This window comes from Hoplias malabaricus, chromosome 2 (assembly GCF_029633855.1).
Source record: "Hoplias malabaricus isolate fHopMal1 chromosome 2, fHopMal1.hap1, whole genome shotgun sequence".
Taxonomy (NCBI): domain Eukaryota; kingdom Metazoa; phylum Chordata; class Actinopteri; order Characiformes; family Erythrinidae; genus Hoplias; species Hoplias malabaricus.
Window position 1 is genome coordinate 43,054,792 of NC_089801.1, and position 144,179 is coordinate 43,198,970.

The 144,179-nt window shown below is 41.1% G+C and overlaps 4 protein-coding genes across 9 annotated transcripts; 2 read left to right on the forward strand and 2 right to left on the reverse strand.

The window, feature by feature from the left end:
- The first annotated feature begins 1,283 nt into the window (after positions 1–1,283).
- mtus1b (microtubule associated tumor suppressor 1b) lies at positions 1,284–37,326 on the forward strand. The gene is made up of 15 exons (XM_066662040.1): positions 1,284–1,430; positions 11,265–13,388; positions 14,394–14,448; positions 15,850–15,990; positions 16,472–16,600; positions 18,264–18,344; positions 24,982–25,244; positions 31,841–31,907; positions 32,423–32,637; positions 32,778–32,883; positions 34,013–34,086; positions 34,241–34,336; positions 35,667–35,783; positions 36,676–36,773; positions 36,982–37,326. The coding sequence occupies exons 2-15, from the start codon at positions 11,454–11,456 to the stop codon at positions 37,187–37,189; spliced, it is 3,585 nt and encodes a 1,194-aa protein (XP_066518137.1). The 5' UTR covers positions 1,284–1,430; positions 11,265–11,453; the 3' UTR covers positions 37,190–37,326.
- Positions 37,327–41,287: 3,961 nt separating this feature from the next.
- On the forward strand, positions 41,288–81,664 carry pcm1 (pericentriolar material 1). 6 transcript variants are annotated; one of them, XM_066659764.1, is made up of 40 exons: positions 41,288–41,427; positions 44,313–44,433; positions 44,769–45,014; positions 45,229–45,540; positions 46,225–46,395; positions 48,014–48,148; positions 49,332–49,512; positions 50,370–50,479; positions 50,617–50,842; positions 51,982–52,123; positions 53,867–54,064; positions 54,572–54,735; positions 55,717–55,958; positions 56,728–56,846; positions 56,938–57,067; positions 57,280–57,444; positions 57,751–57,914; positions 58,118–58,318; positions 58,441–58,729; positions 58,866–59,011; positions 59,425–59,630; positions 59,852–60,023; positions 61,068–61,348; positions 61,744–61,911; positions 62,244–62,300; positions 62,829–63,001; positions 63,198–63,329; positions 63,735–63,855; positions 64,413–64,550; positions 66,561–66,658; positions 66,938–67,072; positions 67,351–67,551; positions 70,128–70,187; positions 70,608–70,755; positions 72,355–72,500; positions 78,798–78,870; positions 79,053–79,246; positions 79,700–79,792; positions 79,897–80,020; positions 80,826–81,664. In XM_066659764.1, the coding sequence occupies exons 2-40, from the start codon at positions 44,332–44,334 to the stop codon at positions 80,849–80,851; spliced, it is 6,189 nt and encodes a 2,062-aa protein (XP_066515861.1). In that variant the 5' UTR covers positions 41,288–41,427; positions 44,313–44,331; the 3' UTR covers positions 80,852–81,664. The 6 variants fall into 6 exon arrangements, with proteins under 6 accessions (XP_066515861.1, XP_066515860.1, XP_066515864.1 ...); XM_066659763.1 differs by having other exon boundaries at positions 44,316–44,433; XM_066659767.1 differs by having other exon boundaries at positions 44,316–44,433; positions 59,879–60,023.
- A 9,956-nt stretch (positions 81,665–91,620) lies between these two features.
- On the reverse strand, positions 91,621–95,232 carry LOC136676711 (scavenger receptor cysteine-rich type 1 protein M130-like). The gene is made up of 6 exons (XM_066653900.1): positions 95,136–95,232; positions 94,077–94,391; positions 93,306–93,611; positions 92,686–92,982; positions 91,865–92,022; positions 91,621–91,635 (listed from the first exon to the last, which is right to left on the reverse strand). Exons 1-6 carry the CDS (start codon positions 95,230–95,232, stop codon positions 91,621–91,623), a joined length of 1,188 nt encoding a protein of 395 aa, XP_066509997.1.
- A 4,396-nt stretch (positions 95,233–99,628) lies between these two features.
- On the reverse strand, positions 99,629–107,191 carry LOC136676721 (scavenger receptor cysteine-rich type 1 protein M130-like). The gene is made up of 8 exons (XM_066653912.1): positions 106,616–107,191; positions 104,099–104,404; positions 103,428–103,724; positions 102,454–102,753; positions 102,079–102,366; positions 101,553–101,936; positions 100,778–100,900; positions 99,629–100,268 (listed from the first exon to the last, which is right to left on the reverse strand). Exons 1-8 carry the CDS (start codon positions 107,010–107,012, stop codon positions 100,222–100,224), a joined length of 2,142 nt encoding a protein of 713 aa, XP_066510009.1. The 5' UTR covers positions 107,013–107,191; the 3' UTR covers positions 99,629–100,221.
- Positions 107,192–144,179: the final 36,988 nt, after the last annotated feature.

Consider the following 144,179-nt stretch of genomic DNA (forward strand, 5'->3'; position numbering starts at 1 on the left):
CTGTGAAGTAACACTTGGTAAGATATTTTTTATTTGCTCCTGGGCTCCCAATTATACAAAACTGTCTTAAAAAGATGGAGAGGGATAGTTCATGTCTTACCCTCCCCCAGGAGTTACATAGTGAGGTTTCTACAGTGCTGAGCCCAAAGTAGCCACTACAGAGTATCTGTTCTCCCTTTTACAACTCAGTGGAGCATCACAATGATTTTGAAGCTGTAATTTCACAGTAAACATTTTACCTAGGTAAGTCCTAACTTGTCAGAATTTATACTCAGAGTTTCCAGATTCTATTGTGAATTATCAAGCTACACACATTTTAGTATAAAATGACTTGCCACAAATACAGTTTTCTTAAGAGATGTTTAAAAGTGGTGCTTCAACTACTTAGCAATGGAAATGAACAGGCCCCACACTGCTGGCCCAGGGGACCTAACCTAAACACACACACACACACACACACACACACGTGCTTGTTTTTATACCTTCTGAGGACATGGGCTTACACATGGCTTATTTATTTATATATTTTTTTCTGAAACACATGCAACCGACCACTACATATAACCGAACACTGCTGGACTCCCCCAAAACAAATCTGACAAGAATACACATTTGCTCTCTTTGACTCCTGGTTACGGTTGGCTTCAGCATGGATCAAACTTTCAACTTTTCTCTGGTTGATGCCTAGAGGGTTGTCTTTGTTTTCTAATGCATAGTTTTATCTAGTCTCTCTCTCTCTCTCTCTCTCTCTCTCTCTCTCTCTCTCTCTCTCTCTCTCTCTCTCTCTCTCTCTCTCTCTTCCATTTTCTTCATATTGGCCACATTTTAAAGAAACCAAATTAAATGGTAGGTATTTAATTCCACAGCGATACACTGATAACCTTTTACAGTTATGTAAAATAGGAGCAGTGGCATGAGGAACTTTAGTGCAGTCAGGTTTGGACTTTAATTTTTTAGTTACGCAAACTTCTGTAAAACATGGGTAAATCACTGGGTAAATGTGTGTGTGTGTGTGTGTGTGTGTGTGTGTGTGTGTGTGTGTGCTGGCATGAAGTGTTCTTGGTAAGGGAGGAAAAACACATTCCAGGGCTGCCTTCGAAAAGTCACTCAGACTTACACGCACACACATACACCGTTCTGTCAGTGTTACTGCGGCATGATTTGGCTGCAGCTAAAGTCCAAAGGGGGAGGGCGCTCTTTCTCTCTCTCTCTCTCTCTCTCTCTCTCTCTCTCTCTCTCTCTCTCTCTCTCTTCGTTAGCTATCAGAAAGCTGACAGGATCGCATGAGGCAGGCTCGTTCACTGCTGTCCTCAATGTATGTGTGTGTATCAGTGTGTAAGTGTGTGTGGGTGCATGTGACGTACCTCCTCTTGCCTCCTTGCCAACTGCGGACTGTTCACTTTTCCATTTCCCAGCATTTGGCCACTGAGGTGAGTAGCTGTTGCTGACTTGTGTGGGTCTTTATGCCTAGCAAACTTTTCCTTATGTAGTATATATGCAAATGAGCATTACAATATTTATTAAATATTCTAATACTTATTTGCATCTTGGGTGCAAGTATAAGTATATTCACTTACACTGTGTGATATGTCCTTGAGGCTTAAGGGAAATATATAATTGCTGCAATGTCTTTATTTCCTACTAAAATTTGGGTCTTAATATGGAGGTGGTTCACCCTCTGCTGCAGTAACAGGTTCTGTTCTTCTGGAAAGGTTTTTCTTGGGACATGGGACATGGCTGTAAAATCTGATGGCTAACATGAGAACATTAAGTCCTAACTGATGGATGACTAGTTAATGTACAAGACAGAGCTCCCTCACTGTTGGGGGCTTTACACATCTCTAGCCTACACTTGGCACAGGGCATGGTAACCTCACTCTCATGTGTAGTTTCTCCAGTCTGTCATATAGCTACTGGGTCCTGTTAAACAAGTAGAAACCTGCTGGTGTGTAGATAGGTTTTCAGTCTCTTCGAGTTCAACATTATGCTCTTTGGTCACCATTTGGCCACCAGTAAGTTACATAACAAGCAGGGATCCATATATTCACTGGACACAGCATTTCCAGAGTTTGGCCAGGCTCCAGGTCCTCAAATGGAGATATCTATTGACCATTCTGAGTATGTTTACACACACTCGCATGTCACCAGTGAGAGATACCATGTGTGTGTATGTTGTTTTCCACACACACACACACACCCAAAACAAGCTGATGTGTCTTTTCACAAGGACGTAAAGAACTGCTGGCTCATGTTTTGGCACATTGCTCGCACAGAATTGGATGTGATATATAACACTAGTCTGGGCCTCTGTATTCTACACATATAGAGAGATCAGTGACCAAGGATGTAGACAAAGACATGTTAAGACATTAAAAAATTAAAACACAAAGGGAAGTGTGCCATAGCATTTGTGCAGGCCACGTTTTGATGTAATGTAGTGGTGGAGAGTTGGACTGTGCCAGTGTAACAGCAACTAGCTTCTCTTATTGTCTATCAAAGCAAGTTTTTTGGATGTTCACCAGGGTGTATCCAGCTCTTCAGACTCTGAGGAATTCCTGAAACTTGAAATTTCAAGAGCTGGGATCTTGTAGCAAAAGGAAACTCCAACCTGTAAAAAAAAGGAAGGCCTTGCCCTTAAGCAAGGGAATGCCTCACATCCTGCAGAACCCAAATGTGCCATCCCAAAAAACAACAATCGCCTCTGCATGGGTAGGATACAAAAATATTTTTCTCAAAATTTGGAAGCAGTGCTTCACCAACTGAGCAAGCTCAGTAGTTTTATACTGCCTCTAAATATTTATATATTTAATGAATTATTTGTTTATTTAATAACATATTTACATAACATATTTATAACTTAACGCAGCAGGTAGTGTTGTAGTCACACAGCTCCAGGATCCTGGGGTTGTGGGTTCCAATCTGACTCCGGGTGACTGTCTGTTAGAAGTTTCTCCCTGTGTCTACGTGAGTTTCCTCCGGGTGCTCAGGTTTCCTCCCATGGTCCAAAAACATACATTGGTAGGTGGATTGGTGACTCAAAAATTGTCCATAGATGTGAGCGTGTGAGTGAATATGTGAGTGTGTGTCACACTGTGAAGGACTGTTGCCCACTCCAGGGTGTGTTCCCACTTTGCGCCCAGTGATCCACTGCAACCCTGAACTGGATAGGCAGATGCAGAGAATAAAGGAATGAATGAGAAGTGTCCTTATTATTTTTGGTGTGTAGGCTTGTCTGTTACACAGTTACCTGTTAGCATTCTCCTACATGTGTGTAGTAAATGGCGCCAGTGATGTTGCTTTAGTTGCATGGTGCTTTGTCATAGCTTGGCATCTCAGGATTTTGTGATTAATGTACAGACTTGCAGGTTGTGTGCATATCACATCAGCATGGTATATATACTTTTATGTAGACCACATGCACCAGCTAAGTGTCATTATTTTCTTTTCTAATCAGAGCTAATGGAAAAATAGTTCCTGCTTCTTGGTAACGTGGCCTTTCAAAAGGCTCGAAGTCTATTCTAACAAATCTATGAAATCAGATTTGAGAGTTACTTCCTCCTCTGCCTTTAAGAGCAATGGCAGAGGTTTAGACAGTGGTGCCAATGATGTGGCAGACTATTAGTGGCGGGATTAGGATGATTTGGCTGAGAAATGTATTTCCAGGATTTTATTCCTGAGGCCTGTCTTACCAAGCCATGGCATCAGCCAGGCACAAAATGACTAAGCAGACCATCCATCTCTATGGCAACCGCTCAGAGCTGGGAGAAAAAATAGCAGGAGAGGTGTGTATTCTCTGTGAAACAATGTCCTAAACAGACAAAACCATCAATAAGGTTTTAATCCTAGTTTAGCCTATCCTCTTTCAGTGGAAAATCAAAATACAAAATGCTGTGTAGTCCAGCACTAGGCTTAATCCCCGTCTGGGACCCCCACAAGATGTCTAGAACCCAGGTTCTGTAACTTTCTGAGCAGAGGATCCACCCAAATAATTTATATCAAACATTGTGATAATCAACATACTGATAATGTACATGGTCATATTTATATTCACTATAAATTCACACTATTTTAATTTACCCAATTACAGACATCTGCATTGAGTTGCATGTTTTGATTGAAGGAAAGTGAAATGTTTGAAACATTTAATCTATTTATATTTTTCTACTGTAAGTACAAACCCACAAAATCCACCCACAAAATCTCATAAACTGCTAGTTCTCTTCTTTGTCCACTTAAGGTTTTGAAAGATTCATAATGATCCTCTATAACCTGCAGTACCCAGGGGGCACTACAAAATTATAATTCTGTTTAGCTTGACCTGTACATGTACAGGTCAGTGAATTCAAAAATGCTAGCCAAGGGAATTAAGTTACTGTTAGTCAAATAATATTAATGTTAGTCCAGTAAATTAACCTTAACACTAGTAAATACAATTCATTTTAAAGCTAGTTAAGTCAATTGACCTTAATGCTAGACAGTTCTAGTTAATACTAGTAATGTAAAGTTACTTCTAATTAAGTGAATGTAAGTCAAGTAATGCTAGTTATGTAATATTAATGCTGGTGTATCTAAGTAATACTAGTTAAGTACCACTAAAGCAAATGTATTCAAGTAATGCTAGTCAAGTAAAAAAAACAAAACAAAGTAATTTAAAAGTAATATTAATGCTAGATACATAATATAAACGCTAGTCACAAATGTTAATCTTAGTCAACTCAGTTAAGTTAATCACAGTCCAATAAAGTAACATTTATGCTGTTCAAGTAATACTCAGCTTTGTCCAGTTAATTAGGTTAATACTAGTAAGATCAAGGAATGTTAAAGCTAGTGAAGTGAAGTTAAATAATGCTAGTTAAGTAATTTTAATGTAAGTCTAGCTCAATAATTATTTAATATGAATGCTGTGCTAATAAAGTTACAAAAAATGCAAGTCACAAATGTGACTTTGTTAGTGAAATTAAGTAGTGGTAACATAGCATAAATGCTAGTGAAGAAATGTTAATGCTAGTTAATACTTGCTAACTCAAGTAAAGTTAATGATAATCCAGTTAGGTAACATTAATGCTGTTCAAGTAATTCTACTGCTAGTCAAGTCAATGAGTAAATTTAATATTAGTCTTGTCAAGTAACAATAATTCTAGTCAAGTAACATTAATTATAGTCAATGCTAGTCCATTCAATATCTGTGGATTAATGTGGTAAATATACCGTATAATGAGCTAACATGGGAAGTAAGGTGTGTGACTGACGCTGTAGAGCTGATGAACTTTGTCCCATAAAAATCACAGCTATTAACTTTGGGACTGGAATGTGGTGCTTTGCCTTTACAGCAATGCTAAGCCTAGGTTGTATAATTCAGTTTTTATTAACAGTGCTGTAAAATTCAACATACAGATTGCCTCAGCAGGAGTTGGACAGACATGTGGTAGTATGTGCTGGGGAGTGAGTCTTAAATGGGTTCTTTTCTTTTTGTTACAAGAAATGTCCAAATATTTTTGAAAAACAATTTTAATGAGCACATTCAGCCTATTAAAAGTTGAATCCATGGTGGATACAGCTTTTATAAGATATAGAATACCTCTCAAAGCCAAATGTAAGCCTCAGGGATATACTGGCCACTAGCACTGAACTGTGGAACAGAACTGCTCTTTCTGGATTGATGAACCTCTATCCATTTGCTAATCATTCAACATCAGTGCTAATCAGTACCTAGCTAATGGATACAGTCTGGATAAGCAGGTGTCCAGAAACTTTGGGTGGTGCCATGTAGGAGAGGCAATGGAACATGGGTGGTGTGCTTAGGTTCATAGATCATTTCTTCAGGGCATACATTACTGAGCCTGCGTTAGACTCCTAGCCAAGTTTACAAGCGAAGAAGGTGGGGCTAACTGGTGCTCTCACTTTGAGCTCTGGATCTTGTGCGATTAAGATAATGATTTAAAGACTGCTATTGTTGAATTTGATGGAATTACTGAGCTTTGCACTTGACTTTTAACTAAGAATAAGTGGGATTTCTACATTCCTTCACACACCACCATGCTAGCAAGGGTTTTTGATGGAGAAAATGTTGATACAACATTAACCTCTATAGAGAAACATGACATAAATGAAACCATATTCTTGGGCCTAAGCATATAAAGGGTATAAAGCCCCCTAGCATTAAGCATTGGAACTACATTCTCTGTACATAAAATGTATGCTTCTTGTCTGCAGTAATTCTGTCAAATCCTAACAGCAATATTCAGCATCAAAAAGCAGATAACCCCAGAAAACACACATCAACTGCTCTACAGCCCAATCCTGGATGTTTTTTACCCCTCTAGCCTATTAGGCACAATGTAAAATGGTACCACATTCTACTGGGCAATGCCATGGTCAGTGTTTTCAAAGCAGATTACACAAGTAGTGGAAACTACCACACTTGCGGAACCATAATGTAATGAAAATCCCAAATCAGAGAGGGGTCCACATATTTAATGGGATCTAGTGTGTATCCATGTGTTTCCATGTGTTTACAAACTAGATTCCAAGACTGGACACAAAGTGAACTTCTGTCCTTAAGGGAGGTCTGTTTTGTTTTTTTGTTTTGAGTGTGGGAAAGAAAGTGCAGGTGTGAAAAGCTTTTTGAGATCTGGAGCATGTAAGGAGGTAAGGGTGGGGTTGCCTTTAATTTATTAAATTCCCTCAAACCTGCACTGCTTTGTGGGTTTGTGAAAGGATGTTCACAGTGACAATGTATTATGCAATATGTGCTGTCTCTAAGGGGATTGGTAGGTGGGAGGGATGGAGAGAGAGAGAGAGAGAGAATGAATGACTGTTCTTGTAGTAATGTTGTAAAATATGTCAAAGCAGTTTTGACTTTTTTTGTCCATGTTACTTCTCTTGAGACCCGTCTTGTTGAAGGTGTAATAAGTCATAGTCTAACTTTACTCCAGCACGGTGGAAGTACAGTAGTGGGAACCTCTGAGATAATATGGCTTGCTTTCGATAAGATGTGGCCACAAAATATATATATTGTAATACTATTTTGAGGACATAATATGTTGAGGCCACGAAAAATACACAAGGTGCCACAAGATAATGAAGACACAAATTAATATATAGAGGCCACAAAACAATATATTTATAATATATATCAAATATATTGAGAACAAAATATAATGTTTTCAGGCTATGAATTAATATATTGAGGCCACCAAATAATGCAAAATATTTTGGGGCCACATTTTATTAATAAGAACCACCATGTCACATTAGGGGCCCCTTTGTCATAGTGGCCAGTTTTTGTGTTTGTCTGACCTTGACTGACCTCTTCACTATTTTTTAAGCTTATTGCTCACTATTGGATTTCAGCAGCAGTGCACACTACCTTTAATTCATGAACATTCTCTCTCTGTCTCTCTCTCTCTCTCTGTATCTTTCTCTGTCTTTAAGACAGCTATGGTGCTCTGCAAGCATCAACATGAAAGAGTTGCTTAATTTGTATACATTAAATGTGTTGTAGCTCTTACAGAACATGGAGGACAGCCATATAAACAGGTCAGAAACTGGTGGTGGATGGTCCAGCTCACTCAAAATGTATAGGATGTAGCTCCAGGGCTTTATGATCCTTAGAGGGCTTTACAACAGGCTCATGTCCAGCTGCTTCAGAGCATTCCATTTTATTTCATGTTTTTCTATAGAAACATCCACAGTTGGTGAATACAAATGTAGCTGAGCTCACCATTGTAAGCAGTGTCCTCCGGTGTGTTAGTAAATCCCTGATAGTCCTGATAAAATACACTCCAGGCTGGAGCTGGGTCCAGTGACCAGAGATGATCTGGGGTGACATGTGTCCAGTGGAGCGTGTCCCTCCACACCCTGCTCTCAGTGGAACTATTTCTCTTCATCTCTGAAGTTCTCATTCTATAGGTTTCCACTACTGAGTAGGAGATAATCTGAAGATGTCGTTAAATATAGTCATCAGATGAACTTCCACAGATGAACTTTTGACCTCTGAGCAGAGTAGGTGTGACTTTGTTTGTCACATGCTGTTTGGGTTTCTGCAAGTGATTACATTCCCCATTTTAGCCAGGACATCCCGTTACACACAGTGTGAACCCACTACCTTGGCAGGGTGTAAAGGCAATTACTGCTTCTTTTCCAACTGCTGCTAACACAAAGGCAAAGGAGCTCAACACGTTTTGAGGAGAATACTAACTGGCCAAATTTGCTATGTAAGTTAAATGACTCTCTCTAGCATTGTTCTTGTGTTGAGAGGACAGGGAGGGTCACCCTAGACACCCAGATAGATAATGAGGTCAGTTGTGCACTCTTGAACATTTAGTCATGGATGGCTAGGGCATCACCAGGGACTGAAACAGCAAACTATGGCATTTTCTTTTTACTGTATGGTACCTGGCCAGTCAGTGTTCTGCAAAGTTTACACGTCACTGTTTAGTTCCTGCTCAGATCGCATGGAACCACAAAAGATCAGGGACTAAATAATTACACCAAACCACTCGGGAGGAATGTCATCTAATATTTCAAAGCATTAACGTGGTTTTCTGCTTGATAAAACTGAAAGTAGCAGCATTCACAAATTTGTAGCTGTGTTTACAAACCTTTGAACACATGGTGTAAGCAAAACAAAAAAAATACATATCACGGGTGATTAAATACATGCTGAGAAGGAAAAACCAGGTTAGCTAGGGTTTTCTTTACTAAACAATTGTTTTCTCCTCAGAATCTGAAAGCTACAATGCTAACTTCTGTTCGGTATTTGCTCCTGTGATTAGTTAGTGACATTAGCCTCACAGCTCCAAAGAAAAACCTCATTAACAAACTGCAGACACCAGATATAACTTTGCTGATCGACTGCATTTTGGGGCAAAAAGCAGACTTGTGTAACTGACCTTTATCACACAATGACCAGCTGTTTTGCTCTGGACTTTGTGCTGTAAACGGTAGCTCTTTTGTTTGAAGGCATTTGGTAGAAGCTGTCATTTTTCATGTGAAGACACAGGACTCCGTTGTCTTCATTGTCAGAGGAGTGCTGTCCTGATTATGAAAATAAAATCCTTGCTCCTTTTAATAGTTTCTGACCCACATTAGCGACAGTGTGTTGATGAACAGCTACTATATGGATATAAGATGTGTGTGTGTGTCCATTTGGTTTATAATATTAATTTCTGCATTAATCATGCAGTCTTCAAGTGCAACTCCGTGACAAACAGAAAGTATACTTAAACTGTGCTGATGTACTTTATTTTATTTTGAAACCTCTAACCTTGAAACCTTCTATTGAGTCTGCTCTGGATCTTGTGGGATTATGATAATGACTTAAAGACTGCTATTGTTAAAATTGATGGAATTACTGAGCTTTGCACTTGACTTTTACCTTAGAACAAGTAGGATTTCTACATTCCTTCACACTCCACTGTGCTAGCAAGGGTTTTGATGGAGAAAATGTTGATACAACATGGGTCGACATTGCTTTAACCTCTATAGGGAAGCATGACATAAATGAAAACCTATTTTCGGGCCTAAGGGTATAAAGGGTATAAAGCCCTCCAGCATTAAGCATTGGAACTACATTCTCTGGAGTGATGAGGCACCATATTCCAACAGCTGTACATAAAATGGGACCTGGAGGTTGTGGGTTCCAGTCCTGCTCTAAGTGACTGTCTGTCAGGAGTTTGGTGTGTTCTCCCTATATCTGCATGGGTTTCTTTTGGGTGCTTCAGTTTCCTCCCACATTCCAAAAACAGAAGGTGGATTGGTGACTCAGAAATGTCCTTGGGTGTGAATGTGTGTGTGAGTGTGTGTGTCGCCCTGTGAAGGACTGGCGCCCCCTCCAGGGTGTGTTCCTGCCTTGCAACCAATGATTCCGGGTAGGCTCCAGAACCACCATGACCCTGAATGGGATAAGCGCTTACAGACAATGAATGAATTCATGATTAATTTCTACTGAATTACTACTAATATATAATGTCAATTATATAAGTTTACAAATAATATACTCAGTTACAAATTATGTTATTTTTGCCACTATAAGTGATATAAGTAATATATTTCTAATTTACAAGTATTGTAAATTGTAATACTGTGTTTCATGGTATTATATGTTACTGCTACTTTTATACTTTTTACTTTTATAAGTGAGTTTTTTGAACAGTCCTGTTTGTTTGTACTAATGATATTGTGATATATATTTAATATTTTATTAATAATTAAAACACTTTTTATTTGTTTTTAGACTTCAGTCTGCCAGTTGAGAGAATTCTACTCATATCAGAAGATTGGGAACTTGTATATTCAGTATACATCAAGTGTAACTTCATATCATTTAAATGACATATTTTTAGTGATTTTAGTACAAAATATTGTTTCCAAATAACATATAAAGTACTTAAATATTTCAGCAAAACCTTTTATTTATTTTATTTCTTGAAGGTAGTTTGAGCTAAACATGCTCAGTTCTTAGAGGAAGTAATAGACAGAATTGTTCAAAGTGGTTGTGAAAGGACATATTTACAGAAAGTTGTTGCATTAAACAGTTATGAAAATTGATATGATGCCGAAGATATTGTTTTATGATTGGTTTAAGATACATTTTGAAACACAGTGTATTTTTAAAAGACTGGAGAAGTACTAACGTCATGTAGAAGATAAAGACTAGAAGCTAACATGGGAACATTAGGGAGAATGGATTTTCTAGGATTGTTCCAACAAACCAAAGTGAAGTACTAGTAATAGATGTACATGGCATTGTAAGGCAACGTAGCCCAAATTATTTCACCAATGTCACCATTTCTTATAAACCACTGCTGTTTGTAGAGAGTAAATAATAATAATGTGTTGTAGACATGTAGATGTCTTGTTACATTCAGCACCACTAGAAATAAGACTGAAAACCCCTCACCAGACCACTCTGAATGAATTTGTTTACATCTCAGCTCTGAAATTTCCAAACATAGGCTTTCCAAATTTCCAAACACAGGCTCATATTAAACATAGTCTGAGGAGAACTGCGGTGAGAGTTAATACATCTGACTAAGGATTAAGTCATTTGGGGTTTTTCAGTTTGGATGTAGGAATATTTTGTTCCTGTCAGTGGTACAGTGTTTTCGGTTTGACCACCAGATGGCAGAAATGCTCTCTCTCTCTCTCTCTCTCTCTCTCTCTCTCTCTCTCTCTCTTTTCAACTCAAACTTGGATGACCTGTGTTTTATGTATATCAGTACTGTTTAATATGAGTTGTCTAATGTTTTTCCCCTCTGTAGGTGCATATGATTTAACAAGAGTGACATCATGGACTCCCTTAGGTGCTTGGATACTACAGCCTGAAAGAGCTGGTTGACAGTATAGGCAACTCTCAGCTTCCAGTGGCCAAGGGTAGATATGGGACATGTGGCAGTGTTAGCAGGCTAATTACTAACTGGATTACCTGTGGTTAGTGTATTAGTGGAGATATGAGTGAGCTTCAGCCATCATCACGGACCATGAAACCTCCAAATGAGGTCCAACACAGCTTGAAGTTACCATTACAAACTGGTTCTGTAGATGCCACCACTTTTACTGAGTGTTCCATATTGTCATCAGCATCGTCATCATCCTCAGCCTCTCCAGACTCGATGCGTAGTCTTAGCAGTCTTAGCAATGGACGAACTGACAGCCCACTGGACGTGGACATGGCAGAGGGGATAATTATGGTTAGGAAAGTGACCACAGGTGAGGATGACTCTGGGATTCAGAGTCCTGATTGTAGACTTGAAAATGACAATGAGAACTCAGTGTCTGTCTACTTAGACGCCAAAGAAGAAAGCTGGTCAAAGATCTATGATGATCAAGATAATGTTACTTTGATACTGACTCATAAACAAGACCCCAACAATGACCGTAGTGATGCGCAGAGCAATGGTGATCATGGCAGGAGGAGTTCAGAAGACTCTTCAGCAACAGAAGCAGCACTATGCTGTTCTGGGTATGAGGAGGTGGACAATGATGAAGAGGAAGACTCGTTTCTGTCTCTGAGTTCAGCTGATTTGGGGATGAAGTGTCATGATGAGTCTGAGGAGGCCCAGATGCAGAGCTCTTCCAGGTGCACAATGGTGGAGCATCTGAGTGTGATCCATCAGGAGAATCCTGGGTTACCGGAGCCTCACTCAGATGCCCAGGGGAAAAACACAGCTATAATTCTTGATTTGGTCCTTGTGAGTGAGCTTCATCAGGAAAGAATGGACCATCACACTGAGGAAAACCAGATGCAGAGTTCAACCAAGGCCCTTGATATGAGCCTTGTGGGTGAGCTCCTTCAGGAAGCTCTTGTGGAGTCAGTGGAGCTCCACACTGAAAAAGATCCTGGGAATACATTCCAACATCAGGTTCCTGAGGAACCAATGGAGCTTCTAACTGAGGAAGACCAGGTTCAAAACTCAGCCAGGATCCTTGAAGTGGGACCTGTGCGTGAGCGCCATCAGGGGGCCCTTCATGAATCAATGGAACTTCATGCTGAGGAAGAGCAGATGCAGAGCTCCATGAATGAGCTCTATCAAGAAGAACTTCAAAAAGCAGCACAGCTTCACATTGAAGAGGGCCAGTCACAGAGGTCTTCCAGGAGGCCCTCTGTCGACCCAGGGTATGAAGATCAAGAAGCAATGGAATTTTACACTGAAGAAGGCCAGATGCAGAGCTACGTGGAGAGGCTGGATGTCAGCCCTTTGAGTTTGCTCCATCAAGATTCTGTGCCAGAACCAGCTGAGCCTCTTGTTGAGATAAGCCCCTCTCCAGCACCATGTCTATCTCTGTTACATCTTTCACAACCAAAACAGGACCTCGAAAACATGACTATCTCATCCACACCTACAGTCACAGACTCTCCTAGCAAAGCAAAACCCACTTCTCAAAGCCAAAAATATAGTCCAGGTCAGGTCCAAACCAGACCTTCCGCAAGGACTTCTTTGACCAAAGCCACCAGAGCCGAAATCAAAAGGTTTCCTAGACCTGATTTAAAGAATGTCAAACCAAAGGTCATCTCAAGGTCTAGTTCTGCACCAAGACCTGTTACTGCCAGTCAATCAGGGGCAGGAACTGAGAGGAAGCTTCCACCCACTAGGGGGCGACCAGCCAATAGGAAAGAGCAAGATGCTGATGGCATTGTCAAGAAGACAAAAAGATCGTCATCAAATCAGGCAAGAACAACTGTCCCAGATATCAAATCTAGAGCCATAATATTCCAAGTAGAGAGAAATGATGCCAGACAGAGCTCAGAGATGGTCATCAATGACAACCAGGGGCAAAACGAAAGAACCATGGTCATGGAAGTAGTAAAAGAAGAACATGAATGTTGCAATGAGGAGGTCAATCTAGAGGACCTTCCAGAAGAGATTCCGAAGGACATAGACCCAGTAAGTGACTCTTGCTTTTCTTACCTGTCCTCTCAAGAATTCCTTAAACATCAGACATCTGGTACAATTCTAGCATCAAACATTACACATTACAAAGGTCCTAGAGGCAGATTGTCATCAGAAAATTAGAAGCTGTTACTGCAAGAATGAGGGATGCATCCCCATTACCTCACACTGTACTTTTAGAATTAAGGTTAGGCAACTGAGGCAATTCTGGAGCACTACACTTCTCACAGAAAATATACTCCCCCCATTTCCAGAGCAAACAAAGCAGATAGCAGCAACTTTTGAGGAAATATTTTCTGAATTTTATTAATTTAAAATATGTATTTGATTAACATTGTGAACATCACCTTTAATGTCTGGGCTTAGAATTGCAGCTAGTGTTAATTTTAGGTTTGAAGTTTAGGATGATTTGGGGTTTAGGGTTAGGATAGGCTGATGCCTAATGCTGAGGTCAGTAATTGGGGTTTGGCCTAGGGTTAAGATTTGGTCTAGTGCTAAGGTCAAATTTAAGTACAGAGTTAGGGTTAGGTTTAAGGGTTATGGGTTAAGTACAGAGTTAGGTTTAGGGGTTCAGTGTTAAGTACAGGGTTAGGTTTAGGGCCTTCCATACACTCATGATTCCAACATTTAAAGCTGCACATGATGGTAAATTCTCTTTTACCACCCCTTTACCATCTCTCTCTCTCTCTCTCTCTCTCTCTCTCTCTCTCTCTCTTTCTCTCTCTCTCTCTCTCTCTCTCTTTCTCTCTCTCTCTCTTTCTCTCTCTCTCTCTCTCTCTCTCTCTCTCTTGTCTGTTTCCAACTTTTTTCTCTCTCTGTCTTCCCTCCTTCTTATGTTTTCTGTTTCCCTTTTCCTTTTCCCCTCCTTCTTTTCTGCTCCTCCTCTTCCTTCTCTCACTCTCTCTATTTCTCGCTCCCTCTCTCATGTCTAACAGCATGTTGTCTGTGTATGGGACTCTGTCGTGGAGTTCTCTCTCTAATCCCTCTGATTTTCTGCAGACAAATTCTAGGGGCTCTGGAGTGAAGACCCCCAGAGTTGTGGGTGGGAGAACTGGTGAGTGTCTTTCGCACACACACACACACACACACACGCACAAAATGCTGTGTTCCACATGTACGCACTCAAAGTTTTTAAAAGTTGTTGAGAACTGTGTGTGTGTGTGTGCGTGTGTGTGTGTGCGTGTGCGTGTGTGTGTGTGTGTGTATGTGTGTGTGTCTGCGTGTGTGAGAGCACATGTTGGAATGTCAAACGTATTTTAAAACCACACTCTGCAATTCCACACAAAGACTGATTCTGTATGCAAGTACCTATAATGTAAGTACTGTTATAAAATACAACACTGTGCACAAGTCAGAGACCACAACTCAGCTGAACACTGTGGTTCTGAAAGGACATGGAGTTGTTGACACACTCTTATTGAGAAAAGGAAATAGTCACAAATGTAAAACATGTACACTAGATTCTGACAAATACACACACACACACACACACACACACTGAATGGGCAGCTGGTGTAAACACACACACACAGGTTTGTGTTACGTAATACTCTTCCTTTCTCCTCCTCTCTTTCTTTCTTCCCTGATAATGGAGAATGTTTTGTTCTCTCTGGTTATCTGCCCTCAGAGACAAGTGTACTTCGGGAAGTGTGTGTGTGTGTGTGTGTGTGTGTGAGAGAGAGAGAGAGAGAGAGAGAGAGAGAAAGAGAGAGAGTGAAATGTATCCCTGGACTTATTTGTTGGTTTCTTTCTGACATATACTTTACGTCTCTCTCTCTCTCTCTCTCACTCTCTCTCTCTCTCTCTCTCTCTCTCTCTCTCTCTTTTTTTTTTTTTTTTTTTCTTTGTTTTGTGGAAAGGTTAGATTCCTCCTGGACAATCCCTGGCTTGTTTCATGTGTCCAGAGCTTGGAGTCTCCACTCTGACCCCAGTCAGGACTACAGCCAGGCTTTTGTCTGTCTGTGTGTGTGTGTGTGTGTGTGTGTGTGTGTGTGTGTGTGTGTGTGTGTGTGTGTGTGTGAGTGTGTGAGTGTATGTGTGTGTAATTCCTGATTCATTTCCTAAACATCTCTGGTCTCTTTCTCTCTCTCTCTCTCTCTCTCTCTCTCTCTCTCTCTCTCAAAAAAAAAAAAAATCAGATGTGCATTATTTGGCATGACAAATATTGACACTTGTTTTACCAAAGCTATGTTCAATGTCAGTGGAACACAAAAGAACATTTAAAGTAAAGAAACTGTAAATGTAACTCCCTCTCTCTCTCTTTGTCTCTCTCTCTCTCTCTCTCTCTCTCTCTTTCTCTCTCTCCCTCTCTATGAGGATATGAAACAGAGAGAGTCCTTAACTGCACTTTCACCACGAATCCAGTGGTGTGTGAAGATGATGATTATTATGATGAAGGTGATGACAATGATGATGATATGATGATGATGATGATGGTGTATTTTTTATGATGCAGGCATTTCCAAAATGTGTGGCCCTGCTTCTTCCTGTAAACCTCTTCAAAAAGCTGCCATCTCCAAACTGCCAATCAAAAGTGGCAGCCTACCCACAAGCCTCAGCTCCTCGTCCCTTGGGAGTGCAGCCAGCGACAACAGAGGTGTGTGTGTTTTCAAATGTGTCAGATGTGTCAAAACAGGCTTGAACTGCCACTTAAGGTGGAATGGATAATTCAGTGTTAATAAGCAGTTCTCTGAGTCGTCATGGCAACAGAGATGCAGTTTCTATGGAAATGCACTGCCGTAATATTTACTTTAGGACTAATCATCATTTCCATAAAAACCAGGATAACATCACAGCTTCATCATATGAGCCCTTGATTAAGGTGTGTAGTTATGGTGTGTGTGTGTGTGTGTGTGTGTGTGTGTGTGTGTGCACTAATCAGCTGTGCCAAACTTTAATATCTCACAAATGTATTTCCTTAATTATATAAAAAGTTTGAACTGATTGAAACTAAGTCCCTTCTCACACACTGGGCACTGACCGTAGGCTCACATGCAGCCGCTTCATGCTTATCTATGCCCTAAAGCAGTTGACCTTGCTCTTGTCCTCTCTGTCCTCCCTGTCCTCTCCATCCTCAGGAGTGGTCCAGGTGATGAAGGGTGAAGAGAAGACTGTTAGACCCTCCTGTTCCTCACTCTCAAAACCTGCTAATAACAAAACAGCAGACCTACGCAACAGGGCGAACGCTACACCTGCTAAACACACGGGTGAGGATACACACACACACAGAAACAGGACTCGTTAGCTCTTACTATGTCTCTGACTGCCTGAATGATATAAATTCTTAGCATGTTTACTATGTCCTTAATACTAAAAATGTATTTTTTTATTCATATAATTTTTAATATAATTATTATATAACTTCTGCATATCAGACTATGAAAGAACATTAATACATTATTAATACTATTTTTAAAATATAATACGAGTCATAAATATAATACAGTTCATTTTTCCAAAAGCCTCCCATACCTACCTTTCAAAATAAAAGTCCATCCTGACCAAACATCTGTTCCTCATTATGTGTAACCCTGGGTTCAAACAAGTTAATCGACACGTTGCAGGTCGTTAATCAGTTTAATTGTGCTTGTCACCTCCTTGATTGATCAAAGTAATGAGGCGCTAAACAGCGGCTCTTGATGTTTGTTTTGTTTTCAGTCTGTGGACCAAACCAGACCACAACCTGCTTATTAATGAACTGATTTGAGTTTCACGGCACTGTTCTGCATTTGCCATTTAGAATATGCCTCTATTTACATATAAATGGCAAATGCCTCTTAATATGCCTCTTATCAAAACATGATCTTTGATATATAAACAAGTTGAAATGACTGTGTCAGAAATGATTAATATATTTAAGCATAATGTTTAGGACTATATAAATGTCATTTTCAGTAAAATAAAAAAATGCACTTGTTTGTTTAAGTTCATTTAATTATACTTATTTATTTTATGAAATATATTAGATTTATTTTTGTTACCGGGTTCTTGATATTAGTTTGTTTTAAAATATCATTCTAGCTCCTATAATTTAGCTTTATTTACTTCAGCTAACATAATTTCTTTTACATCAATAAAGTTAATCAAGTTAAATAAAATTATTTATTATTACATTTTAATACAAATTTATATCAAGAATTGATTAAAAATAACTACATAATGTACATTATGTCAGTAATCATTTTGAGATATATTAAATTATTTTATTACTTCATTTTTATACAAGATTTTTATAATAATAATATATAATAATAATAATAATAATAATAATATAATCTTATTATTTAAATTTGTCAGCATTTTTAGATACAGGTTTTTTAGAAATATATTTTTCTCCTTTGAATATGGATTAGTATTTATTTGTTATTGAATTAATCTGCAACAAATTAGATTGAAAAAATTTACTTATTTTCTTATCAGCAGTTTTAGGATTAGTACCAGGATTAGGATTAGGATTCTGGTTAAAGCTTAAGATCAGGATTAGAGGGAGTATCAGACCTAGGTTTAGTAAAGACAGGTAGAGTCTGAGAATAGAGTAAGTTTAAGGTAAGTTAAAACTCATCTCTGATGGAACAAAAACACTGAATGGACAGTTTGACAAAAGAAATGATTGACAGTTCAGTTGAATGGCCTTAGTGTGGATCAAAGACTTAACACCCAACCCACCAATTTACTGACCAATCAACAAGCAGGAGCCCTGCCCAGTGACATATATATTGATCAAGGTATTTACCTGTTCTACCATTAAAGCCCTTGGAGCCAGAAGTGTTAGCACTCCTTTTTATTTATTTACTTTTTGCTCCTTGTCTTTTTTTTTTTTCTGGAGCTGAACTGAAATGAAGTTTGATTTTTTCTGCACCGTGTTTTTAGGCCAAAAGCCTATTCGCTCTCCAGTCAAAACTACCCAGAATGCCCGCAGTGGATCAGCAAAAACCAACCCACCCCCTGCAGGTATGGTGTGTGTGTGTGTGTGTGTGTGTGTATTTGTGTGTTTGTGTGTGTGTGTGTGTGTATTGTTTTTCTGTGTTCTCATTGGCCTGTGTAGCAGTGTGTGGGTTGTGTTACATTGTATTTTTTTTGAGAGTTGTATTGTTACACACTGTTTTTCAAAGGGAACAAGTAACCAGAACATAGCACAGCAAATTCTCCAGTGTTAAATCAACACTATTAGTGTTAACCTAACACAAAGAGTGTTAAATTATTACACTAACATTGTTAATTTAACACTAAAAGTGTTGATTTAACACTGGATAATTTGCTGTGTGTGTGTGTGTGTGTGTGTGTGTGTGTGTGTGTGTGTAAGAAAGATGAAGAAAGATCTATTTGTCTTTTAGGCCAGTTCCCAAACACACACACACACACCAATCTATAACACACAGCACACAGTGCCTTACATTAAAAACTAGTGTGTGCCTCTGGAATTGTAAACAGCTGTGGGCCTTGTGTGTGTGTGTGTGTGTGTGTGTGTGTGTGTGTGTGTGTGTGTGTGTGTGTGTGTGTGTGTGTGTGTGTTTTCTGACATTTAAGTATAATATTTTAATTGAGGCCACCCACCACTGCTTCTCACACACAGAGACACATACACACTGGTGTTACTGACTCAACCTGAAGGCATTTGAGGCAAAGCCCTCAAATATTTCAGATCTATGTCAAAGACTGAGAGAGAGAGAGAGAGAGAGAGAGAGAGAGAAAGATAGGAGAGAAAAGATAGATAGTAAAAAAGAAGAGAAGGAAAAAGGGAGAAAGAGAGAAAAAGGAAGTGAGAAAAAGAAAAGGTATAGAGAGAAAGATAGGAGAAAAAAGTTATAGATAATAACAAAGAAGAGAGAGATAAACTGTGTGTGTGTGGGTTTGTGTGTGTGTGTGTGTGTGTGTGTGAGTGATGCTGTCACCATGGCAACGTTTTCATGGCTGCATGCCACTGGCAGTCACAGTCTGCTGTGAGACACAAAATTATGTTTTGTTGTATGATGTGGAGGGAATGGGCAGTATGTGTGTGTGTGTGTGTGTGTCTGTGTGTCTGTGTGTTTGTGTGTGTATCTGTGTGAGAGGGCTAATTAGCATGCAGCTGCCCATTCCATCTGTCTGTCTGTATTTCTGTAAAGCACAATAGAATAAAAGCACAGCCATTCACACGCACCCCCCCCCCCACACACACACACACCGCTCAAAGCATTTCTTCACAAAAGACATTCATCAGTATTCATCTCTCTCTTTCTCTCTCTCTCTCTCTCTCTCTCTCTCTCTCTCTCTCTCTCCCTCTCCCTCTCCCTCTCTCTCTCTCTCTCTCTCTCTCTCACTCTCTCTCTCCCTCTCTCTCTCTCTCTCTCTCTCTCTCTCTAACCTCTCTCTTTGATTCTTAGCATTGGGAATTGGGAATTGTGACCTCAGGCTCTGCGTCCCAGATCATGTCATCTTCCCTGTAGATACACACTGTATCCACAGTCAGCTGCAATCCTCCAGCAGCCGTACCCCCTGATTAAAGCAGGGGGTCTACACACTTACATCCATGCTCCTCTGTAGCTTTGATTTGTGTGCCTCACTTTCTGTATCCAGCTGAGAGAGAGAGAGAGAGAGAGAGAGAGAGAGAGAGGAAGAGAATATTGAACTGAAATTGAAAGAAGGGAGAGAGAAAAGGAGAGAGAGAAAGAGAAAGAAAGAGAGAGAGAGGTGGGAGGGTTTATAATTATTCACAGCCTCACCCTTTCCTACACACTCTTCCCCTCCCCCTCTGTGTTTATGTGTGAGTGTGTGTGTTTGTGTGTGCGTCTAGGTTGTTAGTATTTACTGCCTCTGTATTGGTGTAGTATTTACACTGTGGCGTATCCATTCAGCACCTTTGCTCCCTGGACAGCTCCTCTCTCATCATCCTGGTTGCCGTGGCGATGCGGTCTCCATCCACCTGATATCTGAAGCGAGGGGGAGGGGCTTCTCCGGCATTTTCCCTTTCTCCTCCCTCTCTTTTTCCCTCTCTTTTAACCCGATGGCCACATTGCTCTTGTCTGTCGTGGAGCGCTGAGAGTGATGGAGCTCTGATCTTTACCTCATAGACGTTTCTAACTGGGCAGTGTTCTGGTCAACAGCTTGGAGAGACAGAGAAAGAGAGAGTGTGTGTGGGTGTGTGTATGTGTGTGTGTATGTGTGTTTCTGGACCATGCTGTGGTCACCCCGTCTCCCGCTGTCTAACTTCCACGTGAAACTCACGGCTAAGGGGCTTTTCCGCAACCTCCAGCTGCCGGCAGCCTGCAAGAAGACCACCGTGGTCTTTCACTCAGGTTTGAGACACTCTCTTTCTCTCTCTGTCTGTTTCTCTGTCTCTCTCTATTTCTTTCTGTGTCTCTCTCACATTGATTCTTCTGATTCATTATGCATGTTACATATTTTACTGTAAATAATCCATTTTATATAATTATACTAATAATTAATGCAGTTGGCACTCATTTTTGCAAATTGCAGATTTTGTTGTGACAGCTAAGGAAAAAACATAATAAAAAATAAATAAAAAAAGAAAGAATATTAAAAATTGATTCTGAATCATTCCAAAAGAATCAAATCAAAATGAACTGTGTCAAATGAATCAGATAGAATTGAATCCTTCCAATGGAGTCAAATTTGAACTGTACCCAAAAAATTAGGCTTGCAATGATCTAAGAACACAGGAAAGAATCTCTCTCTCTCTCTCTCTCTCTCTCTCTCTCTCTCTCTCTCTCTCTCTCTCTCTCTCTCTCTCTCTCTCTTTCTCTCCCCTCCGGCTCCCTCTCCACTCCGCTGTTTTCCCTCCTCTTTTCTTCCTTCTTGTTTACTCCACATTCAGTGCGTGTTAAAAGAGGAGTGTAGCAGTATTCACTACTGTATTATCACAATAACAGCAGTCGTTTGTGTGTGTGTGTGTGTGTGTGTGTGGGGGGGGGGGGGTGTATATGTGCATATGTGGTTACATTGCCGGGGGGCACCATGTGCAATGCTTGCTTCTTTTTTCCTCATTAGTACTGAAGCTGTGTGTGTTTGTGTGTCACGTGTTTGCTGTTCTGTATCTTCTTTAAAGCCTTAAACTCTTGGAATGATGTCAGATTAAAATGTAGGTTAGAGCTTTTCTCCACAGAGGTCAGTTTAGGATGTACTCCCTATCTCTCTCTCTCTCTCTCTCTCTCTCTCTCTCTCTCTTTCTCTCTCTCTCTCTCTCTCTCTCTCTCTCTCTCTCTCTCTATATATATATATATATATATATATATATATATATATTTCTCTATCTCTCTATCTCTCTCTCTATCTATCTCTCACCTTCTCTCTCAAGCTCACTCTTTCTCTTGCTGTTCCACTGAGGATATTCCAAGACACACTGAAATCTTCCAAACACACACACACAAATTCATGCGCAAGCTGTCAGATCAGGAGAACAGGAGATTCACATGTCTGTTTCCATGGAAACAGGTATGATGGAGCATGGATGTCTTTTTTTAGAATGCACAACACACACACACACACACACACACAGAATGTATATATATACCTAGTACCAATTTACTAGTTGTCTTCAATAGCTGTGGTATTACACCTTAATAACATATATACATATCCACCCTAACATCACTATACCCAGGGCCAAACATCAGCAAGAGTGCTGTAAAGCCCCACTGCAATGTTCCAGCATCTAGAGTAAAGATTGGAGACTCTTTTTGTAGCAAAGAGGAACACACACTAGATTAATACCATTCAACAGTCCTCACAAGTGCAGGAGAGTTCCACACAGTCAGTGTGTAAACATGTTTGTTGTCCCCACAATGAGATAAATACCTGATGCACAAACTCACTTGGATCTACGTGTGTAAGCTGGAGACCCACTTTCGCATGAGCATGTGATTTTGAGCTTTAAACATGGCGCACACACTCCGGCCAAATTGGGACAAACCAGAGCCTACCTCTTTTCCTCATCCCTCTGCTCGCTCTGTCTATCCCTCTTTCCATCCCTCTGTACATCCCGCTGTCCACTGACCTTTACTCTGTCCGTCAGTTTATCAGCATGTGATTTGTGATAATCTGAAAACAGCCGCTGGCCTCGTTCTCATAATCCTGGATTATTCCCCTTTTCGACCACCTTCTCTCTCTCTCTCTCTCTCTCTCTCTCTCTCTCTCTCTGTGTGTGTGTGTGTGTGTGTTGGGTGGGGGACTTCACAGGCTGCTTTGCAAAGTAGTAATTAAATCACTGATAAAAGATGAAGACATGAGTTAGGGATAGGGATAGGTTACAGGTTATGATTAGGTTTTAGGATTTGGGGATAGGAGTTAAGGGTTTGGAGGTTAGGGTTAGGTTAAAGGTTTAGGGGTTATGGTTTACAGTTAGGTTAATTAGCTACAGTAATCATCATTTCAATAGCAGGCACTTACAAGTGTCACAAAACCAATGGAATATATATTACGTATATACATATAATGTACATATAATGTATGTATATACATAAAAGACACTTGTTGGTTTTGATAGAATTTTGAGGGCCAGCATTGAAATTATGATTATGGAAACTGAATATCATGTGTGTGTGTGTGTGTGAGTGTGTGTGAGTGTATATAGACCCTTGCGGTGGTCTCTTCACTCCTTCTTCCCCATTATTCTGACACTGATCGTCAGAAGGACGTTACTCTGGTTGTTTTTTCTGCACTACAGGCACCAGGGGGCGCTCCCTGTCTCAGTCTGAATGGCCTCTAAGTATGTGCCTCCAGACCCAGGCTCCAATAGGTAAACACTCTTCTCTCCATCACTCCGTTTCTGCACAAACCCTTGTTCTCTCAACTCTCCAGACGATTTCCTTCAGCATTGTCCTGACTGTCCTGGGATGTTCTAGTCACTGTCCTGACTATGCTGATGGCTTGGTGTTTACAGCAGTCTCTGTAGCACAGCAACTCTCCAGGAAAATGGCCTGTGGTTTTTAGTTTTGGGTTTAATTAGCAATTAGCATGGATTGGTCAGTATTTAGTGGTCATTTCCCACAATAGATTAAGACAAAACTGGGGTTTGCATTGTTTTTGATTTGTTGTGATTGGACGAGACTAGCCCTAATGTAATTGGACAGTGATTTTTGTTTTGTTTCGGGATAGTTTTTTTTTTGCGTCTTTTATGCTGACACACTAGTGGCAGAGAACAGTAACTGTGCCCCTCAGATAAGGATCTGTGTGTGTGTGTGTGTGTGTGTGTGTGTGTGTGTGTGTGTGAAATTTTGTGGTGGCGTTAAACACTAGCTGATATTTAGATGGAGATTAGCATCAAAGTTTGTGTAAGTAGTGTGTGTGTGTGTGTGGTTGGCTCTGTGTGTGGTAGGTTGTATGTTTGTATGTGTGTGTGTGTGTGTGTGTGTGTGTGTTTGAGAGATGACAGCCTGTCTCCTGTAGGGTTTGGGCAAACATCCATTATGAGAAGCAGCCAGCACATTAATTACATGCCTATTACAGGACATTAACACACACACTTGTTTTAGTGTTGTGTATTAGCATTAGTTTTATGTGTTTGTACTGTTGTGTGTTATACTGTTGTAAACATGAGTGTTTTATATTGCAGTGTTTACCTGCATTGTGTTTTAAAATATTGTGTTGGATGGTGTTGCAGTGTTGTGCGTTTTAATGTTGTGTTGGAGTGTTGTGTACTGTAATGTGTGTTGCAGTGCTGTGTTGTAGTTAGTGCTGTATTGTTGTGTGTTGTAGTGTTGTGTGTTGTATTGTTGCATGTTGAAGTGTTGTGCACTGTAAAGTATGTTGTGTGTTGCAGTGTTGTATATTGACATGTTGTGTTTTTCCGTTGTATGTTGCAGTGTCAAGCTCTGATATGATTGGACGGTATTTATCCTCCAGCTCTGTCTTTCTGGTTCTGTCCTCTATGTGACATCATCCTCAGGCTATGTTCTGATTGGCCACAGCAGAATGTGTGTCCTCAGTGAGGTTTACTGGGTGATTTAGGGCCGTTGGGAAACACAGTATTCTGATAGTATGAGTGTGTGTGTGTGTGTGTGTTATTTGGCTCTATATATGTACTTATTGTTCCCAGTCAGTGATATAGACATACAAAAATGTAAATAGTACACTTTTATTAATACTAATAATAATCCCTCCCACCTCTCTCTCTCCCTCTCTCTCTCTCTCTTACTCTCTCTCTCTCACTCTCTCTCTCTCTCTCTCTCTCTCTCTCTCTCTCTCACACACACACACACACACACAGACACACATTCCTAATGGGCCTAATGTCCAGCTCTAATGGACTCTGTGGACCTCTGTGCATCATCATTATGGAGGTTTCCCAACATGCACTGGGGCAAATGTTGTTTTGGCAGAGGTGGATAAGGGCGTGTGTGTGTTTGTGTGTATATGTGTGTGTGTGTGTGTGTGTGTGTGTGTGTGTGTGTGTGTGTGCAGACTCCGATCCCTCTATTTATTTCTGTGGTTGTTTTATGTAAATGTGACATATGTAAATTTGTTTATGTTATATTTATTGTTTGTTTTCAACCCACAGTGTGTTGGGATTCTGTGTGTGTTTGTTTGTATGTGTGTGTGTGTGAAGTTGTTGCCATAGAGATGCTCAATGTGTTAGCATCGTCTCTTTCAGTGGAGAAGAGTTCCAAGGGGGTCCGCAGTGTTAATGGGAGACCCTATGTAGGAGGAGGAGGAAGAGGAGGAGGAAGAGGAGGAGGTGAAGGAGGTGTACAAGGGGTCTTGGGGGTCCCACATGGCGAGGAAGAGGAGGAGAAACACCTTCGTCTCCAGAATGAGAAGAAAAACCAATGCATCCTTCAGCTGCGCCAGATGGTCGCCCACGGCAATCGGAGGCTGGAGGCTCTGGCCCTGGTAGTCCAGCACATTTTCACTGAGGTAATCACTCCACCATTCTCAACCTCCTTTTTTATGTCTGTTTTTCCCTTTCTTTCCCCCTGCATTTCTTTTTGTTTGTCGCTCCCGTTCTTCTCTTCTTTCACTCTCTCTCCGATCTTTCTCTTTCCTTCTCTCTCTCTCTCTCTCTCTCTCTCTCTCTTTTGTTGTTGTTTCCCTTTCTTTCTGTATTTTCCTTTCTTTTATTTGCCTTTCTTCCCTCTTTCTTTCTTTTATTTTTTTATCTTCTGTTTTTTTCTTGCTGTTTTTTTCCATTTCTCTTTTTCTCTCTCTCTCTCTCTCTCTGCTTCTTACCATCCTCACTCTTTATCTCATTTTCACTATATCTATTTTTGCTTTTGCTCTTCTTTTCCTACCTTCTGTATGCCTATTTCTTCTTTTGTCCTTTTTTCTTTATCTTTCTATTTTTCTCTGTCTATATTGCTCCCTCTCTTACTTTTATTCTCTCTCTCTCTCTCTTTCGCTGTCTAGAATAAAGGAGTGATGGATTTAGATCCTCATGGAGACTCCTGCGTTTGTGGGAGGTAGAGTGTAGAGTTGTAATATGAGGCTGCGCTGTAAGGTTTGGCCACAGGGTGGCACTGCAGAGTCGCTGTGGAGCTGCTGCATCGGCCACGTTTATATTATATGCTCTCTTCCCCGCCCCACAACACAAAGCATCCTCTGATTGGCTGATGGAGCTTGTGGGCGTGGCCTGTGCTGTTTGCTGTCCGGGGGGATTGACTGTGTCCCGGATGTGGACCTGTCCCTCGGGAAATCTCCGTCCTCTTTGTGTGCAGGGTGTAAATATTTGGACACTACAGCAGCTGTGACACAGCACTTTGGATTTAGTGATCACCAGCAGCTCATCAGCACTGTCAGGACCACCCAGACATATCTGGACACTGAGAGCACTATGGTCAGAAACTGACCTGAGAACAGGCCACCGTCATAGTTAGGGGTTTCCAATAAAGTGGCCAGTGAGTGTCAGTAGAGGGGGGGTGTTTCAGATAAAGTGGCCAGTAAGTGTCAGTAGAAGGGCTGTTTGTGTGTGTATGTGGGGGGAGGGTGTTGATAAAGTTGTTAGTGAGTAGTAGTAGAATGGGTAAGGGGGTGTCTCTGATAAGTTTGTCATTGAGTGTTAGTAGAGTGGAGGGGTGTTTCTGATTAAGTGGTCAGTGAGTGTAGTGGTTTTTTATTGTTACAGTAATGAGTTTTTGAAGATGTTTGTGTGTGTGTGTTTGTGTGCTGATCTTGCTGAGCTGGACAAATGGAATGTGTGTGTGAAGTGTGTGTTTGGGCGGAGGGTGGATGTTTGGGATTGCATTCTGGTTGTTGAGCCCTGGAGCGACAGGATACTGCCCGCAGTTGGCATTTAGCCTCCGAGGCGTTAAAGGGCCTGTGTGGACTGATCAGATTGACTTCATTCAGAACGCTTCAGGTCAAATTCCTTCTGATGACGGGTCAGAAGTTCTGGAATTCCCAGAAGTCTCTCCTGGAAATCAAGTGAAATGTTTTCTGAGATTCTGAGCTTAAAATGTACATTTCCTACAGTAACTGAACAGTTTTCTTTAGTTGTTTCAAATAAAGTGGGCAATGAAGGAATGTATGAGGTGGCGTGAATTTATGAAGATCCAATAAAGTGGCCAGTATGTGAATGGATGATGTGGGCGTTTCCAGTATAGTGGCCAGTGTGGCCAATGACTATTTGAGGTGGGCATTTCTAGTAAAGTGGCCAGTCTGTGAATAAATAAAGTGGGCGTTTCCAATGAAGCAGCCAGTGGGCGATTCCTGAATGAGGCTTATTGCAAGGCAGCCAATCAGAACAGAGTTCATTTTAAAAGGTGCAGTAATACACCGTTTAATTACCATAATTAATTTTTTAAACTACCATGATGCACTACCGTAATAACTGCAGTGGTGCACCACTATAATAATTGCACTGCCATAATAATTGCAGTGGTGGGGTTAAGGAATGGGATGGTAACCGACCATGTGTTTGTACAGACTCCAGAAATATTAGGACAGTTCACAATAATGATTGTGCAGTTACTGCAAGTTTTAGCCTGTTTTGTTATGTGTACCCTCTAGCACTGTGTGTGTGTGTGTTTGTGTGTTTGTGGAGGGGGAGTCAGAGTGGTTTAAGGTAATTTTGGGCTTGATTGTGGTCCAGCCCTTAAATGCCCCCAGGACAGAACAGTTTAAAGTTATTTACATTTTCCACCACGTCACAACAACCAACAATGTGACTCAATGTCTGTTAACAACATCATCTTTTAATAACCATGTCTCTTTACCCATTTCTTTTTACACAGCTCTTAAGTAGATTTTCTTTATTAAGTCACTTTTAAAAGCAGGATGTTTCATTCCTACTTTAACAGAGCAACGTTCATCACTGGTCTCTGTAATAAGGAGCATATGACCATTATAACCGTACATACAGAGAAACTGTGCTTCTTTGTTTCTCTCTCTCTCTCTTTCTCTCTGTCATCCTATTAGGTATTTTCAGGGTATTTCTTTATTCTTTTCTACTCCATCTTTAGCCTCAGCTCTAAAATTGAGGGCACAATGAATTTGTGTTTGTTTGTTTCTTTCTTTCTTTCTTTCTTTCTTTCTTTCTTTCTTTCTTTCTTCATTTGCTTCAGCTCTGAAATCAGTAGCTTATCAGTGCAGTCAGTGCATACCCATAAACTGATGATGAAAAGATTAACAGATAAACCAATGAGTAAATAAACACTTAGTGTAAACAGTGAAGCTTCTCTCTCTCTCTCTCTCTCTCTCTCTCTCTCTCTCTCTCTCTCTCTCTTTTTCTCTCTCTCTCTCACACACACACACTTATTTATCAGTACAGAAGAAAACATTTATGATACATTGATAATAATATAATAATAAATAATAAACTAATTTTTTCTGTAGAACATTTAAGTAAATATTGAGCCTCTATTCTAGGGAAATCGAACATTGATGTGTGTGTGTGTGTGTGTGTGAGTGAGAGAGACAGAGAGAGAGAGAGAGTTGGACAGGTGAGTGTTTACAGAGTAATTGCTGGTTGTCACGGTGATGGGCGGAGTTTATGATGAAGGAATGCACCGGCTCCTGTCAGAGCAGTAGGGGGTTGTGGGTGGGGCTAAGGTAGAAGGGGGCATGCAATGTCTGTTCAGGCAACCTCCCACTTTATCGTATTTCTCAGAGTAGAGGAACTGAAATACACTATGATATTCTTGCATTTATTTTTCATTTCTTTCTTTCTTTCTTTCTTTCTTTCTTTCTTTCTTTCTTTCTTTCTTTCGTTTTTCATGACATTATTTCCATTCTGTCCTCCTTTCCTGCTTTTTCTTCTTCCTTGAGTTTTATTTTTTTATTCCTTCCTTCATTCCCTTCTTCGTCCCTCCCTTGTTGCTTGTAACCCCCTCCTTTCTTTCTGTCTTTCTTTCCTTCTGTCTTTCTTTTGGTGTGTTGTTTTCCTGAATGGGATGAGGTCAGATTTCTGGTCAGAGAGCTATTTGTTATGTAACGTTCAAACATCCAGCTCAGCAGAACTGACCTCAGATCACATCTTCCTCTCATATGCTTCTCTTCTCTCTCTCTCTCTCTCTCTCTCTCTCTCTCTCTCTCTCTCTCTCTCTCTCTCTCTCTCTCTATCTCAGTCTCTTGCTCTGTGTCTCACACACACACACACACACACACACACACACTATTGGTATCTTCCTTTAGGAGTAGGACGGTAAATTTTTCTGTGAAGGAGGGGAGGGGCGTGTACATTTTGTCTCTCTCTGTTTCTCTGTCTCACCCATACACACACACACACACACACACAAACTTACTCACACATACAGTTTTTACAAACGTGAAAGATATTAAGACGAAAAAAGAGAAAAAGAGAGAATATGAATTGAGAGAGAGAGAGAGAGAGAGAGAGAGAGAGAGGGGGGGAGAGAGAGAAGATGGGCTCCTCCAGGAGCAAACTGAAGACTCCTCCATGCTCCAAGAAAAAACAAAAGGTGCTGTTTTTCTTTTCTTTTTACTTTCTTATTGTCATTTGTCATCCTGTTTTCCTGTTTTTCACTCAGATTAACACAATCTCTCCTTGCTTCTTTCATTCTCCGCACATGCTGTGAGCTGCCATGTGTTTTTACCTTTCTCCTTTCTCTCTCGCTCTCTTGCTCTCTCTCTCACACACACACACACACACACACACACACACACACACACACACACACACACACACACAAACTCTCTCACACAACACACTCGTTCTCGTACTGTGCTCCTGTGTTTGCTCTCTTTCTGTTTTTCTGGTTGTTCCTCATTGACTCTCTCTCTCTCTCTCTCTGTGTCTCTTTCTCTCTCTCTCTCTCCCTCTCTCTCTCTCTCTCTATCGCTCTCTCACACTCTCTCTATCTCTCTCGCCGTTCTTTTCTATGTCCCTCTCTTTTTTATTTCTTATTTTCTATCTTTCTCTCTCACACTTTTATTATTATTCATCTTAGGTCTCATTCTATGTTTCTCTCCCTACTTCTCTCTCTGTCTTAAAACACATGAATAACTCAGCCAGTCTGTTGTTTTCTCTGTATTTACTGTGTAATAAGCCTTGGGTGGGACTAAGTAAAGGGTGCTCATTGTTTTGTTGCTGAGATCATTCACTTGGTCACATAGAGCACCCTCCGACTCTGGCCTGTGAAGCAGCAGAACTGAGTTTTTGGACTGATGGAGCTCCATCCACATAAGTGATGTGTTGGGGTAGGGTCTGTGATCCAGAATCCATCTTCCAACATCAATGCCTGACCACAGTAATGTTTATGTGGCTGAATGCCACCAAACACTCACAGCTATGTTCTTGTATCAAGTGAAAATCCTTCAAGGACATCAGAAGCTGATACTGCAGAGACAGAGAGAGAAATCCCCCCCCACACATACACGTATATTACCAGTGTGTGTGTGTGTGTGTGTGTGTGTATCTGTGTGCCATCTGTCTTTTATTAGTTCAGGGGCGTTAACTCCACCACTGCAATCTAGGGTCATGACCCCCACACTTTCATGACTGTGCATAAGAACGACCAACACAGGCCTCCGTGTGTGTTTGTGTCTTGGTGGGGGTGGGTGTGTGAGACTGTGAGATTAGAAATGCATATGACTTATAATATGACTGTGCCTGAAGTGTTCAAGGTGGAGGTGAATGGAACCAGATGTCTGCCTCTGAAAACACCATCATTATAGTTATTATATGAAATTTCATGAATTTGCTGTAGTTACACTGTAATAACGTTTTGAGTGGCCTTCTTAACACCTCAAACCATGGAAAACAGGACATTTGAAAATAGGTGGACCCTTTAACAGTGTGTTACACTTTATCTAGAGGAGTGCATTGCTATTGCATTTCACTGTGGTTGCTAGGTTGTTGCTTCATTGTTACTAGGTTTAAAATGTTTTTTCTAACTCTTTGTTATGGTATTCATTGTGGTTGGCATGGTTTTGGTAGGGTATTTATTTATCTGGGTTTGCAAGGGTTTCCAGTTGGTTGCTAAGTTCAGGGTCATAACTAGAATCTAATGATTAAGTAGGCTAAGCTTTAACCAGGGGTGTCTGGGAGTAATTGCCTCATAGCAGCAAATTTATTTTCAGGTGGTTCCTATAGTGGTTGCTATGAAATTTGTGTGCCAGGTGGTTGCTAGGGAGTTGTTATGGTATTTCAGGTGGCTGCTTATGTGTTCTAGGTGGTTAGTTGGGTATTACTAGTTGGTTGCTAGGGCATGGCTAGGTGGTTGCTGTGGCGCCCCCTATGGTCAGTTATGTGTTGCTGTTGTATTTGTATGCTAACTTTTGCACAGTAATATTTTGTTGAGAAAAACAAACACAGTCAGATGTTATGCAGAAACTGTACAACCAATCAGAAAGCTGATTACAAGATATTGACATAAACACCTCAATTCTGAGACACACAATCTCAGTCCATATTTCGAACATCTGGTTCCATTCACCACCACTGGAAACCCTTTGACACTTTACGTGCTGGAGTTAAATCAGGCCAGAAGATTAACACACAATTGTTTTATGCTATCAAATAGGTGTGAAATGGGGTCTCTTGGTAAATGCAAGTGAGTCACATTGTGTCCACATACTCGCGTGAAAACAGCAGGGGATTACACTCCTCATGATCTTCCTGGAGCATTCAAATCAGGCAGCGCTGATGCATGCATCTGATATGGAGGTTGATTTATGTGTTAACCATTTTACCTGACTTCCTGAAGCTCAACATCACCAGATTGTGGTGTCTGTAAAATAGAAAGAGATAACTAAAAGCTTATCAGTGTCACAAGGTGGTGGGTGGTTGGGGGATTTTGGATGGGGACCACATGTCTGGGTACACTTATCCAGCCCCAGCCCCAAGACTGTCCATTTGGTCATTTCCAATGGTGGTCAGTGGGGCTGAGGCCAGGAGAGTTCTATGCAGGACCCTGGATTTTGTAGGACTTATCTAACCACATCTGTAGGGTTTAATTTGCTTTGTGCTCAGGGGCACAGCCCTGTGGGGAGAGGACCTTAAAAACACACATACACACACTCCTCACATCTCACAGAGTGTTATTCTTTTCTTGCAGAAAGAAGAAGCTCTGAAACAAAAGAATGAAGTGTCCCTTCAGCTTAAGAACTTACGGGAGGAACTTGGTAAGAAAACACACACGCACACACACACACACACACACACACACCCACACACACACACACACACACACACACAAAGAGACAGAGAGAGAGAGAGAGAGAGAGAGAGAGAGAGAGAGAGAGAGATGGAAGAACTACAGGAGTTCAGTATTTTTTATTGTCATGATGAAATGTGAACTGGAATTCTCACACGTAGAAATTCTAACACACACATACACACACACACAGATGTAGAAGGAGGCTGTCAAATATCCGGCGGGCAGATGAGTACAGGTGAAAATAAACCCACCATGGCCTACGTGTATGTGCATGTCAGTGTGTGTGTGTGTGAGTTGGTGAAAACAAAATATCACAGACTCTGTACATAACACACACACACACACACACACACACACACACTGGACTTTTGCTGAACATGCTGTGCTCACATTCTCTTCTCTTTTCTCTCTCTTTCTCTTTCTATCTCTCTCCCTCTCTCTTACTCTCTCTCTCTCTATCTCTATCTCCCCTTTTCATAGCCTCCTCAGTGTCATGTTGTGAGCGAGAGAGGAAGGAGAAAGAGGAGGTGTGTGTTGCACTGGAGGCAGCAGTATGCAAGCTGCAGCAGCAGCACCAGGCTGAACTTGCTCAGCTGGAGGACACTCTCCGAGACTTTTACTCTGCAGAATGGGACAAGACCCACCAGGCGTATCAGGATGAGGCTGACAAGTACAGAGCACTCATGCAGCAGCAGGTGGGACATGTCCCAGTCCAACACACACACACACATACACACACACACACACACACACACACACACACACAATCACAAATACACGCAAACACTAACCCATCTCTCTATTTACTTTGGTTTCACGTTATTCCCTCTGGCAGGTTGAGGAAGTGAGGATGAAACAGGAGGCTCTGAGGAAAGAACAGAAAGCAGCCCACACTCAGGAGATGGAGGTGCTGAAGCAGGAGTATGAGACAGCACTAGAAGGTTCCATTTTGTTCTATTATCCCTTAGTAGTGTCTGTAAACTCTGTCACTTTGCTAATGGAATAGGAAAACTAATTGCAAGTGATGCAAGCAAGATGACAGTGTGGCACATAACAATACATAACAATCTGCATCACCACCATCAAGTCTGCGCATTGAGTCAGAATGTATATACACTACTGACCAATAACAAAACAGACTTCACCTTAAATGTATGATCCTAGATACTGTCATGTGTTGGTGGTAGGTTTAGGAATGGCATTGGGGTTAGGGCTGGGATTAACACGCAGTCTTGAGGTACAGTCATCGACAAGCCAGAGATGGGATATGAACCAAGTTTGCTCAGTCGGTGGGGTGCCAGTCCATGGTCTGAACAAAACCAGCACACATCCCACCTCTTGCAAGTTGACAGTTGTCTCTCAGGATTACACAGCTGGGTTCTGCAAGACACAAAATGTCCTCTCCCTTAAAATCAAGACTGCCCTGTTCATCTAGGTTCGGGTTCTGCAGGGTATGAGACACTTCCTCGTTTAAGGGAGAGGCCAGCTTATTTGTTCAGGTTCGGGTTCTGGTTTGGCAGGGTATGAGGCATTCATACCCTGAGGCCTGTTCATCCAGGTTTGGGTTCTGCAGGGTGCGAGGCACTCCCTCGTTTAAGGGCAAGGCCTCATTGTTGGTCCTGGTTTGGGTTCTGCAGGGTATGAAACACTCCCTTGTTTAAGGGCATGGCCAACCTCTTTGTCCAGGTTCAGGTTCTGGTTCCACAGGGTATGAGACACTCCGTCACTTAAGGGCAAGGCAAGCCCCTTCCTCCAATTTGGACATTCCACTTTCCAGAGGAGTTCTAGTTTCGGAATTTGCAGCTTTGCAAACGTGCCTTCACATAAAAAAAATAATTATTAACTGATGTTAAAACATGCATTTAAACTGCAAAGTTATGTTTGTTTAATGGAACCTTAATAAATCCTCTTTTGTTTAACACTTCATATTTTAAACATTGTAAAAATGCTTAAGCTAGGTACCTCAGCTAATATCTACTTCTTCCTCCATGTCTGGAGTGTGAAAGGTGAAACATATCACCGCCTTAGCAGCTTTCTGGGACCAATCAGTGTGCTGTGTTTTTTACCCAGACTTCAGGAAGACACATGAGAACGACATTCAGGAACTGGACAACAAACGAAAACAATCAGAGGCCTTCATGAACGTAAGGACTTTATTAGTCACATACACACACACACACACACACCCACATGCATATGCATGCAGCCACTAACAGATGAGATGGACAGATTTCATGCTAACAAATTCCATTCTATCTTATCTTTTATTTAATTTTTCTTTATAATTTTGCTCTTCAGGAGAAGCTGGAGAGGCTGATGGAGGAGAACGAAGCTCTGAGAGAGAGACTAAAAGAGGAAGAAGAGAGGAGGAAGGCTCTCTCAAATAAGAACCAGGTAATAATAATAATAATAATAATAATAATTAGTTCAATTTATATACCGCCTTTCACAAACTCAAGGACGCTTTACAATCATAAAAATAAATAAATAAATAAATAAATAAACAAATAAAAATGTATTAATTAAAGACACAAAGAAGAGAAGACAAATGTTTTGAGCAGAGATTTGAAGTGAGACAGTGTTGAACAATTACGAAGGTCAGGAGGATGAGAGTTCCAGAGCTTGAGGGCAGCGACACTGAAAGACCTACCACACAGAATAGAAAGTCTAAAAGAAGGCACAGTAAGAAGTCCAGAGTTAGACAGTGAGAGGGAAAATATGAAGAAATAAGATCAGAGAGCCATGTAGAGCCCTAAAGGTTAAAAGAAGAATTTTATATTTAATCCTAGACACTACAGGAAGCCGGTGCAATTAATGAAGTACAGGAGTGATATGAGCGCTACGCTTAGAGCCCTGGCTGCTGAATTCTGGATATACTGGAGACGACTGATCTGTTTGACTGGTAGACCATAAAAAAGAAAGTTACAATAGTCAATACGGGAAAAGATGAAGTCATTAATCAACATTTTAGCATCACTATCTTTAAGCATAGGGCGTAATCTTACGATATCACACAGATGGTACAATACGGTTTTGCTGATTAACTTAATGTGTGACTCAAAAGAAAGTGTTGAGTCAAGATTCTTAATGACTTGGGCTGGCTTGATAGCAACACCATCTATTTCAATAGAAAAGTTACTCGGGGAAGTGCAGGTGAAACACAGCATACATGCTGACGCTGTAAACGCTGTAGTATCTATCTGTTGATGTTTGTCTCCCTCTAGCGGCCAGTGGAAGAAGACCCATGAAGCTATATTTTGATTAGATTAATATAGATTCTGCCCCCTCCAGAGTGTTTGTGCACCTCCGCATTGCGCCCAGTTATTCTGGGTTGGCTCCGGACCCACCGTGACCCTGAACGTGTTGAAACGGTTTCAAACAATGAATGAATGAATGAATAATACAGATTCTATGGCCCAAGATACAAAGCTGTGCAGCAGCTGCACATGAGCCCAAGATGTCATCATGTCCAATGCAAAGTGCCAGTTAGAAGGGTATTAACTTCCCAGCATTGTGCACCTGTGTTCTCTGGAGTGATGGAGCTCCATGCAGTACTTTTGGGATGAGATGGAGTGCCAGAACAAATTCTTCAACATCTGCATAAGCACCTGACCTCAGTCTTGGTCAAATGGTTGAAGGGAAGGATGGGGAGTTGGGGTTTTATTTCAGAAGAACAGCTGGGTGAGCAGGGGTCCACCAACATTGTCTCTTCTTTTCTCTGCAGAAAGACCCTCATCTGCTGTATCTGGAGCAGGAGCTGGAAAGCTTGAAGGTTGTTCTGGAGATTAAAACCAGTCAGCTGCACCAGCAGGACAAGAAACTAATGCAGATGGACAAGCTGGTGAGGACACACACACACACACACACACACACACACACATATATATACCCAACCAGAGGCAAAACCTTGTATTGTGATGACTATGTGCTGCAAACACTCGCAATCTGCTAGACCTATGGAATTCTTCGAACGTGCACCCATTTCAGGCCACTGGACATTGTTTGATATGTGTGAGGGGGCAACAATGCTCTATTAACTGCCCAAACAAAGCAGCAATTGAGTGCTTGTTCATTGGGATATTTTGAATCCACTAAACCAACAAATTTCCAAAGTATGGAACAACATGTAAAAACATCAGTATGGGGCCATATGTGACAGAGGATTCCACAGTGTAGCTTGAATTCTTGCCCTTTGAGCTGATTTACAGAAATCAGGACGTGATTTCCTTGTCACTGCATGTCAGGACAGTAAACAGCAGCAAGAAGGAGTGATATGGACTGAAGAGTTGGAGGTCTATAACATACCATCACATACACAAAGCAAAGCAAGTTCAAATTGTTTTGAACGGCATCAAGTCCAGTCAAATGGTAACTGACCTCCAGTCGTCTTTGCATAACAGAAAACCCTGTGCACAATGTGGTCAGCAGAGCTATACGCTTTCTCAACATATCTGATACACAGCATAGTGCACTGAATGGAGAGCTTGCAGATACCTCCACATGGGGTTGCATTTCATGCACTCTGTCATTACTTTCTTGTAGTGTGAGCGTAGGTTCTGAAATCCTGCAAGAAAATCAAAGCTTACAAAACTAAAGGGTAGCCTACATCATACTGTTTTCTGATTGTTTCCTGGGGCTTTGCCGTAGCTGCGTCATCGTTTCCGACAGGTCCAATCAGTCCTGATCTCAGTCATCTGTCTGTGTGATAAATTCATTGCTTTCTTCTTCTTCAGGTGGAGAGTAATGTGAAGCTGGAGGAGAGTTTGAAGAAGCTGCAGCAGGAGAATGAAGACTATAAAGCCAGGATGGACAAACATGCTGCTCTCTCCAGGTAAACACAGTGGACGACTTATCTTTAAAAAGAAATCTAAGAAGTCTCATTTCTCTGCTGGGCAATGAAAGCATCTAAGCAACAGATCTGAGCAGTCAGTGTTCTCCTCCAAGTGTGTCGAGTTCCAATAATGATACATTATTTCTCCAACTCTCTCTCTCTCTCTCTCTCTCTCTCTCTCTCTCTCTCTCTCTGTCGCCCCCTGCAGGCAACTGTCCACAGAGCAGGCCATGCTTCAGCAGACGTTGCAGATGGAGTCAAAGGTCAACAAACGTCTATCAATGGAGAATGAAGAGCTGCTTTGGAAACTTCACAACGGTGACCTCAGCAGCCCCAGACGACTCTCACCATCCTCACCATTTCACTCGCCCCGGAACTCTGCCTCCTTCCCCAGTGCCCCTATATCACCCAGATAGCCCTGCCCCTGAGCCTCCACCCCTTGACCTCCACAGACCACAGACTTTACTCCTGTTTTTACCTCATTCCACTGAATCGAGTGATTTACACATGATCCCACCCCCACCCCCTCACCAAAAAAAAAAAAAAAAAACAACCCCTCAAAAGACAATGTTGCACAGATGCACTTCCAGAGGGAGGACCTCACCTTTGCTCTGCCATTCCTTTCTATCCTCCTTTCTTTATTTTCTTTCTGTTTTCTCACCTTTTTTGAAGGAGGACAACGCCTCAGGGTTTGTACATAGACTCTCCTCCAACTCACCCAGCGTTCCTCTTGTTTTTTTCAAGCAGGATTTGTGCATTGTATTCATGAAACAAAAGGATTGAGCTTGAACAGAGCTTCCCCATTGCAGAAGACATCCCTTTGCTGAAAGATCCTAAAGTAAATAAAGCTTCAACTGGTGTGAAACTTGGTGGAAACCCCATAGAGTCTCAAAGAACATTTCATACTACTCAAACTCCCCAGTGCAGTTCCATATACCAAACAATGTTGCATGTAAAATCCAAATATCCTGCCTTCTCCTGAAGCTCATGAATGTATCCTGCTGCCGTCCCTAAGACCTGCTTTCCACAATCACCTGTGAACTGGAACTCTATCATCTCATTTTTTGTTTTATTTTAATTAATGCATTAAAATAATCTGGACACTGATGTTGTCTGATATGTTCTGATTGTTCACCAGACTCTATGCGATTAGCATGATGTTGTTTTTCATTGGTGCAGTAGAATGCAATGAATCCACATCTCAGTCTACTCATGTTGAGCCCCACACATTTGTCATGAAATATTAAGGCCTGTTTCATGCCAAACTGCTTTTTGAGTAAGGCTCTAAATGTGGCAACCAACCTGAACAGAGCTTATTTACATATATATGTAATTATATATATATATATATATGATATTTATTCTCCATATTTATTCTCCCCCTGTCCACGTGGGTTTCCTCTGGGTGCTCCGGTTTCCTTCCACGGTCCAAAAACACACGTTGGTGTAGGTGGATTGGGGACTCAAAAAATGTCCATAGGTGTGAGTCTGAGTGTGTGTGTCACCCTGTGAAGGGCTGGTGCTTCCTCCAGGGTGTGTTTCTGCCTTGCACACAGTGATTCCGGGTAGGCTCTGGACCCACTGCGACCCTGAACTGGATAAGTGGTTACAGGCAATGAATGAATGAATGAATGAATGAATGAATTAATTAATTAATTAATTAATTAATTAATTAATTAATTCATGATTAATATTTATATATGGCTTAAAGAACCAGTTTAGGTCTACGGGATACAAAGGGGTTGTTTAGACTTTATAGAAAATATAGGCCTTGAAGGGGATTGGGTAAAAAATCCTGCCCACATTAATAACCCCTGAAATCCTAAAGCCTGGGTCGTATGTATACAACTCCTCCAAACCTCAACAAGGTTCAAAAGGAGCATGCAATGAGTTACATTTGCCATTAGCACAATGCTAGTTGGTGAGGTAAACACATCCCATGCTATCATGGAAAGACAGTCAAGATAATGAGCTATAATAATGAGCTAACCTCTTAAGTGCATGCATATATGCGAATGTGTCAATGCCCTGTGCTGCTGGATAAACCTGCTGACGCTGGCAGTCATTGACTGGCACTTTATCCAGTCTGAGAAGCACTATTGATCATTGCAACCTGTGTTACAGCTTTCAATGACGCACAGGGAATAACTCAGGGTGAGGTGAGTTAGCCTAGCTCAGCTCTGAGGAAGTGATGATGCTGTCAAAGCACACAAACACATTCCAAAGATGCCCTTGCTATGTTTGTGCTGTGTATTCCTCAAGCTCAGGTTTAAGCCAGAAAGCTATATGAATACAGTCCTGCACCAGCACACCTTAGTTGGGTCCACATGGGCTGAACATGGGCTAGCAGGGTTCAGGCTGGGCGTAGGCTCTAGGTGGGATGTTGCATGGCCCAGTTACTCCCTATATGGGTCCCACATGGACCCATTTTGTGTTGTGTACAGCCCAGATAGACCCTATATTTAATGTATCATGCTCCCACGGAACCTAGCAGACATCTATATACGCAGCCAACTTTTACCCTGTGGTCATAACTACCTGGTTCCCAGCTTAACATCAGTCTAGATAGATAGATAGGTACTTTATAGACCCCAAAAGTAATTGAGCAGCCAGTAGCTAAATATAACACAGCACAGTGAAGAACAGATTTCTCATTATATAAGGGTGGTACTATATGCAGATATAGTGCAGTTATAATGTCAGCAGTGCAAATATATAGAGGGGTATGTCTATTCAAATGTCCAGAGTATAGAAGAGTCAGGACAGAATCATAATTTGCTGTGCTGAGATGAATTGAATGGTCTGATGGCCTGAGGAACAAAAGATATCCTGAATCTGCCCTTGGAATAGGGATTCTTAAAGAACCCGAGCCTCCTCAGGAAGTAGAGCCTGCTCTGTCTGTTCCCCTCCCCTCCACATCGACCCCCTCAATAGAGATTGGCTGCAGAGTAGACCTGGATCTCCTGAAGTCCACAAGCATCTCCTTTGTTTTCAAAATGTTCACAAGGTAACTGCATTTTCCACAGCCCTGAATACAGTATAGCACTCAGAAAAGGAATTTACAGACTTAAAATAATGTAAATTATAAATAAATGCTGTAATTAAATATGTGAATAAATACACATAGACTACAAATGCTGCACAATAAGTTTTTAACCAAACATACAATTCAGGGTTGGGGTGGGTCCGGAGCCTACCCAGAATCACTGGGCATGAACACACCCTTGAGGGAGTGACAGTCCTTTGCAGGGCAACACTCACTCACACATTCACTCACATTTTATGAATACATTTGAGTAGCCAATCCACCTACCAACTTGTATTTTTGGAATGTGGGAGGAAACTGGAGTACTTGAAGGAATCCCACATAGATGTGGGGACCTCAGAGGTAGTCACTATGAGCAGGGCTAAAACCCAGCACACCAGGACACTGGAGCTGTGTGACAGCCACTACCTGTTGCATTCATTCATTATCTGTAACCGCTTATCCAGTTCAGGGTTGCGGTGGGTCCAGAGCCTACCTGGAATCATTTGGCGCAAGGCAGGAATACACCCTGGAGGCCAGTCCTTCACAGGGCAACACAGACACACATTCACACCTACGGACACTTTTGAGTTGCCAATCTGCCTACCGACGTGTGTTTTTGGACTGTGGAAGGAAACCAGACACGGGGAGAACACACCAACTCCTCACAGACAGTCACACGGAGCGGGAATCGAACCCACAACCTCCAGGTCCCTGGAGCTGTGTGACTGTGACACTACCTGCTGCGCCACCGTGCCCTATCTGTTGCACTGCTTAGCTATAGGAATATAAAGAAACACTAATATTCAAAATATGGATATAAAGACAAATAGACAGTGCCATGACAGTGGTGCAATGTAGCACAAATAACTGAAGATAATGAATATAGTGCAGTAGTGTGCAGATGTACAGTAGCCTCAACATATAGTGCTTCATAGCATACTTCCAATGCTCTACAGCCAAATGTTGAGGGACTAAATACCTAATGCCCAAGGTGCAGTTTGTATTGATCAAGTCACATCTGCTCTGTAGGGACTATTTAAGAACTGTGTGTAATTGGGTTAACAGTATGCAGAGCAACAGATGGACTACAGCCTATGACTGTAAAACTACAAAGTGTTAGTGTCTGGTCCGTTGAGCTGAGAGACTGGACAGTGTGTGTGTGTAGAAACAAGGGTATTTTTTTATTATTTTATGGTTGGTGGGATCATAATGTGTTAACATTACCATCACACCTACTCCACCAACTGTACAAATGAACTTGAGTATTGCTTACATCCGCCCCACAAACTAGTTCTAGATTTAAAGGATCTATTTATCTATTTGTGGACGTTTTTAAAGAGGAAATCTACTTAGAACTTGTAGAAACAAAATAAACGTTTTATTATGTAGTGTTCGTTTGAAGAAATAAATGTAATGTGGCAAAATAGTGATTTGGAACAACTGTTCGGACTCTGCAGTATTACTCCGCATTGTGTAGCTATGCGGGGAAGATGGCGACTGCGCTGCAGATATAGCGCTGGCTATTGACACAGTTTGTGGAATATCTCCAGATAAAGTTCTTGTGGATATATATTTTATGCACTTGAGCTCCTGCAGCGCTGCTGAAGAATACAGACACTGTCAAAGGTAATTCACCGCTGAATAACCTTTCATCCAGCTGCTTTTTTGTCCCAGAGAGCGCAGGCGGTGAATTGAAAAACGTCCCGAAGTTAGTGTCTCAGTCGGGGTATCAAGTGCCGCAGCAGCCGGTTACCAAGCGTCCGATTCTACTTTAACTAGCCTACCTAGAAGCTAGCTAGCTACATCTCGGTGGTCATTCTCGTCTCAGCATTAATCTCTTTATTGTCTTTCTAGGGTATAATTTCTACTTTATAAAAATACCAGTGTCCAGAATTGTGCTGAAGAGAAACTAATTATGGAATTGTATATAGACCGTATGTAAATCGGCGTTCACCTGGATATTTTTATTATATTTTTATGATAAACATTAATCAAATGTATCTAACAAAATTGGATTTAACTGCTGTGGCCCACTTTCTCCATATGTGTAAGGCAAGGTCCAAAACAATGTCCCTTTAGTGTAACATCCAAGGTGTTTATACCAACTTTCTGATCCACCTTAAATTATGCTGCGGTTACGTGCAACTTGTGCCCCGTTTAAGGTGGAACGGAAGATTCAAAATATGAGCTAACTTTAGGTTCGCCTTTTACAGAAACGTGGTGTTATTAAAGTTATATTTAATTGTTGATAATATATTATAATAATATAAGCCATGAATACGTTGCCAAGTATTCGCGGTATCAGCCCAAACCATTCTTCAAAATTTCCGTTCTACCTTAAATGCTATAGGAGCTCCATTCACTGATGCACAATTTAAGGTGGAGTGTATTGTCCAAACTGAAGCTTCGCGTTTTAGAGGGTTGTTACGTAAAAATTATGCTATCTGTAACATAAAGCGTTAAATAATTTATTGAATGTGTCGAGGACCTGATTTTCTCTGAACTTCTGGAAAATAATTTGTCAGTGCAGGTGACGCGCCGGTTGTTGCCTAATACAACATTATCTTACCTGGATCACAAACAGACAGTTTGGGGATCACCTTAAGCTATGCTATGGTGTATATTATTATAAATATTCATGTATAACATGTTTAATATGTATTTTTATAACTGTGTCTTTTAAAACTTTCCCATAGAATTTCGGAAGCTGAGGTAAAATTATGCTTTGCCTTAGTTTTCTGAGGGGATGTTTTTGACCTTCCCTTAGGGAACTTTTTAAGAATATTTTATTTAATATTTGAGAATTGATAAAGTTTAATAAAGGCCTATTTAGATGTTGTCAGGGGTTAATATTAGTTAGCTCTGTGGCTAATGTCGCCGAGTTTAATCCGGCGCGAGATCCAGGCCAGGCTGGTTTCCATAGTGACGCGGGACGGTTGGTTTTGCCCGTTAAGGCTTGAGTAACACAGGGATGGTACAATGCTCGATATTTTCGATAAGATTTACGATTCTGATATATGTATCATTTAATCGAGTTGGAATTTTAACAGACCTAGCAGTAAAAAATAATGTGAGGATCCTTTTTTATAAATGTATCTAATTTACCCACCATATAGGTTGATTTGTCTGTGGAAAATAGTTCATTTATGCATCTTCTCCAGGCGCTTTATTAGGTTCAAGGTGACGATGGGTCTGGAGGCAGTAACATACCCTGGACCGGACACCAGACACTCCTCAGTCTCTTTCACACACCTGTGTGTGAAAGACAGTTTCACTCACTCTCACATGATCATATTCAGGTCAGATTTTACCTGTTGTGGTAAACATTGACATTTGGTTGTAATGAGGCTTATAGAAAAATATGGAAGCAGAAATGAAAGGGGTTGCTCTAGAGCAGCTGCACATGAGCCTACAGTCACCACATCTAGGTTAGAAGTATATAGAGCTCCTCAGCATTGGATTGGGGAGCTGCGGAAACATGTTCTCTGGAGAGAGAGAGAGAGCTCCATTCAGTAGCTTTTTTTGAGTTACAGACGTGATGAGTTGATCTAGAAGAGAGGACGTGGTAGACTGAGACAAGGGGACTCAGCAAGTTGTTGTATTAGAGGGATGAGTCTAAGGGTAATTTTAGGCCAGTAAACAGTGGGACACAAACAGGGGAGGACTGCTTTTTCCAGTTCAGCTGCTCTCCTCCTCTTTGTGTCGTTAAAACACTGCTTCACTTCAGCTGCACTTCTCTTTCCTTTTTTACACACGTTCTGGAGCCTGTGCAGTAAGTATCCTTAATTTTCCACATGAGCTGCTGTAAAGAAAACGACCACCATGTGTAAGTTAACCTTTATATGACCTCAGCCCACTTTGTTGTGGAGCTGTGTTGTGTGTTTTAGGGGGAGAGTTGGGTTGCCTGGCAGCTTTTCAGATTACACCAACGGATCTTTAAACACAGTAGGCTTCCTCAACGACCGTGTGCAATGTTTCTACAGAAGTGTGTTGAGTATTGGCAGCGAGGAGAGGGTGTAACTTTGTTTGACTGTTAAATTTGGTGTTGAATTATTTTAATATGATTCCTGAATGAATTGTTGAAACTGTAGAGAATTGCAGAGAGAGATTTTCCAGTAGCAATACAACATGTTTCCCCAGTACTGACTGAAACCTTATTTGTTGTAATATGTTTATTCAGGATTAATTTGTAAAATTTTTAAACCATGAAATGAGTCATTATTTTGAGCACAGATTTTCTCCTGTCAAAAATATTAGCTTTAAATTTACAAAGATGTATTTAGAGAAAATCCTTTGTTCATTGCATGTCCACATTAATGGTTGGACCATCCAGTTAGTTTTCTGTGATTTGCCAAAGTCAGAAAACATGGGATAAAACAAGCCATTCTGATTCTGTTCTGTTTCTGACGGCAAGTGCAGACGCCCCTCCCCCTCGTCTGAGTCTATCCAGTCACAGTGATGGGCCCATGTTTATGTGAGAGCACAAAGTATTGATTGTACTCTGTATTCAGCAGGTGTTGAAAGTTTGAAATGGCGACAGGCGGAGCACCATTTGAAGACTGTGCAGATGAGCAGGAGCTGCATAACTGGGCTATTACCAACGGCAGCCTGGATGACAGACTCAATAATATGGTATTGTCTACATTTCCTCTCTCTGTCTCTCTGTAGTGATTTCATCCTTCTAACAAGCCTACAGAACAGAGATGCACAATCTGACATCTGCAAAGCCAACAGATTCCAATATTGTATTTGGAAATGTTGTTGAAATTTCCATATTAGAGCATAATTTTCAGTCAAAAGGAAATTTTTTGTTTGTTTTGCAATATGACATATATTTAAAATGGCTAATAATCTTTATATGTACCTCATCTTTAAAACTGCACATATCATAAATATTGTGATAATATTTTATCATGGAACACCTCATGACTCTCTCCTCTACTTCATGTTGACTGATCTTGGAGCAGGACTGGAGCGTGCAACAGAAGAAGCCGAACCGTTCCTCAGAAAAGAACCGGAAAAAGCTCTCCGCTGTGTCTGAGAGCCTACTGACCAATGACATCTCTCCAGAGTCGAGCCCCGGAGCTGGACGTAGAAGAGCTCGAACGCCTCACTCTTTTCCTCAAGTCAAATACATCACACAGATGTCTGTGCCTGACCAGGCCGAGCTCGACCGGCTGCGGCAGAGGATTAACTTCACCGACCTGGACGAGGTTAGCTGCTTCCTGCTGGTTTAAAAATGTTTCTCTTACAAAATGGTAAATATTCGTATTGGATACAGAGACACTAGTGTACTGATTAACCAATGTAGTGTGCATTTTGGATTTAGTCATATTTTCTTCAGCATTTACATTTAAGATGCCGACCGTCATAAAACACTATCATAAATCTCTTTATGAATGTTATTTTGTCTGTTTTCACCCCCAGAGGAGCATCGGCAGCGACTCTCAAGGCCGCGTCACTGCCGCCAACAACCAGAGGCAGCTGTCTTCTGAGACCAAGAAGCCTTTTAATTTTCTCTCGCTGCACGTCAACACCAACAAGAGCAAAGAGCCACTGGCCCCCTCCCCCTCCACGCCAGGGAGCAAGGAGCCGAAAAAGCAGAGTCCAGGGAAAGACATGTTCTCCCCGCTGCCCGCTGTGCCCCCTATGCCTATTAGAGAGCCACATGGACCAGACCGGACCCGCATGATGGCTGCAGAGGACCAGAGAGGAGAACCGGTCATCGACAGCAGCCAGGTGATCAGAGTTTGTTCAGGATTCAACACATTGGTGGAGGTTGAAGCGACACTCTCATGTCGCTAACATTGTAAAATGGTTTGGGGGTCTAGAAAAGCACAATATCATCATCTCTTCTAAGGCTGTCTAATGTTATTATCTAAATTGCTGTAATGAAACAATGAAGTTGCCTAGTTCTACAAATATTACACAGTAACAAAATTTCTCTTTGACTCATTTACAACTGTTGCTTTAACTAGACCAGAGTCATTAATGCAAAGCACTGCTGTTACAGAGCATCAAAACTGTTTTATTGCCTTTACCCCTAGTGGAGATTCTGTAGACTGCTAAATGCGAGTGAGTGGGTTACAAGGTACAGTGTTGCATGTAAATGCAAGTTAGTGAATGAAATCTTTTAGATGAAAGTCATTTAAGGACAAATATTTATTCTGGCATGTGAATGTAATGGACTGATAGGCTGGTGTAAGAAAGAAAGACATAGAGTGTCAAAGAGGTTTGATATGGTCTGAAAGTGGAGCACAGATGTGAGAGGGATCTTGGCGACGTGAGCAGTCTGAATTTAGGCCAGTTTAAAAATACGCCACCATCCACGAGGAGAGCATCTCTCTCTCTCTCTCTCTCTCTCTCTCTCTCTCTCAGCCTCTCTCTCAGCTGCTCAGTTATTTTTTATTTTTTTGCCTGCAGGTGGTTAGCAAGCTGGTGCAAATCCGTGAGTACATCAGCAAGGCCAGCTCGATGAGAGACGACCTGCTGGAAAAAAATGATGTTCCAGCTAATGTGGAGCGGCTCTCTCACCTCATCACTCACCTGAAGGAGCAGGAGAAGTCCTACCTGCGCTTCCTGCAGAAGATGCTGGTGAGTGGTGCATGCCTTTTCTTTCTTCTGCACCTTTAGTCACACACTTTTTTTTTTCTTCTGATGCTTCTTAATGATGAATTCATTCTTGGTTTTCTCCCTCCAAGCTCCATTTATAAAGTTTACATGTGACATACAAAAACAGCAGTTCTCTGACCTCTCACTGACTATTTGTGTTACTGTGTCTTTAAGACTCAAATGGAAATGGATTGAGTTCAGTTGCTGTACCCTGTCCAGTCAATCTTGGAATTCAGTAAAGAGTAGAAACACACTGACTCCCTTCATGAACCTGTAGTAGACATTGTCTGTAGCATATGGTCAATAACTCTTTGGTGTTTTCCTGAACCTGGTACAAGAACAAATCAGTCCAAAGTCGCTGTTTCCTTTTTAAAACACACACATTGTGAAATAATTACTTGTTACATGCTTGTACACATTAATCTGGGGATATGTAAATTATAAGTTGTTTTATGTAACATCACAAGACCCTTCAGAATATTTGCATACACAGACTGGAGAGTGTCTGGTCCTTTTTTAAAACTGTAAGCAGGGTAAGAGAGTTTAGTTTTTCCAGGATTTTAAGCTTTAAGCTTTGGGAATATAGTGCATGCCTGTGTTGGGCTTTGTTCCTGTGTCACTGGCTGTGCTTGACTAATGTGGTGGCTGTATCTAGGACAAGTCTTTTTCTCCTTCTCTCTGTCTCTCACTGCCTCACTCTCACTCTTGCTCTCTTTCTGTAGTGCTTAGGTTTCCAGGTAGGTTGATGGAAAGTGTTGCGTGCGGTTAAATTTCAAAATTGAATCTTGTTTCAATTTCAAGTTGCTTAATAATTCATTAATATCCTGGTTCTGAATGCAACATTGTGGGTCAAGTTTACCTGGAATTGAAGTCCAGTTTTGTTCTGTGGGCTCCGTTCAGTGCTTGGTATAGTCCAGAGATGATGAGACAGACTGCTGTTTTAAGCTCCAGATTTTACTCCATGTCCACTCTGTAAGATGCACCTATCTTGTTGGTCCACCTTATGGATGTAAACATCTGCAAAGTTTGTGTTGGCCGTCCTCTAGTCCTTTATGGGAAGCCATCTATCAGAGGCTTGTGGTTATGTTTTGTTTCTTAGTCCAGCAGGGACACTAATGTCCAGCAGCAATGCTGTATCTGATCTAAACATACCAGCACAACACACCACTACCACATCATTCTCACTGCAGCGCAGGCTTACCGACCACCCAAATATTAGACTACCTTCTCTGTGCGGGTCCTTGGACATCCTGCCATTTTGAGGAATAGAGTGAGAGGGTTCTGTCAAATTATGCAAAGCAACAGGTGGACTACAGTCTGTAAATGTAGAAACACAAAGTGCTCCTGTGAAATCAGTTGAGCTGGTGAAGTGGACCGTGAGTGGTAGTTTTACAGAGATGACTGACCTGTGTGCATTGTTAGCTGGCAGTATCTGTGGTGTTGTGTATATGGCTGGATTAAGAGTACCTGATTGTTTAAGAGTTGCTTTAAGGCTTAGCTTTAACCATATCATGACTCGCACTCATCTCTATTTCTTTAGCTGTAGCTGTAGCATTCTTTCCAGTTCAACAGGGTTATCTGAACTCGCTGTGTTTTCCAGGCGAGGTATAATAATGAGGAAGAGGTGGATGAGGAGGATGAAGGTGCCACGGTAGACTCGGCCGTCGGCTCGGGTTCGATGGCCGAGAGCACGTCTATGAACTTAGAGCCACGCTCCGAAGCCTCAGACACCACCGTGAGTACCCACAATGCCTCGTCTATTTCTTTAACATCTCTTCCCATAAAAGAGTATTTGTAGGAAGCCAGTTCACACTTTTGCTTTGGGTGCAGCCTGTACTCTTCTGGAAAGGTTTTCACTAGATGTTGGAACATTTTCTGTAAGGATTAGATGGCAGTCTGCCATATACACTATATTGCCAAAAGTATTCACTCGTCTGCCTTCGCACGAATGTGAACTTGGGTGATATACCATTCTTAATCCATAGGGTTTAATATGATGGCGGCACACACTTTGCAGCTATTACAGCTTCCACCAAAGCGCATTTGTGAGGTCAGACAATGATATTGGACGAGAAGCCCTGGCTTGCAGTCTCTGCTCTAATTCATCCCATAGGTGTTCTATTGGGTGCAGGTGGAGGCCAGTCAAGTTCTTCCACACCAAACTCGCTCATCCATGTGTTTACGTACCTTGCTTTTTGCGCTAATTCGCAGTCGTTTTTGAACGGGAAAGGGCCCGTTAATGAGCTGTAAGCACTAACTTTGCATCTACAAATTTTGGAGTTGTGTGTTTGTAAATCACCAAGTAGCAGCTGAAATCTGACCTCGGCCACGTCCTCTAGATCTGCTTGGCTATGGCTGGCTACTCTTTCACTTTGCTTTCATCATTATTCCACTTTCTTTTTGAGTTTGGTTTAAAAACGCTCTGCAGTGTCTTTGTGAACTGTAGAGAGGGCAGTGGGTCACCGTGCAGGAACATAAAGCCCGTGGGTTTGAACATGTGGGTAAGATGTGGTTTAACTATCCATGTTTTTGTTCTGAGTTGTTTATTCAGCTGCTGTTGGTAAGCGTTTTCCTGCTCTGAGACAAGGGTAAAATAATGGTCTCTGTCTTTATTTCAGCTTGAGAAAGAAGTAATCTGTTACTTGAGAATCACCTTGTTTACTGAAGGGAAAGCTGTAAATATTCTTTTTTAGAGCAAAGAAAATCAAAGAACATAGAGAACTGAGTGAAGACAGCTAAAAACGAGAGGTACTGCTAGGACTCGTGTCAGAGTGAAAAGCAAGTGACTCATAGTCATATAAAGGAAAAGTAGCCTTTCTCAATTGGGCTGTTAGACAGGGGAGAACGTTGCTGTGGTGAGTTTATGTCCTGCTCCATAGTAATATTTTAGCTATTCTCTCTCTCTCTCTCTCTCTCAGGGCTGTAGGGGGAGAGAAGAGGATCAGAAGGAGGAGTTGGAGAACCTGAGAAAGCAACAGGAGCTGCTGAGGAAGATGCTGCAGCAGCAAGAGCAGCTCCGTGCGCTGCAGGGTCGGCAGGCTGCCCTCCTTGCCATGCAAAACAGTGCTGAGAATGCCCTCGCAGCCATGGATGACACAGGTATTAAACCAAACACACACACACTAACACCTTCTAGTTCTGTGACTACATTTCTCTACATGCCTCATATAAAATTTCACAGTCATGTCGCTGGATTAGTGAGTAATGCTGTTGCCCCTTCAAACACAACAGGCTAGGGTTCAGTTCCCCTCTTGAGCAGGAACATAACACTACATTAATTAAAGTCTTTGGGCTAGAGTCTTAGCACTGTATTAGCCTGTAACATGACTAAGCCCTACTGTAATCCATAGAGATGAAAGTTTAAAATTTCATGGTTTTTATATTGAAGTCTCGGTTTTAAAGGTTGCAGTTTTCAAATTGCTGATCTGCAGTTCTAATTCAACAACAAAGTATGTACAGGTTTTAAACGGGGGTCATTCAGCTTTTATAACAGTATTAGACCACTCTAGACCACCAGTTAATCTAGACCCCTACTTAAAAGCATCTGTAAATATTATATGAAACCTTGATTTTATGACTCTCTCTCTCACACACACACAAAAACGGAGAGTGAGAGGGAAAAGGAAAGAGCCGACAGAAGGCGCTAAAGCTAGGTTAACTGTAATCATCATGGTACCATTCCTGGCAGAACTTACATCATAAGGGAATTGTGTTTCTTCTGAATAATTTACATTTTTATATTGTTTTATTAGCAGTTAAAAACAAAAGTATAAAAAAGTGAGTGTGCACATGTGCATGTAAAATGTATTTATTTATGTTTTTATCATTATTATTATTGCTATATATAACATACTTGAAGATTGAGATAAAGGACCAGATTGCTTTGATGTTTCTGGAAAAGCCAGTATATGCTCCAGAGAGAGGGTTTCATTTGGGGTTTTCTTTGTGTGTTTCAGTTGTGACAGAAACAACAGGGAGCGTGTCCGGCATCAGCATCACCTCAGAATTAAACGAGGAGCTCAACGACCTGATCCGGCGCTTCCACAACCAGCTGCATGACTCCCAGGTGCGCAGGAATTTGCATGCATCTAGACTACAGCATAAAAAGACACTGCTGTTGTCTGTAGCACAGTCATAAGGTTCCAGCTTTTTCTAACCCTAAGTTTTCTCCCCCTCTCTCTCCCTGACCCTCTTCTCCCCCAGGCTGTCCCTGATAACAGGCGTCAGGCCGAGAGTCTCTCTCTGTCCAGAGAGGTGTGCCGCTCCCGCACGACCCAAAACGCCCGTGGGCCGCAGCCACCTGCCACCGCTTCCTCAGCTTGCGCTAAGCTCACCAAACTGCAGGAGCTTCAGGACAAGAAGCAAACCATGGACAAGATCCTCCAGGAGCTTCATTCTCTCCGAGACCAGACCCTCAACAACAGCTCCTGTACGTATCACCACACTCTTGAGTTTCTACAGCTGTAGCAGAAATATGTATATCAGTGAACCAGCACACAAACACCCCCTTGTGCAAACTTTATGCTGCATCCCAGATTGAAGTTAGCCCAGCTGCTACTGTTGTAACTGGTGAAAACTTAAATCACAAAAACTTAAAAACACAAAAAATAAAATAAAAATAGTGATAGTGATACATGTGGGTTTACTTCTCAACAAGGACTGATACTCCCTATCCCTAGGCAAAAAAAGGTGTCAAGAAACAGGCCAACTTCAGTTATGTTTCATTTCATAAGGTATTACCGTATTTTCCACACTATAAGGCGCACCTATAAAACTCAAATTGCCTCAAAAGCCAACAGTGCGCCTTATATATGGACCAATATTGAGCCACAACAGGTCTGGCAACTACGGTAAGCAGCCGCCTACTTAATTTTCTTCCACGCGCGGTGCATGCTGGATATATACCGGTATATATATTTCATTTCCATTTGTTTTTTATGTAAAGACCCCAAAATGGCTCCTATTAAGAGACACGCATATGATGCATAACGTAACCCCCAGCCTCTACTGTAGCGTCTATTGTATGCGCCTTATAATCCGGTGCGCCTTATATATGGACAAAGTTTTAAAATAGGTCATTCAATGAAGGTGCGCCTTATAATCCGGTGCGCCTTATAGTGCGGAAAATATGGTAATAATTTAGAATTGTGTCACTTGGATTGCACTGGTCAACAAAAATTACTATAATAGACTAATATTGTGTGATGAGTTAGTAATGTAATTATTTTGACAGGCTTAGGTCAAAATAATCCTCCGCTATTTGTTAGCTGCATTGGTCTCATAGCTTCAGTGCAAAACTGATGAAATTCAGACAGAGCAAGAGCAACATGAGAGGGAACACAACAAGAGGGGCTTAATTAATAGCAGCAGTATGAAGCACCACTATGAGACCAAGCACTATGAGACCTGAGGTGTGGGGTAACCCTCACTGAATTGTAATAGAATCCCCCTTGGTTTGTGGAGTAACTGAGAACTAGATTTAACAGTGAAAGGTTGGTCATTATGGTGAGATACATTTTGGTCTGTCATCTAATTTTGATCTCTCTCTGTCCCTGTGTGTGGTCTCAGGCCGTGTTGTGTCCCAGCGAGCTATGTGTTCAGGAGTGTCTAAGCGGCCTTCTGTGTTGGGACGTGAAGAAAATGGTGCATGTGCAGTGCGACAGGATTCCTCCATTTACAATGATGATGCCCATCCAGCTGAAAAGCTCAGGTACTGGACCAGCTTTTAAAGGTTACAGTCTTTTAAAGCCCTTAGAAACACATCACAGCATCACTCCATTAAATTGGCAACATTTGATTATTAAACTGTATTCACACTTAAATTAGTCCTATGATTAGTTTACAAAAAATCTGGGTTTGTGGGCTCTCATCTACATATTAATACTTCCATGCATTGAACAAAGGTTTTTGCCGGACCGCCTACCAGGCCAGCCTAGAAGAGGCAGAGTGACTCCTAATGTTGAAAAGCACATGGAACCATTCAGTGTGTTTCCACCACCATAAACTGGTTTGCCAACTAGAAAAATTTGTTACCAGCTGGAACCAAAGTACTGTGGGTTCTTCAGTGCAAACCGTGGCTTTGTCCATGTGTGTGTCGAGGTTCAGTAACGCAAGAAAGATGTATGCGTTAATGCAGCGTTAACGCTCAGTGGAGCTGGAGGGAGTCATTTACAAAGTTTCATATAAACAAAAAATAGGACATAAAACAGGAACATGCTCAGTTTGTGTGTTTCTATTGCTGTATTTGGCTCTGCGTTAGTTATTCTACTCTGCTGTTTACAAGCTCAGAAGGACAGCTCGGAACTTAGCAACATTTCACATGTATCTCACAGAGAGAGAGGAGGACTGTTGAATTTGTCTTATTTTACATGAGTGTGTGTCTTTTCTTGAAGTAAAGTGAAGTGATGGGGAGACATTTTGTGGCATTACTGTGTTTATAAAACTCCATGTAGCTGGGCACACCCACCTTAAACTTCATGTGATGTACTCTAACCAGTTACATAATTCTTAAAATTAACAAAATGTTCTTGATCGTCTTGGTTTTTGGTGGTAGTGTTTTTTTTAATAAAATAATAAAAGCAAAACACTGATGCCAGTGTTATATATTTTGTATTTATTTAAGTCTTCTGTATTTATTACCTGCCCTCCATGATTTCTGTTCAAAACAATCCCATATTCAAAACCACATGTAAACAAGGACATTGATATGAAGCACCAAAGCTTCTCCAGATCTTCCAATGACAAGGGTGTGTATTTTGGGCTTTCCTAGAAACACCTCTCTTGCTGTATGGCTAATGGCGGTCAGACTAAACTAGACTTGCCTGCAGCTGTTTATTTATAATCAATTAATATATTTTTCTAATTGTTTGATTTGTATCAACACACTTTATAAAAAAAATATTAATTGCATTGTTGCAATGAAATATAAGGAACCTGTTTCAAAATAACAAAAATTTTGATGGTTAAAATAAGGGCAGAAACTCCAGTTTGTTTCACTTGCTGTAATCTCTGCTATTCATGGCAGTTTTTAGGGTCCAGTATTAATCCTCAGGTTTTAAAGCAGAAGCTTGTGTGAAAGTTGACAGAAACACAAGAATGGCTGTGCTCCTTCCTTGTGAATATGGATAAACAGTCCATAGTTTAAGTGAATATGTTAGTAATGTTAGTATTAGCCATAACCTGTGTCTGTTAGCCTTCTGCGTTGGGACTACCACGCCAATGCAGCCATGCTCAGAGTGAAAAAACAGACTAAAGTGTAATCAATATTGCTACAGAACAAAAAATAGAGTAACTAACTTGTTATGAAATTTGTTTTATAACAGATTTTTTAATCAGTATATTTGATTAGTTGTTGCAAGCCTAGTAGAATTTAGATGTCCTTTATAACATTTTATGAGGAAAAGGACTTGAGAAATCCTTCTAGATAACATATGTTCTCATGTCTCCTCTGCAGGAAGCTGAAGGAGGTTCATAAGCGTCTGAACGAGCTGAGAGAGCTGGTTCAATACTACGAGCAGACTTCAGACATGATGGTGGATGCGGTGAACGAGAATGTGAATGACGACGAGGAGGAGGTGACAGAGGACGGGTCGCTCTTCGAAGCCATGTTTGATTCTGAGCAGGAGAACAGGGAGCCAGTCACTACAATTAGGTACCTCAGTATCTATTCCTTTAGATTCTGTGCATGAATGAAGAAGAATGTGCTCAAACTCAACAGACTGTACAACAGACTTGTTTTGTTTGGATTGTTTTATTTTTATACCCTTATTAAAGGCTAAGAATCAGAGCTTCCTCACTCCTCACAGCTGTGCGCTCAGGTCTGAGTTAATAGCAAGCGACTTGTTATAATATAAAGGAACAGGCATTCTGGGGGAATAAAAAGGAAGCTGATGTTCTGAACAGGTCTGGTTGGATGGACTGGTGGGGGGTGGTGCTACTGTGGGGGTTTTGACCAAAGCAGGTCTCAGATGCTTCATTAAGATCCAGGGGAAGGGGGAAAATATGTCCCCTTTAAATTTTGAGTAAGGAAACACAAACTGATAACATAGCCCTTAAACTGTCTGAAGGTGATTTAGACATAATACCCATGTGTTGTGATAGCGCAACCACAATCCATCACACCTCGACTGCCTGTTGAAACCTTGTTTGTTTGTTTCAGGAATCCAGCTCAGTCGCAGGCCGGAGGGAACTGGGTGGACATGAACACACTAACCAATGCCTGCAGCAGCTCTAACAACCGAGACGGACGCCTCAACTCAGAGTGTGAGATCAACAATCGCTCAGCCACAAACCTGCGCAGCCTCAACATCCCGTCTGCTATAGGTCTGCTTCACTTCATACATCCCCCTCCTTTCTCTTTAAACATAAATCATGTTGCATTATTGATTTATGTAGATATTACTAAAATGAATACTTTAATGTACTCTGTTAAAATATATTTTCTCCTTTCCTCCTTTTATTTTTAACTATTCTAAAACCCACTTCTATAATTACATTTTTAAAACCTGCTTAGTTAATTTGAAACATCTCAGCATGAAACATCCATCTATTCCTGAGTGTGGATGATTACTGTATATCAGCACAGCTGTGATTTGGTCATATGCAGAGTAATGAAGGTTGTCCCAGCCATGAAGATATTTAGTAACAGCCCCACCTGCGTTCTCTTCACTCCCTACCATGCACAACAAAGCGCATGAGTGCAGCCACATATATCAGCACAGACTACTGCAGCAACAAATTCACCTGCTTGAGCTGAGCCTTTTTTTGTTAAATTTGGTTATAAAATATATATACTGCTTTATTATTAGTTTTTTTGTACATTTTGCTGGATTTTGCTTTTTGTTTCATAGTATTAAATGGACTAAACCTAAAGGTTGCATATATGTTTGTAATTACTTGGTTATTTAGCTGAATTTTAAATTTAAATTTTACTATGCTCTCTGCATTTATATTTATAGTCTTGCTTGGTGGTTATTAAAAATAAACAGCCTGTTTAAAAATAAGTTAATGTTCACTTGCAGCAGTGTAGCCCAAACTGGTCCAAGGCCCTCTCAGCCAAGTGATTATTCCCAAAGTGAAAGTTCTTGTGCGAAGACGCACTCTCTTTGATTGTTCCCCAGTTCCATGAGCCTTACTCGACTTGGTCTTATGATAAGAAACTCGATGCTTGACTTGGACTTGCAGAAAATGACTTTTGAACATCTATGGTGCTCAGGGAACCTCTCTTGTCTAATCAAGTCACTCTTGATCAAAATCACTGTCTTAACAAACCCTTGCATGATTTTAAACGCGTTCTCTCCACAGAGTGTCAGTATAACAGAGACAGCTCGTTCAGTGGTGTGAAGAATGGAGATGAGGAGGTGGAAGATGAAGATGAGGCAGTAGAAGAGGAGGATGGTGCGAGACGGAGGAGGGACAGTTCAGGTTCTGGCTCCAGCCGCAGAAGCAGCATCGCGGGCGACACCGACTTCACTCAGAAAGTTCAGCGCCTCCAAACGGCCAAGCAGAAACTCAGACAGCTCCAGGAACTGGTGGCCATGGTACAGGTGAGAGAACTGTTCCACCAGGGACAGTGTTTCTGACAGACGTTAATGCCCTGCTCCACAAGGGGATGCTGTTGTGCTTCACTGTAATGCCACTTTGTCCCTTTTTGAGGCAAGGTTTTAATTGAATAATTTAATTATTAAAAACTCAGGAACTGGTGGAAAATCTATGGGCAATCAATATCAAACAAACACCCATGAGATATGACATCACGACTGCAAAAAAATTTTTTTTATAATTTTTGTAAACTGCTTTTCTGTGATGGCCGCTTCTAGTGTTTATATAGTGACTTTTCTTTGAAAAGTTTCTATTGGCGCTTTTCCACTCCAAGGAACCCACTCGATTTGACCTGGCTCTTTTGCTTTTCCACTAGCAAAATCTCAGCCAAGTAGGTACTAAATGTGATGAGCAAACCTTGCAGAGTGCTGATTGGACAGAGAGACCTGTCAGTCACCAGCAGAGCCCTAGTACAAAATAGCCGCTTGTAAAATTGATCAAGTTACAGCAGTGGTCACATTTTTTCTGACTCACAAAAAACTAATTAAAAAAAAAAAGCCGGACGTGCAACAAGGGAAAACTGTGATGATCTGTTACACCTGGGGCTTTGTTCACTCCAAAAAAACAACCAAAAAATAACACGCAAATACAAAGCCTGCTGTACCTGTTAGAGATGGGCTTTATGATGTCATCGCCTGAATTTCATGCAGGAGGTGTGCTAGTAGAAAAGCGGCCATGTAAAGAACCATTTGTGTGTGTGCGTGTGTTCTACAGAGTGATGATACAGATGGTACAGCAGCCAATGAGGATGAAGGCTTGCATCAGCAGCCCAACAACACCAGAGCAACAGCGCCCAAAGCCAAGAGAGAGCTTTCCCTCTCTGACAAGGCCAGGTGTGTGTGTGTATTTTTCTCTTTGTGTACAGTGTGTTAGCTTTGGTTATGTTACTTTTGTTACTTGTGGATTTGTATGCGTGTTCCTCAGGGAAAAGCTCTATGAGGAGAAGCTGAGGCAGCAGAAGGAGGAGCTGAAGCAGCTTCATGAAGAGAGACAGAGATTGATGGAGATTCAGGGAAAGATACAGGACCTGCAGTGGGCCTGCCCTGACCTACAGGTACACACACACACACACACACACACACACACACACACATACATTTAGCAACTGCTCCAAAGTGGCTGCTATTCACTGCTTGGCGTTTTAAGACCTTGTGTCCTCATTACTTCTCTTCAAGTATAGTGCTGGCTTTAAGACTGGCAGTGTTTTTTCTCACTCTAAATAATTAGTATAATCTCAGTGTATCACCCCACCCCCTCTTTTCACAGTCCTCCATCTCCAGCAGCACAAGTGGACCCATGACCAAGAAGCTCCCGGCTGCAGCCTCCACTCCAGCTCCAGCTCCTCCAGCTTCAACGTCCACAGCCAAGAGCAACACAGCAGTCCTCAAACCCACCACAGAACCAGCTCCGGTAGCAGTCGCTGACAATGAGGTGTGTGGACCTGTGAGGTATCCTAGCATTTCTAGGATATAAGAAAATGTATCTATTCTCCCTCCTTGACCACAGTGGATCACAGTTCTGAGTCTTAATGAAAACCCCACAAGCCCCACAGCAGCATTCTCCCCCTGTCTAAAGTTTCGTCCAGCGCTGTGATTGGACAGACTCAGAAAGGCTCATTTTATCCAGTTTTCTGACTGAAATTAATCAGAAATATGAATTGCATCCTGACTTATTCATATATTCTATAACTTCAGGCTACATTTTAGATTTAACGGATTTCTGTCTCCCTCTCTACAGCTGTGGTCTGAGATGCGTCGACACCAGGTGTTGAGGGAGGAGCTGAGGCAGAGGCGGAAACATCTGGAGAGTCTGATGGCAGAGCAGCAAAGGAGAAGTACGCTCACCGACTCCCCCTTCAGGAGCGACATACACAGTTCACGCAACTACAGCCGTGACGAGAGGTAAAACTACAGTTAAAGCTCTGTGGACATGTAATAATTACAGATGTTACAGCTGTGAAGGCATATAATAATCACCACTGCTGTTTTCCAAAGGGAATCTGTGAAAATGGTGGTCCTAGTTTGTTGTCCCATTCCTCAGAAGACCATGGAAGCTGTCAAAACACTTATGTTTTGGTTCATTAGTGATTATTAATTATTGTCAGGACTATGGCGACTTGGGGTGGCTCCACCCAGTGTCCACTGGGCGAGGATGAGGATGAAGACTACACATCTGAACTTGGGGCTGAGGAAGAGGAAGACGAGGATGAGGAAGACGAGGGAGAAGAGTCCAGCTCCACTGATGAGCTTCACTCCTTCTCCAACAGAAAACCTCCCAGCTCAATCAGCAGGAAGAATCGAGATGGGTAAAGTTACTCTCAGAAATACAAACATAGAAAGGTTACCCAGATCTTATAGATGTTAAAAGGGAATTATTTTTAAAAATGCACAAAAACTCCTCACAAATCTCTGTTTCTGTTTCCTCCAGTGCGAAGCTGGTGGGGGAGTTTTCCGGACGTCCCTCTCCTCGTCACCCTCAGCCTCAGCCCTGTCATCAGAACCAGAACCAAACCCAGAACCCGAGTGAGAGAGAGAAGGAAAGGGTGAGAACGTGTCCCAGAAGCTCGGCGAGGAGACAGGAGAACCTGCGCTGGGCCGCAGACCTCTCGGCCTCCGAGGGTACGGTGCATAATCGCTGGCAGGAGCAGATCTCACAGCTCCAGAAACAGCTGGACTTTAGCACCACCATGTGCCACACCCTGCTGCAGGACCAACAAGTGAGTGATTAGTAACAGATCGTTACAGCCCCCCAAATTACATGCATCACATAGCATCAGTGCATTTTTACATCCTGTTGTACTGAGAAATATCTTTTTTTGTGTGTGTGTGTGTGTTTGTGTGTTTGTTTTAAAGACTTTGTCGTGTATGCTCCAGTCAGTGCTTACAGGGCCTTACAATGTTTTGCCGAGTAACCTGGGTTCTCCGCAGGTTCCTCTCATCATGCACCAGCTCAATCAGTGCTACACACAGCTCGCTTGGCAACAAAACAATGTCCACAGGTATGTATCTGAGCTTACCTACATAATTTTAAAACAAGTTCTGTTCTTTTGAGCCAGTCTTACAAGTTTATGAAGCTGATCTTTCTCTTTGAATCATTATTTAGAGCATTTTACCACAAAGATGAGCTTTCCTTTAACTTTATCTTATTGATATAAAACATGTCCATATCTATGTCTTGTTGTTAAGAGCAACACAACCATCTATTGGTTATCATCAGTTGCACCCAGAAGATGGAGAGTGTCTGTTAAACTGGCTTGGTTTTGTAATAGACATGGGCTCTCTGAAGATGTGCAGACAGCTCAGTTTTAGGGCTCCCCATGTAGAAGCGAAGCTGTTGACCACAGGAAAGTCGGGGGACTCATGTCTCCACCTCATCACCTTTTTAAGGCTGCTCTTTTATTTATGTCTAAAGGCTGAAGCAGGTTCTGAATGAGCTCCTCCGGCAGCAGCAGAATCAGCAGCAGTCTTCAGGACAACAGCCTTCATCCTCAACGTCAGGACAACAGCCGCATCCTACCGTAGCTCAGGAATCTGTCTCATCCTCGCTGTTCTTCCCCTTTCCTCCCATCAACCCACTCGGCTTCTCTGGGGTTGCCAGCTTCTCCCCAGTGTCCACCAGTGAGTGGTGGTGATCTTGGTTTGGTTTTATGTTTGTCTCTCTTTCTTCTATATTTATTTTTCCATACACTGTGATTTACTAACTTTGTCTGCCTTTCCCACTCTGTCCCCCCACTCTCTTTCTCTCTCTTTTTCTGTTTGCTCTGTCTGTCTTTATCTTTTTTTTGTCTCACACTGTCTTTCTTTTATCTTAATTTTTTGTCTCACTCTCTCTGGCCCAGGTTTCAGCTTCTCTCCTCTGTTCCCAGCCGGCGGTCCTGATTGTGAGCTTGCGTCACGTGTTCAGCCGAGTCCGAATCAACAGCAGAACGACCCAAACATGTCGCTCAAAACTGAATACATGAGCTTCCCTCCTCCACTGCAGAGAACCCCTCTCAACAACTCAGAGAAACGGTAAATGGTGCAAGGCTCTTCATTCTGTCTGTGACAGACGGTGTAAATTTGGCGTGGACTTTTACGTTCACTGCCATTTTGCAGGTACTCTGTGTCCAATGCAGTTGTGTAATTGCTTGCTCTTTGTGTTCTTTCACTGATAAAATGGTCTTGTGTAAAATGGTCACTGCGGTAATGGGTAAAGATGTGAAAAAAATATAAAAGTTTTAAATCTAAATCTAAATTTTAAATCCTGTTAAAACTTGGCTAAATTCTGCTTTATCCTCTGGGCTGTAAACTTATTTTTATTCATCATCATTTATTCAAGATTACAAATATTTTTCTTTATTATTTATCCCTGTGTCAAATGTTAGGCATTGGTTTTGTGTGTTAAACAATATCTCTAGTTTAGGTCTGACAAACAAATTTTAATATGGCTTCATTCATCATCATCATCATCATCATCATCACAGACAGGTCCTTAGTGTTCTCGCTGACTTGGTTTTGGTGTGGAATCCTCTTTGTGCTTATGCTTATTGTATAGAGATTGGTGCCATTTTCAATTTGTTCTTTGCTGTTTTCAAAGCACTGCTCGCTGAGGCAGTACCTTCAAAATGGCGCATTGTTGACGTCACAGCTAGTGATGCTTGATGATACTGGAAGTATCATTTGCTTTATGTTAACATTCACTTATTTATTAATAGTATTTTTGTTAGTTTGAGATCTGCAGTGTAATTTAACTTCAGTTAAAAAGCATTTATAGCTGTGACCAATCTTTGTAAGGAGCAGTTAGCTAATTAAGTGCAGCTAACAATTTTATCAGGAGACACTTTTTTACTTCATTATTTGCACATAGTTGGTTGAAAGTTAAAATGTTATACAAATAAGCGTTGCATTTGTCAGTAATGTTAACCCAGAATTCTCATTTAGGTTCATCCGTGACTGAAAAAGACATATTAAAACACCCATTCATACTCTGCCCACAAATACATTCTCCTGAATTTCTCTCTCTCTTTCTCTCTCTCTCTCTCTCTCTCTCTCTCTCTCTCTCTCTCTCTGCCTCAGGTCTCAGAGCGCTCCTCAAGGCTCCAGCTGGTTAAACTCCTCTCTGAACAGACAGAGTGACCAGCGAGTCATTGCCGGCGGCTCGGACCGAGTTCAGGCTCAGCCTCCTCTAGTCTCTCCTGCCATCGTCCCTCAGTCTCAGGACTCTCTGAGCAGCATTCAAGACCAGACCACAGTCACTAAAACCTTCAGAGCAGGTCACAAAGCCTGCGCTCAAGCCAGCCTCGCGTCCCGAGACAAAACCCCCAGGAGCCGGCGCCGGAGAGCCAAGAGCCACAAGGGTATGCGTGAGGGAGGGGGGCAGTGTTCATTTCAAGTCCCTTAGATAGATTAGTAAATCCTGTGTGATATTTGAAGTGTGAACGTGGGGTTTTAGTGTATTTCAGTGTGTCACCAAACGCTGGATAGACAAGGTGTCTACAGTTGTCCTCTGGGAAACTGGGAAATGTCATCTGTACATGAATGCAGTATTTTGAAATCTCCCTCTTTCTCTATTTTCTCTCTCTCTTTATCTTTCTGTTTCTCACTGTCCCAATGTTTCCTTGCTCCCTCTTTCTCTTTCTTCTTTCTCACATTCCTCTCACTTTCTCTCCTCTCCCCCTTTTTCCTACCTTCTATCACCCTTTTCTCATTATTTGCCCCTCCCTCTTTCTCTTATCTCTTCTTTCCTATGCAGGTGTGGAGAGTGACACTCTTTCTAGCACCACGGAGTTTGGGCCTGAGAGAGAGAGGGAGCGTCCCTCTTTGCCGAAATCTCGCGACTCCAACCAGAGCCTCCTGGACAAACTGACGCAGGAGAAACTAGACAGCAAAACCGAGAACACTAAACACGATGTCTCCTCAGGTCCGTCTCCAAGCACAGCGTTGTCTGTTTTACATTCAGAGCATTCAGCAACCTCTTCCCCAAAGTACCTTAGAATAACGCTTGGGTTTTACTCACAAACCTCACAACTTTAAAGGGTCTAATATAACCACCCATCACTGGGTTATACCATCATTTCCATTCTGAGGGGAAAAGCAAATGGAGACAGAAATGCTGACTGTTCTGAGCCCTGTGTTATTTTTATATTCTTCATGTCGTATTGTTCTCCATCCCATGTTTGTTTTAATCCTGCTGTCTCTTCTGTTTCACATTTGTTTCATGTGCTTCATGTGTCATTTTTGGTTTTCTCACAGCGTATGCTTGGAGAACCCCCTTCCTCTCTAACAGAATCGCATGCACAGAAGCCCCAGGTAACACTGAACCCCACACCTGCTAACAGCACCCCTTCATATAGAAGAGTGTTATCTTTAATTTTTCCATAATGTTGCATGGTTCAGTCATTGAAATTTTCACTTTTGAATAAAAACACTCATTTTTGTTCTTTGTTTACATCTTCTTGCTTTCTCTCCTCTGGTGAGATTTAATCTGTTAACAAACAACACGTGAAACACAGCTGAGAAGTGTTGGTCCTGTGTGATATGTTGCAAAACAGATTGATGTTTTTTTAAAACAACACCTTGTGTTATTTATTTATTTATTTATTTATTTTTTTTTTATATGACCACAGATGCAACAAACTTTATAGCACTTTATCAGTACAGCAGATTTATTTTCCAAAGTACTTTTTGTGTAGAACAAGAAGTGCATTCATTTAGAAATATTAAAATATTATTTTAGCAGTATTATTTTGGACACACATATAATAGACTTGGTTTTTGTGCTCCTTCTGATTTGTGATTTACATCAGTGACACCATGTCTTTTTCTTTCTCTCTCTAGATGCCAGCAGTGATTTCTCTCTGTTCGAGGCTCTGAGGGAGACAATTTATTCTGAGGTGGCGACTCTAATCTCTCAGAACGAGTCTCGTCCTCATTTCCTCATCGAGCTCTTCCATGAGCTTCAGCTGCTCAATACAGACTACCTGCGCCAGAGGGCGCTGTATGCACTACAGGTAGACAGACACACACAGATATTTAGAGCGTGTATCAGTATCTGGTCGTAACCTAATTTCTCCAGTTACTTGTGTTTTTTGATGTAGTGCCGCTTCAGTTTATCTTCTTTTCCTTGATTTAAAGTAGTTTTTACCCTGTCAGACGAGAGTCACTCACACTTTTGCTTTTTTTTTATTTTTATTTTTTGTCGTTAAGGATATTGTGACCCGGCACCTGACGGAAAAGAGTGCTGCTGAGGAGCAGGGGTCGTCTCTGGGACCGGCTGTGTGGGCTACAGGGTCTCAGTCTGAACTAACTCCCAGCGAGAGTCTCGCTACTACTGACAATGTGAGGAGCACTCAAATTTTAATATGTATACAGAGGGACTCCAGAGTGGCCTAATGGCTCTGTATTGCCGACACCATAATGTTATTAATAGTAATAAATAAGAAACATGAATAGGTCGAATTTGTATAGTAAATTTGAAGAACAAAGTTGCTTAGAAAAATATGACTAATAGAACAAGCAGCCAGCGAGCAGTGGCAAACAGCTAGGGTAAAACTGGCTCCTTATATCAAAAGTCACAGTAGATAACAGCAGTGACAGCAGGCTAGCTGCCGAGCAGCTTGGAAGAACACAGACTCCCACATTTGACGTTAGCAGCAGTGATAGCAGGCTGCTGGCTGTCGACCATTTTGACAATGAAACCTCTTAAAGCAGAAACGTCAGTTAAAGCTGAATTTTTCATTTTAGGATGCTTCTGAAAAGGATGTTAGGGTGAAGATGGGGAAGACTCAAGATGTAGACTCTGTGGACGATGAGAGTTTGATGTCCACTTCTTCCAACCTGGAGCCGTTCGCCAGTGACGACCTTGGTAGAAACTCTCACATTTTAAAAATAGAGATCTGTGCTAAGTCTCACTAATGTAGTGGTTCAGTCTTGAAGTACCTCCTGTCCTGTGCAGTTTGGTGTTCTCCCTCCTCCAACAACGCTTGTTGGGGGTTGACAGAACAAGAGAACAGGAGACTAGCTGAAAATTTGCCTGCAAAATTTATGAATGTGATTATTAATGGTTAGTGAAGTTTTTTTGTAAAATACCACACATTTTTGGCCACAGATTTTTAGCTCATTAGGTGTCAGAATAACAGCTATTTCATCACATGAAAGATAATCATCAGAGGAAACGACAGATAATTCTAGCATAACAAATTTATGAACATATCCAATGCAGGGATGATCTGGACTCTTGCTTTGGTCTGCATGAGGTTCTTGGTGTTCTGCTTGTCTAGCTGTAAACCTTTTTTGCCCCCTGTTGGTGATATTAAGCAAAAGTCTTGTTTGTGGGATTCTCTTTCCTTTTGTTTCTTTCACATACCTTCCCTTCATCCCCTGCCTTCCCTCCCTCTCCCTCGGTCCTGCCTCTCCTTGTAGGTAACACAGTAATTCATTTAGATAAAGCTATGGCTCGCATGAGGGAGTTTGAGCGCATGAAACTAAAGGCGGAGTTTGCTGTCCCTAACCCTGAGCTTGGTAGTGCTGCAGCTGCTGCTGGTTCAGCTCTTCCTGAAGGTACTTCATATTCTCCACACAATAATCCTCTTCATGTCTTAAAAAAACAGGTGTTTGTCCATCGCTAATAATACGTTATATACTGATTAGAACCAAGGATGTAGTTACCAGTCATTTAAATTGAAAGTGTGGATAATGTATTTAATGCAGTCATATTATTGAAAAAAGTCACTTCTTTAGAGTTCATGTACACATTATTATTTTTATCTGGAGCCCACCAATCCACATGTTGTGAAACAAGACCACCCAGTCAGTTTTCTGTGTGAAAACATGAGATAAAATGAGCCGTTCTGATTCCATTCTGATTTGAAGTCAAGTACAGAGACATTAACTCACTGCAGTCTGGAGTCTTTCAGCCATGCCTGAAGTAATCTGACATTACAAATTGTCAAATAGAGTTTGTTCCCAAAAAGCTACACATGATAATATTCAGCACAAGCCCAGCAACAATAATTTGAGACAAGTATACATGTCATTCATGTGGGTTTTTTTTTTTTTTTTTTATTAATTATCTATAAACATGGACTTCCTAAAAACTTATTTTCAAAGGTGCAGATATATAGTGGAAAAAAAACACATTGTAAACATTTATTAAGTTCTCTTTATTGCTCTGAACTTTTTTTATTTATTTCAGTTTTACTTGATATAAATCTAATGTGTCACTGCTTTTCTCAATACCTGTGGCTCACACATTGAATATTTATGAGATAACACAGGTGAGAAATCCTATCTCCGCTGTCAAAGATAATGGCCCATTAGCCCCCACACCATCAATGAGACCAACAGCTCAGGCTGAATCGTTTTGTTGTAATTGGTGGTATTTTAGTTATTTAACAACGACATAGACTGCTTTCGAGCCACAAAGCCATAAACATGAGCTTTAGATGACTGCTTGAAAACAGCAGAGCATATGCAAACTTTTTCCAAGCTGTTTTTTACTCTGTCAGTTGAACCTCTACGCAATTACAAAACACTCTCAGCTTCACAAATTCCATTGCTGGGATATACTACTGAAACACTTAGAGTAGATGCTAATCAGTGCCAAACATGCTGCAGTCAAACATATTACACATACACATCACATTCCTCTTTGGGATTAGAACATTGCTTTAAATTGAAGCATTTCATCCTCAGGCAGCTGAAAAGCGTGTCTTGAAGCTATGCGCTTGGTGTGAAAACACAGCAACGTGCTTTTGTTTATATTGATATGAGCTTGTTCACATGTTGTGTTGTGGCCTTAATCCTCCAATAAAATCGGCCATATTATCATGCAGTCACCATATTAATACGAAAGGATGGGCTTTCAAGGCTCACGTTCTGACTTTTATACTGAAACCTGCCTCTTGTTGCTTATCTTTCTATCACAACAAGCTAAAAACATATTTTTCAACCTCCATATATATGAAAAGATCTTTTAAGGTTTCAGGAGGTATGTTTATTATTTTTCTAGGATAAACCACCAGAGGGTTAAAATTGCCCCTCGGCTGAGTCTGTCCAAGCACAGTGCTGGACTCCCGTTTATGTGAGAGCACAAATAAAAGGTTAAATGTTAAGAGACAACAGTTACGGTGAAATAAGAGCACTGAGTAAAAATGGAGAAGAGCGAGAACAGAGCGAAAACGGCTAAAAACTAGAGCTTCTGCTCCTTCCTACTCACTGCTGTGCGCTCGGGTCGGGTTGAACAGCGAGAGGCTCATTATCATATAAAAGAACAGGAACTGAAAGCGGCCGTCCTTAACAATGAATGACTTTTCATTAAGAATCAGATCTGTCTTCACTGTGAAGAATCGGGAGTATTTCCCCTTTTTAATGTATGTATCTATTTACATTGGGGCTATAATGGAGCAGCTACTTGTAATTAACGTTAGATCAGTTGCATCCTGGGAATATGAGTTTTACTAATTTGACTCAAACCATAAAGGACTTGTCAGAATAGTGTTGAGAGGTTTGCTGCCAGGCAAGAACATTAATTTGAAACCTATGTTCATTTTTCTGTGTCTGTGTGTTTAGGCCAGTCCTCCACAGAGGTGCGTTGTCCACAGATTGACACACAGCAGTTGGACAGACAGATCAAAGCCATCATGACAGAGGTCATCCCCTTCCTGAAGGTAAGAATGGCTGCTGTTTCTGTAACACAGTTCCCCAAATCCTCATAAGGTCTCAGTGTGGCACTAACATGATAATAACATGACAATAACCTAACATGACTCCCTTCTCTCTGTTGAGCCTCATGAGGTTTATGTGGATCTACAGAGAAGTATAAATCAGACTTAAAATGTGGTAGTCAGCACATTGGGTACAGTTACACATTAACACCAGAGAAGTCCCAAATCCTCAGAAATTACATACTGTGATAATGTAGACAAACATCTCTCTCTGTCTCTCAGGAGCACATGGGGGAAGTCTGTTCTCCACAGCTGCTGACTGCAGTGCGGCGAATGGTGTTGACCCTGACTCAGCAGAATGACGACAGCAAGGAGTTCATGCGTTTTTTCCACAGGCAACTCGGAGGCATCTTACAGGTGCCCCCTGCTTTCACACTTATAATACTGCAGAAACACCCCATTGACAAAATGTAATTATTGCTACATCATGTGTAAACATGCTTGTTCCCTGCTTTATGGTTTCTCGTTTGGGGAAATTTACCAGTGAAGCCACATAAGTATTCAAATCATGAATCAGAGAAGAATGGTGGTTGATATCACAGGGCTGTTATAGTGAAATCCACATTGCACCTTTAATAGAATCTGGCTGTAAAAAAAAATATTCCTCATCTGATTTGTGTATGTTTGTATGGTAGGACTCTCTGAGTGAGTTTGTGGGCCGGACGCTACAGGACTGTGGCGAGGACCTGCTTGTGGAGATCTCAGAGATTCTGTTCAATGAACTGGCCTTCTTCAGACTCATGCAGGATATCGACCAGAACACACACCGTGCCAAAAGACGCAGCCAAGCTGCACCTTTAAAACACACCACTATCCCCACCCCCACCAGCTCAGAGGTAACCTGTGTTTTCTAAAGTATGCCTATTTGAGAAATCATTCAGGTTTCAAACAGGCCTGGTTTGTGATTCTGGTGCATTGTGTCTTCAGATTTATTTATACAGTAGTACAGAATCCTGCCTGGAAAAAAAAATTCATATATATATATATATATATATATATATATATATATATAGGTGTATTTCTTACATACAGATTTTATAGCAATTGTAGCTACCAGCATTACAGCTGTACTGAAATGGCCCCAAACTCTACTACTGAGTTTGGGTCCATTTCAGCGTAAAACAGTGTCATTAAGTACATAAAGAATCATTGCCAATTAGTGATCGACTGATATATTGGCCGGCCGATTTTTGGCTTTTTTTTTTTTTATAATCGGCATCAGCCGATATATTACCGCAAGAGGCCGATATTTACACAATGCACACAGGCAATGCTGTGGGCAGATCCATCATTCTGGCTGTTAGAGCGCCCCTTGCGTCCATTTTGCCATCTTACAGACAGACAGACATTGAGCACAAGTACAGGAGTACAAGCCTCCAACCTGTAGATGCATGCCGTCTCGTCAGAGAAAACAGTATGTACTCACTTCTTAAGCTCTCACTATTTATTATGACTGCTGTCATAAACGACTGATTTGATAGTTGTAACCTAGATACCCAGCGTTATTTCGCCTCTTATTTCGCTCATTGGTCGGCGGTGCCTATAAAAAATAAAAAAATCACTAATTGTTATATCGTCAGTATATCTCAAGTACTACAGGTCCAAAGTCGACAGTTAATGTACCAAATTAAAGCTTAAAGTCACTGATTTTCATTGATTTAATCATTTTATATATAATCTCACTGATAAATAATTATTTTTGCTGTTATTTGAAATTGTTATGAAAAAATATTAGGTACAGTACAGATTTTCTGATTTTTCACTGCGCCATATTTGAGTCAATGTGTACATATCATACACCAATCCAACGGTCAGCCTCTTACGATCACAAGGATATACACTAAAATGTAGGACTAAGGAATTAAAGCCAAAAAAATAAGATATTCCAAACTTCAGATTTCTTCCTCATCAATGACAAAACCGCTGCTTCTCGAAGCCTGAAGAGCCCACAAGCGGCTCACACACAAAGTTAGCACAGCAGCGCTTACCTTAGATAGTCCCCTTCAAAACGAGACTAAATCTGAGTCTCTTCATCAAACCGTTCGTAAGTAATCCTCATGTTTGTGTCGAGTACTGGCCAAAAAAATAGTACGCATTTTCAAAAAATAATTAAAATATGATCCTCGTGGACCCATGTCACACTGGTTTAGCTTAGGTGCTCAGCTTTCCAAAGACATGTCAATCAAGTCTGTAGACCAATCAGGGGCAGAGTTATGGCAACGTGTACCCAAGGAGGCAGGACAAACACGCAGCAGAATTCATATGTTTTCAGCGCCTAACAGACCCAGATACCGTGAAAGAGGTTCTGTTTGGCAGCCACAAGCTCCACAAACAATAATCAAGGCAATAAACATGTTTCAATGCTTAGATCTCTTTTACTAGTTACGTTTCACCTACTGAGGACATTTAAATGCAGCAGGGGTGTGGGGGAGGTTGCCTTGCTCTACAGCCAATCAGAGTGCAGCTCTCGCCTTTTAACACGTCAGTCATTTAAAGGAACACTGTACTCGTGAGAAACAAGTGTAAACATCAGAAATAAACTTAGAACATCAGAATAAAACACACCATAACTAAGGGTTTTTACTGTTTGGTGAGGGGTAAATGGCCACTTGGTGAGGGACAGGAGACGAGTTTCTCATAGAAAGTAAAGAAAAACACTAAGATGTTGACGTTAGGTCTAGACAAGATTTATACACTGTATTTTTGCAGTAAAAGTAATAATTTTCCTTATGGAGAGCTTAGGGTCTAAAGAGACATTTGGAGAAGCCATCTGTCCACTCTGCTCCAGGTTGAATAACTTCAAATCAGTATGAGGTATCAACTCCAAATTTTACCTGATGAAAGTAGACCCCTGGATACACAATTGTAAGAAGTAAAAAGTAATGGGACTCATGAACTCTTCAGTTTATAGTAACTAACATTTTTTTGTGGTTTTCATAAGCTTTTGACCACTTCATATATATTTCAGGATCTCTAAATGGTTTCTTTTACAGATTTGAAGGGTTTTCTGTAAAAATAAATCATGATAATGCCTCTAGTTTATTCACTGCCTGAGGAATCGGAATATCGGCTTTACATATCAGTCATTGGCCACTACTGCTGTCTAAAATCAAATCGGCATTGGCAATCAAAAAACCCATATCGATTGATCACTACTGGCAATGTATGCACATGTGGTACACACCAACGCCAGGACAAGACTGCAGGTGATTTGAGTGTGTAAACAAAGAGTCAACTGTAACGATGCTCCTGATATTGATAAAGAACGAGAACTTGAGTGGGTGTGAGAACTCTGTATGATTTAAAATAGTGTGGAAAGAATGGTCCTGGGTTCAGGTCTATTTTACAGATCCCCTGGAGGAGTGATAGATTTGTAAAGTGATCTTTAATCTGTGAAATATATTTGTTCTAGGTTAAGAACACCAGAGAAGCAGAAACGACTTTCTCAACTTCGTATTTTGACGAGGATAAAGTGAGTCATGGCCATTCTTTAAAGCCCTTACAGATTAGTCATAATAGGCAATCACTAAAAAGGTGGTGACTGATATTACACAAGTAAAAATCAAAGACCAGTCTCTATTACTATCTGTTCTGAGTTGGATTTGAGTTAAAAATCAAAAGTCAAAGTGAACTTTATTGTCATTTAGACAACACACAGCAGTGCACAGCTAAATGAGATTCCGGTTCTCTATTTACATTGAGTCTTTTATTGCTGTGGTTGAGTTTTAAAGCACGATCAAACTTCTTTGAAATAGGTTTTTATATTAAATATTTTCATGTCAAAATTTTTTTCCCACCATTTTGGAACCAGACGCTTGTTCCCTTTCTTTTTGCTGCCCATTCTTCTAAGGTGTGTGTGTGTGTGTGTGTGTGTGTGTTTATGCTTCCTCAGGATGAAGACGAGACAGAGCAGGGACGGACGTACTGCAGTGTGGAGCACGAAAGGAAACAAATGGAGGAGAAAACTGAACAGAGCAGTGAAGCTTCAGTGGAGGAAGAAGAGGAAGAGGAGGAGGGAGAACGCCTGCCTCTATCCATTAGTGAGTTTCCTGGGATCTGATTGGGAAATATGTAATCTGAGCAGTTTACCTCCTGTCTGATATTAGGAAGGGTCTGTACTTCGACTGATGTTTTTGACCAACTTATGGAAACCACAAGAGATGACACATTGTTTTATTTTATTCCTGATTTTTTTAGACCTTGAACCAAAGGCAAAAAGAAAAGTTTTTACCCGAACACTGCTCTGTACATGAGGTCAGCAGCAACTAAGGCCACTTTTTTTCCCCCCTCTGGCATATCACTCTGGCCGCTGAAAATGATCTGACTGTGGTCCAAATATTTTAGTTTTATTTGGCGATCTTATGTTCATGAGAGACCCGGAAAATTTGCACTTAGGACGAAAGAATTATCTTTTTAGGTTTTAATATTCTTTATAGTTTTAATTAATTTTTTTTAACATGGTGTTGATTTGGAATAAAGAATAGGGAGGTTTTGTGAACCAGTCTGGTTCCTTCATTTAAAAAATGAACGTGCTTTGTATGAAACAGACGGATATTTTTTTGTATTTAGATTAAGGTCAAATATGGGTCACATTATATAGACCAGGGGTCGGCAACCTTTACCACTCAAAGAGCCGTTTGGACCCGTTTCACACAGTAAAGAAAACACTGGGAGCCACAAAACCCTTTGAAATTTTACATGAAATAACACTGCGCATAACAGGGTTTTTTTTGCCTTTGTGCTATTTATAAACAAACTATACTGTTACATTTATGAAATCAATGAACGACTGCAGAGAAAATGAAATAAAATTTCTGCATGCAACAAAACAAAAAAGACGTTGGGTTGAAGGTTAAGTAAAATACTCAATGTCTATTTGAGTCCTTGTAGTAAAAACGCCAAACTTAAATTATCCACTGGCAGCAAACAAAAATGCTGTCCTCTCTCTGCGTGCCGTCATTATTTTACTGGCGCCATGCAGTCAGCTGTCAAACAGTTCAAGAAACTGCACATTGGAATATTAAAATATTTTAGATGTTACAAGATCGCCATAATCTTCATAGAATTACATTTTGAAAATTAACAAATCAAAATAAAATATATTTTAATTAGGTACTCATTAATTATTTTCAAAAGCTGAGCCGCATCAGAGGGATCAAAGAGCCGCATGCGGCTCTGGAGCCACAGTTTGCCGACCCCTGATATAGACAGTGTAAACATAAGAAACAAATACTTGATTTGGGCCACTTTTACTTGCTGTGTGAATGTACCCTAAATGACAGTGACACACTGCACCCAGAAGTTCAGCATTCAAAATTAAAGCCAGTTATTATTGGTTACAAAAATGACAAGCTTAAACCTTAAATTATAGAAAAAAGAAATCACAATCGGATGTTTTTCAAAATGTTTCATCCCTGCTGTGCAGTCTCTCCTGGATTTACTTTAATCAGCCTGAAGATGTGAACATTCCCCAAAACACTCAGGAGCTAAAGCCTGCTGTCTTGTTGTCTTCAGATTTGTTACAAAAGGCAACATTTAATATTAATGTGTTACAATGATTTTTGTCTACAGCCTCAGTCTCTAATAAAATCCTGTTCAGTGGTATACATTCTGCTTGTATTTGTGTGTGTGTGTGTGAGGTTTGTCCAAAGCCGAGACCCAGGCCCTGAATAACTATGGCAGTGGGGAGGATGAGAACGAGGTTGAGGAGGTGGAGGAGTTTGAGGCCGGCCCTGTGGAAGTGCAGACTTCACTTCAGGCCTCGGACACGACTGAACAGCCCCAGGTCAGACTCAGGCTTCTGCATCATTTCCCAAGCATTGTCTTTCCTGTTTTATTCACTGTAGGGGAGAATAGAAAACCAGTGGAAACAAATGTGACCAAATATTTCATTTTTTGTTGAAACAAGGAACAGTCAAAATTAATTAGCAAGGTACAGTTGTGTTCAAAATAATAGCAGTCCAATTTGACTAACCAGATAATTACTGTTTTTGGTATAAATTATATTACCACATGACAAAAAATGTAACAGTTGGTGCAGTTGATTCTTAGAAAACCATGCATGCTCTTGAGTGTGTATTTGCATAATTCATTGAAAGGGGTGTGTTCAAAATAATAGCAGCGTGGAGTTCTATTAGTGAGGTCAATTATTCTGTGAGGAAACAGGTGTGAATCAGGTTTCCCTTATTTAAGGGTGAAGCCAGCACATGCTCTACATGCATTTCTCCTTGAAAGCCTGAGAAAAATGGGTCGATAGAGACGTTGTTCAGAAGAACAGCGAGCTTTGATTAAAAAGTTGATTGGAGAGGGTAAAATTTATAAAGAAGTGCAGAAAATAATAGGCTGTTCAGCCAAAATGATCTCCATTGCTTTAAAATGTAGAGGAAAACCAGAAATACATGAAAGAAAACGGAAGACTACCATTCGAATGGATCGAAGAATAGCCAGAATGGCAAAGACTCAGCCAATGATCAACTCCAGGATGATCAAAGACAGTCTCAAGTTACCTGTGAGTACCGTGACAGTCAGAAGACGCCTGTGAAGCTAATCTATTAGCAAGGAGTCCCCGCAAAGTCCCACTGTTAAAAAAAAATAAAATGTACTGAAGTGGATACAATTTGTCCAAGAACACATCAACTGGCCTAAAGGGAAATGGAGAAACATATTGTGGACTGAGGAAAGTAAAATTGTTCTTTTTGGTCCAAGGGCTGCAGACAGTTTGTCAAACGACCCCCAAACTCTGAATTCAAGCCACAGTACACTCTGAAGACAGTGAAGCATGGTAGTGCAAGCATCATGATATGGGCATGTTTCTCTTACTATGGTACTGGGCCTATTTACCGCATACCAGGGATCATGGACCAGTTTGCATATATCAGAATAATTGAACAGGTCATGTTGCCTTACGCTGAAGAGGAAATGCCCTTGAAATGGGTGTTTCAACAAGACAACGACCCTAAACACGCTAGTAAACGAGCAAAATCTTGGTTTCAGTCCAACAAAATTGAGGTTATGGAGTGGCCAGCCCAATCCCTGGACCTTAATCCGATAGAAAACTTGTGGGGTGACATCAACGATGCAGTTTCTGAGGCAAAACTAAGAAATGCAAATGAATTGTGGGATGTAGTAAAAGCATCCTGGGCTGGAATACCAGTTGACAGTTGCCAGAAGTTGGTTGACTCTATGCAACACAGATGTGAAGCAGTTCTAAAAAAACTGGTTATTCAACTAAATATTAGATTAGTGATTCACAGGAATGCTAAATCCTAAAAAAAAAAAGAGTACATGTTTTGACTTAGTAAAGACAAATGCAGATACTGCTATTTTTTTGAACAGCCTAATGTTCATTTTTTGGTATTTTCTGTAAAGTAGTTATATACATTTCTCTTTATGTTTTGATTTGGAAAACCACATGAAATGTTCCTAATGCATGGAAATAAATCTACTATTAAGATGTTGTGCTTAACTAATGTTTTTAAACACACTGCTATTATTTCTCTCACCAAACAATATAGTGCTGGGAGATTTTAATATCCACATGGACAATATCAATAACCCTCTCACTAAAGATTTTACATCGTGCCTCGAGGGTTTTGGATTCCAGCAGTACACTAATGTTCCCACTCACTCTAAGGGACACATCTTGGATCTCATCTGCTGTTCTGGTGTCTCCCCTCTAGACAACACAGTGGATGAACTCCCTTTAACTGACCATTTCCTCCTCTCATTTAATATCAGACTCCCTCTCTCCATCAATAAGCTTCCCCGCCTCATTTCTTTCCGCAATATTAAGGACATTGATTTGGATTCTCTCTCCTCCAGCACCTACTCCCTCATGGACACTCATAACTTAACCACCCCTGATGAGCTGGTTTCACACTACAACACCGGACTTAATTTCTTACTCAACTCCCTCGCTCCGCTAAAAACCAGGTCTGTTACTTTTTCTCGTTCTGCCCCCTGGTTTACGCCGGAACTTCGGCTCATGAAAGCCAAAGGTCGGCAACTTGAGCAACTCCACCAGAAAACTGGTCTAACTGTTCACAAAGACATCTACAATAATCATATGTTACGCTACAAGGACTGTATTACTCAAACCAAATCCAAGGTAACTCCAAATCACTCTTTTCTCTGTATAAGAATATCACCCAAGCTCCGGACTCTCTACCATCTCATCTGTGTTCTACTGCTTTCTGTAATTCACTCATGACATTCTTTGTTGATAAAATCCAGAAGATTCACCAGCATCTCAGTTTACTACCCATCTCCTGTATCAACTCTGAACTTCCTCCTCCTGCTCATTCTTTCTCCTTCTTTCAGCTTCCTTCCACTTCAGAAATCTCAAATATCATCCGTAAGTCAAAGCCATCCACATGTCAGCTGGACCCTCTCCCCACAGTTCTGGTTAAAGCCTGTCTTCCTTCTCTAGTCTCGCTCATCTCTGCCATCATCCACTCCTCTCTTTCCACTGGAACTGTTCCTGCATCATTTAAAACTGCTGTAATTACTCCAATTCTAAAAAAAACCTGGTGCTGATCCTACCAATTTCAATAACTTCCATCCAATCTCAAATTTACCCTTTATCTCCATTCTTGAGAAAATAGTAGCGTCCCAACTTCATATTCATCTTTCTCAAAACAAACTGTATGAACAGTTCCAATCTGGCTTTCGCCCTCTCCATAGCACTGAAACTGCTCTCATAAAAATCACCAATGACCTCCTAATGGCAGCTGATTCTGGTTTACTCTCCATCCTCATCCTACTCGATCTGAGTGCAGCATTTGACACTATCTGTCACACCACCCTCCTCAATAGATTATCCTCCATTGGTATCACCCAGATCCCTCTAAACTGGTTCAAATCGCACCTCTCCAGCCGCACTCAGTATATCCAGCTTAAAACTTTCACGTCTCACACTTCTTCTGTCACTTCAGGTGTGCCCCAGGGTTCTGAGCCTGGGGCCCCTCCTCTTCATCATTTATCTTCTTCCCCTTGGCCATATTTTTCGTAAGTACAACATCAATTTCCACTGTTACGCGGATGACACCCAGCTCTACCTTGCCTGTAAGCCCACTTCCAACCTCCCTCCCCCCCTCCCTTACTGACTGCTTAACGGAAATAAAATCTTGGCTTTCCTCAAACTTACTTAAACTCAACAGCGATAAAACTGAGGTTCTTCTCATTGGTACTAAATCAACATTATCCAAAACTGACAGCTTTTCTCTTAACATTGACAATTGTTCTGTTCACCCCTCCCCACAAGTAGAGAGTCTGGGTGTCATCCTCGACAGTACTCTTTCTTTTCAATCTCACATCAATAACATTACCCGGTCTGCCTACTTTCATCTCCGTAACATCAACCGTCTCCGCCCCTCCCTTACACCCCATACCACTGCCGTCCTTGTCCACAGTCTTGTCACTTCCTGCCTTGATTACTGCACCTCCCTCCTTTTGGGTGTTACCCACAAATCTCTTCATAAGCTTCAACTGGTCCAGAACTCAGCTGCCCGTATCATCACTAGAACCCCCTCCATCCACCACATCACTCCTGTCTTGCAACAGCTCCACTGGCTTCCGGTCAAGTTCCGCACAGATTACAAGATCCTTCTGTTAACATTCAAGGCCATCCACAATCTGTCTCCACCATATCTTTCCAATCTCCTCCATGTTGTAACTCCCTCTCGCACCCTCAGGTCCTCCTCCTCCATTCACTTGACTGTTCCCCCTGCCCGTCTCACTTCCATGGGAAGTAGACCTTTCAGCCGCTCTGCTCCCCAGCTTTGGAACACTCTACCCCCCGACATACGGAACATAAACTCACTCACACAATTCAAGTCTTCACTCAAAACCCACCTGTTCAAGATTGCCTTTCCTTTAAAATGACTCGGTTACATTGTTCATTTTTTTCCAATACTGTATACTTGTGTGTTTTTCGGAATTATTTATGTTTATTGTTTACTCTTTGTAAGGTGTCCTTGAGTGACAGAAAGGCGCCTATGAAATAAAATGTATTATTTTGAACACAACTGTATATGCTCTAGAGCAGGTGTCCTCAAACTTTTTATCAAAGGGTAAGCTCACAGTTTTTCACTCTTTTGGAAGCCTGGATTGCAGCCAGAGAAGAACATCTAAGAAAACAAACTATATACAATGACATAAATATTTTGAAGTTAAAGTGAATGCAAGATGCAATGTTTACAGCACTTTGTCTCATTACAGCAACAGCCTCTCTCACATTTAGGGAAAAAACTGTGTGGGTTCGGGTGTCAGGACTCAGAGTAGAGAACAAGATGTTAACTGTTTGTACCAAAAACATTGGCAAGACACTGATTAGACCGTTGTGTTTTGGTTTTAGTCCAGAATGATTGCTAAGGACAATTCAGTAGTCGCTGGATTGGTATAGAGACGTGCCCATACGGTTCCTACCAAACTCTACTCCCTTGACCAGACAACTTGCAGTATGCTACCATGGTTAAAGAGCCCTTGTTTGAAGACCCCTGCTCTACAGTATCAGAACCGACTCCCGATTGGCACAGCCGCCAGAAACTTTAACAATACTGAGTTTCGTCCCTGGTGACGCTTTAGAGCTCTGAGGCCAGGTGTCCTAGACAGCGCAATTAGTCTTGTTCTCTGGGAAGCCTCCCTGACGAGATTGGCAGCACTAAACTAAACCACCCTGTGGCTAAATATAATGTAGATCATTTAGTATATGGGCAGCATGGTGGCACAGCAGGTAGTGTCGCAGTCACACAGCTCCAGGGACCCGGAGTGGAGTGAGGACTGTGAGGAGTTTGGTGTGTTCTCCCCGTGTCCGCGTAGGTTTCATCCGGGTGCTCCGCTTTCCTCCCACGATCCAAAAACACACATTGGTAGGTGGATTTGCAACTCAAGTGTCCATAGATGTGAGTGAATGTGTGAGTAATTACGGGTAGGCTCCGGACCCACTGCGACCCTGAATTAGATAAGCGGTTTCAGACAATGAATGAATGAATGAATAATATATTATTATATGGCTACAATGATTTTTATAACATGAACCTGTTAGATTTATAGCCTTTTTTTAAATGAAATTCTTCCTCTGAACATGAGTAATAGCCTTGTCTAGAGTACCACCCATTATCAAACCAAAACCTCCAAGTACAACCTCTGTCTCATCACAGAAACATGTCTCTCTTGGTTCTTCTTCCATTCTGATTTAATTACTAATAATAACAGTCAGAACAAAGAAATGAGCATAAACTGAATGTTGTAAACACAATACTACATTTTTGAGAACTTTTTGGAAAATGGTATTAAGTAGTTTGAAAGAAATAAAAGCTAGAAGAGATGTCAATTCAATTTAAGAATTATGCTCTTTAAATATAGGTAGAGAGTGCTGCGAGTAGAGCAGGTGCTCACAACAGGGCTGTTAGTGTTAAACAGTATTTTATGTAAAGAAAGGCCATTTAAAAAAATTTTTTCCCCATTCTGCTGAATGTTTTCTTCTGTTTTGTTTTTACATGGACAGAATTCTTGCTTTGTTTCCTTTTTTACCTCTGAATGTCATCCTTCTCTATTCAGGAACATCATGACCTGATTATTTTAGATATTTAGTTATTAATTTCTTTGCTATTAAGTAATAATCAAATTTTTCAGTGGTACGCATAGCACAGTTTGAGAACCATTGGTACAGTTTTCATGGTGAGAAACATCGGTTTGGAGACTAAAGAATGAATAAAAAATGACGTGTGGAAAAATACAGACGCCTCTGAAAAAAATTTCCTGACTTTGTATTTGTTTCTTTCCTGGCAGCTGCTTTTGTAAAATAAGCTCTTTCAAATAACACACAAATCTCTAAATAGTGCAAAAACTAATACTACTACACCACAGCATTGTGTACTATATAGTATGGAGGGAGATGTTTGAGATTCAGCCCTAGTGTTTTGGCACACCAACACAAAGTATAAACTTACACAGTGATGTAGAGAACTTGCGCAGGCTACAGTGTAGACCCTGGGTTGAGTCAGCTCAGAAGTGTAAATCGGCCTAAATATTATCCGTAGAGATTATCAACCTCCAATGCTACGTACGTGTTCCCTCACAGTGCAATGGAGTGTCATCAGACGGATTGGCCCAGGAGTCCAGTCCTGACCCGGAGAGAGCAGACAGCAGTGAGGGTGCGTTTCCAGCACTTCTCTTTTCTCATCTACTCTGCATTTAAACACTCTCTAAATACATGCAGCAGTACTGTAGTGAGACCCCTTTTCTCTCTTTTTTTAATTTTTATTTATTTATTTATTTTTTATTTTTATTTTTTATTCTTCCTCTGTCTCCTATTCCTTCTTTGACACTACCACAGGTAAAAGCACCAAACCAGAGTCAATAGAGGAGTGGGAGGCTGGAGGTGCAGTAGGAGAGACCAAAGGAGAGAATGACAGAGCTTCTGCAGACACTACTGCCCCCTCAGACCAAGAGAAAGGCCTATCAGCTCAAGAGAGTACTCAGGGGTCCACCAGCCCTCAGACAGACTCTCCAGTCATGGTTAATGCTGATGTATGTGCATCTCTCTCTCGCTCTTGCTCGCTCTAATAGTAAAAGCTTAACAGACACTTCAGATTTTTGTGCACTTTACATTTACCACATTTAGCAGATGCTCATATAGAGAGTGACTAACAAAAGTACTTAATGTTCAGACAGAATGTGTATCCTAGCTAGTACAAGTTTGAGTTGAAACTCCCCTTGAGCCAAGACACTGCCAGAACAAGGGCTAGTGCTGATACCTAGAAAGAACAAAACATTGTATATGTGTAATACAGATGATCTAGTCAGTGCTGTACCTAAAAAGGAAAGGAAAACTTGAATATAAACCTAATATATGAATTATTATTAATAATTCTGGGAGAGTTCCTTGCAAAATCTGAGAGCAGTGATGCTAGATGCTGAACTCTTTGTGTAGGCCTGTTTGGTTGCAATGCAGTGAGTAAAATCTGTTTATTTTTATCACAGGAAGTGGGGTCTGGAAACACCAGTCAGAAATCTGATGAGGAGGACTTTGTGAAGGTTGAAGACCTCCCTCTGCAACTCTCTGTTATGTGTGAGGTAAGAAGGGGCGTATAGATAGTAAATGACCCTGAAAATTCCAGCAGCCTCATGAGCGTGCGAGTGAAAACCCTGGTGTGTGTTTTGTTTTGTTTTGTTTTTAGGAGGAGCTGCGTAAGCGAATCACTGCTGAACAAAGGAACAACAGCCTCTCTGCGGAGATCCTGAGTGAGGCTGGCGAGGGGTTGACAGAACTGGTGGGCAGTGCACACTCTCTAAAAGAGCCTGGTAAATATTCACAACTGTTTAACTCCCACTGGGACCCTGAACTGTATAAGCAGTTACAGATAATGATTGAATGAATGTTTAACTCCCCCATACTTCACCCCAGTGACAAAACAGATCCGTATTCACAGGGAGAAGCAAGGGGATTTAAGGCTGACGAATAGAGACTGAAATCATGTTGATGTTGTATTAATGTTTCAGGGAGACGTCTCTGATGAAGTTTTTCTTACTGATAAAACTCTCTCATATTTGGAAGACTTTTAAATTGCTGCTGCACTAGGTTGTTTGTAGTGTGTCATGTTTTCTACAAACCCAGATCATTGCATGGGTTAACTTCTATAAAACAAAAATTTTACTGATGTGAGTATTAATAAGGGGTGTCCACACACACTTGCCTGTACGGTTGGCAGGAATGCTCACTCCAGGGCCGAGGGCTGTGGTCAGAGTGTCTGCACAGTTGTCAGAAAGCACAAACCGCTGAGACGCAGGTAGAGTAATCTGATTGGCTGGTGGTTGCTATGCCAACATACATTTTCATAATATACAAGAAAACTCATATGAAGTGTGCAGCAGCTGCTCATTTTCTGTCGTCCAAATACACCATGTACTTTATTTATTAATAATGATGTATGTGTGCCTGTAAAGCACTTTGAATTGCCATTTTGCATTAAATGTGCTCTCTAAATGAACTTGTATTTTCTTGCCTTTTCACCTGTTAAATAAATTCCACCTACACTTTAATTCAATCTCAACGGACTTATTTCTGGTTCTAGAGTCTGTTCTCTGACACGTTTCTTTCTTTCTACAGAAACCGTGGGAGCGCAGAGCGCCTGAGAAGGGGCATTTATAAGCACCGCGCCACAGAGCCATCATCTCTGCTATTTATCCACATGTGATTTTCTTCCCTGAGATGTTTCTTAGATTTTGTTCATCCTCCTCTTCTCCAGCGTTGTTGTTGAAGCCAATCTCAGTGGCTCCCCCAGCAAAGGCTCTGTTCATTAGTTGATTTCAAGTTGTCTGTTTTAGAGAGGTTGTGGAAGCGCAGTGCTTTCTCTGTCTGTAGTTTCTCAGTCTGCGCTCTAGTTTTCCCTCTTCCTTTAAAGCCAAGCTACACACTGGAGACTCTCTCTCTCTCTCTCGCTCGCTCGCTCGCTCTCAGAGCACGACCTGTTAAACAACATAAACTTGTTCTTCCTCGGCCCTCTTTGTTTTTCATTTAGGTTTGGTTTTTTTAACTCTGTGCCTGAATATATGGCTCCCCACAGCCTCCTCCTGATGCACTTTGGCCCCCTTGAAAATCAGGGGATGAATATCGAGGCTCAAGGCGAACAGACATTAAGGAAATGCAATCTGAGTTAAAATCTGCTGTGAGTAAATTGGGAACTAAAAACTAGTTTTAGAGAGGTATCCTGAGCACTGATCTCACTATCTCTCTCTCTGTCTTTCTATATCTCTATCCCCTGGGGGTGATATTTTGGCCTTAATTCTAGCGTTGAGCGTTCTCTCTTCATTTTTATCTGTTCTCTCATACTGTATTTTAGCGTTAGTCTTCTCAGTGCTTTTTGATTGTTTGATTTTTCATGTGATTCTTAAATGTTTCTGTCGAAGTTTCAAGGAAATCAATAAACTGTTAATTTTTACCTTTTCCCTCTGAAGCCTGAGAGAGCGTCATTATTTCATTCAAAGTTTATTCAAACTTTCATCATAATTCAGTGGTGTAATTGTTTAAAAAAATACTAAATGAGATTTGTTTACATGCTAGCCATTTAATTAATGCAGAACTTTTGAAAGTATTCCTCTTCCAATTTTCAGAGGCATGGTGAAAGTGGTGCTCAGAATGTGTTTCAGACTTTTTATTTTTAAAATAAACTGAATTAAAGATTAGGTTTGCCCAGACTTAGTGGAAAGAAGCCCTTATACAGATGCATCTCAATAGATTCGAATATCAACAAAAGATTGAATTAGTTCAGTAAAGCAATTCAAAATGTGAAATTCATACATAGATGCATTTACAGACAGTGATCTGTTTCAAGCCTTTATTTATTTTAAAAGTTGATTATTATGGCTTACAGCCAATGAAAACCCAAAAATCAATATCTTAGAATATTGACCCAAAACACCTGCAAATATTCCTAAGCCTCTAATATGGTCCCTTCCATATAGTCTATGGCAAGCTGTTTTAAGATTAAATTGCTTTCGTCTGACTATCTTTAATTAAATATTGGATATCTACAACAGTTTTGACTAGTGACAATTCAATTTTGACTAGTCAGAATCACAATTTAAGATGTACTGTTCTTACTAGTCAGACTGTAAATGCAGATATTTTGAGTAGTCAAAATGTCTTTTAAGATATCGCAGCGATTTCGTTTTCTGATGAGTAATAAATCCTGAATTAGTATTACAAATATCTTAAATTTAAATTCGACTGTTCAAAAATGAAGTAATTGCATTCTGTCGCCAATAGATGGCAACATATGAACATGACTTCCATAACGTGGAAATGTTACAAGTTTAGCTTAGTTTCGTTGACATTATCTCTATGAAGCAAGAACAAAAGGGCAATATTTTAGAAACAAGCTCCAAAAAGCAACCCACGGATACAAGTATTTGTAAGTGACTTTACAGAAAATGTAAAACCAAAGTCCACTATAATATGCAGACCTGACGACTTTTACATGACGCTAAAATGGGCTATGTAAGTCAGCTACATTTTTCACTAGTCAGAATAATAATTTAAGATATCTACAATCACATTCGGACTAGTCAGAACTATCATTTAAGATATCAGAAGTACAAAAGGGGAATAAGTTCAAGATATCTGTAATGTATTTGTAGATGCCTTAAAATGAATTCTGACTAGTCATAAATACAGTTTTGGATATCTAAGTTTTTACTAGTCATTACTTTCATTCAAGATATCTATTTAATTTCAGATATCTACAATTTAGTTTCAGATATTTTAAAATATATTTAAGATACCCTTAATATAGAGGGAATTTAAGATCTCTTTAAGTGGAATTATGACTATTTAGAACAAAAGGCATAAATTAAATTGAAGCTTCCATTGAACTCAGTTGTAAATTTGACGTCATTTACACTAGTCCAAATGTAATTAAAGATATCACACATTGTTACAGTCAAAATATAATTAGAGATATCTTAATTTTGAATCATGTCTGGTCATAAATGAATTGCAGATGTCTGTAATGTAAATCCATTCGCACAATTTAATATTAAAACAGCTTGCCCCCTTCTAGTGTCCACTCTCCACTCCAACAATGCTGTAAATCTTTCAGTAGCTAGGTGCTTGGTTTTAGAAATGTTCAAAAACAAGTAATGAACTAATCGTATAGTTTTATAGTTATTATTGTAAACAAAGACATTGATATGAAGCACCAAAGCTTCTCAAGACTTCCAATAACAAGGGTTTGTATTTTGGGCTTTCCTGTTTTTGAAATGCGAGACAAACCTATGTGACAATGGCTATATTGCTAATGGCAGCTAAAAAAGGCTTGCGTAGGTTTTTTTTTATTTTTATAATATTACAACTGTCATTTTAATACTACATCACAGTTACTATTAAATGACAAAAAAGGGAGATTTTTTAATTACAATTATATGTCACACAGAAAAATGGAGCGCCATCTAGGGATGTGTTGGAGTGCCAGAACCAATCATCCAATATCAGCACCTTTTCCCACTCTGGCTGTCTTGTCTGCCATTTGATTCTTCCAGCAGTTTTCCTACAACTACTACAGCCTCCCCTGTGAACTAGAAGCTGAAGGAGAAAGAACTTGTCGCAGTGTATTATTTTTGATGCGTGGAAGAAAGACTGGAGACAGTGGGTGCACTCTTCAAACCTTTAATGGACAGAGATCTCTGGAGATGACACTTCACAGCGCAGTGCGAGTGAGATCTAACAGGCAGTTGTTACACACACACATATATCCTCCTTCAACTTCCTCTATAGATAAGGTGTAATTTTCAATATTTTAGTTAATGATGTCAGCATATTTTCTGCTCAGTACGTTATTCCTGTTTACCATTTTTGTCAACCGTTTGGACATAATCTCTGTAGTCATACGGTGGCCTTTGGGGGTTTCCTATTTTCACCTTGTGACTGGGTTCATGTCCTTTTGATATAAGAATTGACCTTTCCTAAACAAGCAAGCATGATATGTATATTCTTTGGCAGCAAAGCAATCTACTTATTCAAAATAACTATATAATTCCAACAAACTCCTGATTAATGTGGCCTGAAGTGTTGGATGAGTGTCTAAAACATTCTGAAAGTTATTAACCCTCCATTAATGATCTTTCTTGTTTTAGAAATCAGCACCCAAGTGTGTCAACATCAACAGTGAAAAAGAGCAGCTCGAAACCAGCCTCCAACTCCTGAACTTGGAAAAAAGCAGTTAAACACAACTACAACAAGCTTCAAAAACAACTTGCAGAGTTACGGACGCAGATGCGAAGCTCAATGAAAATCTGTGAAGAACAACAAACAGAGGTATGTTAAAGCAACACTAGGATGTACTTTTACCAGACAATTACAGCCTCAGAATTACTGTGGTACTCCACTGAGCTTCAGTAGGGAAAATGGAGCCTCTATCTTAGCTATTCTGGGCTCAGCACTGCAGCATAATATTTGGAGGAGGGTAGGAAGGAGTTCACCCCTCTGTGGTCTGAGGGCCATTGCTATGTTGAAAGGCTGCATATTTGCCCCATGTGGAGGAGAAGGGAAGGCTCCAGTATGTATTACGAAAGACCTGGGGCAAGTAAAGAGAGCAAGGGTCATACGTCGATCACCGATCAGCCAAAACATTAGAACCATCTCATAATTTCTTTTAGAGATTCACACAGGCACTGGACCAGCAGCTGTGCATCGGACTGAGTAAGATCAACTCCACCTGGACCTGGGTGGAATGGTGCTCCCTGTTTTGAGGTGTCGGGGATTGTGGCTGTGTTGAAATAAAGTCTGAAGTGAAAATAGCGATTTACAGGCTTTATAGACTTGTTTTGTGACTGTCAGATCTCAGGATCTCCTTCTTAATAATCCATAATGGTAACTGTGGTTGAAATTGATGTTAAAACCATGTGCCATGAACAGTTAAAAGAATTTAAAAATAATAATGAATGATTCCTCCATTGTTCATTTTTTTTTCATGTTTGGTCAAAAAGGTGTAGTAGTAGTTTATGCCTTTGTTTTTTGAGAAGAACATCAGACATATACTTTAATACCAGAGCAAGTTGTGAAAACTGGTGTTTTTGATTATCCGTGCAAGGCCAGCTTTGTGTAACACCAGTCCTAAGAAGTAAGTCCACCTTAAAACCTTCTTCATCTCCAGCTGTGTTGTGTTGCTCTCGAATAATAAAATACTGCGGCAGTGCCTTAAAGCAAAGTTAGGTAGTATTTGTACCTTAAAATGACATCTTCACAATCATTGTTATTTTTCACTGAGCTGCAATAGAGAGAATAGAGCCTCTGTTGTTGCTGCTTTGGCCTCAGCACTGCACTACAGAGTTTAGCTGATATTAACAGTCTTATGGTAACCACAGTCTCTCTGTCCGTAGAGGGTTTGGAGGGATTCCTCTTCATTTCAGGTGCACACAGTGTAGTCTCCATACACAAAAAGACCAATAGAAGAGAGTTGAAAACTGAAAAATACTGCCTTTATACCTAGGAATTAAGTAATGGACAGCCTTAACTAGTCTGAGACCCCCTGCAAGACCCGCTCCCTTCTCACAGACCTGCTTTAATCCCTTTATCTTCATTAGCTGTCAGATATCACTTAGTCATATTATTATTTATAATTTATTATAAATGTAAAATTTTAATGTTTTGACAGTCATGTCATGTTCTACTTTTGGTTGCACTAAGAAACTCTGTACATTAGTCATGCTCAGCTTGGCTTCGCTCACCATTCCACCTTAAAATGTGCAGCAGTTACAGGGTGGCAATGACATTTTGGCTTCAACTGAACGTTCATCTCCAACTTGAATTTTGCAAAAGTTGTGTTCTGTTGCCTGCAGGAATTTCCGTTCCATTTTAATTGGATGTCAAATTGCTGTTGCCCTGGTAGAATTATCCAATTCACTTTAAATGTGACACTGTTTAAGATGGAATGGAAAATCCTTGCATAATGTGCAGATGTGTTTTGGGAAAAGGACAATAATTAGAAATTAAAATTGTTTGCAGGCTATAAAAATATGCAATGCTCCTACGCAACTGAGACAGCTGAGCTCTGTGGTGCTGGTGGGGGAGGGCTCTCTTCGCCTCTGGTCTCTACTGCACAGACTCTGGTATTTCACAATATTGTGGATAATTTTGGCTTAATTTCTGTAGAACTGAAAGGAAAGGAGGCACGCTGTCCATGTCTCTACAGTCACCGGTGTCACTAATGCAACTGTAACTTAACATGCTAAGAAATATGCTACCAATTCTTTTAACACTGCTACGTGCCCATGATAGGCCTGAGGTCTAACCTGGAGATAGACACAGCTGGATAAGTGTGATACAAATATATATTGGTTAATGTGGGCCTTTTGTAATGGAGGCCAGTATTTGTTAACCATACACAGAACTGGAACTGGCCTCATATTAAAAGCTGTGGCAGGAAACGCTGTGGTGGTGGTGGGGAGGGTTTTTGTGTGTGTTGTTATCTGATCAGTCTTTCACTCTGCACAAATGTGTACCACTCTTGCACAACAGTGAAACATCACTTTTTAAAGAGATAATATTGAGGTAAAGTGGTGTTTTGATCACTAATACCATTATTAAACCGCTCAGTGTGCTTGGAGGAGAACACTAACTGTCCAATTCTGATATATACAACAGCAACACAGAAACCCAGACTGACCCAACCCAGAGATAGTAAAAATCCTACACTTTTTACCTGTGACTGTAATGGACAGAGGCTCGGCACGGTGGTGCAGCAGGTAGTGTCGCAGTCACACAGCTCCAGGGGCCTGGAGGTTGTGGGTTCGATTCCTGCTCCGGGTGACTGTCTGTGAGGAGTTGGTGTGTTCTCCCTGTGTCTGCGTGGGTTTCCTCCGGGTGCTCTGGTTTCCTCCCACAGTCCAAAAACACACGTTGGTAGGTGGATTGGCGACTCAAAAGTGTCTGTAGGTGTGAGTGAATGTGTGTGTGTCTGTGTTGCCCTGTGAAGGACTGGTGCCCCCTCCAGGGTGTATTCCCGCCTTGCGCCCAATGATTCCAGATAGGCTCTGGACCCACCGTGACCCTGAACTGGATAAGCGGTTACAGATAATGAATGAATGAATGAAAAGGACTTGCAAATCATTGTATTCTGGTTTTATTTATGTTTTGCACAATGTAGTTGGACAACAGATTGGGTCTGGAACCACACGCTGTCCTATTTGGACCTGGACATAACAATCAAAATGGAGTAAGTTTTTCTGATAAATTCTTGCCTTTCAGCAAGAAGAGCCCGTCAGCTTACTGGTTATGCAGCGAGTGGAGAAATGTTGATGATATTGTGGCATTGGGGAAAAGCAATGAAGTCAAGTGAAACTACAAGACACTTGTTACACTCTTTATTTTAATATGTACATTTTTATTTTAAAAATAATTATTTTTTACATTTATTTGAAATGGGGAAATATATATTTTATTTAGAGTATTTGTTATTTATAATTTGTCCTGTTCCATGTGAAAACTGACAACATATATTGTTAAAATATATAGAAATATAATTGTAATTTGCTTTTACATTCATTAAACCCTAACTCTAACCCTAACAACTTAAAATATTGTAATATTTTGTAATATTGTAAATGTAACTACTAAGCTACTTCGGTATACAGTATATGGCACTGATCATAATGCAAGTTGGAAATTATGATGTTCTGGACCGTGGCTGAAAACTATTCTCTAATTGGACCTTAATTAATTTGAATTACATAGTTGTGCATGGATGTTGAGTGCAACAGGTACTGTCTCAGGGTCCTGGTGTAAAGCCCCACTCTATGTGACAGGAATTTGGTTTGTTCTCCCCACATCTGTGTGTTTTTCCATCAATGTGCTCAGGTTTCCTCACACTGTCCAAAAACACATATTGGTAAGTGGATTGGCTACTCAAAAGTGTCCACTCACACCTGTGTGGATGTTGTGAGTGATGGACTGGCGCCCCCTCCAGGGTGTGTTCCCCCCCTGCAGCCAGTGATTCCTTGTAGATTCTGGACCCACAGCGACCCTGAACTGTTAAGCAGTTACAGAAAATGAATGAATGAATGCATAGGTGGTCAGATACTTTTTCACAATGTTAATGTACAAATCCCATGTCCTGAAAAGCTGGGTCATTTTGTTAATCCTCCTGTTATCTTAGAAAAGTTAATGTAACAAAAATATTTAATTGAACTAAAGTAACTGTATTTTGTAAAAATAAACACATTTAGACTCAGACACCTGCAACACGCTTAAAAAACTAATCGTTTGCAGTTTTGTGAGTGGAATTTTTGCTCATTCCCACATGACGGAATTCATCATGTGCTCACCACTTCGTGGTCACGGTTGTCTCCATGGTGACAATAGGAGGACCACAGGCCAGTTAAGCATGCACAGTCTGGCATTGTCCTGCTGAAATAACCATGGACTTCCTGAGAAAAGACATCACCTTGATGGCAGCATAGTTATCTATAATTTCCAATATCCACCTCCACCCATGTACCTTCACCCATGCTGTTGGCACTGACCCCACACCATGACAGGTGACTTTGGTGCACTTTGTTGATAATAGACTGCCTTTCAAAATTACACTTTTTCCTTATGCCTTTCAAAATTACACTTTTATTTTGTCCCTGTTACATCTTTGTAGGCATCATTCTACCTTTCTTTATATTTGCAATGCTAATAAAGTGGGGAAAATGAAGACTAGCAGGAGATTGAATGCTGTGGCAGAAATTGTCTTGTTGAATGTGACACTAGTTATCTGATCAGTCTCACACTCTGCAGGGTGATGTGGTTAGCTCTTGTGCAACCGTGAAACATTGCTGTCCTGAAGTCCAAACTCATGACGCTTTTTTTTTTGTGTGTACTTGTGGGTTGTTATGTCCTTGTGTTCTTGTTTGACGTCATCTTCCACTGCTAAATTCACATAGTAATAAAATTGTATTCAAGAACACATACACCAAGTATGGTACAAGCACCAAGATGTTGTTCTCGATCCTCTCTGATACTTGGGTTTGTGACTTGCCTTAATGTCTCATTATTCACTGCAGAATCATGAGATCCCTCTAGCAAGAATTTCTCAATTATTATTTTTCCAGAACATGAAACCACAAGTGTGAACTTCAGAATAGACCATCTCTCATTTTTGACCACACATCCTCACTCACTCTCGATGAAACACATTCCTGGCTTTCTCCTCATTCCCCCTACTCAATTTCTCCAAATCACTTCTTCAAACTCTGTTACTCTGCAGCGAGTGATGGAACAGAGACTATAACTCTGTGTTCTCATCATCAGCATCTCCTGGATTTTCCCAGCCTGTAGAAACCCAAGCACAACAATAAGAAACAGAAAAGTTTCAAAAGCTTCTCCCACAATCCTAAACTTAATGTTACCTGAAGATCCTTCTGAAGTTTGCTTTAGTTTAGCAGTGGGTGTACGAGGCTCACCTACATTTCTCAACACGTCACAAAAGCTTAATAGCTTTGGTCATGCACTAGTTTGTTGCATCAGACAGTAATTGAATAATGTTTAATATTCTCTATCAATATTCTCTACCCAAATTTTCCTGTTTTATCCCATCAGTATTATGTGTGGATTAAAACACAATAGATATATAATTAGTGGAGCACTGTACTGTAACATTATCTGTCACATTAACAGAGTCCAAAAAAAGCTCTTGACACACTTCCCTCTCTCAAACTGTTTATGACATAAGTGAATTAGGCATGTGTCAACACTTATTTCTGGACTCTCTTAATGAATGAAGCTCTGTGGTGTATTTTAGTTTCGCTCTGTTGTTCATTCGTGGTGGTGTGGTCACTCACCTGACGTGTCTCTGGTGAAGAAGTGACCACACTTCTTGAAGATCATGACAATGGACAAGCAGGTTATCAGCAGCAGCAGTGGAACAAGCAGCCATCTGGTGATAACTGAAGTCAATGGGAAATCTGAAAACCACATACACACAGATTTTAAGACTAAATTGAATGTGGTACTGTGTGTATATAAAGCTACAGACATTTAAGTCCAGTATTAGCTAGGACTCACTCTAATCACACGATGCCTATCATTAAGGATGAAGCTGAGCTTTTCCAGGCATTCAAACTGCATCACATATTTTTCAAACAGCTGCTACTGCAAAATCTTTAACATGCTTAGAGAACATTAAACTGCCCAATACTGTTATGTTAGCTAACAGACATCCACATTGGTCAGTAAGAAAGCACACTTATGCTTAGCATCACAGACACCATCACTTAATATTTCGTAATGTTTTGAGTAGAATACTAATTGGCCAATACTGTTATGGCCACTGCCTGTTCCTTAAACTACTGGACTCTACTGAGCATGTTTGCTTCCTTTATGTAAATGTGGTCCCTGGAAATGGGTTCTTATTTAGTACCTTTTCACAAATGGTTCAAATCAAGCCAAATACAGAATAAATTGTGATGTGTAAACAGCATTGGTCAGTTTCTCAAATACCATTGGTCAACAGTTCAGCATTCTTGGAGGAGAACATTAATTGTCCAGGTCTGTTATATACTTGTTAACACCACAGATACCCAGACTGACCAAACCCAAAAAGAACAAAATCCCTACAGTTAATACCTGTGACTGTAATGGACAGAGGCTCACTTATAGAAGTAAAATTATAGATGAAAGGCCCGGAAATCCAGTTGTTATAATATTTTGATTTCATTATTTGGAACATTTCAGTCTGGAAGATCACTTCATTTTCATAAACACAGCTGTAGTTCCCCTGGTCAGAATCATTCACAGCAGGGAAAATGAAGGAGGCCAAGTGACTGTCCGTTGCCTGAGAGTCGCTTGTTCTGTTGATGGGCAGTTGAAGGTAGAAGGACCCTCCAGGGAACTGCGTCTGAATGGAGCAGGTGATGATGAACATGTGGCCCCTGAACACCTCTGGCCCCTGGAGGTTCCTGGACACACTTGAGGAATAAGAGACCTGGATAGTGGGCTTCATCAAAACCTCTGCAAATATGCAAAATAAGGAAAGTTATGGTGCTTTTCCACATTGGTCAAATATACATTGGCTGCAAATATACTGCTTAGACTTTAGGTGGTGCTGTTCTAGCTCCCCCACTTTATCATTGTCAGTGTGGCCAAACATTACCTGAGCAGATGACTTCAGCAACAAAGTTAATTCGCCAAATTCTCTTGTAATGACATTTGATTGAGGACTTTTCACAGTCAATCAGAATTCCCACTTCTGGCGAATTGGTCCTGGGTTTTGTCTTCGTAGCTGCCAAAGCAGAGCCACAGTTCATCTGTGTACACACAGTTACAGCATCTTTTATGCACCAGTTATCTGCTCCCACTTTCCTCCACTGTCCATTTTTGAACATCTCCACTGCCCCAGAACAGCGACCATTACCATCTACCAGTCTCAGCTCATCATGCGCTGGAAAAAGCGAGTACAGAACATCACTGAGTGTGTTTAAATTTCAAAACCCAATACGCTGACTCCATACATCATGTAATTACCTACCTGAGCAGGTGAGTCCCACAGCTTTGCCAAGTGTGTGGTCCCTGTTCTTACTGGCTGAGGTTCTACAACTTTGGAGATTGTTCTCAGTGCCTCTACACCGAAACTCTTTCATCCCAAATGGTTTCCCTTGAAAGATCGTCACTGGCAGAGTTAGAGGAGGTCCACAGCCTAGCTCTCGACAGACCACCTCTGCGTCCTGCCAGTCAAAGTCCCCCTCATACACTGGGCTCCAAGACTGATGGAGCTTCACCTCCACTCTCCCAGAGCAGAGAGAATATCTATCCACAAGCCTCACAAATTCTGAGAGAACACAAGATGAGAGGGACTGAATGGAAAAGCATGGCACACCATGAGGAAAGGATTGACAATTGACACAAAAAGGCATCATATAAAACTCACAGCCATAAGCAAGCCATTTCCATGAAAAGCTTAATATGGTTCAGTGAAATTGAAATTAATAATCATCCTAGTTACTGAGAAGAATCCATTTATTATTTTCATATTATTTCCACAGGTATTGTCGGGTTTAATATTTGATGGATTCTGATAGGATATCAGAATCCAAAAAACAAATGTTTGTGGTTCATAAAAAAGGACCGAACAGAGAAACCAAATTGGTTCCAGGTTGGTGGAAAAAGCTTGTCATGTAATAGGCCCATGTCCTGCTGAGTAACAAATTATTTTAAAAATGGCTTTTTCAGCTTGTGGTAGCTTCGCAAAGACAAATGACCTCTTGATATCAACTCAGAATTGCAAGTGACTTATTTTTGGTGTAAGATTGAGCTGAAATGGAAAGTACTTCAGAACACATCACGCCAAATTTTTCAAACTAATTTCTCATTGGCTGAAATGTTTATCTGCATTTATTACATTTCCCTATAGAGCCATTTTCAATTCTAATCATGACACAACAGAAAAATTAATGTCAAATCGTGATGTTACCCACTATGCTGTACAAGGTACCTGAACAGATCACTCCGACGGGGAACCTGACCTCCCAACTGTATAAAATTGTGCATTCTTTTACGGCAGACTCAGATCCTTTGCAGGCCACATGGAAACCCCATGCGATCTCATCCTTCCCAGCCACTCTCATTGTGGACATTACAGCGGAGCCACAGTCCAGCTGTCTGCACACCACCGATGCCTCCTGCATGGACCATCTGTCTGCAGTCACTTTTCTCCACACCCCATCACTGAAGATCTCCACTGTCCCAGTACAGCGACCACTGCCTTCCACCAGCCTCACATCATCAGGCCCTGGAGAGTGGAGGGAGAGTAAAGCCTCCTAAAATCTGATGTATTTACCACCACTGACCTCTCTATAAATGTCTTCTGTGACATTGATTGTGCTGCTAGCTTGGACCAGCCTTTCTTGTTAACAAGTGCTTTATCAAAAATCTCACCCTGTTTTCCAGCTACACCAAGTACAAACTCACTCATGACTTCACGAGGACACTAGCCCGGTTACAGATGTTAGAATCAGCTAGCATGATTCTGATGAATCACTTGGCATCTAAAGAACACTCAGTCTTGGTGAAGGACGCATCCTACAAGGATGTATGCGGAAGACCTATCCCTACCTGAACAGGTGAGTTGAACAGCTTGGCCAGGTATACAGGTTTGCCCCATTTTGGGTAAGATGCTACAGGCTCGAAGATTCTTCTCTGTGCCATTACAATGGAACTCTGTGGTCCCAAATGGGAGGTACCCTTTTCCATATGGTACCCCCTGTAATTTCAACAGAGTCCCACAACCCATCTCTCTACAGACCACTTGAGCATCCTGCCAGTCAAAGTCCGTCTCACACACTGGCATCCAGGACTGACCGGACTTCACCTCCACTCTCCCAGAGCAGACTCCAGCACTATTCTCAAGTCTCACAAGATCTGAGAGGATACACAGAAGGGAAGGTTTAAACATAGGTAAATGATATTCTAAACTTTTATTCTAAACAGAAGTAAACATGTAGTAAAACATGACAGGTTCAATCATTCACATTCTACCATAATTCACCCTGGTTACAGTTATTGTGGCTCCAAATCTTACTTCCAAATCATTGGGCACACCCTGGACAGGGCACCTAGTCCATCACAGGACACCACACATTCATCCAGTCACTGAAACACTCACACCTGTGGACACTTTCATACCCTCAGCCAGTCATGTCCTGTGATGGACTGATGCTTAATCCAAGTTATGTTCCTGCATTGCACTCAATGATTCCGGGTAGAGGTGGGCCCACTGCAACCCTGAACAGGAGGAAGTGTTGGGAGAACCAACGAGTGAATGAATGAATGGGTGAATTGGCTGCCTACTAAATGATCACTCTGCATTTGATTGGAATATCTTACCTGAGCAGCTGATGGTGATGCTGATGTTGCGATAACTGGGTTTGATGGGCACATGGAATATTTTGCACCCTGACAGCTGTTGGGCACTGTTTTGACAGTCCAACTTATGCATGAACAAATCCTTATCCGAGCTTCTCCGTTCATTTCTGAACATAGCATTGACCACATCTCCGCAGTTCAGCTCTCTGCACAGAATTTCTATTGTCCCGTAGTAAATGTAGTAATTTTCCAACTTCTTCGGTTTCCCTTCATGGTACACCTCAGGTGTGCCAGAGCAGAGGTCATCTCCTTCCACCATTTGGACATTGGCTGCATCTATAATGAGAAGAAGAAACAGAAGGAACAAGGAATTTGGACATCTGATACTGATCGCAAACTGTCTCCAGATGTGAACATGATACATACATTTTCTGGCACTGGACTGCAGTACACTCGACTTTTAAAACACCCACTGCACAAAACACACACACTCACACACAAGTTATTAGAGGCAACAAGTGCTTATACAGGCAGCGACCCCAACACCCAATCACCATGAATGCCATTCATTTTGTTTTTACCAAGCTCTATATTGTTTTTCTACATTTTTTTCTTCATTTTTCATTAGTGTCTTGGTGTTCAACATTCTCTTGTTTTTCTTACATATTTGTAATATTTTAAAATATATTTTATCTTTATTATTCAACCTGTTTATTTGACCCTCTACACTTCCTACATTTTTAAAATTATTTACATTTTTCATCTGTATCGTGAGCATCTTTTCTTTTATTTTTTATTCTTTTTTTAATTCAAACATTCAAACTACTCTGAGTAAGACCTGTCAGTACAGGAAGTGAAGCATAGAGCTCTATTCATCTATGATAAAAATAATAATAATAATAATAATAATGATAATAATAACAAATGTGGCCTAAAGGCCGTGTGACCAATCACAAAGCTGGACAGATGTGGACACTAAGAAATAATCAGGACAGAAACTGTGAATATCTGCTGATCTTTACCCATCATTGCTCTTATGAGACCAGAAGAAATCATCAAGTTAAACCCAGTCCATCTCACCTGCTCTGCAGCAGATAATCATGAAGATCACGGTGGTCAGAATAACTGTGCTTTCTCGCCCAGGACTTGAGATTTGTCCAACTCTCCTTCTGTCCATCTCTGTGAAAACTCGTGAGTCCAAATGCAGACGTTCAGGGCTTCAGAAAGAGCTACATCTAATCTCTACTCTGTTGTGACATCCTCCTCTTACGCAATTAATGTACACATTTGGAATGGTTTACCGCAGACCTCCTAACATTGCTGTGAGGTTTTGATGGATACAATCACAGAATATTTAGATGTAAATCACTCCAACTCATCTAAAAGCCACTGGATGGAGCTCTACAGTTCCAGAGAATGCAGGTCCACAGCCCAACATCTTAATTCTGGTGAACTTACACCCCTCTAGCCGACAATTGGTATTAAACTTGGTTTTCATATTCGCATGTGCAGCTGCTGCACTGTCACACCTATCAGACATAGCAATGACCATAAAACTACGTCTTCTTCAATCATATAGAGCGTGCTTTCTCTGAGACATCTAAAACTCTACCTCTTCACCACAAACTGCTTGAAGGAGAACACTATTTTCTGATGACTGGCCTGGCACTTATGCCCCTTTCACACATGCATAGAAATGTTTTAGAATTTACCTGGAGGAGCTGTATGTGTCAGTGCAACCACCTGTAGCATTCATCTTGGACAAAACCCAGACTTTATCCTCCTTCCTCCGTAGTAAACACTCTAAGTCTGAGTCAGCACATGTGAAAATATTCTGGAGTTTTTCTAGAAATTCCCCGGATTACACGTGTTAAAGAGGCATTAGTGAGCTGCATTTCTCAGGAGCTCTGAACATACATTACTTATAATTACAGCAGTGTTAGCATCAACAACTCAAATACTCTCTGTGTCCACGTTTCGTTTTCTCCAACCTGACTCCAGTTAGTGGCTTGTAAACAAATATAATAATAATAATAATAATAATAATAATAATAGTAAGTATAATAACATTATTATCATTTTTACTTAGTACCCTTTATTTCAACCGTGTTTCTGCCTCTCAGGAGTTTAACTGATGTGTGTGTCATGATGAACTGTTCCCACTGCTTGGTGATCAGGAAGATAAAAGGGTCCATAACCATCAGCAATAAAGTCACATACAGTGATCTGCTGGTGGGAGTTTGGAGTCTCTCTCTCTCTCTCTCTCTCTCTCTCTCTCTCTCTCACACACACACACACACACACACACACTTAAGTGTAAACCTGGGGTGGTATATGACACTTGCTCCTAAGATTGAATAAATGTGATTTCTGACCCCAGTGACAACAACATACATCAACATCGACATCACATTAGTGAGAGTTATTACTTTAAATGCAATAAATATGAACCCATTCAATCCAGAGCCATGTCTTACCTGCAGTGAGCAGTTGATCAGCAGAATCACAGCAGTTAATATGGATTCCTTTGTTATCTAGAACCTCAGCTATAAGGTTCTGATCCCTGAAGGTCTTTGAAAGAGGATTGTATGGGTTGGTGAATATTTGCGTATGTCTCATCTTTCGGAGTCAAGAACGGGTGAAGAATTTGCAGGCCTCAAATTCAAAATGAGTGAATATTTGCAAAAAACCCCAATAATGATTATCGGTTTGAACATTAAATGTCTTGTCTTTGTAGTGTATTCAACTGAATGTAGGTTGAAAAGGATTTGCAAGCCATTGTATTCTGGTTTTATTTATGTTTTACACAATGTAGTTGGACCACAGATTGGGTCTGGAACCACACGCTGTCCTGTTTGGACCTGGACATAATCAAAATGGAGTAAGTTATTCTGATAAATTCTTGCCCTTTAGCAAGAAGAGCCCGTCAGCTTACTGGTTATGCAGCGAGTGGAGAAATGTTGATGATATTGTGACATTGGGGAAAAGCAGTGAAGTCATGTGAAACTACACTTGTTACACTGTTTATTTTAATATGTACATTTTTATTAAATTATTTTTTTTATTATTTATTTGAAATGGCAAAATAATATTTTATTTAGAGTATTTATTTATAATTTGTCCCTTTCCATGTGAAAACTGACAACAGATATTGTTAAAATATATAGAAAATGAATTGTAATTTGCTGTCACGCCCTGCCCTTGTCCTGTTGTGTCTGTTTTCCCCGCCATGTGCTCACTTAGCACATAGCTCTGTTTGTTATTGTCTATGTCTCCACCCATGTTCCGCCTTTGTTCCTCCTACTCTACTGTTCCTGTGAAGGCAGCCAACCAGGCCGTTCCTGTCAATGTGAAAGCGGCACCCGCCACTTCTATTCCCGTGATGGCGGCGACCTCCGCCGCTTCGTTTCCCGTGATGGCGGCGACCTCCGCCGCTTCTGTTCCCGTGATGGCGGCGACCTCCGCCGCTTCTGTTCCCGTGATGGCGGCGACCTCTGCCGCTTCTGTTCCCGTGATGGCGCCTACCTCCGCCGCTTCTGTCCCTGAGATGACGGCTTCCTCAGCCGCTCCTGTTCCTGTGCTGGCGGCTTCCTCAGCCGCTCCTGTTCCTGCGCTGGCAGCTTCAACGGCAGCTTCTGTTCCTGTGGCTTCGGCCGCTTCTGTGACTGTGACCGTGGCTTCGGCCGCTTCTGTTCCTGTGACTTCAGTTCTTGTCCGTAGGTCTCTAGATCTGTGCCCAGGCTGGCTTCTCGGACATCCCCACAGACTTTTGCCAGTCCTGGGCACCCCCAATTGTTTTGGTTCCCCTGTCTGTCCCTGTCCTGGTTCTTATTTCTGTCCATGTCCCAGTACCTTTGTCTGCCTTTTTCTCTGTCCCTGTCACCATGTTTGTGTCAGTTCCTGAGAACGTCCTGTTCCCATGCCAAGTCCTGTCCAGTCCCCATATCTGTCCAGTGTCTTGTCTCCAGTCCAGTACCCAGCCTCAGTTTTGTCACCTGTCCTGTCTCAAGTCCAGTCCCCTGTCTATTCCCAGTACTTAGTTCTGTCACCTGTCTTGTCTTCATTCCAGTCCTTTTTATAATCATGTCCAGTCTACGTCCCCATCCAGTGTCCCGTCCAATGTCCAGCACTTTGTCCTGTCCCGTCCAGTCACATGCTCCTGTCCAGTCTTCTGTCTCTAATCCTGTTCTATCCCCAGTCTTGTCTCCATTATCTACATCTGTTCAGTCTCAGTCCCCATCTAGTTTCAGTCTGTTTAGCTTTCTCTGTTTAGGTCTCTGTTCAGTTCTCTCTGTCTAGGTTTGTCTTTATATCTCTATCTCAAGGTTTAGTCTGTTTAAGCTCTCTCTGTTTAGCTCTATTTGTCTAGGTTTGTCTGTCCTGACTCGGTCCTGACATTTGCTTTTACATTCAGTTGTTGTTAACAACTTAAAATATTGATATAACTACTAAGCTAATTCGGTATACAGTATATGGCACTGATCATAATGCAAGTTGGAAATTATGATGTTCTGGACCGTGGCTGAAAACTATTCTCTAATTGGACCTTAATTAATTTGAATTACATAGTTGTGCATGGATGTTGAGTGCAACAGGTACTGTCTCAGGGTCCTGGTGTAAAGCCCCACTCTATGTGACAGGAATTTGGTTTGTTCTCCCCACATCTGCGTGTTTTTCCATCAATGTGCTCAGGTTTCCTCACACTGTCAAAAACACCTATTGGTAAGTGGATTGGCTACTCAAAAGTGTCCACTCACACCTGTGTGGATACTAAGTGATGGACTTGTGCCCCCTCCAGGGTGTGTTCCCACCCTGCATCCAGTGATTCCCAGTAGATTCCGGACCCATAGCGACCCTGAACCCTGTTAAGCAGTTACAGAAAATGAATGAATGAATGCATAGGTGGTCAGATATTTTGAACACTTTTTCACAATGTTAATGTACAAATCCCATGTCCTGAAAAGCTGGGTCATTTTGTTAATCCTCCTGTTATTTTAAAAAAGTTCATGTAACAAAAATATCTAATTGAAATAAAGTAACTGAACAACTGTATTTTGTAAAAATAAACACATTTAGACTCAGACACCTGCAACACGCTTAAAAAAAAGTTTTGGAGTTTTCACCTTCCCTTTTACTGACACTGTTTAGGAGTTTAGGAACTAAGAACTAATCGTTGCAGTTTTGTGAGTGGAATTTTTGCTCATTCCCACATGACGGAATTCATCATGTGCTCAACACTTCGTGGTCACGGTTGTCTCCATGGTGACAATAGGAGGACCACAGGCCAGTTAAGCATGCACAGTCTGGCATTGTCCTGCTGAAATAACCATGGACTTCCTGAGAAAAGACATCACCTTGATGGCAGCATAGTTATCTATAATTTCCAATATCCACCTCCACCCATGTACCTTCACCCATGCTGTTGGCACTGACCCCACACCATGACAGGTGACTTTGGTGCACTTTGCTGATAATAGACTGAATGTTTCCTTATGCCTTTCAAAATTACACTTTTATTTTGTCCCTGTTACATCTTTGTAGGCATCATTCTACCTTTCTTTATATTTGCAATGCTAATAAAGTGGGGAAAATGAAGACTAGCAGGAGATTAAATGCTGTGGCAGAAATTGTCTTGTTGAATGTGACACTAGTTATCTGATCAGTCTCACACTCTGCAGGGTGATGTGGTGAGCTCTTGTGCAACCGTGAAACATTGCTGTCCTGAAGTCCAAACTCATGACGCTTTTTTTTTTTGTGTGTACTTGTGGGTTGTTATGTCCTTGTGTTCTTGTTTGACGTCATATTCCACTGCTAAATTCACATAGTAATAAAATTGTATTCAAGAACACATACACCAAGTATGGTACAAGCACCAAGATGTTGTTCTCGATCCTCTCTGATACTTGGGTTTGTGACTTGCCTTAATGTCTCATTATTCACTGCAGAATCATGAGATCCCTCTAGCAAGAACTTCTCAATTATTATTTTTCCAGAACATGAAACCACAAGTGTGAACTTCAGAATAGACCATCTCTCATTTTTGACCACACATCCTCACTCACTCTCGATGAAACACATTCCTGGCTTTCTCCTCATTCCCCCTACTCAATTTCTCCAAATCACTTCTTCAAACTCTGTTACTCTGCAGCGAGTGATGGAACAGAGACTATAACTCTGTGTTCTCATCATCAGCATCTCCTGGATTTTCCCAGCCTGTAGAAACCCAAGCACAACAATAAGAAACAGAAAAGTTTCAAAAGCTTCTCCCACAATCCTAAACTTAATGTTACCTGAAGATCCTTCTGAAGTTTGCTTTAGTTTAGCAGTGGGTGTACGAGGCTCACCTACATTTCTCAACACGTCACAAAAGCTTAATAGCTTTGGTCATGCACTAGTTTGTTGCATCAGACAGTAATTGAATAATGTTTAATATTCTCTATCAATATTCTCTACCCAAATTTTCCTGTTTTATCCCATCAGTATTATGTGTGGATTAAAACACAATAGATATATAATTAGTGGAGCACTGTACTGTAACATTATCTGTCACATTAACAGAGTCCAAAAAAAGCTCTTGACACACTTCCCTCTCTCAAACTGTTTATGACATAAGTGAATTAGGCATGTGTCAACACTTATTTCTGGACTCTCTTAATGAATGAAGCTCTGTGGTGTATTTTAGTTTCGCTCTGTTGTTCATTCGTGGTGGTGTGGTCACTCACCTGACGTGTCTCTGGTGAAGAAGTGACCACACTTCTTGAAGATCATGACAATGGACAAGCAGGTTATCAGCAGCAGCAGTGGAACAAGCAGCCATCTGGTGATAACTGAAGTCAATGGGAAATCTGAAAACCACATACACACAGATTTTAAGACTAAATTGAATGTGGTACTGTGTGTATATAAAGCTACAGACATTTAAGTCCAGTATTAGCTAGGACTCACTCTAATCACACGATGCCTATCATTAAGGATGAAGCTGAGCTTTTCCAGGCATTCAAACTGCATCACATATTTTTCAAACAGCTGCTACTGCAAAATCTTTAACATGCTTAGAGAACATTAAACTGCCCAATACTGTTATGTTAGCTAACAGACATCCACATTGGTCAGTAAGAAAGCACACTTATGCTTAGCATCACAGACACCATCACTTAATATTTCGTAATGTTTTGAGTAGAATACTAATTGGCCAATACTGTTATGGCCACTGCCTGTTCCTTAAACTTCTGGACTCTACTGAGCATGTTTGCTTCCTTTATGTAAATGTGGTCCCTGGAAATGGGTTCTTATTTAGTACCTTTTCACAAATGGTTCAAATCAAGCCAAATACAGAATAAATTGTGATGTGTAAACAGCATTGGTCAGTTTCACAAATACCATTGGTCAACAGTTCAGCATTCTTGGAGGAGAACATTAATTTTCCAGGTCTGTTATATACTTGTTAACACCCAGACTGACCAAACCCAAAAAGAACAAAATCCCTACAGTTAATACCTGTGACTGTAATGGACAGAGGCTCACTTATAGAAGTAAAATTATAGATGAAAGGCCCGGAAATCCAGTTGTTATAATATTTTGATTTCATTATTTGGAACATTTCAGTCTGGAAGATCACTTCATTTTCATAAACACAGCTGTAGTTCCCCTGGTCAGAATCATTCACAGCAGGGAAAATGAAGGAGGCCAAGTGACTGTCCGTTGCCTGAGAGTCGCTTGTTCTGTTGATGGGCAGTTGAAGGTAGAAGGACCCTCCGGGGAACTGCGTCTGAATGGAGCAGGTGATGATGAACATGTGGCCCCTGAACACCTCTGGCCCCTGGAGGTTCCTGGACACACTTGAGGGATAAGAGACCTGGATAGTGGGCTTCATCAAAACCTCTGCAAATATGCAAAATAAGGAAAGTTATGGTGCTTTTCCACATTGGTCAAATATACATTGGCTGCAAATATACTGCTTAGACTTTAGGTGGTGCTGTTCTAGCTCCCCCACTTTATCATTGTCAGTGTGGCCAAACATTACCTGAGCAGATGACTCCAGCAACAAAGTTAATTCGCCAAATTCTCATGTGATGACATTTGATTGAGGACTCTTCACAGTCAATCAGAATTCCCACTTCAGGCAAATCGGTCCTGGATTTTGTCTTTGTAGCTGCCAAAGCAGAGCCACAGTTCAGCTGTGTACACACAGTTACAGCATCTCTTATGTTCCAGTTATCTGCTCCCACTTTCCTCCACTGTCCATCTTTGAACATCTCCACTGCCCCAGAACAGCGACCATTACCATTTACCAGTCTCAGCTCATCATGCGCTGGAAAAAGTGAGTACAGAACATCACTGAGTGTGTTTAAATTTCAAAACCCAATACTCTGACTCCATACATCATGTAATTACCTACCTGAGCAGGTGAGTCCCACAGCTTTGCCAGGTGTGTGGACCCTGTTCTTACTGGCTGAGGTTCTACAGCTTTGGATTTTTTTCTCAGTGCCTCTACACCGAAACTCTTTCATCCCAAATGGTTTCCCTTGAAAGATTGTCACTGGCAGAGTTAGAGGAGGTCCACAGCCTAGCTCTCGACAGACCACCTCTGCGTCCTGCCAGTCAAAGTCCCCCTCATACACTGGGCTCCAAGACTGATGGAGCTTCACCTCCACTCTCCCAGAGCAGAGAGAATATCTATCCACAAGCCTCACAAATTCTGAGAGAACACAAGATGAGAGGGACTGAATGGAAAAGCATGGCACACCATGAGGAAAGGATTGACAATTGACACATAAAGGCATCATATAAAACTCACAGCCATAAGCAAGCCATTTCCATGGAAAGCTTAATATGGTTCAGTGAAATTGAAATTAATAATCATCCTAGTTACTGAGAAGAATCCATTTATTATTTTCGTATTATATCCACAGGTATTGTCGGGTTTAATATTTGATGGATTCTGATAGGATAATGGGGAGCTAGGAAACAAATTTTTGTGGTTCATAAAAAAGGACCGAACAGAGAAACCAAATTGGTTCCAGGTTGGTGGAAAAAGCTTGTCATGTAATAGGCCCATGTCCTGCTGAGTAACAAATTATTTTAAAAATGGCTTTTTCAGCTTGTGGTAGCTTCGCAAAGACAGATGACCTCTTGATATCAACTCAGAATTGCAAGTGACTTATTTTTGGTGTAAGATTGAGCTGAAATGGAAAATACTTCAGAACACATCATGCCAACTTTTTTCAAAGTAATTTCTCATTGGCTGAAATGTTTATCTGCATTTATTACATTTCCCTACAGAGCCATTTTCAAATCTAATCATATAATACAACAGAAAAATTAATGTCAAGTTAGAAGTCGTGATGTTACCCACTATGCTGTACAAGGTACCTGAACAGATCACTCCGACGGGGAACCTGACCTCCCAACTGTATAAAATTGTGCATTCTTTTACGGCAGACTCAGATCCTTTGCAGGCCACATGGAAACCCCATGCGATCTCATCTTTTCCAGCCACTCTCATTGTGGACATTACAGCGGAGCCACAGTCCAGCTGTCTGCACACCACCGATGCCTCCTGCATGGACCATCTGTCTGCAGTCACTTTTCTCCACACCCCATCACTGAAGATCTCCACTGTCCCAGTACAGCGACCACTGCCTTCCACCAGCCTCACATCATCAGGCCCTGGAGAGTGGAGGGAGAGTAAAGCCTCCTAAAATCTGATGTATTTACCACCACTGACCTCTCTATAAATGTCTTCTGTGACATTGATTGTGCTGCTAGCTTGGACCAGCCTTTCTTGTTAACAAATGTTTTATCAAACATCTCACGCGGTTTTCCAGCTACACCAAGTACAAACTCACTCATGACTTCATGGAGATTTTGGTTACATTCACTTGAGTTAATTTTGGAGCAACATTATTAAAGTAGGACACATGAAGGTTACAGATGTTGGTATTAGCTAGCATGATTCTGATTAATCACTTGGCATCTAAAGAAAACTCAGTCTTGGTGAAGGACACATCCTCCAAGGATGTATGCGGAAGACCTATCCCTACCTGAACAGGTGAGTTGAACAGCTTGGCCAGGTATACAGGTTTGCCCCATTTTGGGTAAGATGCCACAGGCTCGAAGATTCTTCTCTGTGCCATTACAATGGAACTCTATGGTCCCAAATGGGAGGTACCCTTTTCCATATGGTACCCCCTGTAATTTCAACAGAGTCCCACAACCCATCTCTCTACAGACCACTTGAGCATCCTGCCAGTCAAAGTCCGTCTCACACACTGGCATCCAGGACTGACCGTACTTCACCTCCACTCTCCCAGAGCAGACTCCAGCACTATTCTCAAGTCTCACAAGATCTGAGAGGATACACAGAAGGGAAGGTTTAAACATAGGTAAATTATATTCTAAATTCTCTTACAGGCTCATTATATGTTAACATAGCCTTTTACAGAAGTAGACACATATTAAAACATGTCAGGTACAATCATTCACATTCTACAATAATTCACCCTGGTCATAGTTATGGTGGGTCTTACTTGGACAGGGCACCCTGCAGCTATAGCTTACTGGTTAAGTGTTCAGAAAATGAATGAATGATCACTCTGCATTTTATTGATACAATAATAATAATAATAATAATAATAATAATAATAATGATAGTAATAATAATTGTTTTTTATATTTAATTTATGTAGTGCCTTTCAAAAACCCAAGGATGCCTTACATAACCAAAAAATGTGTGTGTGTGCGTGTGTGTGTGTGTGTGTGTGTGTGTGTGTGTGTGTGTGCGTGGAAAAGATTTGAAGGACGTACAGTTATGAAGAGAGGATGGTAGAGAATTCCAATGTTTGGGGGCAGCAGCACAGAAAGATCTGACACAAAGTAGATAGTCTAGTTGAAGAAATAGTTAGAAGACCTGTGTTAGAGTATCTGACGATGCGCAAGGGTTGATATAGAGAAATTAGATCTGAGAGAAAAACAGTGGAGTTGTCGATGGAGCTGCAGAAGAACAGGAGTGATATGAGATGTGTGTTTGGTGGAAGTCAGAACTCTGGTGTATGAGTTTTAGATGTACTGAAGACAATCAATTTAACTGGAAGACCATAGTAAAATGAGTTACAGTAATGAATACGGGAAAATCTAAATGCGTTTATCAACATTGTCGCATCACTGTCACTGAGCATAAGGCGTAAATGTGTGATGTTATGCAGATGATAAAATGCTGTTTTGGTGACTGACTTGACATGGGTCTCAAAGAAAAGTGTAGAGTTGAGGAGAAATCCAAGGTTTTTCACAACAGGAGCTGGTTTGATAGCAACACCATCAATGTCAACAGGAAAGTATGGTATAAAAGAAGACTTTGTTCTGACAAGTAGAACTTCAGCTTTATCAGCATTAAGTTTTAAATCATTATTATTATGTAGCCAATGTTTTAAATCTGCAATACATAATCTCAAAGCCTGGGCAGAGGCTGAGGGAGTAGAAGTGCTAATATAGATTTGAATATCATCAGTGAAATTTAAAACCATGATTAGAAATTTCCTGTCAGAATGGAGAAAAGTAAATGATGAGCAAGAGAGGTACGAGAATAGATCCCTGGAGTATATCATGATCTTCTGGGGCCATATGAGATTGATGAGAACCCAAAGTAACATATTGAAGGCTGTCAAAAAAGTATAATTGTAACCACTGAAGCCACCAAACAGTCTGGAAATGAGGAGATTGTGATTAACGGTGTCAAAGGCAGTTGTTAGATCTAATAGAATCAATGCTATTGTAATGTGTGGCTAAATCTTCAGGAGAAGATTGTTTAGAAAGATCAGATAAAGCAGAGATCTGGAGAAGATGAGAAAATGTATATGTATATCTAAATCTATTCATATCTAAATATTCAAAGGTAGAAACATCATGTAAGTTCAGTTCTTTATGTACATTTCAATACGGAATACCACAGCTAGACCACCTCCTTTACCAGTAAGTGGTTTAGATATATAACAAAAAACATGATAGCAATAATAGATTTAAATTCAGAAAATCTCCAGGTTGTTTCAGTCAGAAGGAGCATGTCCAGGCTGTTCTCAGGTATCAAGTCATTTATAAGCAGTGCCTTATTATTAATAGAATGCAGGGTTAGAAGTCCAACAGGAAAGAATCCCATAGCAGTAGATGAGTAAGTGTTTGATTTAGTCCCAGCAATTTGAGTATAGGAGTGTGTTATTGTCCAATACAACAAATTCAATAGAAACAAATTCAATTGCAAGAGGTAAGAACAACTGTAGGCAAAGGGAAGGGGAAGAAAGGGAGAGGGCTTGTGCATGTAACAAACCACTGAGAAAACAGCCAAGTCCAAAATGAATCCAGGGTGAAAGTAAATCCAGGGAGTGGAACAGTGGTAAAAAAAAACAGCAGCAGAAAAAAAGGACAAAAATGCAACAGAAGCCAGTGAGAGAGAGAGAAACAAAAGTAAAATAAGAACAAAAATAGAGGTAGACACCGGAAAGAAGAGGCAGCATCAACAAATATGCACAACATGCTCTCAACCAGAAGTTGGAAAATATATGTCTTACCTGAGCAGCTGATGGTGATGCTGATGTTGCGATAACTGGGTTTGATGGACACGTGGGATATTTTGCACCCTGACAGCTGTTGGGCTCTGTCTTGACAGTCCACATCATGTACGAACAGATCCTTATCTGAGCTTCTCGGTTCATTTCTGAACATAGCATTGACCACATCTCCACACTTCAGCTCTCTGCACAGAATTGCTATTGTCCCGTAGTCAATGTAGTAATTTTCCAACTTCTTCTGTTTCCCTTCATAGTACACCTCAGGTGTGCCAGAGCAGAGGTCATCTCCTTCCACCATTTGGACATTGGCTGCATCTATAATGAGAAGAAGAAACAGAAGATGACAAGGAATTTGGACATCTGACACTGATCGCAAACTGTCTCCAGATGTGAACATGATACATACATTTTCTGGCACTGGACTGCAGTACACTCGACTTTTAAAACATCTACTGCACTAAAGACACACACTCACACACAAGTTATTAGAGGCAATGAGCGCTTATACACATCCAGAGAAGCAGGCAGCGATCCCAGCACCCAATCACCATGAATGCCATCTATTTCTTTTTTACCTAGCCCATGAAATGTCTTTCTACATTTTTTTTTCATTAGTGTCTTGGTGTTCAACATTCTCTTGTTTTTCTTACATATTTGTAATATTTTAATATATATTTTATCTTTATTATTCAACCTGTTTATTTGGCCCTCTACACTTCCTACATTTTCAAAATTATTTACATCTTTTGTCTGTACAGTGAGCATCTTTCCTTTTATTTTTATTTTTTTAAATCTTTTTTTAATTCAAGCATTCAAACTACTCTGAGTACTCAGCACAGGAAGTGAAGCACAAAACTCTCTATTCATCTATGATAATATAAATAATAATAATAACAATAATAATAATAATAATTGTGGCCTAAAGGCTGTGTGGCTGTGTGGATGTGCAAGCACTTATACACATCCAGAGAATCAGGCAGCCATCCCAGCACCCAGTCACCATGAATTACTTCCCAAGTTCATGAAATTGAAAGAAGCCCATGCAGCCCCGTGTGAACACACCACACTCCTCACTCTAAATGCAGCGTCACCATGCTGACAACACCATATGTTCCATTAAGCAAATAAGCATGAATCTTGCAACACAACACTTTAAAATTACACTTAAGTAATGTTAAAGCTAAATGACCATCAGTGACATGTATCCTACACCATTACTAATGTAAACCTGAGGGCCACCTTCTGCGATTCAGAATACATTTATTGAAAGCTCTCTCTGAGTGTTTGAAATATGCATGTAAGTGGGTGAAGTGCAAGTAGGAGTTGGAGCAGAGAGGGAACATCACTATTTGTAATCACAATAAAAACCTCACTGCAGGGTTATGAGTAGTAAAGGGCATTATTAAGTAAAGAGTTCATTCGTGCATTCTAATGCATATGCTCTTTTTCTGTATTTACACATTATTTCTCTCTGCATTTATTTATTCCTGTCATTCTACATTTCTTCATTAGTTTGTTGATACGCAACTCTCTCTCTTGTTCTTCTTAAATTAAAAAAAAAATAATAAAAGTATATATATATATATATATATATCTTTATTATTCGATGTGTGTATTTGAGCATCTACACTTCCTACAGTTTTTAAGATTATTTGACAGAAACTGTGAATATCTGTTGATCTCTACCTGTCATTGCTCTTACGACACCAGAAGAAATCATCAAGTTAAACCCAGTCCATCTCACCTGCTCTGCAGCAGATAATCATGAAGATCACGGTGGTCAGAATAACTGTGCTTTCTCGCCCAGGACTTGAGATTTGTCCAACTCTCCTTCTGTCCATCTCTGTGAAAACTCGTGAGTCCAAATGCAGACGATCAGAGCTTCAGAAAGAGCTACATCTGATCTCTAATTGCGTCAGAGGAGGATGTCACAACAGAGTAATGTATGCATTTGGAATGGTTTACAGTAGACCTCCTAACATTGCTGTGAGGATCTGATGGATATAATCATAGAATATTTAGATGTAAATCACTCCAACTCATCTAAAAGCCACTGGATGGAGCTCTACAGTTCCAGAGAATGCAGGTCCACAGCCCAACATCTTAATTCTGGTGAACTTACACCCCTCTAGCCGACAATTGGTATTAAACTTGGTTTTCATATTCGCATGTGCAGCTGCTGCACTGTCACACCTATCAGACATAGCAATGACCATAAAACTACGTCTTCTTCAATCATATAGAGCATGCTTTCTCTGAGACATCTAAAACTCTACCTCTTCACCACAAACTGCTTGAAGGAGAACACTATTTTCTGATGACTGGCCTGGCACTTATGCCCCTTTCACACATGCATAGAAATGTTTTAGAATTTACCTGGAGGAGCTGTATGTGTCAGTGCAACCACCTGTAGCATTCATCTTGGACAAAACCCAGACTTTATCCTCCTTCCTCCGTAGTAAACACTCCAAGTGTGAGGCATTAGTGAGATGCATTTCTCAGGAGCTCTGAACATACATTACTTATAATTACAGCAGTGTTAGAATCAACTGCTCTCAAATGTCCTCAGGCTCCATGTTCTGTTTTCTCCAATTGGACTCCAGTTAGTGGCTTGTAAACCAATACAATTGTGTTATAATAATAACAAACAGGGTGGCACGGTGGTGCAGCAGGTAGTGTTGCAGTCACACAGCTCCAGGGACCTGGAGGTTGTGGGTTCGATTCCCGCTCCGGGTGACTGTCTGTGAGGAGTTGATGTATTCTCCCCGTGTCCGCTTGGGTTTCCTCCGGGTGCTCTGGTTTCCTCCCACGGTCCAAAAACACACGTTAGTAGGTGGATTGGTGACTCCAAAGTGTCTGTAGGTGTGAGTGAATGTGTGTGTGTTGCCCTGTAAAGGACTGGAGCCCCCTCCAGGGTGTATTCCCGCCTTGCGCCCAATGATTCCAGGTAGGCTCTGGACCCACCGCGACCCTGAACTGGATAAGAGTTACAGATAATGAATGAATGAAGTTTAATAAAATTATTATTATTATTACTTAGTACCTTTCATTTCAATCATGTTTCTGCCTCTCAGGAGTTTAACTGATGTGTGTGTCATGATGAACTGTTCCCACTGCTTGGTGATCAGGAAGATAAAAGGATCCATAACCATCAGAAGTAAAGTCACATACAGTAATCTGCTGATGGGAGTTTGGAGTCTCTCTCTCTCTCTCTCTCTCTCTCTCTCTCACTCACTCACTCACTCACTCACACACACACACTTAAGTGTAAACCAGGGCTGTTATATGAATAGTGTTTGTTCAGTTGTTGGGACACTTGCTCCTAAGGTTGAATCAATGTGATTTCTGACCCCAGTGACAACAACATTCATCAACATCGACATCACATTAGTGAGAGTTATTACTTTAAATGCAATAAATATGAACCCATTCAATCCAGAGCCATGTCTTACCTGCAGTGAGCAGTTGATCAGCAGAATCACAGCAGTTAATATGGATTCCTATGTTATCTAGAACCTCAGTTATAAGGTTCTGATCCCTGAAGGTCTTTGAAAAAGGATCGTATGGGTTGGTGAATATTTGCGTGTGTCATCTTTCGGAGTCAAGAACAGGGGTCACTAATAGAACCCCAATTCCAATGAAGTTGGGACATTTTTTGCAGGTCTCAAATTAAAAATGAGTGAATATTTGCAACAAAAAAAAAAGAAAAAAAAGATTATCGGTTTGAACATTAAATGTCTTGTCTTTGTAGTGTATTCAACTGAATATATGTTGAAGAGGATTTGCAAATCATCGTATTCTGGTTTTATTTATGTTTTGCACAATGTAGTTGGACAACAGATTGGGTCTGGAACCACACGCTGTCCTGTTTGGACCTGGACATAACAATCAAAACGGAGTACGTTTTTCTGATAAATTCTTGCCTTTCAGCAAGAAGAGCCCTTCAGCTTACTGCTTATGCAGCGAGTGGAGAAATGTTGATGATATTGTGGCATTGGGGAAAAGCAATGAAGTCAAGTGAAACTACAAGACACTTGTTACACTCTTTATTTTAATATGTACATTTTTATTTTAAAAATAATTATTTTTTTAATTTATTTGAAATGGGAAAATAATATATTATATTTAGAGTATTTGTTATTTATACTTTGTCATTTTCCATGTGAAAACTGACAACATATATTGTTAAAATGTATAGTTACATTCAGTTATTATATTATATTATTATATAATATATATTATAGTTATATTCAGTTGTTAACAACTTAAAATATTAACATAACTACTAAGCTACTTTGGTATACAGTATATGGCACTGATCATAATGCAAGTTGGAAATTACGACGTTCTGGACCATGGCTTAAAACTATTCTTAATTAATTTGAATTACATATCTGTACATAGATGTTGGTTGCAACAGGTACTGTCTCTGGGTCCTGGGGTTGTGGTGTAAAGCCTCACTGCGTGTGACAGGAATTTGGTTTGTTCCCTGTGTTTTTCCATCAATGTGCTCAGGTTTCCTCACACTGTCCAAAAACACATATTGGTAAGTGGATTGGCTACTCAAAAGTGTCCACTCACACCTGTGTGGATGTTGTGAGTGATGGACTGGCGCCCCCTCCAGGGTGTGTTCCCCCCCTGCAGCCAGTGATTCCTTGTAGATTCTGGACCCACAGCGACCCTGAACTGTTAAGCAGTTACAGAAAATGAATGAATGAATGCATAGGTGGTCAGATATTTTGAACACTTTTTCACAATGTTAATGTACAAATCCCATGTCCTGAAAAGCTGGGTCATTTTGTTAATCCTCCTGTTATCTTAGAAAAGTTAATGTAACAAAAATATCTAATTGAACTAAAGTAACTGAACAACTGTATTTTGTAAAAATAAACGTGAATGGTGAAATTCCAAAACCCCATCTTCTGACTCCATACATTATGTAATTACCTACCTGAGCAGGTGAGTCCCACAGCTTTGCCAAGTGTGTGGTCCCTGTTCTTACTGGTTGAGGTTCTACAGCTTTGGAGGTTGTTCTCAGTGCCTCTACACCGAAACTCTTTCGTCCCAAATGGTTTCCCTTGAAAGATTGTCACTGGCAGAGTTAGAGGAGGTCCACAGCCTAGCTCTCGACAGACCACCTCTGCGTCCTGCCAGTCAAAGTCCCCCTCATACACTGGGCTGATGGAGTTTCCCCTCCACTCTCCCAGAGCAGAGAGAATATCTATCCACAAGCCTCACAAATTCTGAGAGAACACAAGGTGACAGGGACTGAATGGAAAAGCATGGAACACGGTGTCATGGAATTATCAACTAATAAGAAATGAGACTGAAAGTGGTCTTTGAGTAACCTTCATGCACTAACCCTCTACTCTGCTCTGGCAAAAGGAAAAAACTCACACATAACCACTTCATCTTCATATAAGGAGTTATTTTGTAACCGAGGCAACTATAAGGGAAGAAAGAGATAAGAGTTTTGTGCAGAAACTGAGTTCTAAGAATCAGCTACATCCTGTGCTCATTAGAATGAACAACGTCCTTGAGCTCTTGTATGCAGAAGTGTAACTCTTTCCAGCTTCACTCCCATATCCTCCCGTCACATTCCTTTTCTACAAAAGACTCAGTTAGTAAAACACTTCAAGACATCAGAATAATGCAACATACATTTCATAACAGCTCACAACAGCTCATCTTCATATAAAACAAAGATTTCTACTAATTGTCAATGATTACTATTAATTATTAGTGAATACCATTTAACACTAGTAATTCAATGAGCGTTCATACAGGATAAAAAAAACATGAATTTAAAAACAGTGAGGCACAACAGTAAGGCTTATTTCCTTGCATTTTTCTTTTCAAATAAGTAATCTGATAAATGATTATTTCCTGTTTTCTATTTTCATTTCCATTTCAGAATGAAACATTACACAGACTGGTCTGGTTCTCTGGTCATTTATCCAGAATACCATTGAGGAAAACATAACCTGATGTAAATGGCCAGTCCAACTCCACCAATCTCGACACACCCATAGACACTGTCAAGTTTTGACCTGAAGAACCTGCTCTTCTCTGGTTCTGAAACCTATTTATGTTTGTGAAAATTGGCCAAAATAAATTTTGCAATTTCAGACCAAATTGGTTTCACATTGGGGGGAAAATATGTGCTTATAACAAATTACTTTAAAGTGCCTTTTAATCTAGCTTGTTCAGCTTGTGCTAGCTTCTCAAATAAAGGTGATTTCATGATATTGATTTTAAAGAGTGTAATTTCTGGCATATGACTGAATTGCTATTGTCCCGTAGTCAATGTAGTAATTTTCCAACCTCTTGTTTTTCCCTTCATAGTACTCCTCAGGTGTGCCAGAGCAGAGGTCATCTCCTTCCACCACTTGGACTCTCTTTTTGAGATTTCTGGCTTATGAATGAACTGAAATGAAAATTACTTCAGAACTCATCACGCCAAATTGCAGATATCTGTTTTTGAAGCGAAATTCTCATTGGCTGCAAAGTGTATCTACATTTATTACATTTCTATCAAGAGCCATTTTAATCCCAATTACAACAGGAGGTTAACGTAGTTTTAGATGTCTTGCCCAAGGCAGCATGGTTATTCCCATTGATGTTTCCCACTATGCTGTACAAGTTATCTGAACAGATCACTCCGACAGGGAACCTGACCTGTGCATTCTTTCACAGCAGACTCTGATCTTTTCAGGCCACATAGAAGCCCCATGCGGTCTCATCTTTTCCAGCCACTCTCATACTGGACATCACAGCAGAGCCACAGTCCAGTTCTCTGCACACCACAGATGCCACTTGCATTGACCATCTCTCTGCGGTCACTTTTCTCCTGACCCAATCATTGAAGATCTGCTCTACAGAGTGTTTCTGCACCCACGAGGAAGTCTCACTCTCATCACCATCTATTGTCACCAAGACCCTAGCCATCAAAGGTGAACATACTCAGGGAATCTGTAGCGAAATCAGGATTATTTGTAGAAATTAACTGGCTCTTGATGCTATCATCAGCAAGACTCTGCACTTCACTCTGTGGATTGTCCAAAGGGAGAAAATTGACTGGAAGAAGCAGATTTCTGTGTAACACCCTCTCATTTCCATCTCTATTCTGAACTTTGTGAATATGAGGTCCTAGAAGACACCACAGTGTAAACACATGACTCCCACTTTTCAGCGAGTTTGCATTTGCCTCTGCAGCCTTGGTAATAAATTTACTTTCAAAATTTGCCCCCTGATCAGAATGGATGTGCACTGGAAATAAATAAATGCAAAAAATGTTGTCCTAGGGCATTTTTCGCCACCCTTTTAGCTGTTTGATCCCAGCAGGGCGTCAACTTGTGCCAACTTAATGAAATTATATGTTAGCACTAAGATGTCTACTGTTTTATTTTTACTGTCTTGAGCTGACCAAAAATAGACCTAAATAGAACAGTTCCAATGGAGCAGTTGTTTTAATACTTTCCAATATGGCTCTTGCTGCAGGCTAACACACCTTGGAAAAGATCTAACATGGTTCCTTATATCTTTCTCCATATTATACCAGAAAAATTGCTGGCAGGCTAGTGAAAGTGTACGATGCTGACCTTGGTGTCCAGCCTGATCATGACCCAGACAGCGATTAAAATTATTTACTAATCTTATTTTTAAAACTCCTTGGCAGTAGGGCCCCGGGGGTGGATGAAGTTCGCCCCGGGTTCCTCAAGGCTCTGGATGTTGTGGAGCTGTCCTGGCTGACACGTCTTTGCAACATCACGTGGACATCAGGGGCAATACCTCTTGACTGGCAGACTGGGGTCGTGGTTCCCCTTTTTCAAAAGAGGGATTGGAGGGTATGTTCCAAATATAGGGGATCACACTCTTCAGCCTCCCCAGTAAGGTCTATATGGGGGGTACTGAAGAAGAGAGTCCGACTGATAGTTGAACCTCAGATCCAGGAGGACCAATGCGGATTCCGCCCCGGTCGTGGAACACGACTCTTGGAGTATGGGGTACTGGGCCCTTTGCTACGAGCCATCCATTGACACCGGTTCTGTTGATAATTTTTATGGACAAAATTTCTCAGCGTAGCCAAGTGGCGGAAGGTGTCCAGTTTGGTGGTCTCAGGATTCCATGTCTGCTTTTTGCTGATGATGTGGTCTTGTTGGTTTCATCAAACCGGGACCTCCAGCTCTTGCTGGGCCAGTTTGCAGCCGAGTGTGAAGCGATAGGGATGAGGATCAGCACCTCCAAGTCCGAGTCCATGGTACTCATTCAGAAAAGGGTGGAGTGCTCTCTCCAGGTTGGAAGTGAGATCTTGCCTCAAGTGGAGGAGTTTAAATACCTCAGGGTCTTGTTCATGAGTGAGGGAGAGATGGAGCGGGAGATTGACAGGCGGATTGGTGCAGCGTCAGCAGTAATACGGGCTCTGTACCGGTCCGTTGTGGTGAAGAAAGAGCTGAGCAGAAATCAAAGCTCTCAATTAACCGTTCAATCTATGTCCCAACCCTCACCTATGGTCATGAGCTTTGGGTAGTGACTGAAAGAACGAGATCGTGGGTACAAGCAGCTGAAATGAGTTTTCTCCACAGGGTGTCTGGACTCTCCCTTAGAGACAGGGTTAGGAGCTCGGACATCCAGGAGAGACTTGGAGTGGAGCCGCTGCTCCTCCACGTTGAGAGGAGCCAGTTGAGGTGGTTCGGGCATCTGGTCTGGATGCCTCCTGGACGCCTTCCTGGTGAGGTGTTCTGGGCATGTCCAACGGGGAGGAGGCCCCGGGGCAGACCAAAAACATGCTGGAGAGACTACATGTCTCGACTGACCTGGGAACGCCTCGTATACCCCTGGAGGAGCTGGAAGCAGTGGCTGGGGAGAGGGAGGTCTGGGTTTCTTTGCTAATCTTATTTATAAAGGATAACAAAAGAAAATAATGAAGGGAAAAAAATGTAAATTGGACTGTGAATAGAAAGATTTTTTATAGCTTGCCGTTAGCTATTCATAATTCTGTTGGCTATAACTCTAATGTAGTAAAATATCCGTGTGCGCTCGCAAAATCATTTTTGCTTGCTCAAAATATCTGCGCACGTGCAAAAACCTTCTTGCTCACTCGAAATATCCGCGTGCGCACATACAGAATTGTGGCACAAAAATAACGGCATATATTTACATAAATAACAACTGGTGCACAAATGATAAAACTGTCTCAAGCCACTGTTCACAGGATTTCCTCACAATAAATTGTAGACCTTTTTATCTGCCAAGAGACTTTACTGCTATATGCTTCATAGCTGTTTACAACCCCCTGATGCAAACACAAAAGATGCACTATCCACACTTTACAGATCTACCAGTTTGTCCCAAAATGCCAACCCAGACTTTGTTCATATCATTGCTGGAGATTTTAACAGGCTAAATTGAGGACTGTACTGCCATACTATCAACATGTGGACTTTGCAACAAGAGGGAAAAATATACTGGTCCATGTTTACTGTAACATCAAGAGTGCTTTCAGGGCAGTCCCACACCCCCACCTAGGGAATTCAGACCATCACTCTGTCATGTTAAGATCAGCATACAGACTAGTGATCGACCAATGGTAGTGTAATTGTACATGCTTTTATTATGTTATCTATTGTTCTGGCAATGAATACAGTCCAGTTAAAATGCTTTCTCTCTCTCTCTCTCTCTCTCTCTCTCTCTCTCTCTCTCTGTGTGTGTGTGTGTGTGTGTGTGTGTGTGCAGGAGATCATTAGTCTTATTCTACTAATATTCAAGTCTATAAACATGTTTCAAACTTAGATGTCTTTTTGCTAGTATGGTCCACGCCCTATAGTTTGGAACGGGGGGGCGAACTCAGAGGAATTTGGGATGGAGTTCAGCGCGGTTTTGAGCGTGTGTAGAACCAGGCCCCCCCGTTAGAAGATTAATTTTAGAAGAGGGAGGAGATGGGGAGGAGGTGGGAGCGACTTGAATGTCACGGAGATTACGTGAGGTTGAAGGGTATAAATAGGCCTGGGGGGAGGAGCGTGGGCGTGGCCCAACTCCCAAAATTCTGTTATAGTATAACTTCAATTTGCTAGTATGGTCCACGCCCTATAGTTTGGAACGGGGGGGCGAACTCAGAGGAATTTGGGATGGAGTTCAGCGCGGTTTTGAGCGTGTGTAGAACCAGGCCCCCAAAAGTTACAGGGAAGCAATACGTTGGTGAGCTTCGAAAAGATCACGGATATGGGTGCGGATGTATAAATGATGTGCTTGGGAGGTCCATCGGCCGAGTGTCTGGATGGTATGATCTGAAAGGCCTTGATGGTAAGCTGTAGAGGCAGCACCGATCCTGAAAGAGTGAGCGGAAAAATGTGATGGGTTAAGATTACTGCGTGAAAGGATTCGTCGTAAGTGGGACTGAAACCAGTGGCGAGTGGCGACCGAACCCGATTCGGTTGTAAACAATGGATCGGAATGGGAGGCACCTTGGGATAATCTAAGCTGGAGGTAGCGTGTAAGAGGTTCATAGGGGCTTATAGGGGAAGGGAGTTTAAAGAGAAATATTTGAGAAGAATTGTGAAATTGGTCTGTTTTACTGTGTTTAATAGTAAAGACAAGTGTGTTTGGATCAAGTATGAGTAGGTCAGATAGACAAGGGTGAAGAGAATTATGGTGGATGGAAGACGGGGTTGTGAATTCAGAGCAACGAAGGAAGCCGAAAAACGCTAAAAGGAACATGGCTTCGAGGGTAGCATCGGTAGTTGGTGATACGTAACCGGATCGCAGGGTAGATAGGCAGCTGTAAAGAATGTGAGAAGAGATGGGCTTGCGTTGAGGTAGATGATGAGGTTCAGTTCTTCTTAATCCTTTAAGAAGCAGGGTGACTTGGTGATGATTAGTAAACGGATGGGGAGAGCCGTAAATCAGTTTGAAAAAGAAATTAATAGCGGCTGTATAGCTTTTTAAAGTGGATGAACGAATAGACAATTGAGAGCTAGTGAATGAGAGGAATGCTGTGAAAGAGTGTAGATCAGAAGAAGGGAACGGTATAGAGTGTATATGATGGAAGCGTCGAAAGCACTGCCATCCAGTCCAGTAAGTAGACAAGGTGTTTGGTGCCAGAGATTTCAGGATTAAATCCTGGGATCTTAGAGTCAGATTGCTGAGTGTGTGGGAAGATGGAAGATGAGGTCCGAAAATGGTGGAACGGGAGTAGGATGCAGGTCGGACTGTGGAGCCAATAGCTTGAACTTCTGAAATTGGAAACGAGACAGAGTCAGCAATAGGGTTAATGTGACCAGGAATGTAAACAGCTTTTAATAGAAATTGATGGACGGAAATTGAGTGCCAAGTGAGGCGGCGGACGAATGGCATGAGACTGAGCGAACTGGAGCGTCCTTTATTAATAATATGAATGACTGATTCATTATCTGAATGGAGAAGGATAACTCGGCCGGTCCATTCATGTCCCCAAAGAACTGCAGCAATGACAGCCGGAAAGAGTTCGCGGAGCGCAATGGAGTCACCACAGTCTAGCGCTAGACTGATCAGGCCAGGAGGATGCGAACCAGTGTCCCTTGTAAAAACCTCCACACCCCACGGACGGGGCTGCGTCGATGAACAAATCAACGTCCTCTGGGTTAGCTAGTGCGTCATTGTAAAAGAAAGAGATGCCATTCCATCTGCGGAGGAGGAGCAACCAGAATTGTAGCTCTGAAGCGCAGGCTTGGTCCAGGGATATTAACTGAGAGAGAGAAGAGGCTGAAGAGGCTAGGTGCAGCAAATGAGAGATGAAGGAACGACCTTGTGGGACAACACTCATCGCGAAATTAAGATGCCCTAAAAGGGAGAGGAGTTGTCGATTGGTGACACGTCGAAGAGAAAGAAATTCAGAGAGGAATTCAGTAATGCGGGCCAGCTTGTCGTGTGGGAGAGAAGCACGAAAAGAAACTGAATCCAGAGAGATGCCCAAAAACTCAAGTGAGGTGGCAGGGCCGATGGTTTTCTCGGAAGACAAAGGAATGCCCAGGCGACGGAAAGCAGCAGTGAGAGAAGTGATGCAGCGGGCCGGAGGGGAGGACGGCGAGTCAAGGACCAAGAAATCATCCAGGAGGTGTACCACATACGGGACATCATAGACGTTAAGGAGGATCCATGAAAGAGCCTCGGCGAGTGTGTCAAAAATCTTGGGGCTGCTCTTACAGCCGAAGGTCAGTCGAACTGCAAAGTAGAATAGTCCCCGCCATTTCACCCCAAACAGGTGCCAGAAGTCAGGATGGAGGGGAATGATTTTGAAGGCGGAGACCACGTCCGCTTTAGCCAGCCAAGTGCCGCGGCCAAGGAGCTTAATCAGTGATATGGCATCGTCGACCCGAGCATAGCAGAGGGAAAATTCCGAGCTGGGCACGAGACTGTTTATTGAAGGCACAGAAGAACCGCGCGGGGCTGATAAGTCGATGACGAGCCGCTTCTTACCAGAATATTTTCGAGTGGCAACGCCGATGGGGTTAATTCGGAAAGTAGAAAATGGGGGGGAAGAATAGGGGCCCATCATAAAACCCTCCGAGACTTCTTTGGCCAGAAGAGAAGTAACCACATCAGGCTCCGATTCGGCGGAGAGAAGGTTGGAGGCATGGAACGAGGAGACGGGCAGAACCACCAAACCTGGGGAGAAACCAAACAATAGACCATCAAGGAGATAACATACGAATGCAGGGTCAGGGTGGCGCGAGAGGCAGCTTGCGAGCTCAGGAACGTTGACAGGGGTGGAGAGAAAACGGATCAGTCAGCTGTTACCGAACTTAGGCGGCCACTTGGGGCAGCTTGGCCGAGCGTGGGCTTGAGCGCAGTAGGTGCATACGTGAAGGAACCTGCAGGAAGATGCAAAGCAGCCAGCGGAATTGAAATTATTGCAAATCATGGAGCCATTTAGAAAGAACAAGCGTCTACCGCGGGCATCACGGGAGCTAGAACTGGTGATACGCTGACTGGGGGCCTGGTCAGGGATAAAAGAAAAGTTAGGGCCCGGAGTGGGCTCCGGGATGACCTGGGAGCATGCAGAAGTGGGATGAGAAGGGTTGCCGCACAACCCACAGGAAAGTGCAGTTCGGCCAGCAAAAATGCGGCAGTAGAGCTCCAAGTCGAGTGCACCCCAGTAGGATGGAATATTCCACTGTTGCAAGCGGGCGGCGGCCCGTGCAGAGAAGAGCCGATGGTAGTCATAAAAACCAGAGCCTCCAAAACGGACTGCGAGGTCGAGGACGATGGCGAGGTAATCGTCCAATTCCTGCCTGCGGGCGGGGAAGGAGGAGTACACCACGTCGCGATAGAGGGAAAAAGCGAGTGCGAATTCGGAAGTTGTGAGGAGCTTAGAAGCTCTGTGCTCTGAAGTCTTCAATGAAAGGGTCACGTCCCCCACGTCGATGGAGCGGGGTGCTGTACAGGAAGCTGAGGGAAGCAATAGAGAGGACAGGTCAATGTCCGCACCTTGGAGAATCCGCTGACGAAGGGTGGGCTGCACCAGGGGTGGATTGAAGACACGAGCATTGGGAGGAGGAGGAGCTGGAGCAGTGGTGAAGAGAGAGAATGTGGCGTCGGGAGCTCGGGGCGCCGGAGCAAGAGGTTGGCTTGCAAAACCTGCGGAGAGAGAATCGGCATGATAAAGAACGGGATACTGCAAGCCCGTGAGAGGTAGGGGTTGGGATGATAGGGGAAGGGGTTGGGATGATAGGGGAAGGGGTTGGGATGATAGGGGAAGGGGTTGGGATGATAGGGGAAGGGGTTGGGATGATAAGGGAAGGGGTTGGGATGATAAGGGAAGGGGTTGGGATGAAGAGGGAAGGGGTTGGGATGAAGAGGGAAGGGGTTGGGATGATAAGGAAAAAACAGGGTAGGTGGAAGAAGTAGTAGCAGGGAGAGAGAGAGCAGGAAGATCAGAAGCACGTAAAAGGGGGGACAAACGAGAAAAAACAGAAGTCGGGGCAGGGTTGGGCAGGGTTGGGCCCAGTAGTGCAGACAGGAGCCAGATTAGTTGCACCAGCAGGGGGCACTGAGTCGGGGAGGGAGGCCCTCGCGGGGCGTCCTCGGCGCCGCGTCGCAGGTGCAATGACGTCATGGCGCGATGGCGTAGGTTGAGCGGGAAAGACCTCATCCTCCGGGGTAGGAGCCGAAAACAGGGAAAAAAGGGTCCTCTTGTTGGCTGAACGAGGGAAGGGGATACCACGGTCTCGCAGCGCTCTCTGGAGGCCCGCCACGGTCCAATCGGAGATGGACGGAGAAGCGGGAGAAGCCGGATCGGGCCGTACTCGTCCGGCGGTGAAGGAGGGCTGCCGAGCGCGCTGGTCGCGGCGGTGAGGTCGCTGGGGAGGAGGAGAAATCGGAGAGGAGCGGCGTCCGCGTGCAGGACCCGTGAGTGTGGAGCGAGAATGGCGAGAGCGTGCGGAGGAGCTTGGAACGGCTGAAGTGGCAGGTGAGGCAGGCACGACGACTGCCGAACGCAGTCTCCTAGTGCTGATGACCGGGGTGGCGTTGGGCGATCGAGTAGGGGAAGGAGAGAAGAGCTCGTGGTCAGAGGCGAGCAGGTCGAGATCCATGGTGGTTGGCAATTCAGTGACACAAGCAGGAAGCGCAAGATGAGCGACTTGAATGTCACGGAGATTACGTGAGGTTGAAGGGTATAAATAGGCCTGGGGGGAGGAGCGTGGGCGTGGCCCAACTCCCAAAATTCTATTAAAAAGTTATAGTATAACTTCAATTACTAATTACATTTCCCCTACTGAGGACATTTAAATGCAGTGGGGGAGGTTGCCTTGCTCTACAGCCAATCAGAGTGCATCTCTCACCTTTTCACACATCAGTCATTTAAAGGAACACTGTACTCAGTGAGAAACAAGTGTAAACATCAGAAATAAACTCAGTACATCAGAATAAAACACACCATAACTAAGGGTTTTTACTGTTTGGTGAGGGGTAAATGGCCACTTGGTGAGGGACAGGAGACGAGTTTCTCATAGAAAGTAAAGAAAAACACTAAGATGTTGACATTAGGTCTAGACAAGATTTATACACTGTATTTTTGCAGTAAAAGTAATCATTTTCGTTATGGAGAGCTTGGAGTCTTAAGAGACATTTGGAGAAGCCATCTGTCCACTGTCTGCTCCAGTATGAGGTATCAACTCCACATTTTATCTGATGAAAGTAGACCCCTGGATACACAATTTTAAAAAGAAAAAAGTAATGGGACTCATCAACAGTTTATAGTCACTAAGATTTTTTTGTTTTTCAAAAATAAGACAAGTGCCTACATTTTTTGTGGTTTTCATAAGCTTTTGACCACTTCATATGTATTTCAGGACCTCTAAATGGTGTCATGATGGATGTTGGATGTTCAATTTACTGAACCTAATGCTACTCCTCTACTGTCTAACACGGTGCTCAATCATGCAACAGTTTATTAAAGGCAGTTAATTTGTGGACTCACTAACTCCTTTCATTCACTACTCATGATCCAGGACACAAACCCACCCCTCAACCATAGTACCTCAACATGTCCATTCTGTAGCACTTAATGATTAGCATTCATGTAATTTTTGAGGTCCGGCTTCATACATATTCATAAGCCATGCAATGCAGCAATGCAATCTGACTGGCCAAAAAACAAAATGTAAACATGCAACACTGCAGTTCTCCATCTTAAGCCAGTTTTGACAAGTAAATAACCATTAGGTTATATTTAATACCAATGATTTGTTTTTAGTTTATTTTGAAGTAATACACTGATACTAATGAAGATAATATTAATGTACTGTTGTGAAAACATATGTTGTTAATTTTTTCTTGTAATAAATGGAGACTGAGGACACTGACTGGCACAAAAATGTTTACACAAAAAAACAGAGTAAGACCTTAATCAGTGTATGTTTAAATGAACTTAAAAGCTGAAACACAACTAAACCAGTCTACTGCTTCCCTCCATGAAACTAAATGCCACAGGTCTAACTACAGCACTGATCCCTTTTTTTTTTTTTTTTTTTGGGGGGGGGGGGTGAATTTGATGAAATTATTGTTGTCCTGAAGCTGTGATATGATTTATAGAAGAACAAATGGAAGAACAGCAGAAGCAGAACTAACAGGTTGTAATGAGGTGGGCAACAGTATTTGGCCATTTCCTAAGGTATATAAAACAGGGTGTAGTTTCATTTGAGAAGAGGAAACTTGTTACATTTTTGAGTAGCTGCAGGTCCATTACCCCTGAAAAAGATCAATAATTTGAATGGACTCCTTCTGTCTCTCTATTCCTGTTTCTTTTAATCTGTCTTCCCCTTTCTCAGACCTTCCCTTTCATAGTGCTCTCTCTCTGTAAGAGATCGTTAGTCTGGAGCTGTAGGAGAAGATCAGAGATTCAGATTTAGGACATTACCTGTGTCAAGTCAGTGACTGAAAAACAACAGAGGAGTGTACAGTAGAAGTGGGTGGTAAGTCAGTATTAACACAAATTAACATGTTTAATGTGGTCATGCAACAGCTGTGTCAAAATTATAAAAATATACAAAACTTTTATTCACCTAAAATGCATGGCAAATGTTTATTGACAAAAATTGACAAACATGCTACATCAACATTTAATCTGTACCAAAAGAAAGTGTTTTGCGTAGTGGTGATTTTAAAGCATCCTTGGAGGTCTAGAAATGTACTATAATCTATAAATGTAACTATAAATAAACTATAAATACATATATGACTGTAGATTTTTGTAATCCCTAGATATCCAGCTGAAAAAATGGTCAAGAGCTAATTTTAAAACTTGCTGTTGACACACATTTTCACAACCAATAATTTGACCAATATTATTACACCCTTATTCATTCAGAGATGAAGGGAACCATTTTTACAACAAACCCTTATAAACAAAAGCCACATGCACATCACAGAAATGAGACTTAACACTCATTTGCCTACATCTCTCCAAAGAAGGATCTGTTTTTTGAGCCTTGGTAAGAAAACCTCGAGAAGCTATACTATATATGTCCAAAACCTCAACAACCAAATTAGTCACATAATTACACAGCCCCCAAATTACTATCTGACTGGAAGGCAACATTTCAGCAGCCATAAATGTAATCATGTTAATTCAGCTCAATACATTTTTGTACTGGCACTCACTAAATTTTAAATTCTGGATAAACACTATACAGGTTAAATATTTTACAGGTTAAAACACAGGTGAAATCAAGTAATCTGGGGCGCCTGAGCACTGAAAAATTCATTGATTTAATAAAGAGCTGTCAGTGAAAATCCAGTGATCCTTGGGGAATTCAAATCAGTATTTACTACTAATGATTTTTAAAGGTGGATCATGATGGCATGTTCCCTAGAAAAAGTAGATCTTAAATCATATTGTGAACACCTTTGGTTTAGCTGATTATCTTCATGGAGTTGTAGTGCAAGCATTGGGTGATGGTGCATTAACGACAGATGAGAAACTCCAGCACAGATGAATAAAGGATATTTATGATGAGGAGGAAGAAGAAGTGTTAAAGATTATTTCTCAAGTAGTGTTATTTAATAATGTTAGATTTTTTAATGGATTTTATCTCACACTGTGCTCTGTTCTTTTCTTTTACACAGATACTGTGGTGAGTAAATTACACTGCAATCCTCACATTTATCACAATGTCTGCTGTGTTTATAAATGTATCAAATCTATTACAGGTTAATCCAGAAATCAGACAGTGATATCAAGTCTTTCAGGGAATATTCACATAATAAGATCTCCCATTATAGAATAAATGCTTTTCACCTTCTTTCCTACGATGAACCTGCACCTCTTCAGCATCTAACATTGCTCTGAGCAGCCTGTGTTCACTTTAGCATTAGCTCATCTCAGATATAGCTTCCACTGCTAAATCTTTGACCTTAGACATGAAAACCTCCTGCTTTAATTTAATGAAACCAATTCACTGCTTTGATTAATAAACACACTCTTAAGAATTAATTTTCCTTCACTTTAAATTGAACAATGTCCACATTTTCTCAGTTCTAAAACATGTCTACACTAAACCTCCTGTAAGTCAAGTTAATTATTTTAGTGAAAATGGTTCAGATCACAACTCTCTGTATTCTTCTAAAATTTCCGTTGTTCTCAAACATTTCATCTTTTCATCTTTATTTCGCTTTGATGTTTTAGAAAGATGAAATTGTAAGTGAATGTTGAGTATTTCTAAAACTTAGAGACAGTGAAGTTTACTCATGAATAAGACACCACGGATAAAATCAGTGTGGACACTGTTGGGAGTGATGTCACTGTTCTTATGTGATGGTGCAACAATTAATGCATTACGTCATTATCAGTGGCGGATGCTGGTCTTTCAAGGAGGGGAAGCTCAATTTTGGCCTACATCATAAAATGTGTCGGTTTATTTATACGTAAATTCTACCCTCCGTTCCTTTTCAAGAAAATGATCTGTGACCCTGTCGTAACAACAAGGCGTCTTTTCCAGGGACTTGACTAGTGTCCTCTCAATGGCCAGCAGAGCTAGGCTGCTTAAACGCCCTTGGCCCATGTGAAGTGTGTCCGCCTGTGAGTGCTTTGTGATGGTGGAGGGGCTCAGCAGCACCCGTTGGACAGAAACTGCGATAGAAGTCAGCAAGAGTGATAGAAGTCAGTCTCTAGACACAAGCAGCTACAAAAAAAAAAAAAACCCACCAGAAACAGAAGCTCGATTTGTCGCTAGTGGTTTTTAACAAAGAAAATGCTGCTAAGAGTTTTCAGAAAGTGTCCAGTTCAACTCAGAACAGAATGAAAATGTAACGCTCCCACGGAGCTTTACACCAAAGGGTCGCTGATTCGCTCATTTCGCTGTCAATCAAAAAGGGATTCAGCCTCAGACAGATCATCCAATCATCATGCAGAAGCTGAGCGTCCGGGCCAGCCGAGGTCAGCCCACTGCCCCATTACTGTCTCCCTCATTACATAAACAAATTTATTATAAATGTTTACGAGCATACAACAGAAGCTGTGTGTAAAATCTACAAATATTTACAAATTGGATGACCCCAGCTCATCTGAACTGAAAGTCTAATGGACAGAGCTCCAGTAAATCAAAGAGGCAGGACTTTCTCACACTTTACAAATAATACATTGTCTGTAGTGTTTACTATATATTGTGTACAGGCAACATTTCTCTCTAACATTTCATCTTTTCTTCTTCTTTCTTTTCTGTTTTTTTTTTATTTTTTAGCCAACAATGTGGGTAAGTTTATGTTGTGTAATTATCCTGAATGTACTGGATGTAGTTTGTGTAGTTGATAAAGACTTTTATTTGATAAAGAGTTTTATACAAGTCAAGCTCTCACGTACAATCCAGTTTCATCAGTTGCTCATGTTTTAAACAAAGCTTTAAAAAGCTTTTTTAAACAAATGAGAACATTTAAATTCCATCTCCCATAGACCTTCCCACAATGTACTGCTGCATAATCCCACTACACTGCAAGAGCTTAGAGACAGTGAAGTTTTCTGATGAGAAAAAGACACCACAGATAAAAACAGTGTCAACTTTGTTGGGAGTGATTTTATAGTTCTTAAGTGATGATGCAATATTTAAGACATTACATCATTATCTTTACACTGCGACCCTGAAATGGAAAAGCGGAAAAGAAGATGATGATGATGATGATCATCATCATCATCTTTACAGCCTTCATTACTTCATCATCATAAATGAGGTCTTCCTCATTACATCATCCTTATAGTCTCCCTCATTTCGGTAATACTTTAAATTACAGCCTGCTAATTTGTGGGTAAGTACAGAGTAAGTAATTGTTAAGTAAGATGTAAGATAAAATAAGTACGGATTAAGTAAAGGGTATGATACTAGAAATATGTGATTATTACTGGGTATTTTACAGTTAATTTAATCATTTCCTCAACTTTAGTCAACTATGTAACTTAACCAATGTCTCAATACATATAGGCTAAACTGTGTAAAATATCTCATAAGTATTTGATGATGATTATTGTGGTAAATCACATGTCTTGAACCTAATGAGTACAAAGCACCTTGAAACTCTGTTAGTGCCTGTGATGAATGTAGCTGACCATGTCCTTCCCTTTATTTGCACTTTAAATAATTTTAAAGGATCTGCAATTAATTCAGGACTACAATGAATTTACAATAGTAGCTGCATTCCGTATTTATAAAAAAATGACAATAATAGTAATTTGCGTAAACTGTTATATTTTTAATTCAATTTTGTATTCATTAATGGTGCTTAGAAGTACAATGGATTTTGAACATAGATATGCGCCTTATTTACACTTATAAAGTGTTTGTAAAGTATACCAAGTTCATTCATTCATTCATTATCTGTAACCACTTATCCAGTCCGGGGCCTACCCAGTATCATTGAGTGCAAGGAAGGAATACACACTGATGAGTGCACCAGTCCTTTGCAGGGTGACACAGACAAACACACATTCATTCACACACTCACACCTATGGACTCTTTTGAGTTGCCAATCCACCTACCACCGTGTGTTTTTGGACTGTGGGAGGAAACTGGAGCACCCGGAGGAAACACACGTGGATACACCAAACACACCAAACTCCTCACAGACAGTCACCCGGAGTGGGACTCAAACCCACAACCTCCAAGTCCCTGGAGCTGTGTGACTTTGACACTACCTGCTGCACCACCATGCTACCAAAATATAACTACATATGTAGTTATAAGTTATAACTTCACATTTCTAGTATCATGCCCTTTACTTACTCAGTGCTTATTTTATCTTACATCTTACTTAACAGGTAATTTCTATATACAAACCCAGTAATTAGTGGGCAGTAAATCTAAGTGTTACCGAGTTGTCCTCACTATATCATAATCATCATCATCATTACAGTCTCCTTCATTACATCATCATTACTGTCTCCCTCATTACATAGTCAAACATCCTGTAAATGTTTCAGAGTATAAAACAGCAACTGTGCTTTAAACCTTCATTTATTTACAAAGGGAATGACCCCAGGTCATCTGAACTGAAAGTCTTACTGACAGGGCTGCAGTAAATAAGAGAGACGGGACTTTCTCAATACATTTTCCATTGTGTTTATATATTGTGTACAGTCAACATTTCTCTCTAACATTCCATCTTTTATCTTTCTTTCTCTTTAATGTTTTAGGGGAAACTAACAGTAAGTGAATGTTGAGTATTTCTGCTGAAAATACTAGATGTATTTCAGAGGAGGAGGAGTCAGAGGAGAGTTTTAATCAAGTGCTCACATAAAATCCTTAGTGTTGAGGTATAGGTATATATAATTAATTGCCGTTTTGAGAGTAATATTAACAAGATTAATATTCTATAATTTAACTAGTTGTCCCCTTTTTGTGAGTTTAATTGTATTATGTCTAATTGTAGAAGTGAGAAGTTTCTTTGTTCCTGATTAGGGTGATTGCTGTGGCCGGGGGGTGGTTGGGGGGGGTTGGGGGGCAGCATGTGACCAGGCCTTAGGGTTCCTCTTAAAAAACCCAAAACCCCAAAAGAAACAAAACTAAACAAACCAAAAGCAACTAAAAGGACCTTTTCCAAACAAAAGACTGAACTGAGTGTCTCCTTCATATTTCGCACCCTGCTTTATACCAGGTGCTCTTAGGGACATTTCATATCACATGATCCATGCTCATGTGAGTAAGATATTACCATGCGTTTATAATACTTAATTTCTATTGGGTAAAAGTATATAAGAGCCTTAATATGGATAGATTTGGCAATGGTCAGATGAGAGATTTAACAATTATACATATTGCTACAACCTAAAGGCATGTTAATTAATATGAGAGAAAACAATCAATTTCCCTGGTGACATTTAGAACAATTTATACCAAAAAGTAAGATGTATGCATGTCACCACATTCTAAATTATTAGAGATTACACAATTGTATACATTGACATAAAATAAAAATAAAGAGGAGAATTCGTTTCCATGAGTTCTTATCAGATAAAGACAATGTATATAAAAGATATAGATATAGGCATACTAAGATTTAACTAAACAGTTTATATTTCTTTAGGTTTATCAAAGTAAGAAACAATAAATTAAATTTTGGGATATACCAGGCCTTCAGGATGCTAAATGTCACAAAGATCTATATGTGTGCTGTGTTGTTATCTCATCCGTCCATCATTTCTCTGGCAGCCTGAATAAAAAGTCTGGTTTCTGCATATTTTATGAGGCAATTCGACTTGCCAAACAAGGTATCATTTTAATCATCATTTTATTTCTCATCATCTGATGTAGGTGGTTCTTGGAATGGTTTTGAATGAAGGACAAATTTCAGCATGGAGTCCCATTTTTCTCTCTGTGTGTGTTAGTAAGAGTTTGAGAAAAGTAATTGTAGAAGTGAGAAGTTTCTTTGTTCCTGATTAGGGTGATTGCTGTGGCCAGGGGGTGGTTGGGGGGGTTGGGGGGGGGCAGCATGTGACCAGGCCTTAGGGTTCCTCTTAAAAAACCCAAAACTCCAAAAGAAACAAACCTAAACAAACCAAAAACAACGTAGAATTTTTTTTTCCAAACAAAAGAGCGTCTCCTTCATATTTCACGCCCTGCTTTATACCAGATTGGGACTCCTACCTCTGGGCTTCATCATGGTCTCTGGTTGGCTCTTGCTCTTAGGGGCATTTCAAATCACATGATCCGTGCTCATGTGAGTCAGATATTACCATGCACTTATAATACTTAATTCCTATTGGGTAAAAGTATATAAGAGCCTTAATATGGTTAGATTTGGCAATGGTCAGATGATAGATTTAACAATTATACATATACATGTGGGGGGCAGCATGTGACCAGGCCTTAGGGTTCCTCTTAACAATGGCTATCTGGCTATTGATCAATGACTAGAGTGAGTCATGTGGAGTGCAAACGATTTTTGGCCGTTACCTCTGGTGGCCATTTAACAAATATGGTGGCTAGAGTCTTTGTGGCTTTTTATTACGTGACCTAATCTATCATCTGCATGTGTACAAAAAGTGTGTGTGTGTGGGGGGGGGGGGGGGGGGGGGGTTTGCTCTCTGTATGTTTTGGTGAGGAATCACTGAAATGGATATCAAAGTTCAACTAAATTTCCATTTTGATTAAAACCTCTGCTTCCAGATGAAATTAATAAATGGTTACTCCTTACTCCTCCTGACATTACAGTCCCCCCTTTTTGGAATTCTGTGGTTGTGTAGAAACATGGAACTGCAATGAAGAAAGCTGTGGAAGGAGGCAGGTTAAGTAAGCGCATTCAAATCTATTTTCAGAGTTGCTGCCTTTGTGTTTGGGTGTATGGAGGTGTATTGAGCATTTTAGGCGGTGGAGAGAGTGGCTTTAATAATTGAGGGGCAGGTTTTGTTGAGGGGCACCTCAAGAGCTGGGCCTTCGCTGCCACCCTTGGCTTCCCACCTGAATGTTGTGACCTTTCTGGGCTTTCTTATGTTGGAGAAACCTAATTATTCTATTAGACCAGGTCTCAAACCAGTTCTGCAGGGTTTGAGTGTGTTTGAAGTAGCTATGCTAAAAGTCAAGAGATATCCTAAACTTACCAGGGTAACTAGTAGCGTGTCCGGCATGGACCATTCATAGGTGACTGGTTGGGTTGAACAGAGGGGTTGAGATGTAAGTTCCCTAAGGGTGTTGTCAACAGGGGTTAGGTCAATGACTTGGGTTCCCTCGTACTCTATGTGAGTTAAAGTTTTTGAGTCTAACTGGATGGTGTGTTTGGCAAAGAACTCTGAAATTTATATCTCACTCTCATATTGGTCAGGCTTGAGGTGTTAGAGAGCAAGGTCTCTTACATGCAGTCCGGGTACATCAAGCCAGATAGTTTGGCTGGGTATGAACATGGTTTCTGGAGTCATGCTGGTCATAGGTTAGTACAGCCTCTCTATAGGGGGTATTCACCAACCAACGGATTCCAACAATATCAGCTTGGGTATTGGTTACCAAATATTGGGGTGTGACAACTACAGGGCATTTAGTTTCACTCATCATGAGCTTAAGGCCACATATCTCATTTGTGCTGACACGTATGAACAGTTTGCTAGGGCACAAATAGTGGATATCCTTAGTGGGTGTGCAAATGAGTAAATTGGGCACCAAGTATAGGTCTGAGTTATCATCTTGGTATGCTACAAGAGGTGTGGTCTTCACTTGAACGTGGGCAGAATCCTGCCAGAACCAGACATTAACAACATCTTTCAAGCGATAGATATTTTCTGGTGCTATTATGGGAAGATTGATGATAAATGCTAATCCTCGGTTCTGGGGATCAACATAAAGTGCAATGGCGCTGCCTAGGGTGTAGGCTAAATGGGCTTGGAAGTCAGTGACTACTTCTCGAGTGTCGGTAGTTAATGACAGGGGAACAAGATAAGGGGAAGTCTTCCCATAACGAAACTGTTCACAGAGGAGCTGATTTCTTGTAGCATATCAGACAATAACATATTCACAAACTGGATGTGGGCAATGTCTAGTTGTACTACAGAGAGTAGAGAATTCACTGTTTGAATAGTTTTGTTCAGCATAACACTGAGAGCATTGAGCAGCAATGCTCATACGGTTTGTTCAATTGTTTACAAGTGTTGTTGCTGTGCATTTAATTTGGTCTTAATGGTGGGCATTTGGGCATGTAATTCGCTCATTTGTCGTCAGACCATAGTGAGCTTAACAGCATTGACAGCAGATGTCCCAAGGCTCAATAGGAATCCTACGATTGTGGCAGCCAATAGCAATTCCCCTATAAAGCATTTAGGACGCTTACTGGAATGGTTCAGTTCAGGCTGTTTTACAGTGAACTTCTGCAGCAGGTGGAGCAAGTGTGTTACGCCCGATTCTGTATGACCTATAGCTTTCCTGGTCCACCTGGGTCCATTCTGCAGGGTAGTCAGAGGAAGGTTTTTTTACATGCTTCAGCGGGGTTTAATCTGACAAAAACCCTCTGGGTATGTAGATGACAGTTAGTAATTAGCAGTCCTCGTTGGCCCTTCAACATGATTCCTGATTCAGGGCCAGGTTCAAACACTTTGGAAAGTGTACAGGCTCCTAGGCAGGTGATAATCAGGGAAATGTGCAGCAACACCATCCTAGTGGAGGAGATGCTCATGATTAGGTTGGGACCGTTTACAGCACATAAGCTCTGTGTCCCTCTGTCCAAGTCAACATGGCTGGGTAGGCCAAACTGTGAGAAGACTTAATTCAACAGTAGGTACGCCGTGGTTAGTACTGCGTTATTTGGCACAGGGAGACATTTTCCCCTTTTAGTGAATGCATATGTGTCCATGAGAAAGTATTTGTTACCTCTGACTGTTAGGGTTAGTGGTCCAACCCAGTCTACCTGGAGGTTCGACCAAGGATCACCCTATCTTCTGCAAGGGGGCTCTAAGGAGTGGATCTGATGGTTGAAATTGCCAACATACCAGATAGCCTTTAATGTAATCAGCCACATCTTTTACCATGTGGGGCCAATATACCAGCTGTTGGAGTGCATGATATGTTGATTTCACCCCTTTCACCCCTTTGTGTCCTTGCATAAGCATTTTCGAAATGGACAGGTCCTCAGACTGAAGAGCAACTAAGTCGGCATTTGAAAAAGTAGGGTTAATGGAGACTATGGTACTTTTAGCATTATCAGGCGTCACTATCGCTGCCACTTGAGACCGGGTAATAGCTAGGACATCATTGTCGGGTGGGTTTGGATAAAGGGAGGGATCAAATGTCCAAGGTGTACCTTCGCGGGTCTTTTGTTTGGCTACGCTATCTGCTTGGTCATTGAGTCCTTTGTAATCTCCCGGGATTCAAGAGTGGCCCCTTACTTTTTTCCAGTATGTGTGTCCACTAAGTGTTCGCATGCAGCAAAAAGCTCTTTGTGTTAGGCTGGCTTTTTTTTGACTTACTGTTGTCATTGTTTTTCCACACTTTCAAGTAGCTTGTGAAGCTTAGACGTGCATAGTAGGAATCTTTGCAGATTACCAATGTTTTTATGCTTTCCTGGACCGTAGATTGAATAGTGGTGAGGATTCCTTCTATTTCAGCATATTGGGAGGATTGAACTCCCAAGTTGAACATCAGGGGTTCATAGGACCAAACATTTATTCAGATGATACCCACTCCTGCCATTAGTGTGTGCTCTCGATAAAACAAACAACCATCTACGTATGCAGTGATTAGGTCTTTGCATGTGTTAGGGTCGAAATAGTGGTGGTTAGTCTAATTCATTGGCTTTTCAGGAAAGTGACTGGTTGGTGGTGTGTTTCAAAGATCAACTTTTGACTTTTTTTTTGGAGAAACATTTGACTGCCCACACTGTTGCTAGTAGTGCTTTTTTGCTGTCACCGTATTTGTGTTCTGGTGTTGAAATAGTTTTAGTTGCATAAACTATGGTCATGTAGTTGATACAGAACTGAGCTGAGGCAATAGTCTGAGAATCCCACCTCTAAGTAGAATTCTTTGTTATTGTCATGGTATGCTAGGCATGGGGCCATGCAGAGTTTTAATTTTAGGGCTTTGCATGGCTTGTTCCTGGACTTCACCCCAGGTGAATGGGGTGTCCTATTTAAGTAGGACATAGTCTGTGTAATTTTCAATGAAATGGCAAAAGTAGTTACATACCCCTAAGAAGTTGCGCTCCTTGCACTTGACTCACTCGTGGTTCTACACCATCAGTGCCCACCAGTAACCCTAGAATGTGATCAGTCTCCTTTATGTGTGCCTGTAGGGAACAGTTGCATATGAGAATGTCATCTACGTATATCGGGGTACCTCGTTCAAGGGCATCGGGACCAGCCTTGTTTAAGAAAATGTTAAATTCTGCCAGCGAATTAGCATACCCAAAGGGACACTGAGTGAACGTGTACTGCCGGGTCATGAAGGTGAAAGCCTTCACGAGTTGGTCTTATGTTTGTACTGGAATTGTCCAGAATCCAAAAGCTACATCGATGGTGTAGAAGCATTTAGCGTTTCAGACGGCGGGGAGCTCATGCTCTAATTGCATCATTGGCAACCGGAACAGGGGAACCTGTTAATTAAGTTTCCGATAATCAATATTTAGATGCCATTTGTCACTGGGTTTCATGACAGGCCATAATGGTGCTGAGTATGTGCTATTGCAGGGCCGAATGATACCCCTTCCCAGCAGGTCATCAATAATTTCCTGTACTGGTCCTTATGAGGCTAAAGGGATTTTGTATTGTCAGATGAACATCGGGGGTACACCTGGGCGACTGGGAATGCATACCGAATGAATGGCAGTGAGACCACAGTCCACTGAGTCCTTCGCAAAAGATTTCTAATATTTACTGAGCACACCAATTTATATCCAATGTGGAGTTTCTCACATTTCTCTTCATCTTTGAGAGCCTTGGCTTCCTCCAGCACCTGTTCGGTCAGGAAATTAGAATCGTATTGTTCATTTGGATTGTGGGTACTCCTACTAGTAGTACTCTCTCCCATTTTGGGTAAGGGGAATGGTTCAGAGGAATGGTTCTTTGCCTACATTAGGGGTGAGAAGAGAGCTATGGCTTGTATCAGGTGAGTACAGACTACCATTTGTTCTGGGTGTTCGAGGATCAGTGAATTGGGCATTAGTCCTATAATGGGAACTCCCAGCTCAAAGTCATGGAATCTAGTACTGACTAGCCAACCTAATGGAGATGCGCGAGGAATTGTTATAGATTGAGACGATTCATTGCGTACAAATAAGTAGGCGGATTGGACTCGCATTTCTACTAAAGGAGTGGCTTCTAAGGTAAGACCTAATTCAAAGAACTGAGGTGATGGTTGGAAGAGTGCATGAATGTGACTTAAATATTGACCAGGGCGTATGACCAAGGGGATTGGTGCATTTGCAGTTGTTCAACTGAAGTTCAATCTTAATTAAAAGCTCTGCTTCAAGATGAAATTAATAAATGGTAACTCCTCCTGGTACTACACTGTGTATGGTTATAATTACTTATATACAGGGGTTGGACAATGAAACTGAAACACCTGGTTTTAGACCACAATAATTTATTAGTATGGTGTAGGACCTCCTTTTGCAGCCAATACAGTGTCAGTTCGTCTTGAGAATGACATATACAAGTCCTGCACAGCGGTCAGAGGGGTTTTAAGCCATTCTTCCTGCAGGATAGTGGCCAGGACTATGTGATGCTGGTGGAGGAAAACGTTTCCCAACTCGCTCCTCCAAAACACCCCAAAGTAGCATGCGAACATCCCTTTCATACAGCTTCCTCTTGCGTCCACAGTTAATCCTGTTGGATGGTTTTCGTCCTTCTTGGTGGTATGCTGACATTACCCTGGATACCGTGGTTCTTGATACATCACAAAAGACTTGCTGTCTTGGTCACAGATGCACCAGCAAGACGTGCACCAACAGTTCGTACTGGTACAATGTGCAATTAATGAAGACTGGCCACCAGGCTGGTCCAACTTAGCCATGAAACCTCCCACACTAAAATGGCAGGTGTTTCAGTTTCATTGTCCAACCCCTGTAGGTTACCTAGTCACAGAAGTGAACAGAGCAGCTGACAACAGGGGAAAGACTTTGTGGCAGCTTTGAGAGACAAATAGGAATAGGCCCTTGTGGGGCTGCCATGGGCCAGCAACTCATAACAGCAGCAGCCACGCTGTGATCAACCATGTGGATGCAACCAATAAATGCTACAATGGGACATATGCATACGATATCTCTTGAGTCTGCAAGAGCAGGGACTGGAAGATAACTCACAGGATGATTACATGGCTATGGACAATGGAATGGCTTTGACTATGCCAAAGGAGATAAACATAGAGGCAACTGGGGTTGTAGGAAATGGCAAGAGGTTGCAGGTTTGTCTGCGCAGATGGGAAAATGTGACAATAGTAAGAGGACTCAGGATTCATCAAGGCAAGAGAAGGTGCTTGGATAAGGGAGTACAGGGGCTCCACATTGAACAATACTTGTTGCAGCGTCGGTTCAAATCGAAGTCCGGCAACAGGTTACTCACCACAGTTAACAGGATATCAACACTCCTGTTCCTACTGAGGAGAACACCAGCACGAATGTACAGGAAGATGAATCTAAAGTTAACCAGAGGGATGGTCAAGAGCAGGAGAGGCAATAGAGGCAACAAGAGGCAATAGAGAAAGGAACTGGGCAGAGAATACAGGTAAAATGGCCAGCTGCAGTAGATAAGATAGGGTGGAATTGTGTAAATGATGATTTGAAAGATATTTTGGCTGGTTTGAAGGGATCAGCAGAGAAGAAATGTATTAGTTTACGTATAGTTATTTACAAATACAGAATGTCAAGGTTTGGTAAGAAAAATCAAAGGGGACAAGACAGAGTAAAGTCAAGACGGCAAGTGGAAATAGATAAACTAATTCAGTATTTAAGGGCTCTTAGATAGCTGTGGAGGCAAGTAGGGGAAGAGGAAATAAATTATAAATTATTAAAAGCCCTACAGAAAGGGCTTAAGGGTTGGGTGGCATTGTTAAGAAGAGCAGAGAACTTGAGGAAAAGGAGGAAAAAGAAGGAACATGTTTGGGCAGTGTTCTTTAGGAATCCTTTTAATTTTGTGAAGACCTTATTTGGTAAGGACAAATCTGGGAGTTTAAACGCTGGAAAGAGGGAATTAGAGGAGCCTTTCAATGGTATGCATACAGATAAAGATAAGACAAAGCAGCTAGAGTTGCCACAGGATATTCCACGGCTAGTTAATAGAGGCTAGAGTCTAGCATCATGCAAAGGCAGGTTCTACTCCAGGGCCTAATGATGGGCAGTATTGGGTGTACAAATATGCACCTGAGGCCTTGAAGTTTTGTGGAGGTTAATGGTTGTTGTTTGGAAGAAAGGGATCATTCCAAAGTGTGGAGAAGAGCAAGTGGTATGCTTATCCCTAAGGAGAAAGATTATGTGAGTATAGAACAGTTTAGGACCATAAGTCTTAATGTGGAGTGTAAGATTTTATTTTATTTTATTTATTATTATTATTATTATTATTATTATTATTTATTCATTTATTTATGTGTGTGTAATAGCATGGAGGCTTGTTGCTTATTTGAAAGCAAGCAAATGAATTGACATCAGTACAAAAGGCAGGGGTTTCTGGTTTTGCAGGATGTTTGGAATATAGCATCAGATTCAGACAGCAAAAAAGAGGGTAGGGATTTACATGTAGGTTTCCTAGATTTAGCTAATGCATTTTGCTCAGTGCCACATAAACACATCTGGAAAGCTTTTGAATTCTTCCAGATGCCAGATAAGGCTACTAAGCTGGTTAATGCATACTTTGAGGTTAAAGCTGAACTGGTGAAAACTCTTAATAGCATTGATAGATCATGTTTGCTAGGGACATTGCAATTGTGGTGTCTGTAGTTTGGCTGATACTTCCTAGGAGTTCATTAGATCTAAGGGATGTGATTGTCCAAGTACAATGCAAAAGAGCACACTTTGGGTCAGGCAATTCTTGGAAAGTTTTAGTAAGGCCACATCACCAGAGAGAAGGGAAATGATGACTAGTTTTATTCGCGAGCAGGACGAGGAGGCACGGTGCAGAACAACAGCATTAGAGGAATAGCAAGGCTAGAATCTATAGAAGTGTAAGGCAAGTCGTATTAGGTTTTTGCTGGGAGCGACTTACAGCATCCTTCCAACACCACAAAATCTTTGACAGTGTGTAGGTAAAAACCCTAGTTGCAGATTATGTGTGGTTACACATGTAAGATTACAGATATGGGTAGATGGGGTGAAGCTGGTGGACGTAGGTAAAAAACTGCAGGTCCCAGGGTGCATGGTGTTAACTACATTGAGGCCAGACATGGTACTCTACTCTGAAAGTAAATGGATAGGTTATTTCATGTAGTTAACAGTTCCATTTGAGGATGCAGTTGATGAAGCATTCAAAAGGAAAAAGCAGAATTACGCAGACTTGGCAGCCAAGGTGTGGGAATGCTGGTGTCAGGCACATGTAAGGGAATTTGTAGCCAAGTCTGCCACATCCTTGATTGTGTAGTTTGGCATTAGGGGCTGCAAATTAAGAGTTATCAGACACAGCTAAAAAGTCTGAAAAGTCTGGTTGTGCATAAGGAGAACACAGATTACTTGGGATGCACCATAGAGGTGCTATTGTGGTCATTAGTGATGTAGCATGTAAAGTTCACATAGAACTGGTGTCACTGAGCATGCATTAATGGAACCAGTGGGGCTAGGTACAGCCTTAGTCATCAGCGAGGCCAGTGTGGACATACGGTTGTTGATGGTAAAGGCTAAGGTAGGACTGTAAAGCTGGCTTGAAGGGGGTTTGGCCTGGGATTCCAGACTTCACTGTTGAGCCTTCTTGAAGTGTTGTGGGCTTAATTCAGAGAAATACTGATGAAGGGGGTGCCTACCTGATGACCCCTGTGAAGAGCTAGTGATGCAGTGGGTGGTTTAGGTACTGAATAACCATAGTTGTTAAGGATCATTGCCTATAGTGTTTGTATATTTTTTACAGTCAGCATTGCTCTCTAATATTTCATCTTTTTATTTTTGTTTATCTTTCATGTTTTAGAGACATTTTGTGGTAAGTGAATGTTGTGTTTCAATTACTACAAACTACTGGATGTAATTTTTGTAATTTATAAAGTCAGAGCAGTGTTTTAATCCAAATCAAGCTCTCACATTAAATTCAGTTTCATCATTTGCTCATGTCTTAAATAAAGTTTAAAATGAGAGCTTTTATCTTCCATCTCTCACCTTCCTTCCCACAATGCACTGCTGCGTAATCCCACTGCAATGCAGGAATTTAGAAACAATGAAATGTACTGATGAGAAAAATACAAAGCAGTGTGGACTCTGTTGGGAGTGATGTTACTTATCTTATGTCATGATGCAATATTTGAGGTGCATATTTACAGTTTTCATTACACTGTCATTATCAATGAGGTCTTACTCATTACATAAACAAACATCCTGTAAATGTTTTACAGGATAAAACAGAAACCATGCTCAACACCTACATTTTTTTTACAAATTGAACAACCCCAGGTCATGTCTAATGGACAGAGATGCAGTAAATAAAAGAGACAGGACTTTCTCACATTTTACAAATAATACATTGCCTATAGTGGTTATATATTGTGTACAGTCAACATTTCTCTCTAACATTTAATCTCTTTACCTTCGTTTCTCTTTGATGTTTTAGGACGAAGAGTGGGTAAGTGAATTGTATGTATTTCCATTGAAAGTATTGGATGTTATGAGAGGCTGTTTAGGTCAAATTTCAAACTGGCCTCTCACACACACTAACAACCCTCTCCCACAAACCATCAAACCATCTCATGCACACAATCAAGCATACACCATTAAATCCTCTCACAAACACCATCAAACCCTCTCGCAAACACAAACAAATTCTCTCACACTTGTTAATGAAAGAGGCTTTGATAAGAAGTGTATGTGAGTTTGACAGTCAGTGAGAGAGATTTTGATATTAAGTGTGTGAGAGTTTGATGGCTGTGTTTTCTGATTGGCCTACAGAGCTCTTGTTAAAACTTTGTTTCTGATTTGCTTATAGTCAAATATGTCCCTACCCTGTGTGCAGGTTTTTTCCTAAATGGAATCCCAGTCAGCCATGAACCCAGACCCAGTTTAACAAGGATATGGAGGGTTGCAGGGTTAAAAAACAAAGCATCTCCTCATCAAATATTGCAATGGCAGCTGGTTGTTGCTGACGTCACAACACATCTGCTATAGTGTTGATATCATTGGGTGAATTTATTATGTTTATTAAGAAGTCTATAACCTTGTTAATCTGTGTCTGGGCTCCATTTAACATGACCGACTGGGATTTCCATTTAGAAAATTCCTGAACACAGGGCATATTTGACTATAAGCGACTCAGAAACAAAATTTAAACAACAGCTCTGTAGGCCAATCTGAAAACACAACCATCAAACTCTCACACACTTACCATAAGTCTCTCTCATTGTTTTCAAACTCATATAAATTTACTATCAAAAACTCTTTCATTAACTAGGGTCAGAGGGTTTGATGGTGTGTGTGAGAGGGTTTGATAGTGTGTGTGAGAAAGTTTGATGGTGTTTGTGAGAGGGTTTGATTGTGCGTGTTTGATGGCTTGTGTAAGGGGATTGATAGTGTTTGTGAGACGATTTGGCCTAAATGGCCTGTTGTTTGTGTATATATTATAAAGTCAGAGGAAAGTTTTAATTCAAGTCAAGCTCTCACATGAAATTCTGTAAATGTTTAAGAGGATAAAACAGCAGCTGTGCCCTAAACCTTCATTTATTTACAAAGTGGATGATCCCAAGTCATCTAAACTGAAAGCTTAAAGGATGGAGTTGCAGTAATTAAGAGAGACAGGACTTTCTCACACTTTACCAATAATACATTTTCTATAGTGTTTATATATTTTGTACAGACAGAATTTCTCTCTAATATTTCATCTTTTTATATTTGTTTCTCTTTGATGTTTTAGGGTCTTACACAGGTCAGTGAATGTATATTTCTACTAACAGTACTGGATGTAGTTTGTGTAGATTATAAAGTCAGTGGAGAGTTTTAATTCAAGTCATGCTCTCACGTAAAATCCAGTTTCATCAGTTGCTCATTTTTTAAACAAAGCTTAAAATGAGACGTTTAAACCTCCTTCTCCCATCTTCCTTCCCTCAATGCCCTGCTTCATAATCCCACTGCACTGCAGGAACTTAGAGACAGTGAAGTTTACTAATGAGAAAAAGATACAACAGATAAAAACAGTGTGAACTCTATTGGGAGTGATGTTAATGTTCTTATGTGATGATGCAATATTTCATGTGTTACATCATCATCATTAGAATGTTAGAGTTTTCCCTATTACATTATCATAACACTTGTCCTCATTACATCCTCATTTTAGTCTTCCTCATTATATCACTATTATTGTCTTCCTCATTACATAAACAAACATCCTGTAAATGTTTAAGGGGATAAAACAGGAGCTGTGCTCTAAACCTTCAGTTATTTACAAAATTGATGACCCCCATGTTGTCTGTACTGAATATCTAATGAATGGAGCTGCAGTAAATTAGAAAGATAGGACTTTGTTTCACTTTACAAATAATTAATTGTTAATAGTGTTAATATATTGTGTACAGTTAACATCTCTCTCTAACATTTAATCTTTTTATCTTTCTTTCTGATTGTTTAAGGAACATGTGCGGGTAAGTGAATGTTGTATATTTCTACTGAAAGTACTTGATGTACAAACTGGATTCCAAAAAAGATGGGACACTGAACAAATTGTGAATAAAATCTGAATGCAATGATGTGGAGGTGCCAACATCTAATATTATATTCAGAATAGAACACAAATCACAGATCAAAAGTTTAAACTGAGAGAATGTATCATTTTAAGGGAAAACTATGTTGTTTCCAAATTTCATGGCGTCAACAAATCCCAAAAAAGTTGGGACAAGGCCATTTTTTACCACTGTGTGGCATCCCCCCTTCTTCTTACAACACTCAACAGACGTCTGGGGACAGAGGAGACCAGTTTCTCAAGTTTAGAAATAGGAATGCTCTCCCATTCATGTCTAATACAGGCCTCTAACTGTTCAATCGTCTTGGGCCTTCTTTGTTGCACCTTTCTCTTTATGATGCGCCAAATGTTCTCTATAGGTGAAAGATCTGGACTGCAGGCTGGCCATTTCAGTACCCAGATCCTTCTCCTACGTAGCCATGATGTTGTGATTGCTGCAGAATGTGGTCTAGCATTATCTTGTTGAAAAATGCAGGGTCTTCCCTGAAAGAGATGACGTCTAGATGGGAGCATATGTTGTTCTAGAACCTGAACATAGTTCTCTGCATTAATGGTGCCTTTCCAGACATGCAAGCTGCCCATGCCACAAGCACTCATGCAACCCAATACCATCAGTGATGCAGGCTTCTGAACGGAGCGTTGATAACAACTTGGGTTATTCTTGTCCTCTCTGGTCCGGATGACTTGGCGTCCCAGTGTTCCATAAAGAACTTCAAATCGTGACTCATCTGACCACAGAACAGTCTTCCATTTTGCCACACTCCATTTTAAAAGATCCTGTGCAAACGTCTGAGCTTGTGGAGCTTGCTTAAATATGGCTTCCTCTTTGCACTGTAGAGTTTCAGCTGGCAACGGTGGATGGCACGGTGGATTGTGTTGACTGACAATGCTTTCTGGAAGTCTTCCTGAGCCCATTCTGTTATTTCCTTGGCATTACTGTTTAAGGTGCAGTGACGTTTAAGGGCCCGGAGATCACGAGCATCCAGTAGTGTTTTACGGCCTTGACCCTTACGCACAGCAATTGTTCCAGATTCTCTGGATCTTTTGATGATGTAATGCACAGTTGATGATGATAACTTAAAAGTCTTTGCTATTTTACGCTGAGTAACACCATTCTGGTATTGCTGCACTATCTTTCTGCGCAACAATGGTGGAATTGGTGATCCTCTTACCATCTTGGCTTCAGAGAGACAATGACACTCTGACAACCAAGCACACCACTCCAGTCCTCAGGTCATTGCACTGGCTCCCGATTAAATAAAAGATTGAGTTTAAAGTGCTATTACCTGTTTATAAATCAATAAACTGCCTCAGACCAAAATATATTTCAGATCTGCTAGAAGTTTATGTACCACACAGGGGGAGGCAGCTTTCAGCCACTATGCTGCCTGCACCTTGAACAGAATCCCGGAAGACATTAGATTTGCCCCAAATATTATTATCTTCAAATCTAGACTAAAGACCTTCCTTTTCTCCTGTCCTTTATTTTAATTGTTTTTATTTTGTTTTACTTTTTAAATTCATCTATTGTAATTTTTTCTGTATTGCTCAGTAAAGCACTTTGAATTGCCATTGTGTACGAACGGTGCTCTTAATAAAGTTGTTTGCCTTGCCTTGCCTTCCTTCCCACAATGCACTGTGGCATAATCCCATTGCACTGAAGGAACTTAGAGACAGAGAAATTTACTGATGAGAAAATTATCATTATGGTCTCCCTCATTACATCATCAAATCAAATCAAATCAAATTTATTTATATAGCGCTTTTCACAACTGATGTTGTCACAAAGCAGCTTCACAGAATTCCAGTAAGACAAGATTTGACATGAAATGTAAAGACAAATGTAAAACCCTTAAGTGAGCAAGCCAGGGGCGACAGTGGCAAGGAAAAACTCCCCCAGCTGAGGAAGAAACCTTGGGAGGAACCAAGGCTCACAAGGGGTGACCCATCCTCCTCTGGTCAATCTACTGGTGATGATAGTTAGTAGTCCATGAGAACTTCAGTGTAGGGACAGCTTCAAGGCACTTGGTGGTTGCTGGAGCGTGGGCAGCTGGTCTGAAGCGTGGAGGAGGATCTCGACAGTCATCCATCAGTGTCCAGACAGACAGGTGGGCAGTCGTTTACTCGAAAAGATGTAAAGGGATGGAATTAGTTTTGAACTGTTTTGTGTTTATAAAGTAGAAAATATGAAAATTTCCAGAGTGTGGCTAATGACTCCGGCAGATCTGACTATGACAGCATTAACTAAAAGGAGAGAACCAGGAGGACACACAGACACGGGAGCATCCTGAAACACTGGCATCCCTCCGCTCCACCGTCAACAAACCTGAGTGATCGCGAGAAGCGGCGGGACGACAGCACCAGCGTCTCAGTATACTATAATTCCCTGTGTCCATGGACCCCCCGGATCTGCCGCCTTTATCTATGGGGGAGCATTAGCTACCAAATGATAAACTAAACAAATGAGTTTTTAGCCTACATTTGAAGATTGCAACTGTGTCTGAGTCCCGAACATTTTCTGGAAGATCATTCCAGAGTTGGGGGGCTTTATAAGAAAAGGCTCTTCCCCCAGCTGAGGCCTTCTGAATTCTGGGAACATTTAAAAATCCAGTATTCTGTGATCTGAGTGAACGTGGAGGCTCATAATAGGAAATTATATCTTGAAGATATTCAGGAGCAAGCCCATGTAGAGCTTTATATGTTAATAACAAAATTTTGTAGTCAATGCGGAATTTAACAGGCAGCCAATGAAGTGATGATAAAACTGGGCTGATATGTTCAAATTTTCTAGTTTTAGTGAGGACCCTAGCTGCAGCATTTTGAACTAGTTGAAGTTTTCTTAGATTGCTGCTGGTGCATCCTGACAGTAGTGCGTTACAGTAGTCAAGCCTTGAAGTAATAAAGGCATGTACTATATTTCTGCGTCCTGGAGGGATAAGGCATTTCTAATCTTAGCAATATTGCGAAGATGTAAAAAAGCTGTCCTAGTGATACTACCTATGTGTTGATCAAATGATAAATCCGGGTCAATTATGACACCAAAATTTTTTGCTGCTGAACCAGGTTTAACTGGAAAGTTAGCTAGATTTAAAATTAAGTCTGATAATTTATTTCTTGCCACTTTTGGACCCAAAAGCAGGACCTCTGTTTTGTTGCTGTTTAGAAGGAGGAAGTTACGCAACATCCAGCCTTTCACGTCTTTTACACAGTCCTCTATTTTCTTTAATCTGTGTTTGTCATCGGGCTTGGCTGAAATATACAATTGTGTGTCGTCT

Coding starts and splice junctions, on each gene's coding strand:
- mtus1b (XM_066662040.1), top strand. CDS start 11,454: ATGAGTGAGCTTCAGCCATCATCACGGACCATGAAACCTCCAAATGAG. Junction 31,908..32,422: donor GAACTTACGGGAGGAACTTG/GTAAGAAAACAC, acceptor CCCTTTTCATAG/CCTCCTCAGTGTCATGTTGT. Junction 32,884..34,012: donor GTATGAGACAGCACTAGAAG/GTTCCATTTTGT, acceptor TTTTTTACCCAG/ACTTCAGGAAGACACATGAG.
- pcm1 (XM_066659764.1), top strand. CDS start 44,332: ATGGCGACAGGCGGAGCACCATTTGAAGACTGTGCAGATGAGCAGGAG. Junction 54,065..54,571: donor GAGCCAGTCACTACAATTAG/GTACCTCAGTAT, acceptor TGTTTGTTTCAG/GAATCCAGCTCAGTCGCAGG. Junction 72,501..78,797: donor ACACGACTGAACAGCCCCAG/GTCAGACTCAGG, acceptor GTTCCCTCACAG/TGCAATGGAGTGTCATCAGA.
- LOC136676711 (XM_066653900.1), bottom strand. CDS start 95,232: ATGGACAGAAGGAGAGTTGGACAAATCTCAAGTCCTGGGCGAGAAAGC. Junction 94,392..95,135: donor GATTATCTGCTGCAGAGCAG/GTGAGATGGACT, acceptor TTCTCATTATAG/ATGCAGCCAATGTCCAAATG. Junction 93,612..94,076: donor CATCACCATCAGCTGCTCAG/GTAAGATATTCC, acceptor GTATCCTCTCAG/ATCTTGTGAGACTTGAGAAT.
- LOC136676721 (XM_066653912.1), bottom strand. CDS start 107,012: ATGTTCACATCTGGAGACAGTTTGCGATCAGTGTCAGATGTCCAAATT. Junction 102,754..103,427: donor CGTCGGAGTGATCTGTTCAG/GTACCTTGTACA, acceptor GTGTTCTCTCAG/AATTTGTGAGGCTTGTGGAT. Junction 100,901..101,552: donor TCTGTCCATTACAGTCACAG/GTATTAACTGTA, acceptor TGTGGTTTTCAG/ATTTCCCATTGACTTCAGTT.